This window comes from Callospermophilus lateralis, chromosome 3 (assembly GCF_048772815.1).
Source record: "Callospermophilus lateralis isolate mCalLat2 chromosome 3, mCalLat2.hap1, whole genome shotgun sequence".
Classification (NCBI taxonomy): Eukaryota; Metazoa; Chordata; class Mammalia; order Rodentia; family Sciuridae; genus Callospermophilus; species Callospermophilus lateralis.
The window spans coordinates 176,693,316-176,815,047 of record NC_135307.1 but is presented as its reverse complement, the minus strand read 5'-3'; the positions used below and the strand labels follow the sequence as shown (position 1 = coordinate 176,815,047).

Here is a 121,732-nt window from a genome sequence, read left to right as displayed (position 1 = left end):
CCCGCCCCCCCCCCAGCCCCCTGCACTCAGCTTGATATTTTCTTCCTGCTTCTGATCCTGCCTTAGTGGGCAAGTCTCAATCCCAGGCCCTTCTCACTGATCAAGTAAGGCTCTAAGTTACTAGCTCACCCAAGCTTGACACTTCTTTAAGGAGATGACCTATTTTTGTCACTGTTCAGGACTTGGCCATAAAAGAATGGTCAGTCACAGTTCTCATGGGACCAGGTCATTTCTTTCCTCAAAAATGTGCCCTTAATAATATTTAAACCTGAGAATTTATCTGCTGCCTTGTGTGACACAGCTAAGCTTTAAGATTCTGGATTGGAGTCAGGCAGAGGAATATAGTGGAAAGAACACTGAACTTGGGTTAGACACACTCACCTGGGATTGAACCCTTGCCTCTGCCTTGTGTCCTTCAGCAACTAACTTCCCCTCTCTGAGCCTCAAATTCTTAGCTGCCAAGTGGGGATTATAATACAGATCTGCTAGAATTCTTATATGCAAAATGGAAGATGGAATTAGATAGAGAGAAGGTGGAATTAAAGGAATCTCTAGCAAGGATCTGGAGTGTCTGACCTCAAGAAGAACAATAAGGTTTCCAGGTCCCAGGGTAACCATGGTTACCATCAGGGAAAAAAAAAAGATTGGGGTGGGCAGGACAAGCAAGATTTTCTCTTTTAATTCTAAATTTTTATATTATTTCAATTTTTTACAGTGAATATGACTTAATTTTGTAATTAAACATACAGTATGGATATACATCAATAAAAGTTTTTTTATATCTTTTATTTAGAGACAGAGCCTTATGAGTTGCTTAGGTCCTTGCTAAGTTGATGAGGCTGGCTTTGAACTTGCCATTCTCTTGCTTCAGCCTCCTGAGCCAAAAGTTTTTTTGTTGTTGTTGTTGTTGTTATTTGTTTGTTGTTGTACTAGGAATTGAACCCAGGGATGCTTTACAGCTGAGCTACATCTGTAGTTCTTTTTATTTCTGTTTAGAGACAGGGTCTTATTAGAGCTGGGAATGTGGCTCAGTGGTAGAGCATTTGCCTAGCAAGCATAAGGCACTAGGTTCAACCCCTAGTACTGGAGAGCTGGGGTTGGGGGAGAAAGAGGGAGAGAGTCTGACCAAGTTGCTGAGGATCTTACTAAGGTGCTGAGGCTGGCTTTGAACTTGTGATCCTCCTGTTTCAACTTCCCGAGTTGCTAGGATTACAGGCGTGTGCTACTGCATCCAACCAAAACCAAAACCAAAAGACTTAAAAATTGTTTTTACTATATTGCATGGAAAGTCATCTAGGAGACTGATATGATGGTTGTTTCTGGACTGGAAGACCTGGGGTCTGGGTGGGTGGGAGACTTTCACTTGTGCATTCTTATTTTGTTGTTATTCTGGAAATTGAGCCCAGGGCATGTTAGGAGGTTCAGCTGAACAGAGGCAGCTCTACTCTTGCATGGCAAGCATGCATGCTACCACTGAGCTACATCCCAGTCCTCCTTGTGCTGTCTTTTGTAGTTTGAATTTATTTTTATCATGAATTCATATTACTCTTCTTTGTAATGTGTCTTACTATTTGAAAAGAACTTTTAAATTAAAAATATATTTATTCTAAAGAAAAAAGTGAAGATACACACACACACATACACGCACACGTATGTGTGTGTGTGTTTAATTTCCCACTCTCCACAACAAACAGAAACACACACACACTCATGCAGAAGTTCCAGTTTGTAGTACTCTAACTTGTGACAGGAGGCCCTTTCTGACACGGTGCAGCTCTGAAATATACCAGGAGGGGGAGTCATTGAGCTCTTGCTCTGAGCAGTGGCTGATCTTGAAGAGCTTAAAACACAAATCAGAAAGGTGGTTGGGGTGCTGGGTGAACAGAGGCAGCTCTACTCTTGCTAGGGCTATCCGACTTCCACTGGGTGGGAGCAAATCAGACCTCACAGATTAGAAGGAACATAGACGAAAGGTTAGGAACTTGGGGGCTCTCTCCCTGGACAGCCTCTACTCTGTCCTGTGGGAAGAACATTGGTCAGTCAGGTGCCTGGGTTGAGTCACCTTCATTTCCAGCTATGTAATCTCATGCCCCTCACTTAATTTCTCTGAGACTCGATTTTCTTATTTGTGAAACAGGGACAATATTAACAGACGAAAAATGTTTTTTAAAAACTATAATTTACAGAGCATCCCTAACATACTAGTCACAAAAAGAAAGGTATTTTACATAAGTAAATATATTTACTTTGACTGATTCTGTAAAACTGGTATTTTTATCCTAATTTAATGGGCAAAGAAGCAAGTTCAGAGAGGTCATTTTCTAATTTGTAAGTGATAGCAAATATTTACATAATATTTACTATGCATGAGACTTTTCTAAGAACTTTACTCACAACTACCCTATGAGACAGGTATTCTGAAAGGGATATTATTATTGAACTGAGGCATAGAGAGATTAAACAATTTATGTGAGAGTATACTGTAGGTGAATTGGGGAGCCAGGATTTGAAGACAAGTAGCTGAGTTTTTTTTTTCCACCTGTTGATGAACAGCATGCCCTTATTTTATTTGTTTATTTTTATGTGGTGCTAAGGATTGAACCCAGTGCTTCTCATGTGCTAGTCAAGTGCTCTGCCACTGAGCTACAGTCCTAGACCCAAGTGTGCTGAGTTCTTAGCCATTATGTTATCTCTTTCTTGCTTAACATCTTCCACTGGATTTCCCATTGCATTAAAAATAAAATCTAGGGCTGGGGCTGGAGCTCAGTGGTAGAGTGCTTGCCTAGCATGTGTGAGTCACTGGGTTCAATCCTCAGCACCACATAAAAATAAATAAAATAAAGGTATTGTATCCATCTACAACTAAAAATATTTTTAAAAAATAAAATAAAATAAAATCCCTTTCCATGGTTTTCAAGGCTACACATGATGTGGTTTCAGCCCAATTTGACCTCATCACATACTGCTCACCCCATGGCTCTCTTTGCTTCGGTCACACCAACTTCTCTTAGTTCCTCAGATATGCCCAGAACATTCCTATCTCAAGACCTTTGTATCTGCTGTTCCCTCTGCCTGAAATGACCATTCCCCAGAATTTATTATGTCTTATTCCCTTACTAAATCCAGGTTTCTGTTCAAATGCTACCACCCTGCCCCCACTAGTGAGGCATTGCTATCTGAAATAGACACCTCTTTGACCTTGCTTAATTTTTCTACACAGCCCTTAGAATTCTCTAAAATAATGCATAGACTCATTCACTGTCATGAGAGCACAGACTTTGATGTGTTGTCCACTGCTATATAGCTAGTGCTGAGATCTGGGGCCTACCATATAGTAGGCACTAATAAATGTTTGCTGAATAACTAAGCAAATAAATGAATGAATACCCAAGATCACCTAATTGGTAAGTGGCAGAGCTGGGACATGAACTGTGTTGTCTGATCCTGGAGCCCTGTGCTCTCATCCTCTGTGCTGTGCTTCACTGACTCATGGAGAGATGTTAGGAGGTTCAGCTGGCACAATGAATGTGAAACCTCTTTGAAAATTGCCAAGTGCTTGAAAAAAGCAAAGGATTCACTATTTGCTCATCCACTAATACTCTGGCTTAGTGACTTTATAAGGATGTTTTGTGGGGTGCCAGTGAGATAATGGATGGGGAAACATTTATAAGAGTTAAAGGCTCCGCATGGTGGAAGGGACTGTAAAGATTATTTCCATGCCAGTGGCTTCCCAAGATTCCCATCCTCTACCTCAAGTTTGACATTAATATTGCTGACAGGAGAGGGGGAGGGAGTGGGACCCAGGGGACCCGGGACTCTATGTCCCAGTAATTAAACATGTCGGGACTGAAGTACTGCCAATGGCAGCATCTGGTTGCAATTACCAGAGGGGACCAAAGTGATTAGTCACCTTTATAGTGAATGCCAGGCAGGAACCCTGGGCTTCTCAGAGAGGGCCTTCCATGCAAGCTCAGAGTTGCTTTGCTACTCCTACCCCATTCCTGGGAGTTCCCACTCCTCAGACGTTAGCCACTGGCCTGAGACTCCTCCGTGTTCCCAAAGTCCCAGCCCATTGGGTGAAACTTTGGCTGAAAGTCAAGAACACCCTAAGATTCCCTACCATCCTATCACATCTTATATTCCTAGAAACCCGAGTAGGATTCTTAGCATAAAATGTGTTGAAGCAGAAATTAGCCTTCAGAAAGTAATTTAACTTTTCTGAATTTCATATTATTTTTCTGTAAAACATGGGTACTAAGAGCACCTTCATCATAGGGTTGTTGTGAAGATAAGGTAATAAATGAGATGGGATCAGGTGTGATGGTACATGCCTATAATCCCAGAGGCTTGGGAGGTTGAGACAGGAGGATCACAGGTTCAAGGCCAGCCCCAGCAACTTAGCAAGGACCTTGAAACCTTGTCTCAAAATAAAAAATAAAAAGGGGTCTGGGTTGTGGCTTAGTGGTAGAGTGCTTTGCCTAGCATGTGTGAGGCATTGGGTTCGATTCTCAGCACCACATACAAATAAATAAATAAAATAAAGGTCTATCAACAACTAAAAATTTAAAAAAAATAGAATAAAAATAAATAAAATTTAAAAGAATGGAGATATGACCCAGTGTTAAAAACACCACTGGGTTAAATCCTCAGTACTGCTTCTCCCCCCAAATGTGATGGAAAACAAACCCCATGCCTAGTTGACTAGAAAAAGTGCTCACAAAATAGTAGCTTTTACTAATATTTGCCATGTTCTAGGCTAATCACACTTTGTGATTAATTTCATTGATTCCCCACAAAAACCCTATGTGAGATAAGTACTATTATTATCTTTGTCCAGAGTTTCAGAGAGATTGGGAGGATTCCCAAAATCTCACAACATGTAAATAGCGGAACCAGGTTTCAAAACCAGGTCTGTCTCCAGAACTTCTGCTTCTGCCCTCTGCCCCAGTACTGGGGATGGAACCTAGGTTACTTTATCACTGAGCTACATCCCCAGCTGTATTTAGTTTTTATTTGGGAATAGGGTCTTGATAAATTTCCCTGGATGGCCTTGAACTCACAATCCTTCTGCTTCAGTCTCCCACATCACTGGAATTATAGGCATGTGCCACCATGCTGGGCCAGAGCCCTTACTCTTTAACAAACCATGTATAGGGATGTCTGGGTTATTTGACTGATTCTTCCCTTCATCTGTGCACTCAATGGAGCTTACAGAATGCCCAAGTGGCAAGGCAAAAATCCCTCCCTTTAAGGAACTCAAAGTTCTGCAGGGAAGACATGATATATTGAAAATGATAGCTTTTGGCTGGGCACGCCTGTAATCCTAGTGACTCAGAAAGCCGAGGCAGAAGGATTGAAAGTTCCAGGCAGGTCTCAACAACTTAGCGAGACCCTATCTCAAAAGATAAAAATAAAAAAGACTAGGGTGTTGCTCAGTGGTAAAGCATCCCTGGGTTCAATTTGCAATACTGAAAACAAAATCTATGTGCTGGGCCCTACGCCAAGCACTGTGAATAACTAAAAGACAAATATGGTACAGTCTAGTTATAATGTAATGGGGGAAGACAGATATGTACGTAGACAATTTACAATAGGTATAAATAATTAAGTGGTAATAAAAATATGAAAAAAAAAGTATGCAGAGTAGAAAAAATGAATTGCTTTGGAGATGGGACAGAGGCAGAGACTGGATAAACTTTGAGCTACCAGAGTGGGTGGTAGCACAGGAAATGCGTGAGGGCAGTTCAGGAGGAGTGTGTGTTTTGGGGGATGAGGGAAGGCTTTGTGGAGCAGATGGCACATGAGTTGGCATTTGTTTAATGGGTGGGTTTTAGGTAGAGGGAGGGTTGGAACAGAGAGATCCTGGAGGCCTAGAAGCCAGTTATAAGGGAATTATAGCAGGTCAAGAGGTAAGGAGAACAGCATTGGAGACAGTAAGATGGAATGAAGGGAGGAATGTCCTAGAAGACTGGTTAAGGGGGACAAGTCAAAAGGAAAGCCAAGGGTGACGCACCTGGACAACTGAGGGGATAAAAAAGAATTCAGCCCTTCCTTAAAGCCCCCCAAAGAGAATCTGGTGCTGCATTGGTCTTTTGAGATTGGGAGTTGGAGCTATACTTCCATTTCTGACCTAGGAGTACCAGGTGAAGCTTAAGTAACAAAGCCATACAGCTGGACTGGAGGATCAGTGACCTTGGGAGCAGCACCATGAAAGGACTCGTGGTCACTTGGTCACCCAGCCACGGGGGTTGTTTTATTTTGTTATTTGTTTGCAGATAATGGAACCCAGGGCTTCACACATACTAAGCATGCACTCCACCACGGAGCTCCAGCCCCTAGAGTGAGTTTCATGTTGTTTCATTCATCAGACACTCACTGACTTTCTACTGTGTCAGGCCATGTCAAGTAAGAACCTGTGAGGTTGTGGTTGTGGCTCAGTGGTAGGGCACTTGCCTAGCATGCTTGCTTGAAGCCCTGGGTTCAATCCTCAGCACTGCAAGGAAAATAAACAAAAAAAAATCCAAGAAGGAAGCCTATCTGACTGCTGATTTTCCCGCTGCCAGTCATCTTTGTCACAGTGTGACAATTATTGTGTTAGAGGGAGTCATTGGTACTGACTGGGAATCCAGGAAGGCTTCTAGGAGGAGATGAGTGTCCCTTAACTTCTCAGGATAAGGAGGACTTCCTTCAGTTGTGGAAGTGATAAAACATTACTTCAGGTGAAAGAAGCAGCTTCCCCAGGTGACCCTGTGGTAAGTTGTCCAAGGGCTCTATAGGACATCCCAAGAAAGGGGGCTCAGTACTTCACTGAGGCACTTTGAGAAACCCTTGAGTTTAACTGGAATTCAGACTTCCCCAACTTTTACCAGTTTCCTGTGGGAAATCGTTTTTTCCAGCCTCCTGCAGGGGCCGCTGCTGCCCCAGGCTGGGGCCACTGCCTCCTAACTCAGCCAATCTGTTCTAAGAAAACTCCGAGGACGTCTTTGCTGGGGTAGTGGCAGGGTACACCCAGTACCTGCCTCTAGACAAGCAGGGGCTTCAGGGTGGCAGTGTCCCCCAAGCCTGAAGAAATCATCTGAGTTCAGCCAATGGCATTTGTGGGGAAGGAGGGGTGTAGTGGGCACTGATATTTTTTTCTGCCTCTGGGTCACCACAAGTTTACTAAAATAAAAGAAACTGTGGGTAAATGCTGCCATCTGTTCTGCAACACACACACACACACACACACACACATGCACGAACGCATGCACACACACACTCACACACACACACACACACACACATACATATGTGCCCCCCTCCCCCAAAATTGGATCCCAGGCTAGATGCAGGGGTCGAAATTGCTTTTAAAATACTCCAAGGACTTCACTGAAAACCCACACTCCCCATGCTTCTGGGGCTTTGGATCTCAGGGCTCACTCTTCAGCATCTCTCCTTGGGTCGGTGGGGTGGGCTTCTCCAGGAGGTGGAGGTGAAGACCCCTGAGTCTGCTCTGGGGACTGAGAGGCCCCCTAAGCCCTGAGTCCCGCTACGGGGCTCTGTGCCAAGAGCCCCCATGAGCCACGGCCTCAAAAGGGCAGCGGAGATTTTTTTCACATAAATATATCGCACTTAAATGAATTTAGACAGCATGACATCAGAGAGTAATTAAATTGGTTTGGGTTGGAATTCCGTTTCCAATTCCTGAGTTCAGGTTTGTAAAAGATTTTTCTGAGCACCTGCAGGCCCGTGTGTGTGTGTGTGTGTGTGTGTGTGTGTGTGTGTAAGTATTTTCACTGGAAAGGATTCAAAACTAGGAGGAAAAAAAACTGGAGCACACAGGCAGCATTACGCCATTCTTCCTTCTTGGAAAAATCCCTCAGCCTTATACAAGCCTCCTTCAAGCCCTCAGTCAGTTGTGCAGGAGAAAGGGGGCGGTCGGCTTTCTCCTTTCAAGAACGAGTTATTTTCAGCTGCTGACTGGAGACGGTGCACGTCTGGATACGGGAGCATTTCCACTATGGGACTGGATACAGACACACGCCCGGCGGACTTCAAGAGTCTCAGACTGAAGAGAAAGCCCTTCCTGCTGCTGCTACTGCTGCCGCCGCTGCTCCTGAAGATCCACTCCTTTCATGGTTTTTCTTGCCAAGCCAGAGGCACCTTCGCTGCTGCCGCTGTTCTCTTTGGTGTCATCCAGCGGCTGGCCAGAGGATGAGACTCCCCAAACTCCTCACTTTCTTGCTTTGGCACCTGGCTTGGCTGGACCTGGAATTCATCTGCACTGTGTTGGGTGCCCCTGACTTGGGCCAGAGACCCACGGGGGCCAGGCCAGGATTGGCCAGAGCAGAGGCCAAGGAGAGGCCCCCCCTGGCCCGGAACATCTTTAGGCCAGGGGGTCACAGCTATGGTGGGGGGGCCACCAACACCAGGGCAAAGGCAGACCCCGGGCAGACACAGGCCAAGAAGGATGAACCCAAAAAGCTGCCCCCCAGATCTGGTGGCTCTGAACCCAAGCCAGGACCCCCTCCCCAGACAAGGCAGCCTGCAGCCCGGACTGTAACCCCTAAAGGACAGCTTCCTGGGGGCAAGGCACCCCCAAAAGCAGGATCTCTCCCCAGCTCCTTTCTGCTGAAGAAGGCCAGGGAGTCTGGGCCCCCTCGAGAGCCCAAGGAACCGTTTCGTCCGCCCCCCATCACACCCCATGAGTACATGCTCTCGCTGTACAGGACGCTGTCCGATGCTGACAGAAAGGGAGGCAACAGCAGCGTGAAGTTGGAGGCTGGCCTGGCCAACACCATCACCAGCTTTATTGACAAAGGGCAAGGTGAGGGGGCGGGGTGGCGGGAGGAGCATCTGCATGCACAGAGGGACTCCCTGAGCCCTGATGCTTAACAGGTGGGGGAATGTGTGTGCATCTGGTCCTGCATGGGTGGGTGTCAGGGAATTACCTAAATATACCAGATCCAGGCTGCTGGCATGTCAGCAGTATAGGGTACCCAGGGATCACCAAGTCAAGTTCCTGCAAGGTACAGAGGGGCGGGGACACTAAATCCTGGAGAGGAGACAAGACCTGCCATTTGGTGGCAGAGTTGGAGACTTGATTATCCAAGACTTGATTATCAAGCCACGCTCTGTAACTTTATGGGTTGTCCAAACTTCCAAGCTCTGGGGTTTTCTCAGCAGACAGAAGGATGAAACTTTAGAAAGGTCCCCATAGTTCTGCAACTTTGTCATCAGGACAGGGGGCAGGGGAGGCAGACAGGTGAAGAAAGGAAAGGGGGCATCTTGGAGTCATGGAAGGAGGCATCAGACCTAGGGTTTAACTCATAATGTGACCCTGGGACAGCCTCTTCGCCCCTTGGGGCCTCAGTTTCCCCATCTGTCCATCTAGATGGGAGTCTGACTGGGTGATTTATGAAAGTCCTTCAAATGTGAAAATTTTGTGTCCTGTAAACATATTTTTATTATTAACGCAGGAGAATATCTGCTCTCCTGTGTTTCCCTCTGCCAATATTACCATCTCAGCTTTTTCTCTCAACTTGCTGTGTGAACTCAACAAGACTCTTCCCCTTTCAGGGCCTCAGTTTCTCCATAGTGTGAAGAGGGAGGTGGACTGCCGGTTGCTAAGGTTGCTTACAGTTCCTATGCTCTGGTTCTTAATCTTAGGACTTTGGCTGGCAAGGTGGGGGAGGGGTCAGAGAGTAGGAGAGACTCCTCATTAGAGCTGGCCTGTAGAGGAATGACAGGGGGCAGGAGGGGGGAGGCACACAGGCAGCAGGTCTGGCCGAGGTGGGGGAGGTGGGCTGGCTGTCTGCCCAGCCAGGGAAAGCTGTGACCCCTTGGGGGCTCATAAAATAAGTCCTTATGGCCCCCCCAGCACTAAGGGAGCTTGGGGAGGGGGAGATGGGGAGTTTAAAGGCCTAATTAGTTACCTTCTAGAGCAATATATGAATGTTCCCCAATGGCAAACTGGTATTTAGGAAGGAGGCCATGCTGATACAGAGACACTGCTGAGCTTCTCACACACACAGCTTTATATTTTATACACGTTGAATCACACATGTGCACATGTATACACACTTTATGTATATATGTGGAATCATACACTTACATTCACATACAAGCCCTTCAAATATTCATGAGGCCAAGTGGGCATGGTGGCACATGCCTGTAATTCCAGCAGGCCCCAAGGCAGGAGGATTGCAAGTTCAAGGACAGCCTGGGCAACTTATCAATACCCTGCCTCAAAATAAAAAGTAAAAAGGGCTGAGATGTAGCCCTGTGGTAGAGGGTTCTGGATTCAATGCCCAATCCCCCCCCACACACACACACATAAATTCATGCAAAATATTCATACATATCTTTGTAACTCACATATATATTACCTTGCATACTTACAAATGAACCCCATCTCTCTCTCTCTCTCTCTCTCTCTCTCTCTCTCACACACACACACACACACACACACACACACACTGTTACACCCTCATCCACCCAGCAGGGGAAGACAAATACACAATAAAATCATTAGACTGGGGAGCCAGGAATTTGGGTTGTAGATCAGCTTTTTCATTAACTTGCTGTGACCTACGTCAAGTCACTCCTCATCTCTGTGCCTCATCTGTAAAAATGAGAACACTAAGATCTTTAAGGTATAGTGGGAGCATCTCAGTATGAGATATAAAAATCCTAGAGTTCTAATTCTGTTTTTTTCCTAGCAAGGGAACTTGAGCAAGCCACATAACTTCCCTGAACTTCAGGTTTTTCAAAAAATGGGTAATTTTAATGTATACCCCACTATCTCAGACACAGGATATCATGTTAGATCACGAGGCAGGAGAGATAAGTAGAAGGAAGTTGTAAGGCTTATGGCTATTACACATAAATCATTGACACAAACAGTTACCCAAATCATCCATTTCCACATTCACAGATAAACACCCTGATTTGGTCCACTGTGCAGGAAGCTCCCTCATTTTAAAAAGGCTCTCAGTGGTTTGATGTTGGCCTCTGACACAGTGGGGAAGAGGTTAAAGAAAATTCTCCTGAGGGGGAAGAGCTTGGCCCTCCCTCGGGGCCTAGAGGTGACTGGCTCCCTTAGTGAGGTTGCAGGACTTGACTTCTGGCTATTCTCTCTAGATGACCGAGGTCCTGTGGTGAGGAAGCAGAGGTACATGTTCGACATTAGTGCCCTGGAGAAGGATGGGCTGCTGGGGGCCGAGCTGCGGATCTTGCGGAAGAAGCCCTCAGACACAGCCAAGCCAGTGGCCCCTGGTGCCGGGCGGGCTGCCCAGCTGAAGCTGTCCAGCTGCCCCAGCGGCCGGCAGCCGGCAGCCTTGCTGGATGTGCGCTCGGTGCCAGGCCTGGATGGATCTGGCTGGGAGGTGTTCGACATCTGGAAGCTCTTCCGAAACTTTAAGAACTCGGCCCAGCTGTGCCTGGAGCTGGAGGCCTGGGAACGGGGCCGGGCTGTGGACCTCCGCGGTCTGGGCTTTGACCGGGCTGCCCGGCAGGTCCATGAGAAGGCTCTGTTCCTGGTGTTTGGCCGAACCAAGAAACGGGACCTATTCTTTAATGAGATTAAGGCCCGCTCGGGCCAGGATGATAAGACTGTGTATGAGTACCTGTTCAGCCAGCGGCGGAAACGGCGGGCTCCGCTGGCCACTCGCCAGGGCAAGCGACCCAGCAAGAACCTCAAGGCCCGCTGCAGTCGGAAGGCCCTGCATGTCAACTTCAAGGACATGGGCTGGGATGACTGGATCATTGCGCCTCTTGAGTACGAGGCCTTCCACTGCGAGGGGCTATGCGAATTCCCCCTGCGCTCCCACCTGGAGCCCACGAACCACGCAGTCATCCAGACCCTGATGAACTCCATGGACCCTGAGTCCACACCACCCACCTGCTGTGTGCCCACGCGGCTGAGTCCCATTAGCATCCTCTTCATTGACTCTGCCAACAACGTGGTATATAAGCAGTATGAGGACATGGTTGTGGAGTCTTGTGGCTGCAGGTAGCAGCACTGGCCCTCTGTCTTCCAGGTTGGCATATCCTGAGAGCCCCTCCCCTCACTCCTGGAATCACAGAGGGGTCAGGAAGCTGCAGTCAGAGCATCTACACAACCGCACCAAAGGGCATTCCAGCAGCCTTGTTCACTCTGAGTGTGACTTGGGCTCAAGGTCCCCTTCTATTCACAAGTCCCCCATCTGAGGATTTTTGCTCTTCTGTTACTCTGACTGACAAGGACAGTCCAAGGGGACAGACTCTGCATGGGACTGAGACCCAGGAGACAGTGTTTTCCAATGAGACTCAACCTGTAATCTCTCCTAATTTAGGCCTCCTTGGCCTCTGAACTCTCCAAGGGGGTCTGGTGCTATCCTGAGCATCTGGTGGGAGAGACACAGGTGTCACCTCCTCTTTGAATCACCTTTGTGCCTGTTGACTTTCAATCTTTAGGGCAGATGAGATGCTGATTGGGCTGGTGTGGGAGAGCGGGGAGAGGACTTGGGCAAGGGTAAGGAGTATGAGGCTGTTAGACTGTTAGATTAAAATGTACATTGATGAGAAAAAAGCCAAACTGTGCCTAAAACTGTAGCAAATTTCTTGTTTACTCCAGGGGACCCATAACCCCTCAAGGAATTCCTGACTCAGAGAAGGAGGGTGGGTTGCTTCATGCATGAACTCTGTTTCCCAGGCCCCTCCCCCAACCCTTGGAAACTGAAGCAGAATGGGGCAGAGAGTAAGAACTGGGCAGGACCAGTGTTCACCTCTAACCTCATTCCTGTTCTTTCCAAAGGCCCATTGGCCCCCCGGGTCCATCTGCTCCATTGGGGCCTGGCAACAAAGTTAGATTTTTACATTCTTAGTCAAGTTTTTTTGTGTGTGTGTTAAAAGGGATCCCTAAATGAGAAAGATACTGGGGATTTCATTTCCTTTAAATGAAATGGAGACCAGGAGCAGTCTAAGTCTCTGGTTCTCATCCAGGAGGCCTTAAAATCATCTCTGATCATTCACCAGCATCTGCCCTGCCCCCATTTTCTCCCATCCTCACAGAATTAAATGAGCAACATTTAAAGGGCCCTCTACTTCTGCATTGGGGAGTCTGGACTGCCAGGAGTCTCCCCTTCCCAATGGGAGCCTCTTATTTTGCCAGGACCATTGTTCTTCATATGACCTTGTCTGTGACCCTGCTGCCCTCCAGCTTAGCACCCTCAGTATTCCTTATTGCTTACCCATCACCTACCACAGCTCCAGAGTCAGAATTAGAGCCCCTCACTTTACATTATACATTATATAAATACATAATTATACATTAGGTAAATCATCTTCCCACTGATCTCAGACAGACAAATGCCAGGCTATGTTTCTACTTAGGGCTTAGTCTATAGTAAATACTCACTTTCCCTTTTCAGTTAGAATCTTCAGGGAGGAGAGAGCACTATATAGCACACACTTGTAATCCCAGTGTCTCAAGAGGATGAGGCAAAAGGATTATAAGTTCAAGGCCAGCCTCAGCAACTTGATGAGGCTCTAATTGATGAGAACTTGTCTCAGAATAAAAAACTTAAAAAGGGGCTGGGAATGTGGCTCAGTGGTTAAGCACTGAATTCAATCCTGGTGCAAAAGAAAAAAGAGAGAGAGAGAGAGAGAGAGAGAGAGAAAGAAAGAAAGAATCTTTGGGGTGTATGAGACCTGAGCTTTTGGAAGAGGAACACAAACTCCTGGTGAGGAAATTTAGGCACCTGGATCCTCCAACTGAGGGTTCAGAGCCAGGTTTTACCAGGCTGATGAGAGACTCAAAAAGGAGCAGAAATCCAAGCCTCTGGTTCCCACCCAGGAGGCCTCAAAATTTTCCCCATCTCTCTCTAGCTAGGTCTTTAATTCTGGGAGCCCTTAGCCAAAGCTGTCTCAACAGTAAGGATTCCTGCCCAACTATGGGCAGAACTTGTATCTTTTCCCTCTAGGCCTGAAACTTGGGTTGTCAGACTCTGAAGCAAGAACCCAGCACAGGGAGCAACCTACCTTTGAGCTGCCTTCTTGGTTTGGAGGCCATTACCTGTCCCAGAGGGGCCAGATTGATCCTAGAGCCAAGATCTCCCTGGCCAGGCCTCGTTGTGTTTGGCTAGTGGTGAGCCTGTGAGCTCTGGAAGTAAACAAAGGAGCTGCCATGGCAGACAGTCCTGGTGTGTGAGAGGAGAATGAGCCTGGAAGGGAGGTGCTGGGGATGACAAGCAGACAGCTGTGGATATAAGGAGAACAGTGCAGAAGCTGGGTGGCTGGAAACCCAAGGGCAGAGATACAGGGAATTAAGGGGTCACAGGTGCCATTGGAGGCCATAAGTACTTATTTCCTGGGCTGTGCGTCCCTGGTTTCTTGGAAAGCTCTGAGAAAACTGGAGCTTCTTCCTGCCTTAACCCCAGCAGAACATCATGAGTTACAGTACTCTTCTTGCAGAAGGCCTTGGCTTTGAATGGGCTATAGTGGCTCTGGCTGGACAACCTAGGATCTTCCTCTCCCACCACAATCTGCTCTGGAACTGTCTCTTACAAAGGAGCTAGTCACACTGTGTACCCTCCCTCCTCTCATCTAGACCTAGGGATTCAATCTGATCATGTGGGTGAGAAGAGCCTTTCCCACCTTTGGATTTGCACAACTGCCTCATTAGAAATGCTCTCCGTAGGTTCCCACTTTCAGTCCCAATCATAAGACTGTGCAATATATTTTTGCCCAGAGAATACAGGATTTCTATCATACTCTCCTGTCCTCCATTTCTCAGTTCTGAAGGGCTGAAAAGGCTACACAGTTTCAAACCTCAGTTCTAACACTTAGGGTTAGAGATCTTGGGCAAGTAACAATTCTATGAACTTTGGCTTCCACATTTATTAAAAAGGAGCCTGGCGCTGTGGCCCATGCCTGTAATCCCAGCTGCTTGGGAGGCTGAGGCAGGAATATAGAGAGTTCAAAGCCAGCCTCAGCAAAAGTGAGGTGCTAAGCAGCTCAGTGAGACCCTGTCTCTAAAATCAAAATAGGGCTGATGATGTGGCTCAGTGGTTGAGTGTCCCTGAGTTCAAAAAAAAAAAAAAAGGACAAAAATGAAAGGAAGGAAGAATGAAAAATTAAAATGGGAGTAAATAATATACCTATTTCATAGTGCTAAGACTATGAAAGGTACTCAGCATGGTAACTGGCAGAGATGGTACTCAGTAAACCCTAGCTGTTGTCATCATTATACCACAAACCATTATAAGGTAAAATGAGGACTATTACATCCCACCATTCTTACAAAGAGGAAGCTGATACCCAGATGGGGGTGGCAGAGAGGCAACCACAGATTTCCCACGGGTCTTCTAATTCTTTGTACCTACTCTTCTGGGCCCCTGACTCCGCTGACCCTGGTTCTGGCAAGCAATTGAATCATTTCCCTGGGTCTTGGTTCCCTGGCCTTAAAAGTGTCTCCTCGGGGACACACAATGCTGTTAGTTGCTTAGGAGAAATAGCAGAGCAGAGTTTAGGCAGGGAATACGAGAGGCCCAGAGGGGAGGGAGGAGGAAGGCTTCCAGTGCTCTGTTCCCCATCTCTTGGGCCCTTCCACATCCCTGGGTCCCAGGGTTACAAGAGAATCATCTTCTCTAGGGCTTGGGACACACAATCTTGGGAAGTCTCTCGGACTTCATTCTGGCTTCCTAGCATGTTCTTTCAGTTTGAATATAGATGTGAGGACGCATCATAGGGAAGGGTCTGCCGTACATGCTTGGGAATCAAGCAGATTAGTTCTAGTTCTGGTTCCACTTTCCAGTTGAGTGATCATGGGCAAGTTATTTAACATCTATGAGCCTCAGTTTCCCTATTTGGAAAAGAAAGATAATATCAAATTTACTTGGCCTGAGAGTCAAGACAGGGAATATTTATTAGTTCCATCAATCTTTGAGCCAATCATTTATTCATTAATCAATGAATATTATTAGGATTCTACTGTGAGCCAGACACTGTGTTGAGTATTGGGATAACAACCACCACCACAATTGTTTGTGTTTATCAAGGGCTTGCTGTATGCCAAGTATTTGTGCTTAGCACCTTACAGGAATTTTCTTACTTTGCAATGATCTTGTCCTCAGAGTCCAAACATAAATGGAAAGGAAAATATAAATCCCAAAGGATGTTAGAACAGAATAGGCTGAATCCTATGAAATGAAATAAAACAGGAAAAATGTCAAATTATCCATCTTAATTCATGAACCTAACTGCACAAACACAGGATGTGAAAAAAATGTGCTTTTACAACTTCAGATGGCAAAGAAATGGTGTTATACGTAGTTGTGAACTCAGTGGAGTTAACTAAATAAAATATGGCTGCCTAAATGCCACAGATGTGAGTTTCAGAACTGGGAGTGCAGCTTAGCTGTAGTATGCTTGCCTGGCATGCATGAAGCCCTGAGTTTGATTCCCAGCACTACACAAAGAGAACAATGATAATAATAAAAAGACATGTAGAGTACAAACCCAATGTAACTGTTCATTGATTTTCTGACTTCTTCACCTAAGCCTTAGCAGAAGGGAGAGAGGATATGATAGCAAGAGGTCTAGAAATAATATCTGATATTATCTATGAGATATTATTTCTTTAGCTGCAGAAACCATAGATAGAGATATAGGGATGGAGGAGGAGGAGGAGGAGGAGGCAGCGGCAGAGGAGGAAAGGGAAGGTAGCAGCAGCTTAGAGGAAACATAATCACAACCTTCAGAAATTGAAGGACCACTGTAGATAATAGACATGATCAGTTTTTGGGCATCCAGAGAACAAATCTGTGCACAAGAAGGCTTAGAGCCAATTATTGTCATGTGTTGTGCAGTTCCTGGCACCAGGCACTGTGTTACATGCTTTTAATCATTAATTCCTGCAATCACCCCATGAGATAGCTGCTATACTCTCCATTTTACACACGAGTTACTAACTATACTGCTCCCTGAACAGATTTCAGATGAATTTAAAGGAGAGATTTTTAAGTCTAAAGATGAAATAGGCAAAATACCAAGTCTTCTATGGTCAAAATGAGCTTGGAATAATTACTTAGGAAACTGGAGAAGGGATTAGGATCATAGTTTAGGGGAAGAGAAAGTGGCAGTAAAGGAGAGGAAGTTGACTAGACAAACACTAAGGGTTCTCTCAATCCAGCACATTGAACATAAGTCAGAACTCTGGGGTCATACTGTATGAATTAAAATTCCAGCCTTGCTCCTTACTAACTGCATGACCTTGGGCAAGGTCACACATTTCTTTCCTCAAATATAAAATGTGGACAAAAATACTCTCAATGTTGTAAATATATATCTAACATATGTATACAATCCTTTTTAATGATGTCTGGCCTATAGGAAGCATGAATAAACCTTATCACAATTATTATGATTAATCATTATTTTTCAGTGATGCTGGGGATTTTAAAATGGGCCTCAAAACATCCTAGGCAAGCACTGTACCATGGAACTATGCTTCCACCTGATCTACAATTGTTGATAATGGGAGAATCAAGATTTTCAAACTTGAAATGTTAAATAATAAAATAGTAAAGAACAATGAAAAAATATATATGATAATTTAACTCAGGTAAATAAGAGAGGGTCCTGAAGATTTAATAAAATTTGGAATTTGGATAGGGGTTGAAGGAAAACATTTGCAGCATACAGACTATGTGAGCAAATGAATAACAGTGAGTCTCCAAAGTGGGGCAGGCATATCCTCCCTAAAATCACACCATGTTGGTGAGTGATTCCACTGACTCTGAGGGATGGACTCAGCAAGGGATTTCCAAGTCCCCCAGGTATGAGCACTTGAGGCTGTCCACTTGACTTCTGAGAGGTTCTCACTTGGGAGAACAGAGAAAACGAAGTAGCCAGGGCCTCAAAGATCAATCACACCACTAGAGAGATGGTGAGGAAGGAGAATAGTAAAAATTGGTACCAAGACTTCAGGATACACAGAATAAATTTTGGACACTCAGATTATGTTCATATGGGAAAAATGATTGTTGAAAAATCTTTAAACATCGTATTCTCTCTTAGCAAGCTTAACATGGCCATTTTCCCCCCTCCAGTATCAAAACGGTATTTTTGATTGAGGTCCATACAAGTAGTTGGCTTGCATGTAAGGGCCATGTTGCAAGGAAAACATTTGTTTTTAAACAACAGAATCATAGTCAGCTTTGGAGATGTGAAAGAGGAAGGAATAAAGACCAGCTGTAGGAATAGTAGATTCACGCTCCCATTTCAAAAACACGTAATAAAATTTACCATCTTAATAATTTGTAAGTGTACAGTCAGTACTGTTAACTATATTCATGTTTGTTGTGCAATAGATTTCTAAAGTTTTTTCATCTTGTAAAACTGAATAATAACTCCCCACTTCTCTCACCTCCTAGTCCCTGGCAACTACTATTCTATTTTACATATAAGTGAATCATAAGGTATTTCTTTTTTTTAAAAATGTTTCCCCTAAGAAATAAAGTAAGTAAAATGGGTATTAATATGACTTTATTGTTTTTGTAGACTGAATAAAAACAGTCTTCAAAAGAAACCTGCAGTCTAGTTGTACAAATGGACATGCAAATAAATAATTTCCATTTAAAGTGCCAGAAGCTGGGCACAGTGGCATAACCTGAAACTATAGCCACGAGGCCAAGGGGGAGGATCACTTGAGTCCAAGAGTTTGAGGCCAGCCGCCAGCCTGGGAAACACTGTGAGACCTCATCTCAAAAAAAAAAGTGCAATGAGGAGGTTGTAGGGGTAGCTCAATGGTATATGCACAAGACCTTGAGTTCACTTCCAAGAACAGCAAAAAAAAAAAAAAAAAAAAAAACCACCACCACCAACAATAACAAAAACCCACCACTCCTACAAATATATATACACATGTATGAAAATGTTAAGGCTGGGACTGGGGCTCACCAGTAGGGCACTTGCCTGGCATGTGTAAGGCACTGGGTTTGATTCTCAGCACCGCATATAAACAAACAAACAAAATAAACAAATAAAAGATCTATCAACAACTAAAAATATATTTTAAAAAAGGAAAATTAAAAAAAAATATTTAGAAGGGCTGGGGTTGTGGCTCAGCGGTAGAGCACTTGCCTTCCTGAGTTCAATCCTCAGCACCACATAAAAATAAATAAGTAAAATAAAGGTATTGTGTCCAACTACAACCAAAAAATAAATATTTAAAAAAATATATCTAGAAGAAAATTTTGACTTTAGAGAGGGTAGAAAGAGCTGGGATTCAAAGTGGTGGGTAAAAAGTACTTTAGCCTTGGGCTGGAGATAGGGCTCAGTTTTGTAGCATTTGCTTAGCATGTGCAAGGCCCTGGGTTTGACCCTCAGCAACACACACTCACACACACACAGAGACACATACAAATACTTTAGTTTTATCTGCAATATAAAGCTAGTCTTTGGAAAAAAGAATGTAATCATACAACAACTATTAATTTCAAATTAATAGATTAAAATTTAAAAAGTGAATAGTGGTTGAATTTTACTAGGGCTTCAATTTTTCTTTTTCTTCTTTTTTTTTTTAATTTTTTAGTTGTTGATGGACCTTTTTTTCTTTATTTATATGCGATGCTTAGAATCGAACCCACACACACTGCTAGGCAAGTGCTCTGCCACTGAGCCACAACCAACCCCAGCCCAGCACCTCCATTTTTTCCCTGACTCTTTTACTTTTTTTTTTTTTTTTTTAGGCAGGGAGCCAATCTAGGCATAGATTAATGTGGTGCTGAGGATCAAACCCAATGCCTCACGTGTGCTAGGCAAGAGCTTTACCACTGAGCCACAACTCCAGCCTCTGACCCCTTTATTTTTATTCTCTGTTGAACTTTAAACTTTCACTACTCTTCTAAATTACAGTTCCATACCATCTGCATTCTTTTGAATAGGAAAACTCTCTCCCCTATCCCAGTTCACAGAGAAAATCAAAGCCATCAGAAAGGAAATTACATATCAACCTTTTTTCTAGTCTCCAACATTTAGTCCATCATCTCTTGTGCATATTACTGAAATAGGTTTATTTGTATATGCTGTGGTTTGGATATGTCTCTCAAAGATTCATGTATTGGAAGCTTGGTCCCGAGGGTGGCAGTATTGGGAGATGATTTGGAACTTTTGAAATGTGAGGCCTACTGGGAGGTCCTTAGGTCAGTTGGGAATTCTGCCACTGGGAAGTGATAAAAGTTGTTCTCAAAACAGTGCTGTTATATAGTCTGAATCTGTTCCCTCCTGGCTTTCTCTGTCTTCCCTTTGGCAATGTGATTGCTTGTATCCACACTTGATCCTGCATGTGTTCCTGTCTTTGCCATCACTTTGGTGTGACACAGCCAAGAGGGCCCTCATTAGAAATGAGTCAATGCCTGTTAGCACCATGTCCTTGAGCTTCCAAAATCAGGAGCTAAATATACCTATTTTCTTTACAAAGTTAGTTTGCTTCAGGTATTTCACTATAGCAATGAAAAAAAACTGATAAAATACAGCAGTTTTTGTGTAACTTTGCTTCTTTAATTTGATTAACTAGAATGCTTCTTTTATTCCTCTTTTAATATGCAGTGAAAGTTGTCCTAATTTATGTATAGAAGCACTACATCGTTGGTTTCTAATATTGCACATGCAAGTTACCCAATTGTGTATAGAAAGTATTTTCATTTAGGCTTATAAAATACTTCAAATGGAAGATTAACAGGCAACATCTTTATATTTTGTATAAACCAAAAACAATTTTATGCACTAAAAATAAAAAAAACCCATTTCTCACCTCAGGATTCTTATCTTAGAATCTTCCTTCCCTCTCTAACCTCCCAATATTTGCATGTGTTTAGACACTTAGACCAATAGAGAGAATGGAATAGAGACCCTGGAAATAAATCCATATATTTATAGTCAACTGAGATGGGATCTTGCCATGCTGCCCAGGATGGTCTTAAACTTGTGGGCTTAAATCATCCTCCTGCTTCAGCCTCCTGAGTAGCTGGGACTATGGCATATACCACCATGGATGGCTTCATTTTTTTTTTTTTTTTTTTGAGGTGCTGGGCATTGAAACTAAGGCTTACACATGCTAGGTAAAGGTGCTACCATTGAACTACATGCCCCACTCCCTGTCAAGTGATCTTTGATAGGGATGCCAAGAACACAAAATGGGGAAAGAACAGTTTCTTCAATAAATGGTGTTGGGACAATGGATATCCACATGCAGAAGAATGAAATTAGACCCTTATCTCACACCACATACAAAAATCAACTCACAATGATACAGTGCTTATCTAACATGAACTGTACTATGTTAGACAAGACATAAATATCCAAGCCGAAACTTTAGAAGGGGAAAGCTCCATGACATTTGTTTGGGAAATATATTTATTTATTTATTTATTTTTGTACTGGGGATTGAATCCAGGGAAGATTTACCATTGAGCTATATCACCAGCCTCTTTTATTTTTGATTTTGAGACAGGGTCTTATTAAGTTGCTTAGGGTCTCGCTAAGTTGCTGACGCTGTCTTTGAAGTAGTGATCCTCTTGCCTCAGCCTCCTGAGTCACTGGGATTACAGGCAAGCAACACTGCACCTGGCTTATCTAAAACACTTTTTCACAGCAAAGGAAAAAAAATCAAAATAAAGAAACTACCTATGGAATGTAAGTAAATATTGTCAAACTATACATCTGATGAGGGATTAATATCCAAAATATATAAGGAACTTAAATAATTCAATAGGGGTGGCTGATAAGGATTAAAAGGGAGGTCAAAAGTCCCCAAATTTAGTATAATAGAGCAAATGAACAGGGATTCAGCCAGCAGAAACAAGGATGCCCTGGAGCTGGAGAGCTTGATGAGGACCTGACATCCCATCATTTGTCATCCTTCCTGATCCGCTGCATGATCCTCACCACTCTCAAACTCTAAGGCCTCTTCTGGACCCTGGTGAGAGCCACAACTTCTCCCTATGACCCTCTCCTCAACTGGTCATCCACTCCATGCCAGGAAAAGCCTGCCTTGGTTCTGGACCTGATCACTTCAGTCTAAGTGAGTGTGCATCTGCCAGACATAAAGTCTAAGGCTTGAGACTTTTGAATTTAGCAAACAGAGGGAATGTCTGTCATTAGCCTGTCATGATTAAGTGTGTTTTGCAATGCCTAGAATTAATCTAGAATTGTTTGCTGTGAATTGATTATGTCGATTGCAGTGCCTAGCATTAAGAATTGTCATTTCCTTGATTAAGAATCTAAAGAGTGAAACTGTAAATTGAGTAATTTGAGTGAATAAAGCATTGCAAGGGGCAGAAGCGTGTGGACATTCTTTATTTCTCCCCTTGACTGCATACATCACAATTTTGCCACCTCGCTACAACCAGGAAGATATCTTATTAAGAGAAGTAAGCCAGGCACAGAAAGGCAAATACAAAATGATCTCACTTATATGTGAAATCTAAAATAGTTGACTCATAGAAGTGGAGAGTAGAATGGTGGTTACCAAAGATTTTTGAAAATAGACAGCTCATAGAGAAGAATACAAATGACCAGCAGGCATATAAAAGTGTTTATGTTGGGGAGATAGATGCTGGTCAAAGGCTTCAAAATTTTAGTTAGATAGAAGGAAAGTTCAAGACAGGTAAGTAGGGCATAGAGGCTGAGGCAGGAAGATTGCAAGTTCAAGGCCAGCCTTAGTAACTCAGCAGGACCTTATTAAAAAAAAAAAAAAAAAAAAGAGGACTGGGAGTGTAGTTCAGTGGTAGATCACTCCTGGATTCAATTCCCAATACCACACACACACTCACACACACAAGTTCAAGAGATCTACTGCACAACATGGTGATTATAGAGAATAACAGTATATCATATTCTTGAAAATCACTTAGAAAGTAGATTTTAAGTGTTTTCACCACAAAAAATAAGTTAGGTAATACATAAGTTAATAGCCATTCCACATTGTATGCATATTTCAAAACATCAATAAATTTATTCTGTGCCTCATTTTGACCTGTCCTCAAATTCCTTCTTTGCGACGACATCAAGGACTCTCCAGGTCTCAGTTGAGGTCCACCTCCTTCTGGGCGACCTCCTCAGGACCCTTGTCAGTTCCCTTGACCAGCTTCTTCTTGTCCTTTAGATATTATCTTATATGTCACTTCCTCAGTTTATTTTTTCCTCCATAGCACTTACCCACAGTTTCTATTTTTGACAAGACTTTCCTAAACCTCCCTTATCATTTAGGAAGTCCATGAAGCCAGTGCCCAGTGCCTCACACGTGCTAGCCAAGCGCTCTACCACCGAGCTACAACCCCAGCCCCAATCAATGTCCTGTTCTGTCCCGTCCCCATGGAAAGGGAGGGCTCCTGCTGGTGATTCAGTCTGGAGGGGAATGGCTCTGGCCCGGGGAGCTGGTGGAGGAGAGGACTGCGAAAGGCCGGGGTCCACGAGGCGGCGTGGGGGAGGGCTTGAGCCACTGTGACGTGGAACCGAGAAAGGAGAGACCCGGGGCGGCGGCGCGCGCTGGGCCCGACAGCCAAGCGCACAGCTACAGGGTAGAAGCAAGTGCGAGCGCCGCCCCTGTGCGCCTGCGCCGCAGCTGCCTGTCTCCCTCCCGCAAAAAAAAACCCCTGAACACAGTGAAGGGGTGGTGGCAGCGGGGATTCCGGAAGGCCACCCTTCACCCGGAAATGGTTGTTGAGGAACATGGCGTTGCTGGTGCGAGTCCTTGTGAGTGCAGGAGCAGTTTTCTATGGGGGCCTGCCGGGTCTCCGGCTTGGAATCGGGGAGGGCGGGGCGGGAGGAGGTGGAAGGACGTGCACGAGGGGAACCTGTGCTGTAGCGTGGCTGCGTGGCCGCCTTTCCACGGGGAAACTGAGGCAGCTCTCCACTTCTCCTTACCCCTGGTTTGGGCTGCGCTTTCCCTCTTTCAAGGAGGAAGAGAGTGACGGTGGACCTTTATTTGAGGAGGTTTGCTTTTCCTCGGGCACCACTTCCACTCAGGGAGAGGAGCGCCCTGGGGCACTGACTAGAGTTGCGGAAGACCTGAGTTCTAGTCCCTGTCACTGATGTTCAAGTGTGACCTTGGCAAAACACTTTCGGGCTTAAAAGTCCCCACGTGAAAAATGGACACTTGTCTCTTTACAGTCCTTTTGGATTCCGAGGTTCTCTGAGTTTTGTTTTGTTTTGTTTTTTTTTTTAAGAGACCCTAATCAATTCTTAAGTATAAAGTTGACTGACTGAAGATTTTGAGGTTGAAAGCTGCACGAAAACCCGGGCCATATCTGTCGTTTTCACTTTGCATAGCATAGTGTCTGGCACATGCAATAGAGACTTATTTGCATGAATGAATGAAGTAAAGACTACTAAACTCTCTCTCTCTTTTTTTTTTAAGGGGGGGGGAGAGAGAGAGAGAGAGAGAGAGAAAGAGAGAAAGAGAAAGAGAGAGAATTTTTAATATTTATTTTTCAGTTCCCGGCGGACACAACATCTTTGTTTGTATGTGGTGCTGAGGATCGAACCCCGGGCCGCACGCATGCCAGGCGAGCGCGCTACCGCTTGAGCCACATCCCCAGCCCCTAAACTCTTTTTTTTTAAAAAATATTTTTATTAGTTGTTGATGGATCTTTATTTTATTTATTTATTTACATGAGGTGTTGAGAATCGAATCCAGTGCCTCACACATGCTAGACAAGAGCTTTGTCAGTGAGCCACAACCCCAGCGCAAGACTGCTAAGCTCTTTAGTACTTATATGGGAAGCTACTGCACCTTTTGAGACTTATTTCCAATCCTCTTGAGATTCACTCTTTCTAGCATACTTCGACATTTAGAAATTAAGGGTGGAAGAAAGTGGCAGCAGAAAAAAAAAAAAAAAAACGTTTCCAGGATACAGAGTTTAATTCCTAATTGTAGAGGAATGGGACAGTTAATTTTAGAAAGTCTTTAAAAAACTGGGTCAAGCACACTGTCTTTCATAACAGACATCGCCTATTCCTGTCTCTGGCTATCTTTTGAATTGTTATTTTACACTTGTAGTTTTAATATTTTAATATATGGCTTACAATATATGACTGCAATTTTGCATCTAAAATTTCTTGCCAGCCTAGCAAAGTGCTATACCCTTATACAGCAGCAGCTCAGTGAATATCTGAGGATTAGTTCCTGTAACTTACAGGAAGATTTATTTGGTGAATTAATTGTTGATGCCAAAATAGGAATTGATTCAGATCTAAGGACATCTGGGGAAATGGCAACTAGTATGTTCTAAATTATTTATTTACTTTTGGTAGTCCTGTGAATTGACTCCAATGTTTAGCACATGCTGGGCAAGTGCTCTACCCCTGAGCTACACCCCCAGCTCTAAATTATTTGTTTTTGCACTGGGGATTGAACTCAGGAGCAGTTGACCACCCAGCGACATCCCCAGTCCTATTTTGTATTTTACTTAGAGACAGGGTCTCATCGAGTTGCTTAGTGCCTTGCCAATGCTGAGGCTGACTTTGAACTGGCGATTCTCCTGTCTCAGCCTACCAAGCCACTAGGATTACAGGCATGCATCGCTGCACCTGACTGATTATTTGGTTTTTAAGATGGATATTTGGGGGAAAAAGATGAAAAGTTTATTGGTCAATCAAGATGAGTTGAACACCTTGATATGTCTTGGAAGTTAGTGGCTGCCCCAGCTATCCTATATATTCTTTTAAAAAGTCTTTTTATTTTTCTTGTAGCTGTAGATAGATAGAATGCCTTTATTTTATTTGTTTATTTTTTTGTGGTGCTGAGGATTGAATTCAGTGCCTTATGCATGCTAGGCAAGTCTCGCTGCTGAGCTACTGCCCCAGCCTCTTATATAGTCTTGTCCCTGAGCATACTACTTTTTAGATGGTAGCATCCATAGAAACCACCTCTTCACCTCCGCTCGATTAGACTCATCTTTTCCTCCCCCTCCCCCGTTTCTTCTCTAATTATTATTATTATTATTATTTTTGGTACTGGGGATTGAACCCAGGGGTGCTCTACCACTGAACTACATCTCCAGCCTTCCTTTTTAAAAATTTTGAGACAAGGTCTTGCTGAATTGCTGAGTCTGGTCTTGAACTTGTGATCCTCCTGCCTCAGCCTCCTGAATTGCTGGAATTGCAGGTGTGTGTACCACCATGCCCAGGTTAATTATCTTTTTGATATAGTGAGTGTAAGTTTAGAAAAGGAAAACCGGGCTGGGATTGTGGCTCAGTGGTAGAGCGCTCGCTCGCCTAGCATTGCCGGGACCCGGGTGTGATCCTCAGCACCATATAAAAATAAAGGTGTTGTGTTGTGTCCATCTACACCTAAAAAAATAAATATTAAAATAAAAAAAGAAAAGGAAAATCCCTTTCACTTTATCGTCTGATTCCCTGAGATGATCTCCTTCTCCCTGCTGCCTTCTTCTTGGTACTGGGGATTGAACCCTGTGTGGTACTATTGTTGAGCTACATCCCCAGCAACCCCCGCCCCCCAATTTTTTTTTTTTTAATAATAGACTTTTCTTTTTAATCAATAAATTTATTTATTTATTTATTTTTGTGGTGCTGGGGATTGAACCCAGGGCCTTGTGTTGCAAGGAAAGCACTCTACCAAATGAACTATATCCCCAGCTGCATCTTAAATTTTATTTTTGTTAATTTTTTTGGTGTTGGGGATTTAATCCAGGGGTACTTGATCACTCAGTCATAATCCCTAGTTCTTTATATTATGAGAAAGGGTCTCACTGAGTTGCTTAGGCTGTCCTTGAACTTGCCATTCTCCTTCCTCAACACCCTCCCAGCCACCTAGTTGCTGGGATCAAAGGCACGTGCCACCATGCCCCCCCACCCCCCATTTAAATTTTATTTTGAGACAGGGTCTCACTAAGTTTTCCAAGCTGACCTTGAATTTTCAGTCCTCTTGCCTCAGCCTTCTTAGTGGCTGGAATAATATGCATCATGGGTGTGCACCATTGAACCTGTTTCTCTAAGGTCTTTTGTTTTTCCTGGTACCAGGGATTGAATCCAGGGGTTCTTAACCACTGAGCCACATCCCAGCTCTTTTTTTATATTTTATTTAGAGACAGGGTCTCACTGAGTTGCTAAATACCTTGCTAATCTGCTGAGACTGACTTTGAATTTGTGATCCTCCTGCTTCAGCCTCCCAGTGCCTAGCTATAAGATCTTCTTTTTTTTTTTTTTTAATATTTACTTTTTAGTTATAGGTGGACACAATATCTTTATTTTATTTTTATGTGGTGCTGAGGATCTAAACCAGTGCCTCACACATGCTAGGCAAGCATTCTACCTCTGAGCCACAACCCAAGCCCTCAAGGTCTTCTTGTAACTCGATATGTGATAAGGCAATGAAAACTCCCTGAGGATTAGTTGAAAGTGACAATTTATGGTGGATGTGACCTTGAGCAAGTTCTCTAATCCTCAGATTTTCTTAATCAGTAAGGTTGCTAGGGTTGATTAGACAATCTATTGCTATGTTTAAATGATTCCTTCCTTTTTAATTCAGCAACTGTTTTGGGTGTTCACTACATTTTAGGAACTACACAAAGAAAAATCCAAACCTTAATTCAAGTTTATAATCCAATACGAGAGAGAAAAAGCTACTAATAGAATACTTGGAAAGTGATATTAGAAGTTTATACCAGATACAGATAGATGGGATCAGAACAGAAGGGCACTTGAAGACAGGAAGGAGATGCTTGAAGTAAGTGAGATATGGGAAAAAGCCATAGAGAAAAAGAATTAGTTTGTTTTAATGTTAGTCAATCAAGGAGCTATAACTAAATCTGTTTGACTGGACTTAGGAGCACTCAGAGAAATGGAAGAGACCTTGAGTGTCATGCTTTAGGGTATCATGAATTTTATTCTGAAGGCAGAGGGTAGCCTTTGAAGTATTTTAAGCAAGTTTTAACCTTTTTTTTTAAAGGTTTTTTTATTCACTTATTTTTCCCCCTAATTTTTCTAAATTGAGGAATAAACAACACAATAAATTACACTATTTAATGGTACAATTTGATAAGTTTTGACACAGTTTTGATACTGAAAAGCTGACACTACAATAAAAGTAATGAACATATCCATCACTCCCAAGTTTCTCTGTTGCTCTTTCTAGTAAGTTTCTCCTGTTTGTTGTTCCTTTTCCTCCACAACCATAAGTGATCAGGGAAAGACTTGTGTTTATTTTTTCTTCCCCGCAGCACTGAGGATTGAACCCCCAGGACACTATACCATAGAGCTACATTCCCAGCCTTTTTTTTTTTTTTTTTTTCAGTTTTTATTTTGAGTCAACATTTCACTAAGTTGCTCAGGTTGGTCTTGAACTTGTGATCTTGCTGGCTCAGCCTCTGGAGTCACTGGGATTATAGGCTGTGTACATAATAAATACTCATTCCTACTACTAGATTTTTGTTTTAATAGATTCCTGCAGCAGTTGTAGATGGGTCAATCAGAGGGGGCTGATATTAGAGTCCTCAAGTTGGTCTGAATCCATTTAAGTAATCCTAGAATGATGAAGATCTGTACTAAGAGAAGGCTGAGTAAAGGGGAAGGGATGGTCAAGCTGATCAAATAATATGCGTTCTTTGAGAACAAGGCTTTGAGGAGCATCAGCCCCATTCTGGAGTTGACTTTCCCCAGAGTAGCCTAGATCCTTCTAGTAGATATTGCTATTTAGAAAGCAAATCTGAATGTGTGTGTTCATTGCTATTGGGGTGTCATTACTTCTAGGCCCTATCAGGACATAGGTAGGAAATAATATACATGAACATGTATGCATTTCTTTATTATATGTCCATATATTAAACGCACCAATTACTTTATATCCAATTCAATCTACCATCACAGGGGTTATTATACCCTTCTTCTTTGCCATATTTATTAACTCCTTTCTCTCATAGAAACCTGACCCTCCCCCTTAATGTATTTACTGTTTTGATCATCCTTCCTGTATGTAGTCAATCTTCTGAAAACTCATATTGGACAAACTCAACAAAGTGGGAGAAGGCTGTGTGTTCAGTAATAATTCTTTTTTTTTTTTTTTTTTTAATGGTGCTGGGGATGGAACCCGGGGCCTTTGGATAGTAGGCACCTATACCACTGAACTGTATCCCCAGCTCAATAGTTTTTCAGAGTGGATTAGAGATTCTCTGCTGCTTTAGAATGAAAGTACATTGTAACCAGTAGGAGTTTGTTTATAGTAGTTTCTGTGTTTGGACTATGGAATTGATATAGTAACCATGGCATTCAGAATATAGGTATCACAGGGGGATTATTGAGTAAATATGGTCATTATAATCAATCTTTATTCATGTATTCTGTATTTGTTAATTATTACCTGGTTGCTAAATTTTATTTGTAATTACAAAATCAATAATTCAAGTACTTTTAGTCATTTGCAGATATGTACAGTGTGAGAAATTTGAGCCACTAGTGTACACTGTTCTCAGCTGAAGTCGAACAAGGCAACACTCTGCCCTCTTATTTCAACTTTGAAACTGTAAAAAGTATCCTTTTAGTGGTCTGTGTAGTACCAGGTTTTTCACATTTTGTGCTTTGTTGGTGATATATTTGTTTAAACTGCCCCCAAATATAATGCTGGAATGTTGTCTAGCATGGCCAAGTGTTAGAAGGCTGTGGTGTCCTTTACAAGTGTCAGATATATAAGTTTTGTTCAGGGGTGAGTTGTAGTGCCATTGGCTGTGAGATTAGTGCTGATGACTGTTAAGCTGGGCACACATAAAACAAAATTATCTATTTATTAGTTGATAAAAATTTTGTAGCCAGAGACTTATAGAGATCTAATACTGTCTTTCCCCCAGGAACAGGGATTCAGTATGCTAGGTTAAAAATAATATTTTAAGAAAATGGTTCTTGCTGCTATGATAGTTTGTGGGGTAAAGGGAAGCCTATATAATTCAGTAAAAATTATTCATAATGATAATAATGCCTGGGTGTGTATTGTTTGATTATCATAGTGCTTTTACAAATGTTCTTTTAGAAAGGAACAGTTAATTATGATTTTAGAACTGTGAGACACTTTAGATAGCATCTGAATGTTTAAAATTCTAATGCCTTTCTCCATCCCACCCCTACCCCAGGAAAGTGGAGATCAGATTTAGCTTAATACTTAATATTGAACATACTGCATGCTACATTTGTTAGTTTTTTTTTTTTAATCATGAGAAGTAGGGATTTAATCTTCATTTTACAGAAAAGATAACCAAGCCCCACATAGGCTGTTAACTAATATGTAGCTTGTGAACAGAGGAACCAAGAAGCATCCCATTGCTTTCTGATTCCAAGTGCTTGGCTTTTTCCACAGTTCGCTATTTTAATCAGTTCTCTACCTAGCTAGGCATGGTGGTGCATGCCTATGATCCCAGTGGCTTGGGAGGCTGAGGCAGGAGCATTTTAATTTCAAGGACAGCCTTAGTAATTTAGCGAGGCCCTGTCTTAAAGTATAAGAAGAGCCGGGGATGTGGCTCAATAGTTAATCGCCCCTGGGTTCAATCTTTGGTACCATAAAACATAGCAAAACAAACAAAACAACTACAAAACTTACCTATGGCTAGTGTTAAAGCTAGAAGGGACCTTGGAGATAATCCCTTTACCTTTTCATGTGTTCATGGATTCTGGAGTTGGGCTACCTGGGTTCTAATCCTAAACCTGCTGTTTATTAACCATGTGACATTGGGAAGTTGCTTATTCTATACATATCTTCTTCCTTTTCTGGGTATGTAGTATACAGTATGGAGTAAAAACAATATACCTAGGTAACTGGGTGGTTATTGGAAGGTTTAAATGTTTGAGTGGAAAGTTCTAGCCCTCTACTTATGCGGTTCATTCTTTTGGCAACCAGCCTCTCATCTTCTAAGGGTCATCTCATTAATGTAAACTCAGGTAAAGTCGAAAGGGGCTTATTATAAACACAAAACTTCCTTCTATGACTCAGAAATTTTAAGGGTTTTAGGAACTCTATGCCAGGAATTAGAGATGAAGACCAAATACAAATTTCTTATTAGATCACAATATCTCAGGTACACTGTGCCTTCTACATATGGAGTCTGATATAGGTTCCTGACAGACCATGTTTTTTTTTTTTTTCCTAGAGGAACCAGACTGGCATCTCCCAGTGGATTCCAGTATGCAGCCGATTGCTACCAGTGTCTCCTACCCAAGGACAGTGGAGCCGGGCTCTGTCTGGCACTTCTCAGGTAAGGTTTGTTGTTTTTTTGGTGGATATGAAAACCTAGTGTTTATGTGCAAATGTCATGTACTTATAGATTAGCTAACCAAATTGTGTGATGGAAAAACCTCATGAGACCGCTCTGGGTCTCTCTGTGCTAGCTCAGGACTGATTCCTGCAGTATGGTGTCTTGGGCGTTGCTTCTAAATATCCCAGCAATGGAACTTAGCCTAGGATACCACGTTACAATCCGATGATTTTTACTGTTGGGGAGCTTTTCCAGATATTCATCATAGAGTTAACTTTTTTCAGTTTCTTTTCGAAGCTACTTTGTGCTGCTTTTATTTGGGGTATGAAGTGTTCTTCTTTTTCCTTTTTATGAATGTAAAATCCAAAATACAATTTTTCGAGGCCTTAGTTTACTATTGACTACGTGATTCATTATAATATAGTTCATATTGGAAATATTATGAACGGCTTTATTTCTCCTTATTTTTGTTATTCATACAAATACTTTAGTAATAAAGTGAATAAAAGTCACCTATGACTTCATGTCTGAAAACATTGGTATTTTGATCTCCAGTGGTTTTTTCCTGCCTTTGTTTGTGTGTATATACTAATTTTTTTCCCTTAAGTTCCTTAACAAATATCCACAAAGTTTTATATTCTAGCTTTTCACATATTAGACCAGATTTTATGCATGTTATTTAGATAGCCTTTATTTGATATTAAAATTATTCTCCTTTGCCCTCATAAGCTTAAACACACACATTTTTTAATTTTAATTTTAATTTATTTTTTGGTGCTGGGGATCTAACCCAAGCCTCATGATACTGGGCAAGTACTCTACCACTGAGCCATATCCCTAGCCCCTATTTTTTCTTATTTTTAATAGGGTGTTCCATTACTCTAGGTACCTCATAAGTGGAATTGTAAGTGACTTTTTGAGACTGGCTTACCTCACATAGTATAATGTCTTTATGGTTCATCAATGTTGTAGCATGTGACAGGATTTACTTTTTGCTTTTAAAGGCTGCATAATATTCCATTGCATATATATCAAATTTTTTAATCCATTTGGGTCAGTGAGCATTTGGGTTTCTTCCATCTCATAGTAGTGCTATAGTGAGCTGGGCATGATGGTGCATACCTGTAATTCTAGCTATTCTGCAGGTTGAGGCAGGAGGAGTGAAAGTTCAAGGCCAGACTGGGCAATTTAGTGTGAGACCTATCTCAAGAAAAAAAAATGAAAAAAAAGCTGGGGATGCAGCTCAGTGGAGGAGCACCCTGGGTTCAATATCCAGTACCTCAAACAAAACCCGCTATAGTGAATTATAATATAATATAGTGAGATCTTTTGAATTCTTTTGGATGTATGCCCAGATTGGATTGCTGGGTTAGCTGGATTATATGATAATATGATAATTTTTTATTTGTTTGTTTGTTTGCTATTGGGGATTAAACCCAGAGGCACTCTACCACTGAGCTAGGTTCCCAGCTATTATTTTGAGACAGCATTTTGCTGAGCTGCCCAGACTGGCCTCTAATTTGTTAAGGAACTTTTGTTATTTTGTTATGTGCCACTATGCCTAGCTATATATGATCACTCTATTGATGGTTTTTGATTACAACAGTTATTACTGTGGTGTTTGCCTAGTATTTTCTATTTGCATCATTCTTAACATTTATTAACTATAGGTCTTTTGTAAGGAAGATCTGTCAGTTCTTCCCTACTTATTTACTTACTCAATTATTTATGTAAGTATGAACTCATGAATGTTTATTTTCTTCCATGATTTATAATCCATTTTCTAATTAGTTGTTTTATTGATCCATTTGTCACAATATTGGCTAATGAGAACACCTTCAATTTTCTTTCCCCATGCCCTCATCATTTTTGAATGCTCCCTTATTTCCTTGTATCACAAGATGTTTTAGGTTATATTTTCCTTGTTCTAACTCTAGATTCAATCATTTCTTCAAGGAACCTTGGTTGCTTTTAATGGAGAATGGTATTTCTAAATTTTATTCTCCAATAAAATTATCTGGTTGTTAAATGTGCCTGAACCTGTGTTGTTGAACTGTACTCAGGTTTTTTAAGGTAGTTTATTAGAAGGGACAGAACATAGCAATCCTTAATGAACTGTATTTAGTGTCCTAATTTTTAAAATGGTTAAGAAATAGTATTAGCTGAACAAAGTTGTTATGAAATAAGTAAGACATAAAGGTTCTGGGCACACAGGAGAGCTTCAGTAGATTATTGCTCTGCATGTTCATGTTACTTGTGTGAGTTTTCTCTTTAGGTATGAAACGAACCTTAATTTTTTTTTTTTTTTGTCCTAAAACTACCTTTACCAAGTTGTAACCTCTCCCTTGGTTTTAGTTTCCTCATCTGTGAAGTGAAAAAAGGTTAGACTAGAAGATCACTGAGATTTCTTCCAGCTCAAGTGTTATTCTAAGTTACTCTTTAATTCTTCTGTTGCCTTTTCTCCAAGCTAAACAGACTCAATTCATTTTAACCTTCCACTAGGACCTTTTATTCATCCCTTTGATCATTCCTGTGGTTCTTTTTTGGACCTTCTCCAGGTTATCCCTCTCTTTGAAAAAAAAAAAAAAAATAGAAGAAAAATCCACCTAGTTTTTATTGAATACTGACTACATGCCCAGAATAGTGTTGAGCTTTTGGGACAGAAAATAAAAGAGGTGTAAGATGGCCTGTGCCCTGGTGGATCTTATAGTTTTGCTAAACTATAAGACACACACACCTCTATGGCATTTAAGAATTGCTTCAGTCTGTTTTTCTTTCTCTGTCTCTCATCAAAGAAGTCTCTTAATTTTCAGAACTCTTTTTTTTTTTTTTTAATTATGTTTTTTGTTGTATATAGACACAACGTCTTTATTTTTCTGTGGTGCTGAGGATTGAACACAGTGCCTCATACATGCTAGGCAAGCGCTTTACCACTGAGCTATAATTCCAGCTCCAAGAACTCTTTTGAAAGCAAAAATAAGGGTGAAATTTTAGCTGGGTGTGGTGGCCCACATCTGTAATTCCAGCGACTCAGGAGGCTAAAGCTGGAGGATCAGAAGTTTGAGGCCAGCCTCAGCAAGGCTCTAAGCAACTTAGAAGACCCTGTCTCAAAAAATAAAAGGGCAGGGGATGTAGCTCAGTGGTAAAGTGCCTCATGTTCAATTTCCAGTACTAAAGCAGTTAAAAACAGATGAGATCTTTCGTTCCTTTTAACCAGGGGCCAACTGCAAAAGAGTTTATCACTGTAGATGTCTAGAACAGGCCTTTACTTTTGTTATGTGATGTAGTTTGCACACCCCTTTTATGTTGTTTCATTTGTTTTTAAAAGACGGACAGAAGTGGAACTTCAGTCTAAATCTCTGACTCTGTATTCTCTTTCCACTGCACCAGGCTTCCTCATTTTTTCTTCTTTATCTTGTCCTCTTCTAGGATGACTCCAGGTTATTCTTTTTCATTTCCAAATTTATATTGTTCACACTGCTTATTTCACATCTTTTTAAGCATTTTTTTAACATTTTATTGAGATATAAGTGATAGAAAATGGCACAAGTCATATGTGTATAGCTTAGTGAATTATTACAAAGTAAACGTACCCAGCATCTACATGGAGGAAGAACATTACCTGGACTACAGACGCCTCCATCCCTTTCTAGTCACTGCCTCCACCAGGGTTAACTAGTCTTCATTTTGAATACTGTAGATTAGTTTGCCTTTGTTTACATACATATAGTATGTAGTTTGTTTGTCTGCTGTCACTCAGACTTGTTCTAGAAATTCATCCATGTTGTTTTTTTGTAGTTATAGTTTATTAATTCTCATTGTATAGTATTTTATTATATGAATATGCCACAGTTTATTTATTTCATTGATGAATAATTGGGTTGCTTCAATTTGGGGGCTTTTATGAATAATGTTGCTATAATCATTCTTGTTCACATGTTTTAGTGAACATATGTATACATTTCTGTTTGGTAATGAAAGAGAATTGCTGAGTCTTAGAGGTTGTATATACATTCAGTTTAAGTAGATACTGCCAAGTATTTTTCCAAAGTGACTTAACATTTTACACTCCCACCAGCAGTGTCTGAGAGTTCTAGTTGCTCTACGTTCTTGCTAACACTTGGGTTATCTTTGTTTGTTTGTTTTGTGATGAGTGACAATTTAAAATGTGATATTTGGTAAACTTTTTCCCTCTTCTTCACAAGATTATGAGTCCTTTGAGAATGAGGATTCTGTCTGTATCCAGAATCCTGCATAAGGACTGGCATATCCTGGGCATTTAATAGAGGTTGGGAGAATGAAGCATATATTATTTGATGAATGTGTAGATAAGATCAGGAAGGAAATAATCAGAAGTAAAAAAGTGTACAGGTGTAAGATTCATTCACTCAACATATTCGAGGGTTTCCCTTGTGTAATGCACTGTATTGATTCTAGTGATACCTCGTTCTTACCCTGATGTTTATTTTTTGGTAGTGGTGATTGAGAGTAAACAAATACATGAATAAATATGTAATTATACATTATAGTGAGACCATCAAGGAAATGAACAGACTGATACTATGACAGAGAATAACAGGTTGAAAGGAACCTGTTTTTAGATAAGGTGTTCAGAGAAAGCCTCTTTGAAAAAAGTGACATTTCAGTATTTCATGTTATCTGTTGTCTTTTAAAAAGTTATTTATTGATGTCCTTTCAATTAAAACAAAAAATTGAGGTCTTAAATGGTCAAATGAATCTTTTTGAGAGAGCAAAGGCAAGAGTGGGTAGTACAAAAAAGTATGTGTGTTTATAGATAAGAATAGGTGTGGGACAGTTAGATGTTGTCCTTGGTACTAAGTACCTAGATACTTCAGTAGTTCAGGATAATGTGAAATGTTTTTACTTATTAATAAAGGAGGTACAAAAGTACAGTAGGAGATGGTGCAGCCAGAGAAGAAATTCATTGATGATTATTAGAGCTGTGGGCCAGAGAAAGATTATACAACCTAATAGAAAGAGAAATTAGTCTGAAGCACAACTTATTGAAACTGTTCTTGGTTGTGTTCTTTGAACTGGTGTAAATGCTTTGCATTCTAGATGGACTGTTGTGTTCTAGATGGACTATTACAATGATGTGTGTGATGTCATGGGAGGTGTTCTGTTTAGTCCCTGTTTTATAAAGCCTGCTTGATACTCAGGAATTAAATAAAGCACAAGTGTCCCTGGGACTTACCAGAAGGATTCTGACTAATCTTTTAATATCCTTGTTTGGAAAGAAATGTGAATAGTAATGTTCCACAATTAGAAATTCTATTTTCCTTCATTAAGATTAAAGAGGAAAATCATTTTCATTCCTTGTGTCCCATCTCTTCTTGGAATAAACCAGAGTTGAGGGATTAACTCTCTTCCTGCTCCCTCCCCACCCTTTTTTATTGTAAAGGTAATAAAACTTACTGAGGGTTTGGAAACTAGATTCCTAAACTTAGTCACGGTTCTTTTTTCTCCCACCAGTACTGGGGAATGAACCCACAGCTCCATGCATACTAGGCAAGCACTCTACCACCGAGGCACATCCTAGCTATTACCCATAATTCTAATGTAACAAAATGACCCTTTTTCTGTATGTTGCTTCCTAGATTTACCCATATACATTTATGGTTTTGCCTGTAATTTTATCCATATTATTAGCATTTTTGTGTTAAAAATAATAATTTCTAATGTAACCATGACTTTGGGTGCTAGAATGGGACAGGGTACATTTTAAGAAATGTACTACTTTGATGTGACATGTTGTTAGTGGGGGAAGTTGTGCGTTATGGGGAAGAGGGCATGTGGGAACTCTGTGCTTGGATTTTGCTATGAACCTAAAAACTGCTTTAAAAAGCCTGTTAAAAATAGCAGTGGTTACCTGATTATCCATTGAGTGCCTTAGTTTAATTAACTCTCCTCATTGGACTTTCCCTTCAGTTTTCACTCTTGTAAGTAATGCTACAATGAAGATCTCTTGCATGTAGTTTTTCTCTTTTATGTTTCCAAAACTGTGTATTGTTCTTAATAAAAACAGCAATCTAGTAGAGTTGTGGTGAAGATTAAAGAAGGATAGAAGGATTTTTATATGGCAGTTAGCATAGTACATGGCACATATAATTATAAATAGTAGCTATTTATTAATTACCAAATTGTTTTCAAATGCAGTGTGAACATAAAAGGAAACCAATTATGGTCTGAACAATGATGTTGATGATGATGTTGGTGATGATGCAAATTTCTGTTTATTGAATATCTATTTTGTGAGAGACACTTTATATAATTGTCCCCTTTAATCCTCACTGCAATAAATGAGGTTCAGTAAGTTACCCATAGCCACTGAGCTTGTAGGTGACTGAAACAGGTTTTAAATTTAAACTTAATGTCTTTGGGGTTTTTACCTCTGTGTACTGCACAGCTTCTGATATTTAGATACTAAATCTGAGTCAACTTTAGGAAACAGAATTATAATAAGTATCTATAATTAGTATTATATGTGTAGTATAATTAGTATATATATAATCTATAATCTATAATTCTGTTTCCTAAAGTTAACTCAGATTTAATTCCATGTTTCCAGGGCTGAATCCTTTTATTTCTTCAAGTATTTATTAGGTATCTATTGAGCACCTACCATGTATGAGACGCCATTTCAGGGGCTGATCTTGGGTCCTCTTGGTGATCACATCACCAGGAACTATGTTAAACAGGGTTGGATAGCACCTGTAGTCCTATTTCAAAGCAGTTTTCTCAGATTAACTCTCTAAGTACATGTTCATTGTTGCTTATGTTTGTTTTTTTATATCCCAGTTGCCCCAGATGAGCCAATCCCGAACCTGTGGTAGGTCAGAACAGATTCCTGGAACAGATGTGCAGCAAAGTAGGAATTATCACAGCACAAATAAGGTGAGAATTATTAATGTTTTCTTTGTTTATGTAGTGCTTTCAGACAAATGTTCTTTTTTTATTATTTATTTTTTAGTTGTAGTTGGACACAATATCTTTATTTTATTTTTATGTGGTGCTGAGGATCGAACCTAGGGCCTCACATGTGCTAGGTGAGCACTTTGCCGCTGAGCCACAACCCCAGCCCCCAGATGTTCTTTTATATGTTTGTGTGGTGCTGGGAATTGAACCAAGGGGTACTCTACACTGAGCTACACCCTCAGCCCTTTTTATTTATTTATTTATTTTTATTTTTTTGTACTGGGGACTGAACCTAGGGACATTTAACACTGAGTCACATCCTCAGTCCCTTTTTTGAGATGGTCTTTCTAAGTTGCTGAAACTAGCTTTGAACTTGTGATCCTTCTGCCTCAGCCTCCCAAGTTGCTGCGATTATAGGCATGTGCCACCACACCTGGTCTTTTTTTTTAATATTTATTTTTTAGTTGTAGGTGGACACAATACCTTTTTTATTTTGAAATAAGGTCTCACTAAATTGCTGAGGCTGTCCTTGACTTGCAATCCTCCTGCCTCAGCCATCTGAATTTCTGGGATTTAGAAGCATGCACCATCATACCTGACCAGATGTTCTTTTTTAAATATTTTTTTAGTTGTAGATAAACATACAGCATGTTTATTTTTATATGGAGCTGAGGATTGAACCCAGTGCCTTACACATGTGAGGCGGGCACTTTACCACTGAGCTACAACCCCAGCCTCCAGATGTTCTTATTTTGATCTCAATAATATCTTTCCTTCTGTGTGGCAAGGAATTTAAGCAAATATAGAAGTGAGGCTTGGGGAGTTGAAATGATTTGCTCAATGTTACAAAGGATGGTAACAGACAAACTGAATTATTTGAACCTCAGCCTTCTAAAATTAGTCCTGTGTTTCTTCACTGTACTATCTTGTCTGGGAAGCATTTTAGAGGAGAAGATTCTTCATGGATTTTGGACAAATTATTTAACTTTTAGAGTTTTTTTTTTTTTTTTTTTAAATTGGTTTAGATAGCCTGCTTTTCTTTGGAGAGCTTAGTATTAGAACAGGTTTTCCTTGGAGTTTATTTTCAAATTGCAATATTTATGTTTTCTATATTTATTGTACTGTATGGTTTGGGCATTAGATGTCCTCCAGAAGCTTATGTTTGAGACATACAAGAACATTCAGAGGTAGAATGATTGGGTAATGAGAGCCTTAACCCAATTAGTGAATTTATATCCCCTGATGGAATTAACTGAGTGGTAACTGAAGGCAGGTAGGTGAGGCTGAAGGTGGGGGGACATACCTTGGAGTATATATTTTGTATCTGGAGAGTAGAGTCTCTCTCTGTCTCCTTGCTGATCATCATGTGAGCCACTCCTCTTTGCCACACCTTTCTGCCATGATGTTCAGTTTTATCTCCATTCCTGAGGAATAGAGCCAATTATTTGTGGACAGAGACCTCTGAAACCATGAGCCCCCAAATAAACTTTCCTCCTAAAATTATTCTTGTCAGGTCTTTTAGTCACAGTTGCAACAAATTAACTAAAACGTACTAAGAATATAAGGCTGGGTGCAGTGGCACATGCCTATAATCCCAGTGGCTCAAGAAGCTGAGGCAGGAGTAAAAGCAAGGCACTAAACCACTCTAAATAAAATACAAAAAATAGGGCTGGGGATGTGGCTCTGTGGTCTAGTGACCCCGAGTTCAATATCCGGTACCAAAAAAAAAAAAAAGTTGAAAAACATTGTATTCAGGGTTTACTTTGATTGACTGTGGTTTTGGATGATTTGCCTGTTTTCAAATAGTATTTTTCTCACTTTTCCTTTTACACACCAATAATATTTCTCTTCACAGAATTTTTCTTTAGGAGATGGGGATCAAGATTCCTATTAAGGAGTAGAAATATAGCTCCATGGTAGAATGCGTGCCTAGTATGTGCCAAGTTCCCAAAAAACCCTAAACAAACAATACCAACAACAACCAAAAAATTTCATTTTGAAAGTACTCTTTTTTGATATAGTTTTTATTCTAAAGATCCTAAATTTATCGTTTCCTAGACATGGGCTCATAAGCCCATGGTCAGTGAAGTGGATATCACTTGCTTTGTAATTTGGAAGACATGTATTAGATAACATTTCAGCTGGGGCTGGGCATGTGGCTCAAGCGGTAGCACGTTCACCTGGCATGTGTGTGACCCGGGTTCGATCCTCAGCACCACAAACAAAAACAAAGATGTTGTGTCTGCCGAAAACTAAAAAATAAATATTAAAAAATTATCTCTCTCTCTCTCAAAAAAAACCAAAAAACAAAAAAACATTTCAGCTGTATTTGTACTGTTCTGATGTCTAATGAAATGAAAAATAAAAATTGTAGGAAACCGAGACTGAGGCAGGGGGATCTTGAGTTCAAAGCCAGCCTCAGCCGTAGTGAGGCACTAAGCAACTCAGTGAGACCCTATCTCTAAATAAAATACAAAATAGGGCTGGGGATGTGGCTTAGTGGTTGAGAGCCCCTGAATTTAATCCCTAGTACCCACCCCCAAACCCCACACACAAAAAAATTGAAGGTAAGGCAGGCTCAGTAGCACACACCTGTAATCTTGGTGACTCAGGAGGGAGGCTGAGGCAGGAGGATTGCAAGTTCTAGGCAACTTAGTGAGACCCTCAGTAACTTAGCAAGACTCTGTCTCAAAACAGAAAATAAAAAAGGGCTAGAGATATAGCTTAGTGTGGTAAGAGTGCCTGTGGGTTCAGTCTTCAGTACAAAAAGAAAAAAAAAATTGTAGGGAATAAAATGTCTAAGCAATTTTTTTTTTACAACTTATTTTGGTTTCTTTCTCTTTGGCTATTTGACTAAGTAGCTTTCTGCTACCAAGGATTCCCTACAGCCTGTTGAAGAGAAGGTTGGTGCTTTCACGAAGATAATAGAAGCCATGGGATTCACAGGACCATTGAAATACAGTAAATGGGTAAAGTCTTCTAAATTCTTCTCATTTTTTTATTTTGGGTTTTGTTCTTTCTCTTTCCCATAGAAGATTTTTTAAAAGCTTGTTTGCTCTCATGAAATTCATATGTTGTTTTGATAATTTCCTAGAAATGCACTCCCCACCTCAAGCCTCCACTTCTTGATCAGTGAGACTGAAATGTAGCATGTGGGACTGAAATACTCCTTTTTTAGTTGTAAGCTGCCTTGGAAGCAGCTTACAGTAGCAGGCACCCAGTAAGATTGCACCTTTCAGTGGTATGCCATGTAGAAGAGTGCAGAGGGTCAGACGGGCGGCATTCTTAAGGAAGCATAAGTCTCCAATGAATTCATTTTTTTAAAAAATTATTTTATTTTCTAATTTGTTCTAATTAGTTATATATGACAGTGGAATGCATTTTGACACATTATACACAAGTGGAATACAACTTCTCATTACTCTGGCTGTACATGATATAGAGTCATACCCGTAGTGTAGGATGAATCCATTTTCATTAAGTGATTTTTTTCCCTAGGTCATTATAGTGACATTCTTTAAAATTTTAGAAAAAGCATCTTTTTTATTAAAATTGACTCCATGACTTTGTTATAATTGACTTCTTGTCAATACTTGACCTAGCACCTTCTTTCTTGTACAGTAGTTGCTGTAAATGAATGAGTGTTCTCTCTGTATCAGGTGTATACTGGTTCTTATTTATACCTTTAATCAATTTAGTAATAGAACATTAGTGATTCTGTTCTTCTCATACCACTTATTTCCTATGACTATTCTATCACTGTGGCAAAGTGTCTCTTAATGCCTTTCAAGGTTGCTAGAATATTTGATAAGTCTAATCATTGTCAGTTGTAAGTCAGAGCATACCAACACAAAGTGGTAGGAAAGACATTTCTAGAAAAAGTCATAACTTTGCTCAAAATAAGTAATGACATTTATACTGTTTTAACAAGTTGGATTCAAATTAGAATTTCAGTTTTAATATGGACTCTACTCTTTGTTTCTTCTTACTTGCTTTCTCTTCCTAACAGTCATTACTACAGCAGATAGAGGTTTTGCTTTGTATGTGAATTCTGAAAAGTCAGCAGTGATTGCACAAGAATTTGTTTATTTTTTATTAGGGGATTTTTGAAATGTATAGAGAGGGCACAAATGCTAAGGAGTAATGATATTCTTGAGACCCTGAGGTTATGAGGTACTTTCCAAATCATCAAGGAAATATTAAGTTTATTAAAGTTATATATATATGTGTGTGTGTGTGTATATATATGTATGTATGTATTTTTCATCTTAATTCTTTGACGGTTGATAAATTATTGACTTATTTAGTAATGTATTAACCAGAATCTTTTTCCCTATTTTTTAAAAAAGGTAGTGATTTAGATTTTAAAACTTGAAATATGTTTTGTTTGAAAATTAGAAGAGGGAAATGAAAGCAGAAAAAAGAAAGAAAAGAAAAATTTACTGTTTTATTCATTTCTTGGTTATTGGGTTCCACTTGGTTACTACCATATGCTTTGTCTAGTCTGGTTTTTTTTTTTTTTTTTTTTTTTTTATGATTCCAGAGGGAAAATTGGCTACCATTTGGAGGATTACTAAATCATCAAGAACATTCCTTCACTCTTGTAGCTTAGGTTAGCCTCTGATTTTTTTTGGTCCCCTTTGTGACCTCAACTAAATTCCTAATATTTGCATTAAAAAATATCTTTGTGATGTGGCATTGTCTACTTTCTATAATCTTTGTTTTTAAAACTTATGACAGCAAAATACCAAAGTCTACCATTCTACTATGGTTGTGTTGGGAAAATCTAGATATAACTCCTCCACTTCCCCTTTATTTCCAAGAATTGAACCAAGAGGCTCTTTACTGCTGAGCTATATCCCTGACCTCACCCTTTTTTTAAAAAGATATTTTTTAGTTGTCAGTGGACCTTTATTTTATTTATTTATATGCGGTGCTGAGAATCGAACTCAGTGCCTCACACATAGGCAAATGCTCTATCACTGAGCCACCACCCTAGCCCCCCAACTCTTTTTACTTTTTATTTATAGATAGGGTCTTGCTAAGTTGCTCAGAGGAGCCTTTAATTTTTTTTTTTTTTTTGGCGGGGCGGGGGTACTGGGGATTCAACTCGGGCACTCAACCACCCAGCCACATCCCCAGCCCAGCCCTAATTTGTATTTTATTTAGAGACAAGGTCTCACTGAGTTGCTTAGTGCCTTGCTTTTGCTGAGGCTGGCTTTGAATTTGTGATCCTCCTGCCTCAGCCTCCTGAGATTAAAGGTGTGTGTGCTACCGTGCCTGGCACAGCCTTGAACTTTTTTTTTTTTTTTTTTTAAAGAGAGAGAGAGAAATTTCAGTATTTATTTTTCAGTTTTTGGTGGACACAACATCTTTGTTTGTATGTAGTGCTGAGGATTGAACCCGGGCCGCACGCATGCCAGGTGAGCGCGCTACCGCTTGAGCCACATCCCCAGCCCCAACCTTGAACTTTTGATGCTTCTATATCAGCCTCCAAGTTGCTGGGATTACTGGTGTGTACCACCATCCAGCCTCCATTTTGAAAAACTAAAGAGCCCTTTCAATAATGTTAACTCAGAAATCTATGGCTAGACACTGTATTTGATTGCATCAGATTGTATTTGATCTGCAAAATTTACAGAATTCTTTATGTATTTCATTAGGAAGTAAAATGCTGGCTTATCTATCCATGTCAGCAGTATCAAATGTCTTTATACTTTTCTTTAATGTTTTCATGTATAGTTCCCATTTTTTTTAGAGTCATAATTAGGATTTTTTAAAACTTTTTAAAATTTTTTTTAGTTGTAGATGGACAATACAGTATCTTTACTTATTTTTATGTAGTGCTGAGGATTGAACCCAGTACGTCACACATGTGAGGCAAGTGCTCTACCACTGAGCTACAGCCCCAGCCCATAATTAGGATTTTAAATGTAGCTTTTCCTTATTTCTTGTAGTGTCCTGAAATAACCACTCTTTTATATTATATTTGTATAGCAATATCATATAAGAAAGGACAGCACATGCCATGATTCAAGCACATGCCATGGAATGGATAGGTTTTGTATTAGCATTGAGCCAAAAATTTATTTTTGTTCTGAAGGACATGAGAAACTGGAATATATTCAGAGTTGGACAGTGAGTCTTGTGAAAGTTTAGAAACTGTTGAATAAAGAATGGTTGAAGGAAACAGGGATGCTTATCTGAGTTACTCCAATGGCCAGAAAAATGTCTAATGAATATTATATGAAGCAGATTTAAGTTCAGTACAATGAAAATCTAAGAACTGTTCTTCAGTAGGATAGGTAGCCTTGCAAAAAGTCATTGATCTTATTTGAACAGGGGCCCATTCATGAATCAAGAATGCTGAAGAAGGAATTCCAGTACAGAATAGAATGCATAGAATTCTATCAGTTTCTGGGAGATCATCCTAAAGCTGTCCTAGATACTTCTGTTTCGGTCAAGTAGCCTGACGAAGCCTTCCAAAGTTAGAATGAAATAAACATGAAATCATCCAAGGACCAGAACAGCTTGTATTGACTTGGTGGAAATTTGGTCCATTTACCTCTTTAACTTATATTAATGCATAATTCTTGGATAACTTCTTTCCATTTATTATGTCCAGTCCCTGTGTGATAATCTTCAGGGACTTGCTTTAGAGATTTGTCCAGGAAAATGGCTCACCCAAGTATAAAGGCTTGGCTTTGCTGCAGGAGAAGTGAAGAACTGTAAAATGCTCTTGATTTCTACAGTTTGAGCACTGTATAAATACCCAAGCCAATCTGGTGAACTCTTCATTATTATTATTATTTTTTAATTGGTTGGTCAAAACATTACAAAGCTCTTTTTTTTTTTTTTTTTTTAAATTTGAACAGCAATTCTATTCTTTTTTTTTTTTATTGGTTGTTCAAAACATTACAAAGCTCTTGACATATCATATTTCATACATTAGATTCAAGTGGGTTATGAACTCCCATTTTTACCCCAAATACAGATTGCAGAATCACATCGGTTACACATCCACAATTTTACATAATGCCCTATTAGTAACTGTTGTATGAACTCTTCATTATTTGTAATGAGTGCTTTTTCATGAACATATTATGGGGGAAAGCTTCCTTCTCAAGGAGAGACGTGGTCCTTGGAGGCAAGTCTGCTTTTCCTAGGGCAGGGTGATTAATTGTGAACCTAACAGACTTTATATAGAGGAAGCTAAAGGAAACTGCAGGATTAAAAAAAAAAAAAGAGAGAAAGAAATAAACAATTAGGGATTTTAGTTAAAATTATAAACTGATCTAGAGTTGGACAAGGCCATAAGTTTCTAAAAGGCACAGATTTTTGTCTGTTTTGTTTTCCTCTCTATTCAGCTCCTAGAACATTGTCAAATGAGGTGGAAAACTAAGGGATTTCCAGAATTCCTATCTCAAGGTTAGGAATAGACCTGAGAAGGCCATAATAGTAGTATAATGATAGCATAATTTAGAGGATTGTACAGATCAGTGCTTCCCAAAATGTATTCTGTGGTTAAGTACTTAAAATAACTGCAGATGTTAACAAAGTTAAACAGGTTTTCTTTTCTTATTTTTGTATTTTGATATGGGTGAATTACATCGATTGATTTGCCAGTGTTGAATCAACTTTGCATTTATGGATAAATCCCACTTGATCATGATATATTGTCCTTTTTATATATTTTATTAAGGAATTTTGCAACTATGTTTATGAAGATTATAATTCTAAAGTTTACCTTTCTTTCTTTCTTTATTTTTTCTATTTTTTTTAAGAGAGAGAGGGAAGAGAGAGGGAGAGAGAGGGAATTTTTTCAATACTTATTTTTTTAGTTTTTGGCGGACACAACATCTTTGTTTGTATATGGTGCTGAGGATCGAACCCGGGCCACATGCATGCCAGGCGAGTGCGCTACTGCTTGAGCCACATCCCCAGCCCCTAGCTTTCTTTCTTTTTTTTGGTACCAGGGATTGAACTCAGGGGTACTCAACCACTAAGCCACATCCCCAGCCCTATTTTATATTTTATTTAGAAACAGGGTCTCATTGAGTTGTTTAGCTCCTTGCCAGGGCTAAGGCTGGCTTTGAACTCGCAATCCTCCTGTCTCAGCCTCTCAAGCTGCTGGGATTATAGCATCACGCCCAGCAGTTTAGCTTTCTTCTAATGACTGATTTTGATATCAGGATAATGGTTTTATAAATGAGTTGTGACATGTTCTTTTCCTCTACTTTACCAGAAGTGTAGCTTTGGTATTGTTTCCTTCTTTATTTCTTTTTCTTTTCTTTCTTTCTTTCCTTTTTTTTTTTTGTAATACTGGGGATCCCATCCAGGGGTGCTCTACTGCTGAATTATGTCCCCCAGCCCTTTTTATTTTTTTGTTTTGAGACTGGGTTTCACTAAGTTGCCTAGGCTGGCTTTGAACTTGCAATCTTCCTGCCTCAGCCTCCTAGTCCTCCTGCCTTAGCCTTGGAGTTGCTGGGATTAGAGGAGTGTGTGGCTGTACCCAACATTTAAAGAAATGACACGAGCCAGGTGTGATGATACATGCCTATAATCTCAGGGACCAGGAAGGCTGAGACAGGAAGATCTCAGGCTTTTTTGTCTCAAAACAAAAAGTAAAAGGGATTGAGGGATGTAGCTCAGTGGTTGAGGTCCCCCAAGTTAATTCCCAGTAGCACAAAATAAAAATAAATATTGGGTGTAATTCTCTAAGATGCCATCTGGACCTGCAGTTTTCTTTATGGGAAAGTTTTTAACCACAAATCAAATTTCTTTGAGAGATAACAGGACTATACCTGTTATTTATTTATCCTTGTGAGTTTTGCTAGATTGTAGCTTTCAAAAATCTGCCCATTTCATCTAAGTAATCACATTCATTGCCCATGGTTGTTCATAATATTCTCTCATTATCCTATTAATGCCTTTAAGATATGTAGTTATGTCCCCTCTCTGATTCTTGATATTGGCACTTTAAATCCTCTGTTTTATTTCTTTGATAAATCTGGCTAATTTTATTTATTTATTTTCAAATTTTTCCAATTTGATTTTATTTTTTCCATATTTTTATTGATGCATTATAGTTGTACATAATTATTATACATAATGGTGAGATTTATTGTTACATATTTGTACATGTAACAATATAATTTGGTTACTGTGATTCTCCAGTATTTTATTTTCTTCCTCCCCTCTGGCTAATTTTACTTATATTTTTAAAGAACCAAATTTAGGTTCTTTGATTTTCTATATTATTTTTCATTGGTTTCTATTTTTTAGGCTATCATTATTTCTACTTGCTTTTCAGTTTAATTTGCTCTTCTTTTTTAGAGTTTTACCATGAATTTTATTTAGAGGTAGACTTCTAAACTGCTGATTTACTCCCCAGACTATATATCTGATTTTCATCTGTTTATGTGTTCTGGTTTTTTTCCATATAAGCTTTATATAAAAGGCTTTGAAAATGTGATAGACCTCAAATTAACAAATCTTCATTACAATCAGAAACATAATCCTGACTTAATTTATTATAGGCATTTCTGCTCATCAGAGACACTGTTTTGGTTTTGGGTTTTTTTTTTTTTTGTGACTCTAGAATGTATAGAAAAATATGAACATTGTATAGCATTGGGTATAGTTTATCTTTGGTGATTTGAAGTTTTATTAACAGTTCCAGTGAATTGGACATTGCTTGTCTTCAATTGCTATGCCATTCTTAGTCTGTGCATGTTTTTGTTTGCATATTTGAGTTTTAACTTTTTCTTTTTTAAAAATTATTTTATTTTATTTTTACTAAATTATTTATTTATATATGACGGCAGAATGCAATTCATTTCATATTACACATAGAGCACAATTTTTCAAGTCACTGGTTGTACACAAAAATATGGAACGCTTCACAGATTTGTGTGTCATTCTTGCGCAGGGGCAATGCTAATCTTTTCTTTATCATTCCAATTTTAGTATATGTGCTGCTGAAGAGAACACTTCCCTGTCTTTTTTTTTTTTAATATTTATTTTTTAGTTGTACACAATACCTTTATTTTGTTTTTATTTCTATGTGGCGCTGAGGATCGAACCCAGGGCCTCGCACTTACTAGTCAAGCGCTCTACAGCTGAGCCACAACCCCAGTCCCTAACCTGTCTTTTTAAGAAAGAAAAATAAAACTTCTACAAGTGGTTTCCTTGATGTGCTAATTTAAGTTAGTTGTATCCTTAATGGAAAAAAAAATTTTGAGGGGGGGAGGGGTTTCTGGGGATTGAATCCAAGAGCACTTTCCCACTGAGTCATGTCCTCAGCTCCCCACTTTTTTTTTTTTGAGACAGGGTCTCATTGAGTTGCTGAGGCTAGCTTTGAACTTTCAATCCTCCCACCTCAGCCTCCCAAATCATTGGGATTACAGGTGTGTGATACCTTGCCCCCTTAATGTTTTAAAAATCCTTGAAAATATGTTTCTGTAGCACTGAGTTGGTCTTCAGACTTTTAACAATTCAGTTTAGCTCTTCCCCTCCCCTCCCCAGTACTGGGGATTGAACCCAGGGCTTGTGCTTGCCTTGTGCTTGCCTCTACCATTGCAGTATATCCCCACACCTTCCTAATTTCATTTTGAGACAAGGTATCACTAAATTGCTTAGGCTGGTCTCAAACTAATGATCTTTCTGCCCAGCCTCCTGAGTAGCAGGGATTCCAGGTGTACAGTGTCACATCAGGCACAATTCAAAGGAATTTACTTTTGACTTTTAGATTTGTCTTTATTAAGGCATAAATTACATACAGTAAAATATACAAATCTTAAGTATATAGGTTAGCAAATAAGTTAGAATTGCCATTTATATCAAGATCCTAAGCTGGGCAGGGTGGCATACACCTGTAATCCCAGTGACTTGGGAGGTTGAAGGCAGGAGGATTGCAAGTTTGAGGCCAGCCTCAACAGTTTAGCAAGGCCCCAAGCAACTTGGTAAGATCCTGTCTAAAAATAAAAAGGGATAGAGATGTGATATGGCTCAATGGTACAGTATCCCTGGCACCAAAAACAAACAAACAAATAAATAAATAAATAAAATCCTGAGAAAATTCTTATTACTTTGGGAAATAGAAAAAGGTTGAGTGTTCTACTGTATTTTATATTCATTAGAAACTTTTGTTTATATATACAGTATTGTTAATCTACAAACTATTAAAACTAAAGACAATATGGAAAAGATCCCCCCCCCAAAAAAAAAAGATTTATAGACTGATTAGTTAGTAATGTTTTTGAGGAAAAGGTGAAAGGTTTTTATTTGATTTTGGTAAAAATAATAGGTAATTTTATTTATTTATTTTTATGTGGTGCTGAGGATCGAATCCAGTGCCTTACCAGTACTAGGCAAGTTCTTTACCACTGAGCTACAACCCCAACCCTAAGTAATTTTTTAATATAAAGGATTTCAGAGTATAAAGAGTTGTTGTGGATAATGTTGAACATCGGGTTAGAAGTTCACATGTGGTGAAAAATTAAAAGGAGTGATTTCATTTAAGTATTGAGAGAAATTTTTGACATTTTCATTGTATAACATTGTATAAAGTCTGTGGCTAGAAAATGGCTAGAAAAAAATGTCAGCTGGGTGGGGAGTTGTGGTGCACACCCTGTAATCTCCAATCTCTGCACAGCTAGGGATTATAGGGATCCTTTCCCTCAGGCAGGAGGATGGCAAATTTAAAGTCAGTCTGCATGCATCTTGGCCAGGGGTTAAGCCAATTAGCAAAATCCTGTCTCAAAAAAAAAAAAAAAAAAAAAAAAGGAAGGGGGAGTGGGAGCCTAGGGATGTGTGGCTCAGTGGTTAAGTGTTCCTGGGTTCAATCCCCAGTACCAACCCCCCGCCCCCCCCAAAAAACTGTATTAGATTAAATTGCCTAGAGATAGGTTTTAGACCCTTCTAGTTGAAGAAATGTATGATTTTATGACCCATTTCTTATGATACTGGAATATCCTCTTGGTCCTGTGTTGAGTTTTTTTTTCTCTTTGTCTAGAAAATTAAGATTGCAGCCCTGCGCATGTATACTAGCTGTGTGGAGAAAACTGACTTCGAGGAATTCTTTCTAAGTAAGTTACCATTTAATAATTCTGGACAGGAAAGTGAATCTATTTTTCATTTTTATGGATGCATTTTAATAGGATAGACATTTAAAAAATCATTTGTGAAACAATTTTTCTTGCACAAAGTATATAATACAAGCTGTTTTTCTCTTGGTAGAATAAAAAACAACAGATTAATAGAAATAAATCATTTTTTTTTAACAAATTTGGAAAACCCCTACAAATTTGTCTAGTACTTTGACTTTATCATCCTCCTGTACATGTGTCTTTTTTAAGTCAGAGAACTTGTAGTGACCATACCTGTTTTACATTGAGGATGTTTTAATTAGCATTTAAAAAAGTTTGGGGTGGGTAGTTGTGTGTGAACAGCATGTCTTTATTTTTTATTTTTATTTTTATTTTTTTTTTGAATTTTTAATATTTATTTTTTAGTTATCGGCGGACACAACATCTTTGTTTGTATGTGGTGCTGAGGATCGAACCCAGGCCGCACGCATGCCAGGCGAGCGCGCTACCGCTTGAGCCACATCCCCAGCCCCCTTTATTTTATTTATTTATATTTATGCAGTGCTAAAGATCGAACCCAGTGCCTCACATGTGCTCAGAGTGCAAGCACTCTGCCACTGAGCTACAGCCCCAGCCCTTAGTTAGCATTTTGACATGGACTTTTTGCCAGTCATTCTTCCTTTGTTTCTAGTTTTTAATTGTTTTAGTCAATTCTGGAGTAAGCCTCAAGATTTTTCTTCTGTTAAAGGACTATTGGTTTAAAAGGCTCATATAATTTTATTGTTTATAGCTGATTGATAAATTGCTTTCCAAAAGGGTTTTACTAGCTTAGACCTCCCCTGGCAGTTGATTTTATCAATACAATATTAATTTTGATGCTATAAACTGTTGTAGCTATTAACAAAGTTAATTAAAATGAGTACTTATGAAATTACTGGAAGAATTGAAACCATTTCCAGTTCCACAGATTTTAGAAGGAAGAGCATGCTATAGTATAGCCATTTCCTCAAAAGAGCAAACACCTAGAAGGTTTATGAATCTGATATTGTTTTCTGACCACACATTTATAATGTGTTGCAGTAATGTTCATTATTGTATAATGTTAGCAATAATGAAGAAAGATAGATGCAGTCTTGATTATTTAATAACTATTCTGTTTAAAAAAAGTTTTTTTTGTAGTCATAGATGGACAGCATGCCTTTATTTTATTTGTTTCATTTTTATGTGGTGCTAAGGATTGAACCCATTGCCTTACATGTGCTAGGCAAGTGCTCTGCCACTGAGCTACAGTCTCAGCCCCAATAACTATTCTGTTTTTAAAAATCAAACACAAGTTGTTTTATTTTACTGTTTCAGCAGACTGACATTAGAGACTTGAAGTACCATATTCAGTTGTAATCCCAATTAATTGTCCATTTTCCATTTCTTACATTCTTCGTCAAAAGCTGTAACAATTTCTCATTGTAGGATGAATTAGTCCAAAAGGAGGAAATATACTTTCCTACAAATGAATAAACTATTATTATTAAAAGCTATTTTTTTCCTTAAGTGGTTTCTTGAATTCATATACTTAAATATTTCCCATCATATATACATACATATTTTTTTCTTTTTCTTTTATTTGTGGTGCTGGGTATTGAACCCAGTTCCTTGTGCATACTGAGCTACATCTCCAGTCTTTCTTTTCTTTTTGGGTTCTGGGGATTGAATTCAGAGGCACTCGACCACCTAGCCACATCCCCAGCCCTGTTTTGTATTTTATTTAGAAACATGGTCTCACTGAATTGCTTAGTGCCTCGCTTTCACTGAGGCTGGCTTTGAACTTGCCATTCTCCTGCCTCAGTCTCTCAAGCCACCAGGATCATAGGCTTGTGCCACTGCACTTGGCCCCAGTCCTTTTTTAAAAAAAATTTTTAATTGTAGATGGACACAATACCTTTATTTTTTAAAATTTATTTTTATGTGGTGCTGAGGATCCAACCCAGTGCCTCATATGTGCTAGGCAAGTGCTGTACCACTGAGCTACAACCCCAGCCCGACAGTTCTTTTTTTTTTAAATTTTATTTTCAGACAAGATTTTGCTGAGTTGCCCACGCTGGTCTCAAACCTATTATCCCTGCTTCAGTTTCCTGAGTAGTTGAGATTTCAGGTGTGTGCCACCATAATATCTGGCTGCTCTTTTGAATAAAAATTTCATCCTCAGATATCTATTATTATTTTATTCAACAAATAACTTAAATTTAGTATACTTAATTTAAAAGAATGTTTACTAGCTATTTTAATAAGCTCTTCATTATTGAAGGTTCTTTAGCTAATTAATTAGTATTATAGTGTCGAATAATAAGATTATTATTACATATCTAAGTTAATATGTCAAGGTTCAATTCATAGCCTGTTGTAAACTACAAACTTAAGAAAAGTTTATTTTTGTTTTGTTTTCAGAAACAGTTGAGAGCCAGGCCTTGTACCTGTGTTGTCTTTCTTAAAATCTAGAGATTTTCCCACTGTAACATTGCCTGTGAATGAATATAACTGCAAGTTAGGAATTGTGATCTATATTAATAGTTTTACTATTATGTTGATACTAGGGATTGAACCCAGATGCTTTACCTCTGAACCACATCCCTAGCCCTTTTTGTTTTTTGAGATAAGGTCTTGCCAAATAGCTTAGGAACTCACTAAATTGCTGAGGCTGGCCTTGAATTTGTGATCGTCCTGCCTTAGCCTCCCAAGGCACTGAGATTTAGACATGTGCCACTGCACCCAGCATACTTGATTATATTTCAATGAGAGCCATATCTGTGAGATGTGTGTTAGTGTTGTATAAACTGTTTCTATATGTTATGGTGTATATATCTCAGCGGCTTTGTCTTAGCTTTGTCATTCAATATAATTGTCATTCAATATAGTTGTCTTAGCTTTGTCATTCAATATAGTTGTCAGTAAATATTTCAGTGACACCCCTCTAGGGTCTAAGATTTTATAAGACTTAGAAAATTGCCTTTAAAGACCAATAGTAGTTCATTTGTAGTATGCTCATCTTTATCATTCATGGGTAGGTTAAGTTTTAAAATCAAACCAAAGTGGTTTCAAGTATGGCTAGTGAATAAAAAGGGAGCAAATTTGGAAAGTACCATCTGGAGGCAAAAGATTAAAAAAAAAAAATCTTTAAAATAATGAGAATTTCTTGTCGCTTGGATTCTATAGAGTAGGCCAGGCAAGTTTAGAATCAGAAAAGGAAACACACACACACACACACACACACACACACACACACGCAAACACATATCCTGTCACACCTTTACATTGGCCATTGTTCACTCTGATGTTTGATTTTGTAGGGCTTACCTTTTAGAGTCCTGAGACTTGAGAGCCTCAGGCAACTGGCCAGCATTATCCTTCCTCAGCAAAAGTGAAGCTAGAGCCCTTTCTTGAGGATTATATGTGAGTGAGTTGTTTACTCACAATATGTTATGCCTGTCAAACTCCTGGACAGTCTCTCACAAAAGAGTTATAGACTCTCTGTCATTTCACAGCCTTGGTATTCATAGGTTTAAATCTAGAGAGTTAGATATTGGGGATTCTGAGTGATAAGATACCTTAGTAGCTACTGTTGTTTCTTTTCTTTTGTTCTTTTTTAAGTCTAATTGAATTTAATTGTTGAAAATAAATAGATTTTCTTCTCTGATTACAAAATTATTGTCAGAAGCTTATAAAAATGGATGTTTAGAGAATTCATAAATATTGGAAAGCAGCACATTTTTTAAAAAAATATTTTTTAGTGGTAGTTGGACACAATACCTTTATTTTATTTATTTTTATGTGGTGCCTGTGTGAGGCCAGCGCTGTACTGCTGAGTCACAACCCCAGCCTCTCTCTATGCAGCACATTTTTTTTTTAAAGAGAGAGTGAGAGAGGAGAGAGAGAGAGAGAGAGAGAGAGAATTTTTTTTTTTTTTAATATTTATTTTTTAGTTATCGGCGGACACAACATCTTTGTTTGTACGTGGTGCTGAGAATCGAACCTGGGCCACACGCATGCCAGGCGAGCTCGCTACCACTTGAGCCACATCCCCAGCCCTATGCAGCACATTTTTTATAACAAGTGTTAAAATGAAAAAAATTTTTTTCAGCTACTGTTGTTTCTAATATGAGCAACTGCTTTTGTTTCTAAGATTTTTGAATAATGCCCCTTGCCCATCATAAGTGAGCAGCATGCCTACAATACATGGCAGTTTTCTGACTGGTGTTAGGAGATCAGTTCTACTAAGAGCAGTTTGGCCAGGCGACGTGGTGCACGCTTGTAATCCTAGTGGCTTAGGAGGCTAAGGCAGGAGGATCTTAAGTTCAAAGCCAGCCTCAGCAAAAAGTGAGGCACTGGGCAATTCAGTGAGATCCTGTCTCTTAAAAAAACAAAAAATAAAAAATAAGGCTGGGGAAATGGCTCAGTGGTTGAGTGCCCCTAAGTTCAATCCCCCATACAAAAAAAAAAAAGAAAAAAATACCACTAGAGTAGAGGTGGCCAATCAGTAAAACTTACTTAATCCTACACCATTGCCTGCAGAGTTTTTATCATTAGTCCTTAAGAAGCTGATTACCTTGGAGAGGAGAAGCCTTAATTAATAAGTTCTTAGTTCAAAACTCAGTCAAGGTTCACCCCTGTCATTTTTTTGATGCAATCTTAACTATTAGTAAGGATTTTCAAAGATAATTTAAACCCTAATATTTAAATAATTCATTGTAAAACAATAACAAGTATTTTTTGAGTGCCTATTAAATACAAACCATTTCATTAAACATTTTATAGGCCTTAGCTAATTGAATCCTCACAAAGACTGTTTAAGGCAGGTTATCTTATTCTCCCCATTTATACAGAGAAGACAGCTGAGGCACTGAGAGGCTAAGTAACTTAACCCAGAGTCATGTAGCAAGTAAGGGAAAGAGTCAAGGTTTTGAACCATACAGTCTGACTCTGTGTGTGTGTGTGTGTGTGTGTGTGTGTGTATAATTTATTTATTTTTGTACTGGGGATTGAACTCAGGGGCACTTGACCACTGAGCCACATCCCCAGCCGTATTTTGTATTTTATTTAGAGACAGGGTCTCACTGAGTTGTTTAGCGCTTTGCCATTGCTGAGGCTGGCCTTGAACTTGTGATCCTCCTGCCTCAGTCTCCCAAGCTGCTGGGATTAAAAGTACCCAGCCTGACCCCATATTAAAATGTGTTAATACTGCTTTCCTTCAATAGTAATGGATTATTTAAATTTATTTTAACTTGGTGTAAAGAAAGGAAGTACCTAGTCTCAGAAAATAATGCTCCATATATGCGCTGGAGGAATGTGATCATTGCAAAGGCTTTTGCAGGTTTTAATTTTGAAGTATATAAGGACTTTTGGTCGGTCGAGCTAAAGAATCTGCTGTAGTTTTGTGTTGCTCACAGTCAGCCTTCAATGGTGTTATTTTTTAGGGCTTTTCTCTGTGGGTTTCTGTTTCAACACCAGTGGGTACAAGGACTCAATCATGTACCAGCTCTCTTCTCATCCTCAGCCCTGAGCTGACCCCAAGAAGGGGAAATTGTGACCCAGGTCCAGCTGCTGGCCTGTCTGTCTGTCTGTGCTTTCCAGTCTAAGTGCTGATTCCCTCTCTGAGAAAATTGGAAAGGCTCCTGGAGGCTGCTGAGAAGCTTTGATGTAGAGTTAGCAGTTGAACAGATTGTCCTTTAGAAGCAGCCAAATTTCATTTTCCAGATTGAAAGACAGACTTCCAAGAAAACTTTTCTTTTTAATGTTTTGTTCTAGCATCCAAGAAAAGACCCAACTTCAGATCCAGGCTTGTGAGTTTCTCAGGGCTATTCTGGTTCTAGGTGGAGGGCTGTTGGCCCACTCTCAGATGGCGTGTGTCTTAATAGCTGAGCCTGGCCAGGCCAGCCTTCACCTCCCTCCTGCTGGGCTCAGAGAGGAAGTCCACTTGACAGCTGCAGGGCACCTCCCAGTAGGCTCTCCAGAGTATTTTGGTGTCACTTTGTGACAGACCTGGATTCAAACCCCAGCCCTGTCACTAGCATCTTAATATTGTGGCTGCCCGCAAGTCACTTAGCCTTTCTGAGTCTCTTTCCTCACCTCTAAAGAGAGGATTACAATGCTTCCCTCCAGGGTTAAAGTGAGGATTAAGTGTGATAATATATTAAGATGACTAGTAGTAGACCTGTCATGTAGCATGAGCCCTGTTGGATGTTGGTTTCCCTTCTTAGGCAGTTAGAGTAGCAATTAAAAACACAGTATTTGGGCCAGGCATTGTGGTGCATGCTTGTAATCCCAGTGACTCAGGAGGCAGAGGCAGGTGGGTTACCAATTTGAGGTCAGCCTGGGCAATTTAGTGAGACCCTGTCTCAAAATAAAAAATAAAAAGGGTTGGGGATATAGTTCCATGGTAGAGCTCTTGGATTCAATTTCCTGTACCACACACATACCCTCCCCACCAAAAAGAGCATAGTATTTGGAATCAAGCAGATGTGAATTTGATGCCAGGTATCTTATTTCATGGCTATATGACTTTGAGCAATTATCTTAATCTCTCTAAGTTTTCTCACCTGTCAAATGAGGATAATATCAATTCTTACCTAATAGGGTGGTTGGGAGGATTGATTGAGTTAATACATGTAAAGCACATAATGTCTGGCACATAGTAAACCCGCAATGAATTTCTGCTCCTTATTAGTATTGGTGGTGTTAGTGTACCTCAAAGGATCATGCCTATGTTTTTATCTCCAAGTGATCCCTATTCATTATCATTTAGTAATTGTATACCTCATCAATTGCTGAAAGAGAATATGACTTCTTTCTTGAGTCATTGCTCCAAAGGACACTTCTGCCAGAAGTGTCCACATTTCTCAGATTCTCTTGCTTCTTCTTCCTTTTGCTCCAACTTTTCTCCTTGTCATGTAATAAGGAGGGCACATTCAGTGGGAGATCCCTTTTCCAGCCAGAAACATTTTAGAGATCTGAGAATTGAGAGGCTTGGATGTTTGATCACAGATCTGATTTGTGGGATCTGAAACCAAGAAGAAGTCCTGCCCAGTTTTGTCATTCCTGGGGGTGATGAAAGCCTTTGATTAGGTAAAATCTGCTTTCTTGTTCAGCTACAACTCTCAAGAATCCCACTTTTTTTTCCTGGTTATTTGGGTAAATCGTTAAGTATAACCATGACCACACCACTGGGTCACCTTAAAGAAGATAGGAAAAGGAGACCAGAAAGGCTTAAATTTCTCAGTAGGGCTACAGTGAAAAAAAGATGATATTTGAATAGAGTAGGGGAGGTGGTCTTCGCTTAGATTTTTAGAATTCAAGCCCATGGGGCTGGGGATATGGCTCAAGCGGTAGCGCGCTCCCCTGGCATGGGTGCGGCCCGGGTTTGATCCTCAGCACCACATACAAACAAAGATGTTGTGTCCGCCGAAAACTAAAATGTAAATAAAATATTAAAAAAAAAAAAAAAGATTACAGATCAGGGCTGAGAATATAGCTTAGTCAGTAGAGTGCTTGTTTAAAAAAAAAAAAAAAAGAATTCAAGCCCAGGAAGGGAAAATACTATAGAATCATGTGGAAGTTGGAGAGTATCCTAGGGACTACTCTAGGCCACCTTGTGCAAAATGAGAAAACTGAGACTGAGAGGGAGGATGTGATTTGCCCAAGGCCACATAGCAAAGGCTGAAACTAGAAAGCTGGACTACTGTATGCAGTACTCTTTCAGCCCATGGTCTTGCCTTATGTTTCGACCGCTCTTCTCTGCAGTAGCATAATCTGAGAGTACTACACTGCCAAATATTTTCATTGAACAAACCCTTACCAGTATTTAAATATAATTAAAAATATTTATTTTATTTATTTTTAATTGTAGGTGAACACAATATCTTTACTTCATTTTTATGTGGTGCTGAGGATCGAACCCAGGACCTCACGTGTGCTAGGCAAGCACTCTACCACTGAGCCACAACCCCAGCCCAATAAATTTAATTAATATGCTTCACCTAAATTCTCACATTTATGCTTTATTATTATTTTCTAGGATGCCAGATGCCTGATACTTTCAATTCATGGTTTCTTATAACCCTACTTCATGTTTGGTAAGTGAGCAATTTAAATGAAGTAACCATTTTTTTTTTTTTTTAAACACTGTTGACTTGTAAGGTATGGCCTTCTGAGTGCCTGATTATGTGAAATGGCAGTTGTTCAGACATGAAAAATTGTTCCTTTCATTTTAATAACTGGTGTCTTGAAGCACATTTTTATTAAAGGTCAAAGCATAGGCCCAGAAAGAAACTAATATTTGTAGGATTTTTTTTTGAAAGAACACCTAACCCAGTGAACAATGCTATCAGTATCTCTAAGGGACTCTATGAGCTTGGATGGAAAGTTCTCTCCCTTGGCTGTTTTAGGAAAAGTTCACATTTACGTAAAAGTGGTTTGAATTGTGAGAAACCGTGGTCATTTTCACTGCTGGTCATCAGAAACCCTATAACAAATTATAGCACTGACATTTACGCCTGTACCTCCAAAATGTGCATACAGGTTAGATTCATGCCAGGTTTGTTGCGTGTAAAAATATTTGACACCTTAAACAGTATATTTTTTCTTCAGGTATGAAATAAGTAGCCAAAGAAAATCAATTTTTCATCTACTGTTACACAGTATTAAAGGTCAGAGGGATATAGGAGTCGTTGAAGTGGGGGCTGGGGAATGTATTTTCAAACTGCCAGATCTTGGGGAAGTACATTCTGGAGAACCACGTTTACTACTTTGACCATAGTATCTGAGGAACGTGGGCAATGGCTGCCCTGTCAAAAGGACCCTTGTTTGAAATTGCCTTCAGCTGAGCCTTGCATCACATTGCTGACTACTATATAAAGACTTTTTGGTTTTGATCACTTCTGAAATGTTTCATTTAAACTCACACCATCACTGAGTTTGGCTAAGGTGCCTAGGTTGGCATTTTATTTTGTGTTATTTTTTCTTGAGTTGTTAGTTTATTGAATGCACTATGTCCTGAGCACTTTGCTTGGATTCTCAAGAATCTCACAGTGTAATAGGGGAGACTAAAACATGTAAAATGATCTGTTATAATTTGAAATGGCTAAGTTCTGTAATAAATGTGAATAAGTAGTGATGTTGGGATCACAGAGAAAGCTGCAATATCAAATCCCTTCCTAGCTTTACCTGTTATTCTTTGAAATATGCTATGGCTTTTAGGTGGCTGAGAAGGCACACCGTCTTCCTCTGCTCTTTACAGTGAAGGTTAGGGAGAGGGTGTGGAAGGGAAGCTGGATATAGTGAGAGGAAAACTACTTTTTCAAGAGCTGAGGACTGCAGAGGTGGTACTGTAGAATTACTCACTGGAAAGGTGGGAGGGTTGAGAGAAGGCTAAACTGTTCCCAGAGGAGCTCAAAGATAATATTCAGACCCTGTATAAAAGACTCTTTATTGCTCATATAGCTAGGGGTATCAAAGTTGGTAGAGGGAGTGGATGGCAAAATAAAATATATAATCCCTATGACCACATCCCAAGGTCAATACCTGACTAACAGCAGCTGGGAGAACCTTGAAACTACTTGTAGTTCTTTAAAGTTTCCAAACTATGCTTACTGAGCCTTCATTACTGAGGCTGGTTAAATTTCATAGAGGAGTGGGTGTACCACCACCAGTTAAGCAGGGGAGAGAGGCTTTCCGCTTCAGATCTACACTTGCTCTCGCTTTCACCCTCTCCCTTGCCTTTAGTTCTGATTATCTGCAGGTGTTGGTGGAATGAATCGGTAGATTAGGACCTAGTATGTGTTCAAGACCATGGGGTGTTGGAAAGGCTTTAACAGTCTGTGTTCAAGAAACTTTAGTTCAGTGGGAAGCAGACAAAGTATGGGATCAAACTGGATGATACACAGTCCATACTGGATGATAATAGAGTGCTGTGTCCAGGGCACAAGCAGGTGCTGTGGTACACAAATCCAGATTTGGAGGCAGCAAGTCAGAGGGGCATTGGATAAAGGGTAGCTCAGTAGCAGAGGTAATATTTGAGATATGCCACAAAGTGGGAGTAGAATTTCTGTCAGAGCAAGGGAGGGCATGTTAGGTTAGAGATTATCAGGAGCAAAAGCCAGAACACATACAAGAATATGAAATGTTTGAGGGCAGCCAGTTTGGGGAGGAATGTAGTGGAAAGGTCACCATAAAAGTCATCAAATGCTACCAATTGTGCTGTGAGCCTCCAAGAAGAATTGGAGAACTCTCTAAGAGATACAGGAGTGATGGATCTATCTCAAATCTATAGAGAAGTTGTTCTTTGAGCTCTGTCCTCTTTGCTTGAGGCTCCAGGAGTGTAAGCAAGGAATAGCCAATTTCCAAATTTTAGGGCTCAGTAGACTTGCTAGAGGTATGGGGATTGAAATACCCCTTGGAGGTAGGGCTGTGAAGGAGAGGTGGGGAAGCTTTGAAAACAGTCATAAAAATAGAAAGACTTCCCTAGCCCTCTCAAACAAGACCAAAACCAAACTCCTAAAAGATAAAAATATCCTGGTAGCAGACTTTCCAGAGTGCTTGTTTGTGTTCCCAAGGGTGATGGTTCCCTGTAGACTCCTAGACTAGGGATAGAATTTCTCACATCCTGTTAGGTCTCTGGAAGAAGAGTAGATGGTTTTTCTGTGAATTGGGATTTAGGACTGGGACCTTTCCAGTTCCTAGAAGGCCGTTATCAGTTGTGTATTCATGTGAGCTTGCCATAGTGACTATGTGTCCATTGTCTTTGCTGAACAAGATTAGAATTGACTGTGGCTGCTGAAGAACTGCTAGGCTGCTGAGTTATCCAGCATCCCTATGAGGACCTGATAAAAGCACCCCTCCTCCTCTTTTCCTTATCATGGGCCAGTGGCATTATGAATCCATTCAGGTGTCCATACCAAAAACCTGCAATTCTTGACTTTTCCTTCCCACCCCTTTACCTGTCACCTAATTCAAACTTTTTTTGACCCTGAGCCGTAGTTACATGCATTTTACTTTGTGACCCACAGTGCATACAGGTTTCTTAGAGTAAAATTTTATAAAACTTACCTTTACAGTGTTGGGTAATCTCTGATATTTTATTTGGCTTCTGGCTTCCCTCTTCCCATTCCATGGTCTTCTCATTCCAACTTGGATCCCCCTCCTCTCTCAAGTTTTTTAGCATGGCATTTCTGTCCCAGCAGATGTGCTGCCTCTACTACTCTCAGTTGGTGCCATTCTGCAAGTTTCTTCTCTGTGAAAGGCCCTTCTTTCTTCCCTCCACTTGACAAACTCCAGTTTTTCCTTTAATATCCAGTTAAGGTGTTATCTTTCCTTTGAAGCTTTCCCTTCCCTCTGAAGTTAGTTCCTCTTCTTGTTCCCTTTGTACATTTTTTTCCATTTTAAAAAATTAAATTTGTTTTAAATGATATGTTAAAACATAAAAGTTGTACATACACATTAATGTTCTACTTTGATACCTACATGTATGCATGATTTTGATATGCTACATGTATATGTTGTATAATGTTTAAATCAGGTTAAGCATATCTCTCAAACATTTATCCATTTATCATTTCTTTATGGTGAAAACTTTTAAAAATCCGTTCTTTTAACTTGTGTGTTGCGGGGATCAAACTCAGGGCCTCATGCTCTCTAGGCAAGCATTGTACCACTAAGCTACATCACCATCCCTCTTCTAGTTTTTAAAAATCTATAGATTATTACTATTTGCCGCAGTCCAGCTGCAGCAAAATAACTGGGGGGTGACGAACAACTTGTGTAGATTGATATAGCAGGAGTGGAAGCGGTTTATTGTAGGACAGGAGCGGTATTTATACATTCCTCACAGCTTATCTAATTAACATAAACTAGATACAGCAGTCAACCAATAAGGAATCTCTACACTTAATGGCTCGCTGGCGTTACTTTACAAACCACTCCCTCTGGCATTTTGCCAGGCGCCATCCAGACTTGTTTACAGACTCTAACAACTATTATCTCTAGTCATCCTACTGTGTAATAGCACAACAGAACTTGTTCCTTTCTAACTGTATCTTAGTACCCATTTCCCTAACCTAATTTAATTGGGGTGTATATTTGGGAGAACTTCACTGCAAAGGTGACATTTACACTGACACTTAAAGGATGAGTAGAAGTAAATGAAAGAGTGAATGAGAAAGCACTCCAGGTGGAGGGATCTACTGGTTTTCAAACTTCTTACTAGCAGAGTTCTTTTTAAAAATGAAATCTTATGCTCAATCATAGTTATATAAATAGATAAAAGGATTGCTACTTGGGTTGAAGGAGGTGGACTTCATATCTGTACAACATGCTTACTATAAAAGATCCTTAAGTACCTCCATGGAAACTCAGATGGTACTTTAAAAACCACAGACCCAGGGGCTGGGGATATGATACTTTAAAAACTACAGATCTAGGGGCTGGGGATATTGCTCAGTTGGTAGAGTGCTTGCCTTGTATGCACTAGGCCCTGGGTTTGATCCCCAGCAGCACAAAATCAAACAAACCAAAAAACCCCACAGATCTAGTTCAATTTCCTCATTTACAAATGAGAAGACAGTTTTGGAAATTGTGGATTTCTCACAGTCCATTTAATCAGAGTGGAATATCTAAGACAAATCCAAAGTTAACTATGTGAATTGCTCCTTCTGCAATGCTTTGATTCCTGCTTCAGTGTCCTCTCTTGGTGGCCAAGCGACTGGGGGTCTCTTACTCTGAATGTGAACAGAATAGTAGGCATTTATTGATCCCAAGCTGTATGGCAGGCACTGTACTTCTGTATCTTGGTAAATCCTGAAAATGATATGGGGATCCTATAGTACAGATCACATGGGAGCACAGGGAAATGCCTGAACTGGTTGAGAACTTTTGCATTGGCCTTCTGGGGGCTAGAACCACAGGATATGAGCTTGAGGAGTTATTAGGATGGGAATAATTCATTGTAAACTACTTTTTAAGAAGTTTCTGTAGAAAAAGATCCATATCATGCACTGGATTTTCCAACTCAGCATTGGGCAGAAAGCCTTCCCCAAATGGGCCCTCACCATTGGGGTGGCCTTCATCTGAAAGGAGACCTCCCCATTTGGAAAAGAAGGGTCCACTCTCACTCTCACCTTTGGCTCCAGTGGGAGGAGGAAGAGGCTCAAAGGGCCCGGAGAATCCTCTGGACCATCCGACTAGCAGTGAAAGAAGAGAATCCAGCTGTGATAGGTTCACTGATCTTCAGAGAGCACCTTCTGGCACTGGGCCCCTGTCGCCTTCATGGGAACAGGCCTGCAAGATGATGATCCCTCCGCCAGGCCAACCACATCTTCCTCTACAAAGGCAAGGTGGATGTTATTCAAATTGTGGTAGATCATCGGGACCAGCAGAACTCAGAAGTTCTAATATGCCTCCTTTGGATAAAGGGGATGGGCCTATGTCTTCACAAAGGCAATCCAGTAGAGAGGAGACCATAGTCCATCTCTGGGACTCTGATGTGCCTGAGTCACCTCTCCCTGCTGAAAACCAAGCAACTGGCTCTGGCTCTGTTTTTGCACCTTTCCCTCCAGTCAGAGGTGCCTTGTTTCCAGTAGACCCAAGGAGTCAGTTCATGACAAGAGGACCTTTTTTTCCTCCACCTCCTCCAGGAAACAGGTATGGAGCACCTGGAGATTATTTTCCACCAGGCCCACCACCCCCTCCATTTCCAATGCGAAATGTCTATGTAGTGAGGTGTTTTCCTCAGGACCTTCCCCCAAGAGCTGGATTTGCTCCACCCACCCCTGCATTCTGAAAGTAGAAGTAAGTTCCCTGCAGGGTTCCTTCCACCTGCAAATGAGCCTACTATTCAACATCCAGAACCACAACAAGAAACCTGATGTTTTTGTTCTCTCTTCAAAAGGAATTTGACTTATCTCTCATTTTTAGTTTTTAAGTAACTGCTTTTACTTAAGTAAGTGACTATACTTTTGCTCCAATTGAAGCTAAATGGAACTCTAATTCTTACGATAGTGTTTTGTAAATAAAGATGGTTTAGGTATGAAAAAAAAGAAGTTTCAAGTAACAAAGTAAGATGAGAAGATGATCACTAGAGGGATGGTAGGAAAGCATTTTGTTGCTTTTTATTTTAAGATGGGGAAACACCAGAATATTTTATAAGCTAAAGTGAAGAAGCCTCTGGGAAAGAAGAGAAGGAAGTAAATTGTGGGGGTGGGAAGGGTTGGAAAGCAGATGAGTGCCAGACTCAGTCCAACTAGAGAACTGCCCAGGCAGATGCTGGCAGCTTTTGCAGGGGGCTCTTTAAAACCACCAAGGTAGTTTTGATGTAGTTGTAGGGCATTTAGGCTCCTGCCAGATTCCAGCAATCCAGACCTGCCATATATGGTGTTCCCTGGCCATGTACGCATCCTCTTTCTCCCTCCCTCAGCCACAGTTGCTCTGTTCAGATACCCACACTGTAGCTTCCCCCTTCTGCCCCAAATCAAAGGCCTATACAGCAGCACTATATCAGCTTTGTATAATGTAAGTGCATTGGTTCCTGCTACCCAGGAGCTTGTTCTTCATGGTGGATCCAACAGGCAGGCCACAGGTGTAGTTCTTAGAGGTGGCTCATTGTTGGGTGAGATGGCTCCAGAATGTGCCTCCCCCACACTTATCTGTTTGCTTACAGACTGTCTATTGCCCCATGCTCCCCCCACAGAATGGTTAGACTTTGTGGAGAGGGAGTTTAGGAAACCAGATGGAGATAGCCATGTACATAGCCCTGGGAAAGAGTCAGTGTGCCAACTCACAAATAAATGAACCATTCATTAGCACACTGCTAGGGCTTGAGTGTGGCCATGTAGGCTCTGCTTTCTTGGCCTTGGCTGGTGACAGAGTAAGGGAAACAAGCTTTGTGAAAAAGTCCCTTTTGGGATTCCTTCATAGCAGCCAGTGTGACAAACCTGCCCAAGCGCCCACTGATCTTCATTGAATTCAAAATTAAAATCCCCTTGGAGCAGGTCATAAACTACCATGTGGGCAAAGCAAGGCCAAAACACAACTGGCATTGTCAGAGCGCCCAAACAGAGCAAGTGAGACAGGATGCTCAGAGCTGCCAATACGTGGCAGGAGGTCAGCATCAAGAATAACAGAAATTCTTCCCTTGCAGTCTGAGGCCAAGGGAAGGAAGTTGTGGCTAGGAAATACTCCCATTCCTTTTAACTCTGCAGACAGTATTGTTGTTTTACCAGTTGTCTTATTTAGTGGGAAGAGACTCCTGGTGTTGTACTGTCACCGAATGGAGGAAACAGTATTGGAGACATTGTGGCTTGTGGGGGTGGAAGGAAGCTGAGGCTTCATTGTAGCTCTTCCTTTCTCCTTTGTGGGACCTTAAGTTACTTAAGCTCCTCAGTTTTCTTTTCTGTGAAATGGGAACAGTTATAATGGTTTAATGATTATGTAGATTGAGAGACAATGAATATAAATACACCAAATCATATATTAGAGGACTTATTAAGTGATAGTGCTCATTATTATTATGTCACAAGGCAAAGTCAATATCTTTAGCCTTTTATTATTTGAGATTCCTAGTCAAAGAGTTTTTCTTCCTTTGTCTCCTGTCTCTCTGCTTTGCCTTTTGGAGAGATTAGGGAACCATCAAATTGAAGGCTTGAACACTCCTCTTTTTTTTTCTTTACTTTGCTAGCTGCGTTGTTTGCCTTCCTTATATGTAAAAGAGATCAGTATTATTTATGAGCCACTGGGATCACTGAGAGACAGGATAGAACTGTGAAGCTTAAAACTTCAATAATAAATTGTAGGTTTTAGAACATCAAACTTGGGAGAAGCAATTGGAATTGTTCCTAAACAGAGAATAACTTACTCACAGATTAAGTCTATATTCAGAATAGATGCTTAGTAAATACTTGTTAATGAATGATTAAATTAATTACTTAATATTATGATCTTATTGTTAATCTCTTTTTAATGTTTATTTTGCATTCTTTTTTTTTTCCTGCTGAGAATTGAACCTAGGATCTTTCACGTGCTCCACTATGCCCAATTCTATTTTGCTTCTTAAGGGCAATTTTTATGTTTTAGCATGGAAGACTCCCCTCCAAAAGAGTCCTGAAATTATGAAGTTGACTCAGTGGCAAAATATGATTTGACTTGTCAACCTTTAACACACATTTATTATGAGAAATGCATTCACTATATGAAATGAAGTAGAGCTGTTCTATTCTTTTGTTTAAACCTATATTCTTGGCCTGGAATCCCAATGACTCAGAAGGCAGGAGGACTGCAAGTTCAAGACTAGCCTGGGCACTTTAGTGAGATTCTGTCTCAAAATAAAAAAATAGAAAGGACTGGGAATATAGCTAGCTCAGTGACATGTGAACCCCTTGGTTTAATCTTTGGTAACACATACATACACACATTAAAAAAAAAACAAACAAAAAACCTGGTATTCTCAATTGTTGGCTAGCTTACTAATGACTTAAAATGTTGTTTTTGTATGGTCAGATGTGGCAAGTGTTGGCTTTATTTTGCAGTGAGATCTAGAATCCTAAAGTCTTTGTTTGGGTTAATCATTCTGAATTTGTTTTATCATTTTTCCTTTCACCTTCCAACATGCCTTAATATTCCCTGGATGGTTCAGGCTATCCTAATAACTTTTTTGGGGGGGGCAGTAATGGGCTGGACCCAGGGCCTCATGCATGCTAGGCAAGTGCTCTACTCTTATACTCAGCCAAGCCTCATTCTCTCTCTCTCTCTCATCTTATTTTTACTTTTTGCCATATGGGTATTGAACTCAGGGGCACTCTACTGCTGAGCTCCAGCTCCAGTCCTGGTAACTCTAAACTGTATTTTGCCATACAGTTGTTTTTGAGTTGCAGTGGGTAGATTTACCCTGTTCTATTGCTGTGCCATTTTTTGTGTATGTGTGTGTATTTCAAATAAATTTTTAATTTCCCCCTTTCCTGTTAGACAACCAACAGTTACTTTTTGTTTTGTTTTGAGACAAGGTCTCATATGTTGCCCAGGCTGATCTTGAACTCCTAAGCTCCAGTGATCCTCCTACTGCACCCTCTTGAATAGTTGGGACTTCAGGTATGCACCCTCATGCCTGGCTATATTTTGTCGTTATAGACATGCTTGCCTAAAGTTAGCTAGTCTTTTCTCTTCCGATATGCTATTTCTAATGTGATGTTTGTTTTGAAACTTAAATTACTGCCCTTGTGAGGATTAAGTAAAAAAATACAGTAAAAGGGTTCTGGTGAATTTGTTCTAGTTGTTCAAGAAGGCAAACACAATATGACTGTGGGATCATATTGTGTAGGTTCAGACCTCAGCTTTGACGTATGAATGGGCTACTAGGACTTGGTTTTCTCAGCTGTGAAATGGAGACTGTAGGAAATAGTAACCTCATAGAATTATAAAGATTAAATGAAACATGTCCAAAGCCCTTAGTCTAGTATCTGGCACATAGTTGCCTTTGTTGTTAATTATAGCTCTTGTTCATTTTTACTATTTAAGTTTTTTTTCTTTAGTCATTTTTAGAATAGGAAAATTTGCAGATGAACTGAATTTAGCCTAGATCAGATGTTACCTTAACAATTGTTGTAAATTAGTAAAAATCTATTATCTCTGGTGTTCATAAAAGACTCCGTTAGGACAACTGTGGTATCTGTGGATGAAACAGAGTTGTAATTGAGCTCTATTCACTTCCATCTTATATGATAATATATAAGGTATTTCTCAATGTAAAAATAATGTGTGTAGAATGTTGCCATTGTGAAAAAAGGGAAAGAAAAGAAGCTTCCCATTTATGTAAAAGGATGAATAGGTATTCATCCAGGAGGGATTCCTAAGAAACTAGTTACTATGATTGGCTAGGGGAGGAAAGTAGCAAGGAGACTTTGTTTTTATTACCTTGTACACGTATTACCTGTTCACAACAGTTGTTAACAGAGAAAGGAGTAGACTGTGATAAACTTCAAGGTCAAGTAGTCTAGGAATTGGCCTTCAGCCTCTTGTCTGGACTTCCCAGGAGGCTGGCTGTCCAGCTGTGGGCCCAACCTTCAGCTCTGCTTTTCCCTTGAACGGGATAAACACAAATGTTCTTCACAATAGGACTATTTTTCTGTCCTTCATTACGTAAAGAATGTGATTCACAAACTTAGGGCAAAAATTAATTGAGCTTTTAGATAACTGAATAGTGCTGGTGATTGAACAGCCCTGAGGATTGGATCTTATTTTCCTAGAATTCATGGGAATCATTAGCACACTAGCTGTTGTTAGAAGAAATGATTCCTAATTTTTTTCTTTTCTTTTTTTTTTTTTTAGTTATAGATGGTCACATTACCTTTATTTTATTTATTTATTTTTATGTAGTGCTGAGGATTGAACCCAGTGCCTCATGTGTTCTAGGCATATAAGTACTCTACCACTGAGCTACAACCCTATCCCCTTCCTGGTTTGGTTTAAAACTTAAGCTGAAATTTTGCTCTAGAGCTTTATATTTGAAAGTGTTTTGTATCAATCAAATATCCATCAAACTAATTTGCTACATTGTTTTAGTAGTAATTCACATTTTCCCTCCTTGCATTTACAGGCAATTCATATTTTCTTAACTGTTAGATGTAGGTTATAACAAACTTTGCTGATTAAGTATCTCTCAAAAGGCAGTGCTGTCTTCAGTGAGTGTTTTTGGAACAACAGCTCTGATTACCATTGTTCTTTTAAAGCAAATATTCACCAAAGTTGTAATTTTTTAGCCCTGGTGACAATATTTAATTGCAGGGCTGAGGCTGGGAAGAAAGGGTTAACTTTTCATTTGCTCTCATCTGTTTTGAATGCCAAAATCTTACTACATTTCTTCTTCCAGTGGCTCACCTTGGTCTCCTTAGTCTTAGACTTTTTCTTATTAGGACATTTCAAACCCTTCATGACTTTTCTAGATCCATTTTCCTGTTTCCTATAACCTGCCCTCCCACACATGTAGGTATTCATTTTTCCCTTACCATGTGCTGACCTCTTCCATATCCCTGCCTTTGCTTTTAATATTCTATTTGTTGGAAAGCCAGTGTTGGGGATTAAACCCAAGGTCTTGCAAATGCTCTATCTCTGAGCTACATCCCCAGTCCTAGAAAGTTCCTACCCCCCCACCCCCCACTCCCCACCCCGCCACCCTTTTTTTTTTTTTTTTGTCTCTGCTTATCCAACTTCAGCTACTCTTCTAAGCCCCAGGTACAATGTCTCCTTTTCCATAAGCTTTCTCTGATCCCAGTCAAAAATAATCCTCTTAAACTCCATTGCACTTTCTCCTGGGATACTTATCATATTGTCTTTTAGGGCTGTTTGCATGTGGCACCTCCCCAAGGAGACAAACTGCTCCTTGAAAGCTGGGTTCTAGCTTTACCCATCACTGAAATACCCACACCAGTCATATACCTCCACACAGTAGGAGCTCAGTTATGTTCATTGGATGAATTGTCAGTCACCTTCTTGAGAATGTCTTTATTTTGTATTATCTTTTCAATCATTTGAGCAACTGTTATCTATAAGAGCTATGAATGAGCTGTGCTGTGAAACCCAAAACACTTCACCCCATGTTGATATAGTTAGAAAGTTTATGGTCTGAGAAAAATCCATGCCTTTTAAACCTCAGAGGGCAGGTGTATTAACAAACTACAGAATTTTCAAATAAATGAAGAATTCCATTACCTCATTATTGGTGTTGATGAATTGGCCTCTGACGACACTTAAGCATCAAAACACACAGTGTCTTTTCAGGTGAGAGACTGACATGAGTGATTTGATTAACTTTTAGAAAAGTCTTGTGAGAAAGGACTGTTGAACTTTCCCCAGTTGGTTTCTGTATCATATAAAGTAGGCCAGTCTTTTTCCATAACTTGTTTCATTATTGTCTCTAAGTGTTATTTCTTAGGCACTAATTGGGTTCACATTTAGAGGTTACAAATAAAGAATCGTAACATTGAATCACATTAGAGATCAGGTAGTCAGCCTTCTGTGTGAGCTGTGTTCCCAAACAAACATTTATTCAGTAATGGGCAAGTACTCTACTTTTTGAGATCAGTCCTCCTTTCTATTATTCAAGGCGGAGGCGGCAGCGTCATTGTTGTCTCCTCCTCCTCCTCCTCCTCCCCCTCCCCCTCCTCCCCCTCCCCAGCAGCACTTAATCACTGACCCACATCCTCAGCCCTTTTTGTTTTTTATTTTGAGACAGAGTCTCCCTAAGTTACTGAGGCTGCCCTTGAACTTGCAGTCTTCCTGTCTGACCCTCCCAAGTCGCTGAGATTACAGGCATGAGCCTCCATGCCCAACTGTCATTCAGATCTTGTTGTTCACTATTGAGTAAATCTTTCTCCCTCTATGGCCCACCCCTTGGTTTTAATTCACACTCTTGGATAAACAGTCTAGTCATTTATCTGTTATGTTTAAGGCCCCTCTCCTATTTTTCTCCAAGTTAGATGCCTTCTTATCTTTCATCTCTTCTACTTTTCTCTTTAAATTTTATTTTATTTTTAATTGACACATAATTATACATATTTGAGGGGTATAATGTGATTTTTTTTTTTTTTTTTTTGGAATCAGGGATTGAACTCAGGGTTACTCAACCACTGAGCTACATCCCCAGCCCTATTTTGTATTTTATTCCGAGACAGGGTCTCACTGGTTGCTTAGTGCCTCGCCTTTGCTGAGGTTGGCTTGAATTCGTGATTCTCCTGTCTCAGCTTCCTGAGCCACTGGGATTACAGGTGTGTGCCACTGCACCCAGCTATAATGTAATTTTTTTTTTTTTTTTTTTGGTGCTAGGGATTGAACCCAGGGCCTTGTGCATGTGAGGCAAGCACTCCACCAATTGAGCTATAGCCCCAGCTCTAATGTGAAATTTGATATATGTTACATTATATAGTAATCAAGTCAGAGTAATTAGCATATCCATCACCTCATATATATACTATTTCTTCAGGGTGAGAACATTCAAAATCTCTCTTCTAGCTGTTTGGAATTGTTACAGTTAAAGCTTTGTCCCGGGGTTTCATAAACTGACTTCCAGACCACTCACATATAATCGAATCAAGCCTTTATTGAAGCACATTAGTGGCGGCTGACCAGAACATAAAGCTGTTCCCCTGATCAGCCCCGAACAGTTGCAAGGGTGCTCCTTATAAGACTGAAAACCTCAAAAGGAATGTTCGGGGGTCTAGCCAATGCAAGCAAGCAGGTTACAGAAGCGGGAGAGTGCAGTCAAGTGGCGGGAAGCCTAACCAATCACAGTTAGCCCAGTCAACCCAGTTACAGAAACAGAGTCTTGTTATCCTAGTTACAGAAACAATGCCCCATTAGGTAGTTCCGTGTTCTTAAAGGTTTCTATAGCAATAGGAAAAGAACATCACCCCAGTCATGACCCTTCTACTTGGCATGGTCGTTCTACAGGATGAAGTCATAAAACAAAATGGAGTCACATTTGCTTCTACTATCATAGAATATGTAATATATTATTGTTAACTGTGGTCACCCTATTGTGCAGTGGAACACCAGAACTTATTCTTCCAACTAACTGTATCCTTTTGTCTCTTAAAATATAATGTTCAAAACTGTAGTCAGTAGATTCTGCTATTCCAAATAGATCTTGATCTGTGCTGAGTAGAACCGAAGTCTCACTTTGCGTGTTGAGGATATAGTTCCACGGCTATATCTAAAATCACTTTAATGGGAGGCAATATCATCATTTTGTTGACTTTACCTGTAAGATGTTTTCACATGTAGGTAGTTGTGTCTCATCTATCCTTGTACCCCTGCATTTGTTCTTCAGCCATTGACACAGCCTGTTTGAAATATTTTTAGCTCATGGTTGGGTCATCTAGCATATTGTTTTTCTGTCTAGCTTCTTGTCATTTGGCAGTTTGATAAGTATGTTTTCTTTCTCCATCTTAGTCATGAAAAGAGATGTTTAGGCAGGCCAGGCTGGAATTGTTTTGTTGTACCACGCTGTTGCTAGTAGATTTTAATGGGCAGGATTAATTATATTAGGAGAGAGAATTGTCAGTTTAGACTGATCATTCCATAATTTCAGCAGGAATTGTCTTTTAGGTGACTGGTCTGTTGTAGCTACTTAACAATTAATGACGGACAGTAGAAATCAGTATGGTTATAAAATTAGGAACCAATTTGAGAGGTTGGTGATCTTGCTTATATTCTTATATATAATTAAATATAATATTTATTAGTTAATAAAATATAGCTTTTATCTTCATATATGAGGTTATAAGCAGAGAACCTTCTGGCTATGTGGCATAGGGAAAGGGCCCTAAACTTGGCCTTATTATGTTTATTCATTTAGTTATTCAGTACATATCTATTGAATGTCTTCTACATGGAGATACAATGTTGAAAAAAACCAAAACTTGATCTTTGCTTTCAGTGGAATTTATATCAAGTGGGTGAAACAATTTAATACTTTAAAAAAAGTAATTATAATACTTTCTATGATCTGTGTTCTAGACAAGTGTTATCGAACAGAAATACAATGCAAGCTATACCTGTAATTTAAAATTTTGTAGTAGCTAAGTTTTTTTTTTTTTCTTATTCCAAGGATTGAACCCAAGGGTGCTTAACCACTGAACCACATCTCCAGCCCTTTTTAAATATTTTATTAGAAACAGGGTATCATTGAGTTATGTAAGACTTTGCTAAGTTGCTAAGGCTGAGTTTGAACTTGGGATCCTTGGGGTCCTCCTGACTCAGCCTCCTAAGTGGCTGAGAGTTTTAAAAGCCAAAAGGAACAAATGAAATTAATAATATATTTTATATTTAAAATTAGTTATATATATTTAAATATATTAGTTAAATATATTTAACTCATCTGAAATATTATTTCAACATGAAATCAATTTTAAAAATTGGATATTTTCTATTCTCTTTCTTGGACTAAATCTTTGAAGTCTTTGGATTTATTCACATTTAAAGTGCTCAATAGCCACAGATTTCTAGTGGCTACTATAGGGACAGTGTTGTTCTTACTCAGTAAATAGATGACTTTGTGATGTCAGGAAAATTACTTTTATTCTTTAGGATTTCTGTTTCCATCAGTAAAATGAAGGGTTCAAATTTGCTTATCTTCTCACAACTAAATGTGGTCTCTTCCACGTATGAGGGAGCCTTCTGAGGTGCTCTGAATAACCCATGTCCATCTGGGTGATGCTTTCATGGATAATATTGTGTAAAAATTCATCAAACTGTACAGTTAAGGTTAATACAGTTTATAAAGTCTGCATTGTATGTGAATAAACATTTTTTAAAAAGGTCACTTCCAGTTTTTTTGATTCGATGCCCTTTGCTAAAAATCACTCTGATGTAAATGTAAGGTGTGAACAATGCCTAACAGCCTCTCTGTCTTCTTCCCACTAGGATGTGTCTAGTCCGAATGAAGCAGGAAGGCCGGAGTGGGAAATATATGTGTCGTATCATAGTTCATTTTATGTGGGAAGATGTTGAGCAGCGTGGCAGAGTCATGGGGGTAAGTGCTGGATGTCAGATCTGGATCTGGACAACTCTGGTGAGGGATTGCCTGACTGGAGTGTGGGGTTTTATCTGTTTTAGAGTGGCCTTGCTTTGGATTTCTGTGAAATGCTGCCTTATGTCTAGAGGCATTTCAGCTGGTGTTACTTTTCTACCTCTATTGAGACTGACACACTATAGATACATTATGTGTTTATACATGTTATTGTGGTTTATCAGTGTGAGGACATCCTGGGTATGGAGAAGAGGTTACACGTCCCAAATCATGGTGATAGAAGGGATGGAATGGGTAAAGAAGGGAATCAAATACTAATCCAGTTTAAGGACACTTTGCTTTTGATACTAATGTAATATGTGAACCAGTTCTGATATAAAAATCATGTTATAAATATTTCAGTTCTTGCACTATTCTCAGGAGCTGAAAAAGCAAGCTCCTCGATCACTAGCAACATAAAAAACTTCAGCAGAATATCCACTGAAAACATACATCAGTACATTTAATAATTAGCCTTAGAAAGGAGAGTATATGATATATATGTCACCAGGAGTATGATGACAGTAGAAGAATGAAACCAAAACATTGGGATACTATTCATTATATAAACAGTAATTTTGTCTATTTTTGTCTCCATACTTGATCATAGCCAAAAGACTGAGAAGCAATTATGTTTTATCTCTAGACCTTTAATTTTTAGTAGTTCCTTGTTATTTCCTAATTTGTTATCTTCCAGCTTGGGAGAACCATCTGACTGGGTCACAAAATGGCTTAATTTATTAGAAAAGTCACATATGCTCATAGAATAAAAACAAGCAGTAGAAAGTGCTTAATGTAAAAAACAAGTGTATTTTTCTTATTTCAATTCCCCATAAGTAACCACAGGTCAGAATTGATGTATATTTTTCTAGTATTTTCTATACAAATACAAATATATAAATGTATATTCTTTTAACATGACACAGGTGGGCTTATACTATGTACTCTATTCTGAGTCTTGGCTTTTTTCACTAATATGTATTAAAAATGTTTTTACTTACACTTGTTTTTTAAATTCAAAATGTGTTAACTAAGGCTAAAATTTCTTTAATCATCAATCTCAATCCTGGCCATTTATCTCTTTCCAAGAAATAACCACCATTTCCATTTTGGTGTGTATCTTTTTTTTTTTTTTTAATTTAAAAAAAAATGTTTTTTAGTTATAGGTGAACACAATATCTTTATTTTTATGTGGTGCTGAGGATCCAACCCAGTGCCTCACGCATATGCTAGGCAAGCGCTGTACCTCTGATCCACAACCCCAGCCCTGGCGTGTATCTTTTAAAACTCTTTCCTATGCTATCTATAGAAAATATGTAGTGTGTTTTCTTTATGTACTTATATGCAACTTTCTTTCCATGCTTCATGTTTTACTTTTATTTATTGTGACTATCTTCACACATTCTTATGCTATTGTCTGTTGGCATTTGTGTTTATTCTGTGTGTAAAATTGTAGTCTTTGAGACTACATCATGGAGGGGATGGTTGCCTCTTAGGAACCTGGGTTGAGGGATTTTTCAGATTCTTATATGTCTTTGAAGGAGCTGCATCTATAGGAAGCTTGGCAAACATGGGTTTGCTTAAGTATTTTCATTGACATTTACATGGCATTCCTTCATCATCATCATCATCATTATCATCATTTTTGAAATCAGTATTGAACTTTCTTTGTAATTGTCTCTAGTTCCATTTTCATTTTTCTCACTGTTGAGCTTGTCAGCTCTCTTGGCTGTTGAGTGAAATCAGCAACCTTTAAGCTATTCATGCAGCTGACTGTTCCACATGCCCTCAAGTTCTCAGTATGCAGTTCTGTGGCAACACACAGCATCCCATTTAATGATGACCAGTGATACCCTCTGGTCAGCCAAAGCCTTGGCTCACTGCCAGCCACTTGGTCACGCAGTAGCTCTTCTATTAGTGAACTTGTTTTTCTTATCACTGTTGACTAAACTCTGCTGGAAGTTGGGCCACTGGAGCCATGTGGGTCACAGCTGTCCCATCCTGAATAGCTTAGTAAGCCATAAATTGCTGACTCCTGGACCACAGGAATATTTTCATTGTCCCCCACTTCCATGAATTTCCTTTCACATCTCTATCATAATATTCAACATTTCGAGCCCTCCTGTGTTATTTTTGTGTAATCTCCCTTCTATTTAACTGTAGGCTTTATAAAAGCAGGAAGCTGTCTTGTTCAGTTTTTTGCTTACATAATAAACATTGATTGAATATTTGTCAGAATGAGTCAGTAAATTGAACTTCTGCCTCTGGAATTCTGGTTTTTGTTTTTGTTTTTTTGGTTTAGGGATTGAACTCAGGGGCACTTGACCACTGAGCCACATCCCCAGCCCTACTTTGTATTTTATTTAGAGACAGGGTCTCACTGAGTTGCTTAACCCCTCACTTTTGCTGAGGCTGGCTTTAAACTCGTGATTCTCCTGCCTCAGCCTCCCGAGCCGCTGGGAGCCGCTGGGATTACAGGTGTGCACCACTGTGCCCAGCTTGGAATTCTGTTTCAAAGTCACCTTATTTATCAGATAAATCATGCCTGATTTACTAGTCTCTGGTCCATTTGTACATCAGTGCAGTCCTACAGGAATTAGTGTGCCCCTATTTTATCCAGCCTTTTTTTTTTCCCCCTATTTGCTGCCCTGAAAGGAAGTGTTTTAGATCAGTGTTCCTCAGACTTTAATGTGTCTATCTATAGTTTACCTGAGGATCTTATTAAAATTAAGATACATATTCTGATTCAGTAGGTTTGGGGATGGGGTCAGAGAAGTGATTTTTTTTTTTTTTTGTACTGGGAATTGAACCCAGGGGCACTCAACCACTGATCTGTACACCCTATCCTTTTAAAAAATTTTGAGGCAGGAGTTTGCTACATCACTGAATCCTCCTGCCTTAGCCTCCAGAGTTGCTGGGATTATAGGCATGTACCACCATGCTAAGAATCTACATTTCTAAAAAGCTTCCAGGTCATGCTAATGTTGCTAATGATGCAGGATAGGGGAGGAGGTAGCCACACTTTGAATAGCAAGGTAGTAGGTGATTCCTATAGTACAGGTTCTTAAACTGCCTTCATGAAGAGAAATGCCCAAGCTCTGATTTAATTATAAAGACTATAAGTAAAAGACAATGATTTAAGAATAATAGAGATTTGGAAGAGTTGAGGAATTACTCTTATTGCTTTTCTATTATAATTGACTTGATCCCGCCCTTTCCAACCTCATGGTATAAAGAGACCCCTTTGTATAGCAAGACATTAGTACATTAACCATGTCTGAGTTGTGTATGTGTAGAGGGAATCTCAGGCTTCTGTGAGCATACAACTGGAAGAAATGGGACATGTGGCTGGAGAAAAGTAGTAGGTAACATGGAGCCAGTCTGGCCTGGTACTCACCCAGACTGGTAAGTCTTTCCTCTTTGTATCTTCTGTGCCTCATTTCTTCATTAAAAAAAAGCACCAGGTGGTGATGGGTCTGACTACATGATTTCCAAGTTTCTTTTCAGCTTTGAAAACCTATGATTTGTAGGTGGTAATTTGCAAATCTATCTGTGTTATTTGGCATCTCAGTTATACCTCTGTAAGAAAACTCAGATAACAAGTAAAATTTATAAAACAGATCAATATAGTGGTGATTTTTCTCATGTGAAAGAATTCTTAGAGGCCATTACTTTGAGTGGGTTGGTGTGGGTAAGATCAAGAACCATGAAAGCCAATGGCAAACTAATGAATCAGAAATTTGAATCAACAACTCCTTTGGAATTAGAATTCCAATCAAGAACTCCTTTGACATTAGAGCTCTCATTTCATATAGGTGGGAGAACTGTCATTTTACCAAAGTTTTCTTTTTACCAGCTTTTTAGGAGCCCAACGATTGCAAAAATGGGGCAGACTCATATATCATCAGTGAAGCTGGTATAAAAAGCAAGTGTTAAATTTGAGGTTTCAAAAATCACATCAATAATTTAGAGTGTTCTGACTTTAAAAAAAATATTATTTGGGATTTAAACATATAAATTAGCTGTGGAAATAAAGTTCATTATATCACCTCATCTGGTCTTGTTTTATTTCATTAACTGGTTCTTAAAAACCTTTGTGAGCTGAGTTGCAGCTGAAGAGGTTGGAGACCATTTTTCCTTGGGCCCTTGCCGCACTCCTGAGTGTTGGTAAGAGTAAGAACTAAGACTTGACACAGCTGTAAAAACAGACAGCGCCTTTGGCCTCAGCACTTTCTCCTAGTGCAGGCAGATTTTAGATGTAAATTTCACTCTCTGCTTCTCTCTACTAATGAAGTAAGTTTCTTTTGCTGGGTTTGCAGCCAGGTGTGTCCAGTCTTGTGGCTAACCGGGGCGCTTTACTTAATTTTTCCATTTGTGACATTTCAACCAAACTTAAAAAACAAACATAAAAATTAGCTCAAGGCAGTGGCTCAAAGTGTTAATGGTAACCTTAGGCTGACTAAATGACTTCCTCTCAGTTCTGCTCTGCCAGACATCTCCACCTTGTGGCTTACAATGAACAGGTTTAAGCTTTCCAAGCCAGGGAGGCAGAGGTGGGAAGGGGTGGGAGTAAGCTGTACTTCAGAAATTACAGTTCATCCTATCTGGACCTTGGCATGCCAGTTGCCTCAGCAAGACTTCAGATGATTTCTTGATAGTAGTATGACAGAATAAGAATAAGCCTACTTCTTTCATCACCTGGTCTCCTGCTCTCACCATAGCAGAGCTGCTTGATGGAATGGTGCAGAGGGAAAGGTGGTAAAGCTGTGGGCTAAACTGGACTCCTTTGTTAACTTCTGCCTCAGAACCAGTGTTTCACATTGCAAGGTTCTCAGTGATCACACTCCAGACCATCTCTCCAAACTCATTTCCCCTAGTTCTTGAACCTTAAATATGTGAAACTTTCTAGCACATGTGCCTGGCACTTAGCACTCAGTGACCATCACATTCCATCCTTGCTTTCATATACTCTTCCCTCTGGCCAGGCCGAATGTCTTGCCGTTCTTGTTTTGCATCTTTCTTCATTTGGTGCATACACCTAGACTGCCCTAACGCTCCAGCCCCAATGCCTTCACCAAACTGGAAACCAGTCCCAGTTTTCCTTAGCTGCAAATACGTAATAATTTTCATGTACCTTTCCTCAGGCACTTATTCTATTTTGTATCATGATCACTCATGTATGTTGACAGACTTCCAGGTAAATTCCTGGGGACAGGATCATATGTCCCTCTTTGTATTCTCCAAAGTACCTATAATTGCCTCTTGTCTGGGCTGAATGGGTACCCAGTAAATATCTAAAGAATGAAAGAAAACAGCTTTGGAAGCCCAGAATAAGTATTGAAAAAAATGGTTCAGGGAAATATCCTTTTTATTCTGAAGATATTTGTTTGCCGTGTTAGTCTTAAAAATTGGAAGAAAAAGAAATGGGAAAACATTTCCCTTACCGGCAATTTTGCTGTCCCCCCACCCCATGCTTTCCCATTTTCTGATGGAATTATTTCATTCTAAGGAAAAAAAAAAAAGAAAAAGAAAGTTTAGCTAGGCATAGTGGAGCATGCCTGAAACCTTAGTTACTCTGTAGGCAGAGACAAGACAATTGCAAATTTGAGGCCAGCCTGGGCAAATAAAAAGGATCAAAATAAAAAGGATCCCAGCAGCTCAGGAGGCTAAGGCAGGAAGATTGCATGTTCAAAGCCAACCTCAGCAACTTAGTGAGGCTCTAAGCAACTCAGTGAGACCCTGTCTCTAAAAAAAATATTAAAAATGGCTGGGGATGTGGTCAATGATTAAATGCCCCTGGGTTTAACCTCCTGTACCAAATAAAGAAATTAATTAATTAACTAATTAAAAGGATTGGGGATATAGCTCAATGGTAGAATGCCCTGGGTTCAGTCTCAAATACTGAGAAAAAGTTTATAAATATATGTATTTCTTTTTCTTTTCTTTTTCTTTTTCTTTTTTTTTTTTTTAAAGAGAGGGGAGAGAGAGAGAGAGAGAGAGAGAGAGAATTTTTTAAAATATTTATTTATTTTTTTTAGTTTTTGGCGGACACAACATCTTTCTTTGTATTCAGTGTTGAGGATCGAACCCGGGCCGCATGCATGCCAGGTGAGCGCGCTACCGCTTGAGCCACATCCCCAAACCTATAGCATGTATTTCTAAACTAGGAGGCTTTTAAATCTTAACAAAGGCTTTAGTTTTTGTGAAAATTTCCTTCAAAGTCTCCAAAACTCCCTCCCATTTCCTCCCCCATAAAATTCTTTGAGCAGTATTGTGCGCGTGTGCGCACACACACACACGCACACACACACACAGATCGTCAACAAAACTTTTACCATGAAGTACAAATTTTGCTATCTCTAGGTCCGAATTGAAACTCATTGTCAAAGATATTTTTGCTGTGCTGGGGATTGAACCAGAGCCTTGCTCACTCTAGGCAAAAAGATATTTGTTTTAAAGACAAGGACTGTGATAAAGGTGTAGTTTTTAGGTCCATATGTATGAACTGTGTCAGTGTAAAGAAAGAACAATCCTTTGGGCTCAAGGCCATGAAAATAAGAATGTGTTTGTTCTCAGATATCAATAGTTCTTTTGAAAGTTTTAAATGGCCTGAATGGTTGGAGTGGATACTCAGGAGAGAGAAAGCTAAATTTTTAGAAGGCAGAGTAATTCCATTTGGGAATTGGCTCATGAATTTAAGCTGAGTCCAACTGAAGATGTACCTCTAGTGGATGCATTCCTTTCTCTACACAAGTTTCCTATCCCCAGGCCTTAAGACGTGACAAGAGAGCATGGAGTAGATATTTAAGCAGTTTCCTGACTGACCAGGAGCCTGGGTGCATGCAGCTGGGTTGCTAGTCTGATGGCTCAATCGCCTGTCCTTGTGAGTGGCTTGCTGGACTCCTTCCTTTAGGGACGTGACCCTGAAAGAGAAGTGATAAGCTCTTGTATATTTGAAATCAACCAAAGCATGAAACTCCCCATGCTCTTGATTATGTATCTCATGGCCCGTTTTTACCTTCAGTTGTAGTGAGTTCCTGAAGTCGACTTTGTCTTTTTATGTCTACAGAACCTGAAATGGAACTTTGCACATTCTAGGTGTTTAGTAGATGTTTCTTAACTGAATGAATAAATTAATGAATTTAATTCTCTTTTGGTGTCTTCATTTTGTCTCAGAGAATTTTTCAGTCCCCTAGCTGCCTTGGGGCACTCACACTTTCCATAATGCCCCACCTTAAAAACTCCTCTTGCTGAGTGTTCCCAGTTCAGCTCATTCTTTCAGAACAAGTTACATCTTCTTCCCTTCCTGTTCCTTTTGCCTTCCTTCTCTGTGGGTGTCTAGATTTGTGTTGACATTTTTAGTTTCATGACCATAAGATAACTTAGAGCTGAATGCATGGGAATGGGGCCCACAGCCTAAACCATTTTCCATTTTACCTTTCAGGGGTCACTAATGTATCTCTCAAATTTCACTCAAGAGGCAGGGGACAAATAGCTCCATAAAACTGTTCTTTTTGTCTCACTTCTGATGTCACTGGCAATCCAGTCCCCAAGCTGTAATGCTTAAAACTATTCTCAACTCCTGCCTCATCCTCTGCATCCACTTGGCCTTGCAGTTCTCTGTTAAAAATATCTCCAGATTTTTTCCTCTCCTCTGTTCCATTGCTATACTTTAATCATCTCTCCTTTATTGTAAGTAGCTTCTAAATGAATTTCTGGTCATTCCTCACTCTAGGGAACCCTCCCACCATATAACTGACAGATTTCCTAAATCTCGTCCAATCATGCCCTTCTCATTTTGGAAACATCCGAGGACTCTCATTACATATTAGGACAAAATTTAAACTTCTTGGCAATGTATATAGAATGTATATAGAATCCTTTGTAGATATATGAGAATGTGCTGTAGGGGTAGAATATTTTAATATCTGCAAGTTATCTTCAAGTGGTTTAACAAAACAAAATGGGTGAATGGACATACAGAGATGAAGCAGCTGTCACAATATATTAATGATCATGAATCTAAAGATTAAACATGTTTTTGTTATATTGCTCTTATATCTTTTTTAAAAATTAGAGTAAAAAGAAGTAGTCACGCTCTGATTCCAGTCCACCTTTCTAGTCTAATTTCTAACAAACTGTTACCATCCCACCCCGAGAGAAAAATATTTGCATGTATGCACACACAAAAACATTGCACTAATTTTAGAATTTTATTGATGCGTGGTGTGCCATATTGATTTGTACTTCTAGGCTTTTTTTTTTTTTTTTTTAAAGAGAGAGTGAGAGAGAGAGAGAGAATTTTAATATTTACTTTTTAGTTATCGGCAGACACAACATCTTTGCTTTGTACGTGGTGCTGAGGATCGAACCCGGGCCGCACGCATGCCAGGCGAGCGCGCTACCACTTGAGCTACATCCCCAGCCCTGTACTTCTAGGCTTTTGTTTATGCTGTTCCCTCTGTCTAAAGTGATCTTATCCCATCTCCTCTGCTCATGGTGCTGTTGGACACAGCTAGATAGTGTCTCCTCCAAGACACTTCCCATCACTTGCCAATAATGATAGTATATTTGCCACTCTTCCCTCTGTATTGCTACAACACTCTGTACAGACTTCTGAGATAACAATGTACTGTGGTGCTCTGTAATTACTGGTTTATGTAGGTCACTTGCATTGGATAGGATAAGGATCCTGGGTAAAGATTAAGTTTTAACTTCTGTTTTATGCAGCATGAGTAATATAATTACTACTTAGTTACTACTTAGTTACATAGGTACTTGGCTTCTGCTCTTAGCTTTCAGCTAGCACTATCTCCCTAATACTGACTTAATGAACCATCTTTTCTGATCACGCCTGCATTCAATGTCTATGACCCTCCTTTTCCCCACAAAAAATATGGAGGGGCTGGAGTTGTAGCTCAGTAGTAGAGCACTTTCCTAGCATGCATGAAGCACTGGGTTTGATTCTTAGCACCACATATAAATAAATAACAATAAAGGCCCATTGACAACTAAAATATATATATATATATGTATATATATGTATATATATATATATATTTTTTTAAGTGGATTTTTCTCTTCTTGCTCTGACTTATGGGTTCTTGGCTCTTTAGTTACATTTCTAATCTACTTTATAGGGTAAAAGAACCTTAGAATGTTACACTGCAAGCCTCAGAGAGTCTCTAATTCAGTGATTCTCAAGAGGTGAAAAGATTGCACAGGTGTATACATTTTGAAAAGAAGATGTTTGATACATATCTCTAATTAGGAATCATAGATCTGGGTCTACTCCTGTTTCTTTGTTGAGGATATAGAGGCCCAGAGAAGTTCATTGGTTTGCCCTGGGTCCTACAGTTAGAAAACAGCAGAATGAGGACCACAGCTGGGACATGCCAGTTTCTAGTTCTCCATGATACCATCCCCCAAATGCAGCTTTCTCTCATTCCTTATTACCAAAGACTTCCAGAGACTAAAAGACAGCTCTTGAATCTGGAGACATTCCATTTCTTAGGTTCCATCCCAAACCTGAGGTCTCTCTCTCTCTCTCTCTCTTTTTTTTAAGACTCTCGAATCCAATATGGCAAAGGTTTCCTACTCAACAGGACTAATAGAGATTAAGGGGAGAAAAAGACAAGAATGCTGACAATGTTCTGAATTTGTTTTCTTTTCCAGCATAGAGTCTGATGAATGTCTCCACATCATATGAATTTGCCTTAGTTGATTTTACAGTTATTTTTCAGAGACTCCTTGGTTGTGTTTTTTTAAGAGTAGGGGAATACTAAGACTGAATACCGGGAGTGGAGGGGTTGGGCCAGGAGACGAACAAAGACGGTATTATACTGTGCACTGCAAAAGCTTATAAATGAATTCAGGAGACACCTAGATGTGTTTCTAGAGGAGGGAATGGGGGTGGGGTATGGTGGAAAGGCAGAAAGGTGGGATTAAGATAAATTAAAATGGGGCCAGTTTGTTGGATAAGGGGGCAGCCTCTTCCTGTTCCCACTATTGCTTCAGATTTCTCATTTTTCGTGGTTCAGAAGTTAAAACTTAATCTTTACCAGGTACCTCATGATCCCCCTCCCAGCCCTCCCTCTCTTACTTAGCAAAAGAAATTAATTTTAAGGCTATTCCAGCATGGCATAGCAGTGTTTATTACTTAAGTGCTATATCTGTTGCATGTTCCTGAGGAATCTTAGACTTAAAATTGGAAAGGAACCTTGAAATGATCTGATTTGGAGATTCTCAAATTGTGGTCCTCAATATCAGCAGCCTCAATATCACTTGGGAATTTGTTAAGAATGCAAATTCTGGGATTGCATGCTGGACTGCTGAATCAGAAACTTTGCAGATAGGATCCAGTAATTTTTTTTTTTTAAACAAATCTTCCAGTTTGAGAATCACTGCTCATCATCTGACCCTATATTTTTGTTGTTGTTTTCCCCTGTGGTACTGGGGATTGAAACCAGGGGTGCTCCACCACTCACCTATATCCTCAGTCCTTTTCATTTTTTATTTTTGAAACAAGGTCCCACTGAGTTGTTGAGGCTGATCTCAAATTTGTGATCCTCTTACTTCAGCCTTTCAAATTGCTGGTACTTCAGGCAAGCATGCGCCTTGATGCCTGGCTGATTGTATCCTTTAACAGATGGTGAAGCTGGGAGAGACCAGTATAAATTAGAAACTGACAGAAGAGAACTCTGGTCTTCTGGGCCAGCTGTTACAGGAGGAGCAGGGTATGAGCATGCAGTAATGCCACGTGAAAATTGGGAATGTCAACTTAATGCAGAATAGAGTTCTCTGATAGTAAGAGCTAACATTTACTGAGTGGTTTCTCTTTGCCACACACTTTATAAGCACCATTTAACATTTACCACATCTTATAACATTCATACCTGCAAGATAGATAGCATTTGAGATAGATAGTACTTCTATCCTCATTTGATAGGTGATGAAGTTAAGGCTCAGAGAGATTAGTATATTTGTTTCCTTTAGCACCTGTAACAGATTACCACAAACATGGCTTAAAACAGAAAAAGATATATTCTCCTATAGTGCTGGAGGCAAAGATCAATACACTGGACTGCAGTCAAATCATGGCAGGGTTGTGCTTCTTCTGGGGGCTCTAGGGGAAAATCTGTTTTTGCCCCTTCCAGCTTAGTGACTGCTGACGTTCCTTGACTTGTGGCTATATCGCTGTAATCTCTGCCTCCATATTTTTCTGTCTGGGTCAAATCTCCCTCTGCCTCTTTCTTGTAAGAATATATATGATTGCAATATAGGGCTCACCAAGATAATTCAGGCTAGTCTTCATATCGGTAGTCAAGTGTTCTTTCAGTCTCCCTCTAACTTCCATAATACATGTCACATAGCGCTGAACCTGTTGATCCTTAAGTCTGTCCTAGATCTTCCAGTTTGAGTGTTAGTTCCTAGAGGACAGAGATTCCATTTTTCCAATTTAAAAAATTAAGAGACTGTTGTGGTGCATGCCTATAATCCCAGCAACTCGGGAGGATGAGGCAGGAGGATTGCAAGTTCAAGGGCAGCCTGAGCAATTTAGCAAGTCTCTCAGCAACAAATGAGACCCTGTCTCAAAAAAAATAATAAAAAGGGCTGAGGATATGGCTCAGTGATAAAGCTTCTCTGGGTTCAACCTCTAGTACCAAAGTAAAATAAAGTAAAAAATTAAGATATAGTTCACTATAGCATAATATTTGCCAGGTACAGTGAATGCACACTTGTAATCTCAGTGACTTGGAAGGCTGAGGCTAGAGGCTCATAAATTTAAGGCCATCTTGGGCAACTTATCAAGACCCTGTCTCAAAAAGTTAAAAAGGGCTGCTGATGTAGCTCAGTGGTAGAATGCCCTGTGTTCAATCCCCAGTACCTGCCCCCAAACAAAACAAAACAAAACCACACACCATACTATTCACCATTTTAGTAAATTCACAGTGTTACACTGCCCTCACCACTATCTAATTCCAGAGCTTTTTTTTTTTTTTTCCCTTTGTGGTATTAGGGATGAACTCAGGGACTCTTCCATGCAAGCAAGCACTCTACCCCTAAGCTACTCCCCCAGCCCATTCCAGAACATTTTTATCACCTCAGAAACAAACCCTGAATACATTAACGTCATTGCTCATCCCCCCCTCCCCAGCCCCTGGAAACCAGGATCTTACTTTGCCTCTCTATGAATTTACCTATTCTGGACATTTTATATAAATGGAATGATATAATAAGCAGCCTTTTAGTTTTGGCTCTGTTTAGTTAACATACTGTTTTCAAGGTTCATCCCTATTATAGCATATTTCAGTATTTCATTCCTTTTTATGGATAGTCTATTGTCTGGATGTATCACATTTTATTAAGTATTGGACACTGGAGTTTTTTCTACTTTTTAGCTTTATGAATAATGCTATTATGAACATTGACATACGGTTTTCATCTGAACATATGTGTTCAGGTCTCTTGGGGATTGCTGGGTCCTATGGTGACTATATGTTAGCTTTTTTGAGGAACTCAGATATTGTATCTTTTATCAAGTGATTTGGATTCCTAGGATGATATCCAAAGTTCATTTGCTTATAATGAAGTAACAGTTTCACAATATATAGTTGTAATCCCATTTCTTATTCTGCCAGCAAATAAACATTTACACCCACCATTTCAGACTGTAATAAGAAAGGACAGTGTGGTATAATGGAAGGAATTCTGGCCAGCCTGGCTACTCTATGGGTGAGCTTGAATAAGTCAGATCCCCTCATCTCTCTGGGGAGGTGAGTTAGATGATTTCTACATTCTCTTCCAGACTTAACATTTTGTAACTCTGTGAAAGTCTGAAAAGCTAGCCTTGTGTTAAATCCCAGAGCTTGTGTTCTGTTTTTTTAGCAGTTCATCATTCTCTGGCTGATTTCTGTTCCCAGACACAAACAAGGTTTTATCCATCTAACCGTTCATTTTATTGTGGACCTGCTAACTTCCAGGTACTATGCTAAGCACTAGAGATACAAGGATGGCTGAGATATTATCCCTGACTCCCAGGTCAAGTAGGAGAAGACAAATGTATGAACAGATAATTATGATATTAAGGAATTATAATGTTTTAAAATTTGCTAAGAATGCCCAGAGGAGAATAGCTCAGGATAGGTGACATTTAGGTTGGATATTTCTGGTAAAGTGGGTGTTTGCTAGACTAGAAGAGCTTTCCAGATAGGACCAGTGTGGATAAAGCCACAGAGTGGTATGAGAGGGCAGAGAACTTTTGGATTCATTTAGTGACTTTTTCCCTTTTCCTGCAATGGTGAAAGCAAATTTTCTTTAAAGTACTGGCCTAATATGGATCTTCTTCCATGTTGTTTTGTTTTGTTTTAAGGCACTTCAAGCCTTTAGCTCAATTTCTGAGTACAGAGGTTCATTGAATGGTTGAGGAACCTTGGTTAAGATTTGGGTTTCTTTGTAGCACAAGCTCACTTTGGGTTCCTGCAGATGCCCTCTTATCCCTCTAAGGGTTTCAGTTATATAAAAATATTAGCAATGTAGAATTCTACAATATGATTGGCACAGCCCAAACTAAATTTCTAAATTTGACTAGAAATATATGGAAGGCTTTGTGTTTCAACCACCCCTTCCCAGCCCCCTAGCCTTCATGAGGGGTCATTGTACAGCTCTTTCCATGGTCACTGTTCTCTTCCCTTTTACTGGAGGGCAAAACTAGGGCAGAGAAATAATTTTTATTCACTTCTGAAAGGTTACAGTAATAAAGAAACTCTTGTTAACATCAGAGAACATTGCAGCCAAGAGTTTTCACAGTCTGGCATTGTTTATTTTACATGTAATTTGGAACCTTCTGCACTCTTAAAATATTGGCACAAAAATGTTTTAACTCTTGCAGTACTTTACTGTAGGCAGCAGAATTGTGGTGTCAGAGGGGCAGCAGGACTCTTGAGAGCCATTTTCCCTGTTTCTTTGGGAGAAATGGTAGAAGTGTGTGTGTGTGTGTGTGTGTGTGTGTGTGTGTATGCATGAATACACATTCACTCTCAGGTATGTGTGCCTCTCTGCATTGAACATTAAGAACTTTATCTTCCGGATGTGGTGGCACATGCTTGCAATCCCAGCTGCTCAGGAGGCTGAGATAGGAGGATCACAAGTTCAAAGTCAGCCTCCACAACTTAGTGAGGCCTGAAGCAACTTAGTGAGATCCTGTCCCAAAATAAAATATAATAAGAGCCTCTAGGTTCAATTCCCAGTTCCAAAAAAAAAAAAAAAAAACATTATCTGTCCTGATGAATTTACATGCTTTTCTTCATTAAACTATAAGAATGGTGTAATAGTCCTGCTTTCCTTTTTGCCATGATGGTCAGAAAGTACAGAACTCCCTTATTTAGATATTTTGATAGAATTATTCATTATCTTCTTTCTTGCACATGCACATTTTATTAATTAATTAAAACTCTTTAATTTGACTTTTATTTTGGTTGAGATGCATTCTTTGTATGAGCCATACTCTGTGTCAGGTATTTTGCAGACATCATCTTATTTAGTCCTTACAGGTTATCTTGAGATATAGTTGAGTGTGTCCCAAGTTTACAGATTAGGAGAGGCAACTGGCAGAGAAGTTAAAGCCCTTGCCTGTGGCCACTATAGGAAGTCACAAAGCCAGATCTGAATGGTTTTAAGACCTATGCCCTTCTGGCCATCAGATACACTTTTTAAAAAAAAAAAAAATTTTTTTTTAGTTGTCAGTGGACCTTTATTTTTATTTATATGTGGTGCTGAGAATCAAACCCAGTGCCTCACACATGCTGGACAAGCACTCTACCACTGAGATACAACCCCAGCCCACTTGAATACACTTTTTGTTTAAGTCAATTTAAACCTTTTTTTAAAAAAAGAATCTTTTCTCATAATACCGTTATTTTATTTAATTATTTTTATGTGGTGCTGAGGATTGAACCCAGTGCCTCACATGTGCTAGGCAAGCACTCTACCACTGAGATACAGCTCTGCCCCCCTCCCTTTTTAAGTAGGGAGCATTTAAGGAATAATGAATGAGCAAATAATGAAGTAGCCTATCCATTGATAGGAGTGAGTCACTTATGTTAAATGAGATAATTAGTAGCTTGCTCCATCAAAGGGTTTTTGTTGTTGTTTTCTTAGGTTGAAATTAAGATTTAGAAACAATTACCAAAGGATGCCATGAGTTAAAAGCTAGAATAGAAATTCAGCTTCCCTAGTTCCAGGTTCAACTTTGCTTCCAGAGTTTGGAGGACCTTCTCCTTCCCCCATCTGTCTGAAATTCTGTGGGCTTAAAATAGAACTGTTTATTAACCTGGCCCTTGCTGAGACCAGGCATTCCCCAGGGCTGGCCATGTTCTCTGTAACCTGTCTGGCCCGGGGACTATAGCCTGTTACCTCTTAGACTCTCCTTCTTCTAAGTCTGGAACTTTCTCCCTTGGCCTCCACAATGGAATTATGGCAAAATAAGCAGAGAAATACCACCATCAGGTGAGGTCTGCAGAACTGTCACCAAGGTGTGCCCTTCTTCAGGGATCTCTAGCAGAGGGCTCCTTCTCCTGTAGGAGTTGTCTCTGAGCAAAGGATACTGGCCACCATGCCTGTTCCTGTAGGCTGTAGATCTTCTGTTAAAGTCAGTCAGAGGATCCCGAACCTTTGGGTTCTGTTCTGTTTTCATTCCCCATCAAAGGAACAAAGAGGGCTCAGGACTTTTCTGCTCTTTGCCCTTTTAGAAAGCACACCTGCTATTTGCTTCTTGACCTTCAGAAACTGTCTGTATTGAAGAATCCAGATTAGTAATGCATATGCAATTCTGTACCAGGGAAACGGGCCAAAATCTAGTGAAGACCCTTGTGTGTTTCTGCTGTTTACCTCTCAGGTAAGGAAATGCTGTCCAGAAGCCAGCTTCCAGTTTCCCAAGCAGTCACCTCCCATCATATGGACTTCGCAGCCAGAGAGACCTGGGTTCTTATCCTACCTCTGCCACAACATGGCCTTGAGACCCTGGGCAAATCTCTTCACCTCTCTTCACCTCTCCTTATCTCTATGACTTAGCATAGTGCCTAGCATATATTAGGCACTGATAAATAAGTCCCAAAGCACTGTATATAGACCTTTCCAAAAGCACCTTGCGTACACATTAAAGGTGTATTATAGTCTTCCCTTGTGCCCCATTGAACTCTGGATTTCTGGAGGATGGAGACCATGTCTTCTTTGTATCTCCTGATCACCCTGGCTGGGTCTTCTGGTCAGCCTAGCTGCACTCAGTTGATGTTGGCCTGATCCATTAGAATGACTTGGGCAGAGCAGGGTGGATGTGAATGTTTTAGTTTCTCCATCTGTATGTAAGGAAATAGTAACTCCTTATTTTGGAGCCTTTGAGGACACTTTAAAATGCTACGTGTGAAGTGTTTGGAGCCCTTCGAAAGGAGGGTACTGGGGAAATTAATGGTGTTTTTGCTGTTCTTGGGAAAGCCCTTTGTGGTTCCCAGTGAATAAATTATTTGGAGTGAGTTTTCTAACACCTCCTACTCTGCCCTGTTCACTGTGGCTTTTTTTTTTTTTTTTTTTAATAACTGTCTACTGTAATGCTTCTTTGCTTATGACTTATAAAGATATATATTTTTGGTGTTGGACTTTTGACCCTTTTCTGCTCCCAGGAGAGACATTTCTATCAGAATAATAAAAGGTGTAAACTGTGTATTGCTCTTTTTTTTAGGCTGTGGGCAGTTTAGCTGCTGGGGTTAAGAATCAGCAGACTTGTGGTTTGTATGTGGCTATTAGGGGGAGAAAAAGATGATTCCCACTGAGTCCTCAGTGGCCTTCTAAGCGTCCCCCACTCCACTCCTCCTCAACCCTGCTCCATGTCCTTTTGCTAAGATTTTTTTGATTTTAAATGCACCCTGTTGTCTTTAGTACTTTGAATACAGATATTTATGGCGATTTCCTTTCTCTTTCAAAGACAGAAGGTGTTTATGTCTATTATGCTTTAGGTCCCAAAGTGACCTGCCAAAGAAGAGCCTCCTTCTTTGAAGGGTTCATCTAGCTCCTTTCTCATCCGTCAGGCGTGGTGATGCAGAGCAGTGGTGTGCGTGGGGACCTGCTTCCCTTATAGTCCCTGATACCCTACACCATCATAAAAGGCTCACTGTTAACCTTCTCTGTGCATTTTTTGCCTGGGGATACAGAGGGGACCAAAATATGATCTTATTCTCCAGAATTTTATAGTAAAGCCTCCAGTAAGTATCCCTTGTTCTGTTCCTGAGTGGTGTGTACTACCTCATGTCAGGGCTTGCTGCCTTTTAGCAGCAGTGGGCTCCCAATCTGTCCCCACATTTCTATACCCTTCATAGCACTGGGCAGTGCTCATCTTAGGGACCTCAATGGCATAGGGCAATAACACTAAATTACCACCTATCTTTCTACGTATTTTATTGATTTATTTTACTTCTTGTGTGCCCTCCTCCCCTTTCTAGAACTATCTCTTTACTGTTATAGCCTCAACTCCTAGAACAGTGCTCAATCCAGGAACAGCATGGAATATACATTTAATGAAGGCATTATGGAATATTTCTTTTAGGTTCAGTAGCAACATTAATTTGTATGGCTCTTTTAAGGATTGTTTTATTTATTCATTTATTTATTCAAGGAACATTTTTGTCCCACACCATTTAGTGCTAATCCCTAAATACTATTGGTTTCATATACCAGAGAGATTTTACAGGACTTGCAATCTAGTTTATGCCAAGAAGAGAAATGTGTGGCATCTTTCCTAGGTTCAGATCCAACCTAAATAAATTAACAGGTAAGATATGAGTTCAACTGCTGTTTTGATTTGCTTTTGCTGCAGGCTTCCTAGATAAGCTATCCCACAGCAGGGCCGAATGTGATGGGAGGAGAGGGCAGAAGAGTAGGCAAGATCCCCAGGTGCTGAGGAGAGGACGGAGACTTCCAACTCCACCTCCAAGTGGAGGAGTGGGTTGGCTTCATTACTTCCTTTCTAAGGCAGTGTCACAGTGTGATTGAGTGTTCATGCACAAAAGCCAGACTGGGATTTGGATCCCATGCCAGCCCTGTGTCCTTAGACAAGGTACCTAATTTCTGTGCCTCAGTTTCCTCTCCATAAAATAGGGCTGTCTACCCACTTCAGCATTGTGAGGGTTAAAGGAGTTTCTACACATGAGGCTCTTTCAGCACTGCCTGAAAGTTAGGTAGATACTTAGTACTGTTATTCATTTTATTAATGTTAAGCATTTTTCCTCACATGTTATTATAAAAAGAAAAAGGAAAGGCAATTTTGCATAGTTTTGATGGGAAAAACTGAAGCTCAGAGTGATTTTTCTTCTAGAATCACAAGGTGGGGGAACTGCTCCTGGGCCTGAACTTAGATTCTAGCCCATTTTTTAGACCCAAGTTGGGACTTGAATACAGACCACTAAAGAGAGCTCTCTAATAGCCACCACATTTTAGCTGATTTTTTCTCTTTCCCTTGGATAAAATACCCTTTAAGCAGAATTTTACTGGGGGAAAAAAAAAAAGCCCAAAAATAAATAAATAAATAAAGAGAGAATTACTCTTAGGCATGGGGATAAGGCCAAGCATTAGTTTTATTTTATGGATATCTGAACCTCACTCCTTGCCTCACTGTGGGGTTCCTCTCCACTCAGGTAGGAATGATCCTATCACTTCTGCCAGGATCCAGTTCATTCATTCCTAGGATACTTCTACAGAACTCTTCAACTGAATGGCAAGTCTATTTGAGCCTTAAAAGAATATTGCCCCTGCATTCAGGAGGCTGAAGCAGGAGAATCACTTGAACCCAGGAGTTCAGGACAGTCTTGAAGAAACCTGAAACCCTGTCTCAGACAAACAGAGTTGGACTAGGTATCAGAATACCTTGTTTCTGTGGACATATTGAAACCATTTATTATCTGAGTGATCTCTGGACAAGTCACTGGCCTCTCTACAGCTTGGAGCCACCTTCTGCTCAGATTACAATGGGGCAGTCTTTTGAAAATTGTACTCCTCTGAATGGTAGGCAGTAAGGATACAGCAATGAAGATAACCATCCTGTGGTAAACAATGGAAATGTCTGCTTTACTATTTCTTTGGGCTGTATACTTTGGTCTGCCTACTGTGCCTCAGTGGGGTCATCAGTTAACTTGTGTGATTTGTTTCATTAGGGTGACTGCCACTCTTCTATTTCCCACTGCTGGAAAAGGAGAAGGCAGGGCTGTGGAATGAAGAGGCTAGGAACCTCTATGTGGTAAGGGGTTAGATTTTGTATCTATTTTAGGATTGATGAGTAGAAAAGGATGTTGGAGCCAATGATCTCATTGTTACCTTTAAGTCCTCTATGTTGTTTAGGTCCTCAGCATCCATGACAAGTGATATAACCTTGGCTCATTAGGAAAGAACTCATTCACTTATTGATTATTTTCCTCTGTTGGCTCATATGTCTATGCATTTGAGATGGCCAGGAGTGATGGGGAACAAGCATCCTGTAGTTTTCCACTGTACCCAGTCTGCCTACATTTAATAGAAAAATCATTAAAACAGCAAAGTTGTGCCTGCAGCTTTTCTGCACTTGTAAATGCAATCACAAGGCCCAGGGTGCAATTAGGAGCCTACTAATGTCTCTGGAAACTTGAGTTTGTCTACATCTTCTCAGTGCCAGTGATCAGACCTCATGGCTTCAGGTAGAATGCAGAGAACCCAGAGAAATGACATCTCCTGACATGTAGTGAATAAATTATTGGAAAGGAAGCTCAGGCTCCTAGACCCTGGTGTGCTGTACCCTTGCTCCCCCAGAGACGCCTGCCGAGCTCAAGCTAAATATACATCTTGCTCATATTACATCTTGTCCAAGTAAAATTTTCCATTACCACCACATAGAAGACATTAGGGGCACAGTGATTGCTAAAACTCTGTAAGACTGGTTGTCTACACTAAGTGCTGCCAGGGTCAGAAAGTCATCAGTATACAATTGCATATAATTGTTTCGTTCTTTCTTCAACTTATGTTTCTTTTTCTCTTTTCACTTTCTTCAGTGAGTTCTGATCATGTGCAAGTCACCAGCGTCACCTTTCTTTCTCTTCCTCCATTTGATAACCCAACCCTGTTGATCCTGCTCTAGACATTTCTCTTGAATGTACTCCTCCTTCTTTACTCCCATTGCTGCTTACATTGACTGTTCCTTACTGATTGTCACCTAGATTATTGCACAGCCTCCCTGGGGTTCCTGCCTCTATCCTTCCTCCAGCACTGGGGTCCATAGGATTACTTTTCAAAGGTAAATCTGCCTATGAGCATTTTTATGCTTAGAGCCCTTCCTGTCTTTCCTTCATGTGGCATTTAGGGGCACTTAGAGATAACACAGTCTGCCTCTTGGGCTCTGCCTTCTACTTTGTCCACCATGAGCTCTTAGCTAAGAATTTTTCTCTGAAAATGTCATACCATTCCTTTCTCTGTGGCTCTTTATACCACTCTTTCTGAACATACCTGTTCTCCCTCTAATACACAGTATAAGGCATGCTACCTCTTCTCTGAAGCCTTTCAGTTTTCACACCATTGCCTTTTTTTACATGGTGTACTAGGTATGACTTCTACCTGAGATCAGGAACTCTTTGAGGACAAGTATTTTATTCATCATTTTACCTCCAGTAATACTGCAATGCCTAGAATACGGCAAGCACTCAATACATGCTTATTAAATATGCAAGAAATGTAGAATCTGTACTCAGACAACTGGTAGTCTAGTGAGATAAAGAAATTAGTTCTGGTACTACTATGAAGAATTGGTAAATATTGAAAGAGAGGCTCTGATATACACAGAGTTAAGTCTTGGATTGAAATACCTGTTTGAGAAGAATCATTTGTAGTAATTTTCTTTTATTATGGTAAAATATACATTACAGTATCTATCATTTTCACTATTTATAAATGTACAATTTAATGGCATTAAGTACATTCACACTGCTGTAGAACCATTATCACTATCTTTATCTAAAACCTTTCATCATCCCCAACAAAAACTCTACCCATTAAATAATGACTCCCCATTCTCCCTGTCCTCAGCTCCAGGTACTCTGTTTTCTTTCTGTCTCTATGAATTTGCCTAACTTAAATATCTCATATAAGTAGAATCACACACTATTTGTCCTTCTATGTTTGACTTATTTCACTAAGTATAAGTTTTCAAAGTCCATCCATGATATATCAAAGTTTTTATTGGCTGGGTAATATTCCATCATAGGATTATACCACATTTTGTTGATCTATTCATCTGTCAATGGATACTCGGGTTGTTTCCACTTTTTGGCTGTTATGAATAATGCTGCTGTGAACATTGGTGCCCAAGTATCTATTCCAGAGCCTGCTTGTATTCCTTTTGGATGTATGTTTAAGAGCAGTGGGGCTTGGGTTGTGGCTAGTCAGGCAAGCGCTGTACTACTGAGCCACAACTCCAACACCACTTCTCTACTCTTAAACATACATCCAAAAAGAATACAAGCAGGCTCTGGAATAGATACTTGGGCACCAGTGTTCACAGCAGCATTATTGGGTTTGATCCTAAGCATCACATAAAAATAAATTGATAAAATAAAGGTATTGTGTCCAAGTAGTATTGCTGGGTCATAGAGTACATCTGTGTTTCACCTTTTGAGAAACTGCCAAACTGTTTTCTAAAATGGCTGCACCATTTTATATTCCCTCCAGCAACAAATGAGGGTTCCAACTTTTCTGTATCTATGCCAGCACTTATTTTCCTTTTTTAATTTTTAAATTATAGCCATCCTTGTTGTGTGAATGGAATTGTCTTTTGCTTACATTTCAGGTAATTGTCTTACTTGGTTCTACCCTCATTATTGGCATTAGTAATCACTAACAAGTTAAATTGTTTTCACTTTCCAAATCTTATATTTCACAATAGAAAACCAAACCCTAATTGAAAATTTCATGCACTATTACTTGTTAGCAGACCATTAGCCCTTTCTGAAACTTGAATAGAAAGACACTCCTTAGAAAGCTTCCTGTTATTCTTCCTCAGCATTTGTTATAGAGCAGACTGGGATGAAAGGTCAATTGTTTGATGTTTAACTGGTTTACTTTTGAGAGTTAGTTGACTGTCATCTGGTTAGAGTGAGCCTGACAGTTGTGAAGTTTCTGCTCCGTTCAGCTGGAAGCTTTCCTCTTCTGTATGAGTGAGTGAGCATGTTGATATCAAGTCTAGGACTCTAGCAGGTGATAGTAATGTAACTAGAGGTGACTTTGAAACATATTTCAGTGGAAGAGATTGATTTGAAAAGGGTGTGAGGTTTCAAAGGCCAAGTGAAGACAGACACATGATGGAAACTGGGCCTCTTGAGCCAGAGTAGTGTTGTGTTTGAAAACTAGGGAAGCAGCACAGCACGTACCCTGACTTACTCAGCCACTTTTGAAATTCTTATACTCGGGGAGCTTTCTTGAAGACTGAAAGTGCATGGATTTTCACTACCAGAAGTGATTACTGCAAAAACATTGACTTGTTCTATTGGTGTGTGCTGAGCAACATGCTATCTCAGCCCTCAAGAAGCTCATAGTCTAATTTGGTGGAAGGTGGGGAGTTGTCAAGCTTCTAAACAGATTGTTAAAGTAGCACAGTGATTGTTCCTGTCTGCCAACCAAATACCTTATTTTTCAGGATGTTATCAGGCTCTGGAGATTTTGAATGCATAAATCCCAAGCAACAAAACTGGAATTTTGGGACTGGGGTTGAGGCTCAAGTGGTAGAGCACTCGCTTAGCACCTGTGAGGCACTGGGTTCGATCCTCAGCACCACATAAAAATAAAATAAAGCTATTGTATCCACCTAAACAACTAAAAAATGAAAATTTAAAAAAAAATACTGGAATTTTCAAGATAAGCAAATAAGAAGGGACTTCTTTTTTATAGAAAGCATGTCATAGCAAGCTTCCTTATACATTAAAAATTTGAAATGATGTTTTAAAATTGGATTTTAAAAAGGATCATGCAGGCTGGGATTGTAGCTCAGTGGTAGAGCACTTGCCTAGCACATGTGAGACACTGGAATCAATTCTTAGTGCCACATAAAAATAAATAAATAAAAGAAAGGTATCATGTCCATCTACAACACACAAACAAATAAATAAAAGGATCATGCCTCGTCTTGTTTAAATTGGCCTTTCAGCACAACTGGAATATGTTTTACTTGGGTTTTCACATCATTTTCTAAAAAGGGAAGAAGAAATCAAAGTTATTCATCTGTCATATTTTGTTATATTTAATTTTCTTTCTTCTTGGTATTGTCATTTTACTCTATAACTGCCTAGTATGTGAACTTGTGCACTCGTGTGCACATATGCACACATACATGCAGAATTGTTTGTATTTTTGGATCACTGCTAAAAGACCCTCAGTAAATCTTTTAGTCCTAATGTAACTAAGTGAGTTACGTACATACTTTTGTATATGTTCTTTCTGTGTGCCCTTCTCTTTCGTCTATCTATTCTCACCCCACTTATATGTATCTCACATAATATTTCACAGGGGGCTAATTTCTTTTTTTTTTAATTTTTAAAATTTTTTTAGTCGTAGTTGGACACAATACCTTTATTTTATTTATTTATTTTTATGTGGCGCTGAGGATTAAACTCAGTGCCTCACATGTGCTAGGCAAGCGCTCTACCATTGAGCCACAACCTCAGCCCCCACAGTGGGCTAATTTCTAACATTAAATTTAAATAGGCCAGCTGATATTCATATTACCACTTGACCATAGCATGTGATGTTTCTGCAAAGTATTAATGATATAGCATTGGTGGGTATCTACTAAAAAGATGATGAAAACGCAACCTGCAATCTTATATTGCATTGTTGCCTTATGATGACTTTGATATATTCCTATTCTTCAGCGCTGGTCACCCTTTGTCATTCATTCACTCTAACAAATTCTTTTTTTTTTTTTAATATTTATTTTTTTGAGTTTTCAGCAGACACAACATCCTTGTTTGTGGTGCTGAGGATCGAACCCTGGCTGCACGCATGCCAGGCGAGTGAGCTACCGCTTGAGCCACATCCCCAGCCCTCTAACAAATTCTTGTTCTGCTACTATTAGCACCTTTGCCTCAAGTCAGTAATCTTATAGCTTATTCTTGCCTGTATCACTTCTTGTGTTTTCTATACCCATCTTCTTTGATTCCCCCTCCCTTCACCATAATTGCACCTTTTTTCCTTCTCCCCAGTTTTCCCAGGGGCGGTGCTTGGTGTTATACTAGGGGTGTCTGATGATACCGTCTATAGCTACCACTGGAATTGGGAATCTCTGAGTTGTGTTTACCCAAGACCATTTTGACATTTTTTGTTTTGCCTCTACAATTAAGCTGATGTGTGGGGCACATGAAGGGTAGCCACATTATTTATAGTAACATGGATTATTAATGGAATTGTACTGCTCTGTCTTCTAACCTTTATTCGACTAGTTCCTAACTGAGTAGCATTAACTTTCCCAGACATCAGCTTCCTCTTTTCTTTTTTTTTTAATTTTTATTTTTTTTTAGTTGTAGATGATACAATACATTTATTTTATTTATTTATGTTTATGTGGTGCTGAGGATTGAACCCAGAGCCTCACCTGTGCTAAACAAGCACTCTACCACTGAGCTACAACCTCAGCTCCTCAGCTTCCTCTTTTCTAAAGTGGAGATAATAGCAGTGCCTGTGCCATAGAGTCATTGGGAAGGATTAAGCTAATATGCATAAAGCTCTAAGCACAGCTCTTGGCACTTGGTAACAGTGAATTATGGGACCTGCTTCAGGATTCTATAATTTTTGTGGCACCTGTGGATTGGGGAGGGGAGAGGCTTTGTAGAGAATGTAATTTGGGAGCTAGGTCTTAGAAGGCAAGAAGGTATTAGCTTTCCTTCCATTAGTAGATAAAGAAGAGAAAGATTCTTGGCAGCAATGTGGCTAAAACTTCAGAGACCATGACATAGCTGTGGAAATTGCAGAGTCAACTCTTAGATGAAAGTGGGGAGGCAAGAGGAGGTGAGGCAGAAAAGATACCAAGGACCAATCTCAAAGAACCTTCTAGAGCTTATGTAGAACTTCGAACTGGATCTCCTTTCAGTCCCTCTATTCACATAGTCTGGTTCCTCTGTTAAGCAGTTACATGAATGTCTTTAAGAGCTGCAACAGTGAAAAGGGGGAAAGGGGCAGTGAACTGGCCTCAAATGAACTGGCATCTCTTTAAAGTTAATATTCCTCCTTGAGAATACTACATTAATTGAACATGTGCCTTGCAAGATTCCTTATTGCTGTGTTCCCTGTTGGTTGTCATTCATTAATCTGCTGATTAGTAGCCCTGAACTCTTGTATTCCCCCCACTTTTTTTTTTTTTTTTTTTTTTTTGCATTCCCTTTTTAATATACTACGTTGTTCCCTTGGGACATAAACTCCAGGACCCGTCCCTGGCCTGCTTATGTTTGTTTTCTTTGCCCCTTGTGCCTGCCTCTGCTATAACATTTGTAGTATGTGTTAAGTAATCCTTAAGGTAACATTTTTATTATGTCATAAAAAGTGCATGGCAAATATATTATAACTCACGGACTTTGTTTAAAAATGAACGGATAATTTATTGAGTGTGTTACATGAGCCTTGCTCCCCTCCCCATTTCAGCAGAGACCTGCTGCTCATTTAGCTTAGCCTCCTATTGAGTGCTCCCACCCTGTGACATGCTGGGAAAGCAGAGCCATGGTTGGCTAGAAATGACATCATAGTTTATGTACTCAATAAAAATTTAATTAAGTCATTACAGGAATTGCAGTCATCATTTAACCCTCTGATTTCTTCTGTTTAGTTTATTATTAAACATTCAGTAATACCAGGCACCGAATCCTGATGGCTTATAAAATATCTGCATGAATTTTAATAGCTTAAATAAATGGGAAAATATGAGTAACTGATATAAAAGGAACCTTTCCCATGTGGTAGTGCAGTATGTATGGGTTTTTATAAAAAGCAAATCATTATGGAAAGGATAAAAGTTTAATAAGCAAGCAGCCCAACATTATCCGGGAGGAGTTTCTCTTCTGCTGGGGGCATCTCTACAGACTCTGTGCTCTATACAGAATAATCTGGCAATAAGTAGAAAGAGAACCTGCATACCAGCAAACAAGAGCGTAAGTAGGGAATAAAATTCAGTAGGGTTCACCAGAGGGAATATCCAGTTCCTCTTCACTGTTAGGCTGGCAAGAAAGGCCCAGTGAGGTGAGTTCAGTAGTTCAGGAAGCTGCTGTCACTTTCCCTCACCTGTTGCCTATAGATCACGTTTCTGCACTGATTGAGCTTCCACTGTCTTCCAGGAAGAGTCCTTTTCATGATCTAATCCAGCCTGGTGATGAGATCTGAAAACCATCCCTGTCTGTGGCAACTTGCCATCTCTCAACTGGAGGTGACGGGGAGAGGCAGCTTATAGGTCATTGGACTTAGAATAGAGGACCAGGAGGTAGAGGAACCTTGCTAATAAAGAGCTCCACTCCTGCAGTTTGTTTTTTCTGGGCAACAGACAGCCAGGATGCAGGTGCATCCCAAGAGGAGAACGTGTTTTTGTTCATACTTGGGCCTTGCAGGGAAGCAAGAACTAAGGTTTTCAGATTAATATGTTGGTGATCTCTGAAAATACTCTGCAAAGGGTGAAGTAGGAAAAGTACTGGCCCAGAAATTAGATTCTAATCCTGGTTCTGGCACTAACTTGATGTGTGACCTTGGATGAGTGTCTGTCCCCTTTTGGGCCATCTCCTCAGGGGTATTGAGGTAGGTGATCTCTGAGGGTTCTTCTAGCTCCAGAGCTTAATGGTGTGATTCAACATGTACACTGGTTCAGCAGAGCAGATTCGTGAATGTTTTCCTCTGAGAGGTCCTCCTGCTTTATGGTGTTTGACACCCCTGATGTCTTTTTGTGGCTCAGGTGCTTCTTGCACAGTTAAGAAAACAACTGGCCTGGGAGTAGAAACATGGAAGTTGTTTAGTAGCAAAACGCCAAACAGAACAAAGCAATGGTGTCATTGAACCAAACATGCTCTGAGTGGTACCCTTGTAAAGATTCTGTTAACAGCATATCTGTATGTGCCCCGCCCCTGCCTCTGGCTATGGACCACCTGTTGGGGTGCTGAGATTAATCAGTCACAATGTCTGTGACCCTTGTAGCTTCTAGTTTGGTGAGAGAGGCAAGTGCATAAGCAACTCTAAACCATGTTGTGTACCCAGGGGGAAAAGTGTACACAGTGCTCTGAGAACACACAGGATGGATGGCTGATGCCACCCTGGTTGAAGATGGTGGGAAAGGTTGTGGTTTGCACTCCCCTCTGCCACCAATCACACATTTTCCAGCCTTGAGCCTCACATTTCTCTTCTTGTTTTTGAAAATTATCCATGACTATAAAGTATTGGAACTGGTTTTAGTTTTACATAAACAAACCAGAAGTTATTACTCATAATTCCTTGCCCTGTGTAGTTTACGAAGGCTTTCAGCATATGTTGTTAAATTAATGAATGAATATACACTAACTCATTTGCTCTTGAAAATAACCCTTGTGTGCAGGGCATTTAAAAGACAAGAAAATGGACTTAGAGAGGTTATTTTACTTGCTGAAGATCATATCTGATGTACATAGCAGAACTATGACTTGGACTCAGGATTTCTGATTCCAAATCCAAATCCTTTTGCCTTTCCTGCTCTTCTTCAGACAATAGTTATGAACCACAGGATAAAATCACTCTCAGTCTTTTGATTTGTGATCCTAAGTAAAATTTTCTTCTTGGAGGCAGGCATCTGTGGAATGGAAGGCAGTATGGACTTTGTATTCAGACTGACCTGAATGCCAATCCCAGTTTTATCGCTGATTGCTGTGTGACTTAGGGCAAGTCACTTCACCTCCGTGAGTGCCTCAAGCAGTCACATGTAGGTGATTGTAACACACATCTATCTGCCTCTGTGAACTTCTAGTGGGGATTAGAAGAGATGATGTTAATAAAGCACCTGGCCCATAGCAGGTACTCAGTAAATGGAGATTATGGTGGATGAGGTCATGGAGAGGGTTGTTATTCTCCTATAAGTTCCAAATAATGTTTGGTGGTTTCTAAAACCAGTTAAGTTAAATAGCGAGTCCTTACTCTGTGTTACATACTACAAGAGCTTTCTGCTGGGATTCCAGAGAAGACCAAAACTTGGACCTTGCCCTGAAGTGTATTACTTACTGCCTGAAGGTCAAAACATCCGGTGAACTCCAGGCTCTGAAGGTGCCCTTGACTATTCCCTAATTCTCTGAGGGTCTCTACAATCCCAAGAATTGCCTTTCTAAAACAGTCTCTCAGCATTAGTCTTACTGCTTCCAAGTTGCCCATCTCATTCTTTGCTCCTCTCCACATCCTCAGAGACCCTCGGTGCTCCTCACCATCTCACAGTCATGCCTTTCTCCCTCCTCTTCCCACCTCTGACAGCTTCCCTTTTTTTGTCTTTCATTATGACAAACTCTTCTGAGCAGCCCTTGAGACATTTCTTTCCATTCCCCTTCCTCGACACTCCCAGGTGTTCTTTTTCCTGCTGCTCACCTCTGCACACTTTGTTCTCCCTGTCTTTTTTTTTTTTTCTTTTGTGTTCTCCCTGTCTTGAATGGCCCCTCTCCTCTGCCTCCTGTCATGCCTGTCAGACCTTGTCCCAGGTCCACTTAAGTGTTACTTCCTGGAGCACTCATCCCAAACAAGAAGTCATTGCTCTGAAATTCATTTCTCTCTTAGCACATTTTGAGTAAGGTTTGAGACAACAGGTTGCAGTGTTGTTGTTGTTTTATATGCTCTTTTTCCATAGTAGACTATGTTCATCCAATTAAGACACCATTTTTTATATATCATGTTCATATTATCTAACACAAAACCAGATGTGTAGTTTGGTCAGTTCTTCAAACTGATTGCTTTGTGTAGTTTGACATAAAACCTAAAAAAAGTTGGCGAATTGAGGAGAATTCTGATAGACAAAGGTATTGGGACTGGACTGGCAATTAGACTTGTTAAGATTTCTTTCTCTTTGTTCTACTAACAGTCTGTGACAGCAAAGAGCCTACAGTCATACTTTTTGGCTTTTTTCCTTTCTTTCATCTATTTTGTTTTTGCCCTTTGTTTTTGTAGGTTAATTCCTATGTCCTGAAGAAGAACATGATCCTCATGACAAATAATTTCTATGCAGCAATCTTGGGATATGATGAGGTAAGATCACATGCCAGGTCTTGGGCAGAACAGTGGCCTTCCCTAACAAAGGCTTTTGATCTGAAGGAAGCTTCAGGACCATCTTTACTGCCTGTCGTTATGGCTTAGTATCTATTTCTTCATCTCATTGACTGGTTTACCAGTGCTTGGAAAAGTCAGCACTAAATAATGTGGTCACATCTTAAAGTAGTCAGTGCTTGAGTGCCTGCTGGGTATTGGATAGATAGACACTGGCAAGTCAGACACTGTCTCAGCCCCATTTGCTCCCAGAGAGAGGGACATTCACATGTAGATAGCATGATAGCCAGGCAAACTACGAACTTTTTTTTTCTTTAATTATAAAAGTAGTACATATTCATTTAAAAAGTTTGTGAAATTCTACATAAGTGGTTGAAATATAAATAGAAGGCCCCATTTTCTCTTTTGCCCTTTTCTCTGCCCCAGAGGAAAACTAATATTATTAATAGCCTTTTGGATATCCTTCTAGATATTATCTGTGCATAAATAAGCATATTTTTTCTCCTTTATGCAAATGGAGAGTTACACTCTATACACTATTCTTCAGCTTACTTTTTTTTTTACTGAACCATGTATCTTGGGAATCCTTCCATATCAGAACATTTAACTCTATCTCATCTTTTTTTACTATAAAATATACATAATATAAAATTTTCCATTTTAACAATTTTAAATGTTCAGAATAGTGGCTGTAAGTATATTTGTCTTGTTGTGCTCTGAACACTGATTCCTCTATACCCTCTTTCCTCCATCCCTTGGCAACAGTTTTACTTTTTGTCTCTATGAATTGGAGCTCTCTAGGATCCTCATGTAAATGGAATTTCACTGTATTTGTCCTTTTGTGCCTGACTTGTTTCATTTAGCATAATGTCTTCAAGGTTCATCCATGTTGTAGTGTCTAGCTCATTCCCATCATCCACCCCCACAGAAAAGTTAAAAGACAGAGAATGAGCACCTGTATACATACCACCAGGATTCGCCAGACCTTTTTTTGGTGGGGAGGGGGAATAAACTCAGTGTCTTTGTACTCAGTGTACTCATTACCTCCAGATTTAATGCAAGCATCACCCCCCCTAGGAAGTGATCCCTGACCTTCACCAGGCTTAGCTCATTCAGCCCTCCCTGGACTCTCACAGCTCTTACTATATTAGCATTAACTGTCACCCTGGCTGGGTGTAGATTTTCTTCTGGGAGGTAGCAGTGCCTACTGTGTATATTTCTGTTGCCAGAGTAGTGCTTGGCATTGCAGTAGGTGAGCAGTAAAGAGGGGAGGAAATGAACATGAGGCACTAGAGTTCAGGCTGCATGAAGTGTTATCAGAAAGACAGTAATGAAAGCCAGAAGATAAACTTGTCCCCAAATTAAGTTGAATGACTTGCTTTAGATCATTAAAATTTAAATTGGGGTCTCCAGATTCCCAGTCTACTAGCTATCCTCAGTTATAAGAGAGCAATTTAGACTACATATCATACACATCTCTAGTTTAATATGAGTTTTGATATGAGAATTGCTTATCTGTGTATATTAGTTGCTTTTTTTTTTTTTTGGCTACATCCTCACTCTTTTTATTTTTTTGTTTTGAGACAGGGTCTTGCTTAGTTGCTGGGGCAGGGCCTGAACTTCTTGCTATCCTCCTTCTTTAGACTCCTGAGTTTCTGAGGTACAAGTGTGTGTCACTGCACCTGGTACATACCTGGTTGCTAAATTAGATGCATTCTGATGTCAGAATTCTCTCTCTCTCTCTCTCTCTCCATATATATATTAGTTCATTCATCAGCATTAATAAAAAAATGCACTGAATAGTATCTGTTCCAGTTCATTCTGGTAGGGCCATTTTACCTGAACACACCAGAACCAGATCACAAGTTACCTGGGGTGCTTTTTTTTTTTTTTTTTTTTTTTTTTGGTGCACTGCTGGGGATTGAACCCAGTGTACTCTACCCCAGGTCTCACAAAGTTGTTGAGGCTTTGCTAAGTTGCTGAGGCTAGCCTGGAATTTTTGGTCCTTCTGCCTCATCCTCCTGAGCTAGAATTATAGGCATGGGTCACTGAGCCCAGTCCTTTAAAAAAAAAAAAAAGTATATATATATATATATATATATATATATATATATATATATATATATATATATACACACACACACACACACACACACACACACACATACATATTATGTGTAATATATGTTACATGTATATTATGTATGTGTGTATGTATACACACATACACACACACACACACACACACACATAATTTTATTTTGAGACAGGTCTCACTAAGTTGTTCAAGTTGACCTTAAATTTGTGATCCAGCCTTCCAAGTCACTGGGATTATAACTGTAGGCCACCATGCCATCCTCTCCTTTTTAAATTTAATTTTCTTTTGAGACAGCATTTGAAGCCAGCCAAGTTGCTCAGGCTGACCTCAAACTTTCATCCTCCTGCCTCAGCCTCCTGAGTGGCTGAAATGACAGGTGTGTGCCACCACATCCAGCCCTGTGTGTATATTTAATGCACTAATGTTCTCTCTTGCTTACAGTGTCCTGCAGCTGTCTACATTTTCCCCATTCTTTAAAGCTCATGTCTCCACAACTTTCCCTGACCTTTCTAGATCTCTGGTGCTTTGACTCCACATTTCAACATTCCTGTCCATTTAGCATGTGTTTATTGGGTGTCTACCATGCACTGGGAATATATTGGTGAATCAAGTAAACATGGTCTCTTTCCTACAAAAATTACGTTATTACTGAGAGACAAGCAGACAGTAAACAAGCAGCAAGTAAACAAGTAAATAAATGTCTAATTACAAATAGAATGCAGTGATAGAGAATAACAGGGGAATGAGGAGTCATCAGAGATCTAAGGCTGAAGAATAAGGAGGTCCTGTGCAGCCCATAGGTTGGGGTCTACCATTCAGCTTAGCATTTGTTCACTCTTTCCAATTTTGTTCTGTGCAGCTGTTTGATGTGCACTAGCTTTGTCCCTCCCCTCCCACTAAGATTGCAGGCTCCCTGAGAGCTGAGCCCAGGTTACTTTGACTCTGTTCTTAGTATCATGCTAAGTGCACAATAGTGTTAAATCAGTCTCATCCAAGTGAAACTCTGCCACTCTAAACCCATCACCATAACCATATCCACTAGTGCCAGGACAGCCCCTTGACTTCCTCTCAGTTTCTTTCCACCAGGGTATCTTAATTTCCTGAAGGGATGCTCTCTTTGTACTGTGAGGGAAAGAAGTCATGAGGAAAATTGTGCAACCAAATGCTTAGCTCCTAAGCACCCCTTTTCCTTTTCTGCTTCCTTTGTTTGAAATTTACACTCCCAGACCAGTCTCCCATTTGTTTTTACTGAGTTACTAGCAGTTGGGTGGGTGACCAACTATTTTCTGATCACTTGCACTGTATGCCAGGTACTACATCATGCCTAGAGTGAGGCAGCAGCATCCCCTGACCTCAGCAGTGCTAGCTGGATCTACTTCCATCACCAATTAGCTAACTAACCCTTGAGCCTCAGTACTTATCTTTCACATGGGGGTAATAGTATCTGTGCTACATGCCATATGTACTCATTAAGAGCCGTCTGCATGAAGGAACCCTGAAGATCTGAAAGAGTCAGGTTGTTGGCACTGTTATCAAGTCCTGAGTCTTCTTCAGATTGCTCAGAAATTCCTGCTTATGGATTTTCCCTGCCCCAGCCTTCTTGCATACCAATTGAGGCTGCCTGTTTGTAGCAGGCCATGGCTGCCAGGATCTTCCTGTCCTGGGCTCTGCAAATTGTTCAAGTCCCTGTGATACCCACTCCCATTCTCAGTTTTTCACATATTACGCATGTGGTTCTCTGCCAGCAACACTCTAGCCTGTGCCCAGGGCACTCTAGACAAAGGCAGGGTGTTGTGTTAGCAAATAGCTTGGAGAATGGTGATGTGCCTGAGCTTGTCCTGGGTCCCTATTGCCATCTGCCAGAAGAAGCGTGTTTTCCTGACTCAGCCCTGTTGCCAGGACAATCTTCAGCTATGGGACTGTGAGGTATCTGGAGCAGGTGGAATACTTTTCCACCAAATTGTCACCTTTCCACACTGAACATGGCCCTTCCTGGCAGCAGGCCTGGAACCAGACCTCAAATACCACAGTGCCCAAGAGACCAGACCATCAAATAAAATGGAACAAGTGCTCCTGGGTCTTTGCAATGTTTAGCACTTACAGAGCCTTTCACAGGTATTGTCTTTTAATGTCATCTATGAGACGAGAATTATTCTTGTTTAATTCATGAGAAACTGAGGCTCAGGGAGGGGATTATTCTTTTTTAACTCATGAGAACTGAGGCCTGGGAAGGGTTAATGACTTTTCAGAGGCCACACAGCCATCAAGTAACAGAGCTAGGGGTGGAATTGTGGCTCAGTGATAGAGCACTTACCTCGAAATGTGTGAGGCATTGGGTTCAATTCTCAGCACCACATATAAATAAATGAATAAAATAAAAGGCCCATCAACAACAACAAAAAAAAAAATTACAGAGCTAGCTTTATTTTTTTCTTTTCTTGAGAAAGGGGTCTTGCTATGTTGTCCAGACTGGCCTCAAACTTCTGAGCTTAAGTGATCCTCCCTCCTCAGCCTCCTGAGTGCTGGGATTACAGGTGTGTGACTCTGCACCCAGCTTCAGAGCTACATTTGAACTCCGGCAGTCTGGCTTCAGATCCTGCTGTTTCTTGACTGTATCCACAGCTGCCAGCTACAGCATGCTTCTAAGTGCTTGTATTCAACATATTATACTTTAAAAATGCCTTTACATTATCTTATTTTTATTTAAAAACTTTTTTTGTTACGAGGGATTGAACCCAGAGATAGGTGTTCTATCACTGAGCTACATCCTCAGTCCTTTTTTTTTTTTTTTTTTGAGATGGAGTCTCACTAGATTGCTGAGGCTAGCCTGGAACTTGAGCTCCTTCTGCCTTAGCCTCTCATGTTGTTGGGATTACAGGTGAGCACCACCATGCCTGGCACATTATCTTATTTTTTATAATTCAAAGATGCTGTAAGTAGAGCAAGTATTTTCATCTCTTTAATAGCTGAGAAGTTTGAGGCTCAGGTTTAACCATCACCATTGAGCTTGGCATGGCAGAACTAGTTCTTGATCCAGCCTTCCAACTCCAAGTCAGCACTTCAGTTCCACACACTATTTTGGCACTCAGACAAAGCAATTTCCCAGGGCCTTTCCCTCAGTCACCTCCATCCCTCTCTTCCTGAGAGATCTAAGCTAGAAAATGGCTCTAGTTAGCCTCTGTGATATTTGGGCTTCCCAGCAGAATTCTCTGTGCCAGGAGAGGCAGTATCAGGCATATACAGATTCAGGCTCTGCACATTGCCCTTGGTGGCCCTCTGTGGCCCATGGCAATCCTGCTGAACATCCTGTTCCTCTACTTAGGGAGAGGCTGGGCCAGTCAAGGGCAACCCAGAGGTGAGTGACAGTGAAGGCAAGGTTCCTGGCTCCCTTTCTAAAGAACCAGCTGCCTCATAGATGGGTGCCCTTGGACCAAGCAAGAAGGTGTAGTCCACACCCACTTTCATTCCTGGGAAAACACTCAAAACACTGTCAGCCATGCTGTGAGCAGCAGCACAGGCACTGCTGCTACCATTTCTCTTCTTGGCCTCTCAGTCATTGGCTGGGCCAGGCATGGTGAGGTGTTGTGCTGGGAGGGTCAATCAAATGTGAGTCCCAGCTCTGCATCACCTCAGTCAGTGACTTGTACCCTCTGGGCCCCAGGTTTTTCCTCTGTGTAAATTGAAGAAGTTGGACTGAGTGCTCTTGTAAGACCCTTTCCACCTCTGTGGTGCAGCTGCCTCATTTCCCCCTCACTGTCTCTGTGAGGTCCTTCTGAACCAGTTCTTTGTTTGCTCTTGTGTTCACAATATCCCCAGTTTTTGTATCATGGCCCTGCAGTACTCTCTGGAAGACTAGTTGTTATACTCTGTGTTCCAGGGGATCCTTTCAGATGATCATGGGTTGGCTGCTGCCCTCTGGAGAACCTTCTTCAACCAGAAATGTGAAGACCCCAGACAGCTTGAATTGCTGGTGGAATATGTGAGGAAACAGGTGGGTGCCCTTTACCCCCCAGCAGAATCTTTTGAAAAGTGGGTCATCTTGAGGTTATGGGTGCTAGACTTTTAGGGAAACATGGGAGACTGAGTTGCCAGAGACCTGACTGCAGGAATTCTGACTTGATCATATAAGCAGCAGGCACCGATTAAGAGCTAGCATCCTCTGTGTGTCTAGCTGTGAACTAGGTCAAGGACCCAGGGAATATAATACAGAAGGAAGGACACTGAGTAACTTCCTGCTTTCAGAAAATTGTAGTTGTTATCCATTCTGTATACATTGCATTACCTACTATGTGCCAGATACTGTACTAAATGCTGGGCTCACGGAGTCCTGAAAGATACATACAGGCATGGGGCATATTGGCCCACCTATGTAGCCCCCTTCTATATCCACTTAGAGTCCAGGATGCATTTCCTATTCCTGACTTGCAGGACCAGGTTCTAAGCAGTATTCCACAGATACACCCCTAGAATCTTCCCACTGGCTGCTGTTCATTGTCTAGCAGGGTCTCCCCACTTCAAGTCCTCACCTCTCTAGCTCCTCAGGGCTCCCTGACACCAGAGCTTCTAGGAGAAGCTCCACTGCAAGGACTGCATTACTACACAGCTTTCTCAACCCCGTGGAGAATTAACTCCTTGATCTCCCTGTCCCCAGATTCTATAAAGATGAGAAACTCAAACTTTCTAGATGAGTAGGCCGAGTGAAAGCAGAACATGGAGGCTTTTCCAGGGTCTCCCAGTGAGTCAGCTTACACAGTTGGCCTCAGACCCCAAGCTGGGTGATTCATGTCATCACTAAAGGCCTCAGCTGCTGCAGACAGCTCATCAGCTTGGCTGCCCATGAGTCACACCTCTGCTTCATGGACCTGGCCCTGGAGCTGAAGGGGCCTCACCCAGTTGTTCTCTGGTTCACCTGTATCCACGGCCTTCAAACCTCCAACAGCCGGGAAAAGGAAGGGCTATTGGCTCTTTTGCAGTCATAGCCAATAGGACTACCTAGTTGATTGCTGGAAAGGTGACATATTGAGGCTCTTCAGACTCAGAGGGTAGAGAACCCAGAAGCCAGAACTTCTGTTTGACTATTCAAATCTGTCAGAGCCAGGGAGAAGGCACTGGGGCCAGAGTGCTCCACCCACGGAGAATTCTGAGACTCTCACTGTTGACTGGACTCGCCCTCAGACAGGAGTAGCAATTGGCAAAGCAAATGCAGTTTTCTGAGAGACCCACCCAACTTTTCCATCTGCCATGGTGGGCATATGCCAGAGGCCACACACAACAAAGGCACAGCTGGGACCTCTCCAGAGACCCCAAAGAAGGGGTTGATACAACCAATATCCCTATATAGAAGTTCTTATATAGCCCCAGTGAGAGTCAGGAAAACAGTGATGGGGGCCCTTAGGAAAGTAGGGAACTTTGATGGGGACCCAGTTCTGTCAGCAAGCCTTTGAACACTTGCCATGCCAGGCCCTATTGCTGGGAGAGCAGATTAACTAGGCCTAGTCCTGCGTTTGAGGAGCCAGTCAGGCACATGGCTAGTCCTGGAGTAAGTCAGTCTGCCCTGTGATCCAGGTAGACAGAGTGTTGGGGAAGGACCAAGAGAGAGGTGTGTTCTGTCCAGGTGGATCCGGAAAATCAGGAAGCTGAACCTTGAGCAGACTTCAGTCCTATTCCTGGTGCTGCTTGGTAACCAGTGTGGGTCATGTGGAGGTTTACAACTCAGGAGATAGGCAGTGGTAGCTTAGGGGCAGAAATGTAGTCGCTAGAAAGAGGAGTGGACTTTAGGAAAGATGGCAGTTCAGTTGAACTTCTTGCCCTGGAAAAGACATAAGGCATGTGAAATTCTAGACCTGAAGTATATCAAGAGGCTAGGGTTGAGTTCAAGGTTCAGCAGTTTGAAGATGGGTCAATAAGAGTGATAAGTTCTTGGAAGAGGGATATAATCCTAGGCTTAAGATGAAGCTTTCCCCCAAGGAAGCCACATCTGTCTAGATACAGTGGTGCTTCCTGCTGTGATTCAGTTCTCACAGGAGATGTTGCTGTCCACTTGTAAGCGTTTCCCATCTGCAGCCCTCCTTACTAGCAGGCAGCCAGGGACTCCTCCAGAGATGCTTTCACCTCCTCATTAGCCCATCTGTCTCTTGCACAACTGCCTCACCCTTTCCCCTGAAGCTCCTTCTGTTTGCCTGCATCATAGGTGTTCCTTCTCCACATGGAGGGTTGTGCACCTGGAGTCCTTGGGCAGGTCTAAAAGCATTCAGGGGATTGCCCAGGGCAGTGGCAACTGGAGCTCACCCTCCGAGTGCCAAATGGGCTGGAGGTTAGTAAGAAGTTAGTTAGAAGAAAGTCCAGAGTGGACATGATCACTTTCTCCAAATGTCAGAACATCTGTCATTTGTGGGGAGCAGAAGGATAGGCATTTGGTTCCCACCCCGCCTTCCCCCGTTTTAGCAGGAACACTTGAGGATCAGTGGTGAAAGCTATAGGAGAGCAGCAGGGGCATTTCTGGGATGATGACCATCCTAACAGCAGAACTGTGAGGCTCTGTCAGACTTCCCCACCCACCCTAGATGGGGCACTCTGGAAGACAAAAGGCATGTGTATTAGCAAAAAAGAGAAAAAAGAAAAAGTTTGGGTGATCAGCTCTGTGCAGATAACTTTATCTTTCCCCGTGTCCAAGAAGGTTCACATTCTGTCCCCCCACAAACAAGGGAACATAGATCTCCGAGAAGGGAAGGAGTAAAATTGGGATTCTTTTATCCCAGCAGTGTTGGATGGGGTGACTTCTGTAAGTTGCAGACTGACTTTCTGGCCTGCAAAAACTTTGTAGGGAGAGTGCAGCAGGGGGAGAAATGTCACTGGGGTGTGTAAGTTCAGAGGTGTGATGGGGAATTCCCTAAAATCTTTCCAGGGAGCTTCTTCCCCCAGACTTGTTTCTCCAGATCTCCTTAAAGTAATAATCTGGGAAATCAGAGTCACCTGGCCTGAAAGTTGGATGGTCAGAAGCCCCAGACTCCCTCCCCTTCCTCTTCTTGAGGAAGCTGGTTCATTATGCCACCTTTTGTGTGTCCAGCTCCTTTCCTTGTCCTCTGATCCCTGCTCTTCCTGCTGCAGATGCAGTACCTGGACTCCATGAACGGTGAGGATCTGCTTCTGACAGGGGAGGTGAACTGGCGCCCTCTGGTGGAGAAGAATCCACAGAGCATCCTGAAGCCCCAGGCTCCCACTTATAATGATGAGGGTCTTTGAGAGGCTGGTCCCTCCAGACATGTGGCCAGCTGGCTTTGAGGAACCTCAGCAAGAGAAGTGCCTGTTTGGCCCAGGATCCTGCAGAAAGTGGCCTGAACTGACCTTTGAACAGCAGCTGTCAAATACCTGGCCCCATTTATGTTGTTTCCTCTTAGTGTGCCCTGGAGTCTGATCTGCTTGGGGGTAATAGTACAGGGAAAACTCCTAGCTCTTCTGACACATCCTCAAGAGGATCCCCAAGAAAGAGCACCCTGAAGCACATATTCCCCAAGTCCTTCCAGCACCACTTGTGACTGACAGCTCTTCCTTGAGGCTTACCAAGGGCTGGGGTAGGTTAGAAAGGAGATACCTCTATCAAGGGCTTGCTGTAGCCTAGGAGCAGTTTGCAATGCTGCCGGGTCAAGACGGGTAGCCATACTCTGTCCCCCAGCTTTGAGACATAGGGTTGAGTTGGCCATTAAAAGAAACAGAGACTTATCTCTGCCATGGCTTTTATTTATTCCAGGGTCTTTTAGGAACTTCTATGAGGTGATGGATGCCATAGGCTAAGGAGCACTTCCCAACTCAGTTAAAGACAGAGAGAGAGGGGAGAGGTCAGATAGTCTCTGCTGCTGCCGATGCCTCTGGTTCTCAGAGATGTGTCACTCTGGCCAACACACAGTCTGCCAGGCCATCCTCTGGTAGCCAGGAGAGGTCTAATGGCCAAGGGGGCTTGTGGCATCTTAAGTCATTTAAAGAGACCTCAAGAACAAAGGTCCCTTTGTTAACCCCCATTGAACGGAGTGAAAAATATGCTGTCTTTCCTCTCTGGGCCTCCCCTTATATGAGATATGGGGGCAAAAAGAACATTCTTCCTGGCCTCATTGTACCTTCCCTCGACCCAGTCCCATGCCCAGCTCTGTATCCCTTTTCCAACCCTGGAAAATGTGCTGCAGAGCCACCTTGTCTGAGCACTGGAGTACCAGTTCCCCTCATCCCTTGGAGTGTGGATCATTTCTTGGGGGATTTTCTTAAATTGAAGAAAGGGGGCGGGGAACCATCTTGCCCCTCCTTCCCCCATCAAAAGTCCTTCACTGAACTTGCTATAAAATGAGTCATATAAAGAAACTCTATACGGGTGAGGTATATCCCACTTCTGTGAAAACATTACAAATCAAACCGCCTTCTCTTGGTTTATTTAAGATGCTTTTGTTGCAAGCGGAGCTCCAGAGTGAAGCCTCCTCTGTGTGTGTGAGATAATAACACCTTGTAACTCATTACAGCTGGGCACTATTTACATAAACCAGAGCTGAGCCAGGCAGGAATTTGCTGATTAATTTATTTTTAATGGAGTGAAGTATACCATGCACCAAAATAAACTTTACTGTGTGTACCTAACTGCTCCTGGAATGGATGGAAAAATTAATGGAACAGATTTTGGCTCCCAGCTCTGCACATTAATTCATATATAAAAGTTATTTGAGCATTAACCCATTTGCTGCCCAGAAGCTCCCTAGCCACAGATCCCAGCTCACATCAGTTTAGCTACTGGGCTTCCTTTAGAATTCCAGCACCTCAGCTTGGGAAGGAACTTTAAAGGTCACTTGGGTCAGCCCTGGTCCAGAACTTGATTGCCCTTCATAACATCCTGGTTGGCCTACGTTCATGCAAGTTCTAGCTGAATCCCTCCAGCAGCAAATAGATGGTCCTTGCTTGCAGAGCTGTATCCACAGGATTCAGTAATCATCAGACACAGCAACTCGTGACATTTCAAGCCATGTTTGAAAGAGCCAGATTGGATCTGTCATGTCTCTGATGTCCCGATGCCAGCCTGTCTCCCCTTCAAGATAAAAAGCTAAGTGACTTGGAGGCTTCAGGCTCTTCTTTGATCCCTTTCCATTCCAGCCTGTCTTTGTAGATCTCTAACCCATTTCTTCCCTGAGCAAATGGAACCACTTGGGGTTACCAGAAGGGACCACATCGTGTGTTTTCTCCACCAGAACTCATCTCTTTCACTGCTGACTAAAGAAATCCTCGAATGTCACCTCTCCTGTTTCCCTTAGGCCTGGGCACACTGTCCACAGGACTCTTTACAGTGTCCTCTGCTCACTTAGCACCTCCCTTGCCACATGAGGTGATTTTTTTCCCCATACAGCTGCCTCGCACATAGCCCTGTGAGGAGCTTCCATGTAGAGTGGATGCTGTGTTGGTGTGGATCACCCAGTGCTCAGCAGAGTATCAAGTATACACGGTATCTGTGTATACTTCGATAAATGAGAAAATGAATGAACAACTAAAATCATCAGTCATTATCAGTATAAGCCCAATTTTAATAAATTCGTTTCTAGACCATTCTCAGTCTGACCTACAGTTCAGCTTATTTGAACAGTAATAGTAAAATATTAAGCACCTCCTTTTGCTTTAGCATAGGAACCAAAACTAAAAGCTCCAGCTAAATGTTTTTCTAATGTAAACTGTTATTTTACAAAACAAGAGAAGGATATGATCTCTTGCCTCCAGAGAGATTGCTTTTTAGGAATGATTTTGTCATTTGTGTTCCATACTTCTCGGGGAGGGGGAATCACAGCAAATTTAAGAGACATGTTTATAATAAAACTAAGGCTATATTAAAGCAAAGTTTGAAAGATAACATGCACATATTATTGCAAGGGAAGAGAGGGGAAAAAAATAGAAATCCTAGGCTGCTAATCGTCAACTTTCCTGACTTCTTTATAATAAAATATTTTAAATGCATTGTTTCACCTAGTCCTGTAAAATAGTTGCTCTCCTCATCATTTTTCTTATCCCTTTTCCACAACTGAGGAGACTAAAGTTCAGAGAGGTCTAGAGAGTTATCCAAGAGTGCTTCAGCCTACATCATGTGACCCCAGCACTCCTGCTCCTTCTCCAGACCACACTGCCTCCCTCAGGTCAGTGAGGAGATCTGCACCTGTCCTTCTGGCAGCCCAGTATGGAAAAGGGAAAGCCTTAAGGTTCCCATTGTCACATAAAAGAAAGTCTGTCTGCTAATTCATCAAAAAAATACAAACATTTTCCTTACTCTTTGGAGAAAAGTGTTTTATAAACATTTGCAAATAAGAAACAATAATGTGAACACTGCCTCCAAAGTTTCAGTTTTGCCTAAATTTTTTTTTTTTTTTTAATTGCTGAAGCTGGCTTTGAGCTGGTGACCCTAGTGCCCCAGCCTCCTTTGTTACAGCAAGCTTATATTAAAACCCAGGCTAGGGCTGGGGATGTGGCTCAAGCAGTAGCGCGCTCACCTGGCATGCGTGCGGCCCGGGTTCTATCCTCAGCACCACATACAAACAAAGATGTTGTGTCCACTGAAAACTAAAAAATAAATATTAAAATTAAAAAAAAAAAAACAGGCTACATTTCAGCTGCTATTTTTATAAATTGTTTTTAGTTGTTAATGGACCTTTATTTTATTCATTTATTTATATGTGGTGCTGAGAATTGAACCCAGTGCCTCACACATGTGAGGGAAATGCTCTACCCCTGAGCCACAAGCCCAGCCCTCTGCTATTTTAAAAATTTCTGCTCTAAGACACAGCTTGGTATTTTCACTTATTATCTCATTTAGTCCTCATTGACAGTCCTATGGGGGTAAGTGTGAAGTTCATGTAACACCTGAGAGAAACAGATATGATGGAAGGTCCTGCATGCTGTGCACACTTGTGTGCTCTGACCACCCAAGTTCTCTGCTTTTACTTCTGGAAGGGAATTCTAGATGGAGGATGGGGCAGTTGTGCTGTAGCTAAGAAGTTTAGAAATAAATAAATAAATAATGAAAGCATTATTCCAGCTACATGGGCTGGTGTGTGCACATAGACAGCTAACTGGGAAAATCACAAGAAGGATAGAAATAAGGAAAGCTTTGAAGACAGGATAGGATTTAGGGAGGTGGAAAGAAAAACAGGAAGTGTAGAACTGCCCAGATGAAGGCAGGAAACAGGAAGCTCTTCAGACCCAAGTGGACCAGTGGAGTTGGCTGCTAAAGGAAGGAAAGGTTGCACAGTTCAGGGGGCCAGGAGTGGGCTTGGCCAGATACCATGCTATCTGACAGGCTGCAGGGAGGTGCATTTGCCCTAAGGGTTGAGGCTTATCAGAACCAAGATACACAGTGGTGTGCAGGATAAATTGGCCCAGCCAGGAAGGGAGTCTAGTAGAGGTTCTAGGGGGTGGGAGTAGAAATTCAAAGAAAAGTTAAAATTCCAGAGACATCTCAGAGAAAAAACTCACCTAACTGCTCAAAATGCCTAAAGAAGGGGAGCAGCCACAGAACTCCCCTGGGGCCAAGGGTGGTGCCATCTGGTGAAAGACAGGCTGAAAAAGAATTGTATTTACATTGTGTTTTTCCAAATGGTGATTACAACATCCTATAGGCTGGGCTGGGCAGGGACTGCTGCCCCATCATGTGGTAGTGAAACAGGTTCACTCTTACCGGTATGAGGCAACCCCATAGCACGAACACTCACATGTCTCTTCAGTCCTACCCCATTGCTTTTGGTGCACACTGGAGTATCTGCATGGGGAACCAAGCTGGTGGGAGGTGGACTTCAGGCAGTAGAGGTGCCCCCGGGAAAGGCAAGGAGTATAGAAAGGACACAGGAAATCATGAACCTGCATGAATTCCCAGAGGTGAGGGTAACCCAGAGACTAGGACAGGGAGGCAGAATCCCTCACAGGAGGTGGTAGGAGGTTCGAGGGTCACTTCCAGAAGGACTCAGTTGGACCTGCTGCAGAGTAGGGGCCAGGGAATGAGCTGGAGAGCTCAAGGGTTTCTGACTATTCAGAAACATAATTGTAAAGAGAATAGATGAGTGGTGAAGACAGCAGAGTATGGCAGCAACTGTTGGTATTTTGGGATGTGCTAGCTGAGAAGAAACAGAAAAACCAGGCAGGTTTTAGGAGAGAGGTGAAAACTCAAGGGAGATGTGTGAAGGAGGTGGGGGATTCCAATTAAATGTAGAGCACCTGCCAGGTGCAGTGGCCCATGCCCAGTAGCTCAAAGGCTTGGGACAGGAGAGTCATCAGTTCAGAACCAGCCTCAGCAAAAGCAAGGCACTAAGCAACTCAGTGAGACCCGGTTTCTAAATAAAATACAAAAAAGGGTCTGGGGATGTGGCTCAGGGGTGTAGTGCCCTTGAGTTCAATCCCCAGTACCCCCTCCCCACACACAAAAATAAAAAGTAAAAAGGGCTGGGGATGTGGCTCAGTTGTTAAGCCATCCCTGGGTTCAATTCCCGGTAACCTCCCCTCCCACGCCCTGACACACACACACAAAGTTAAGCACTTAGGGGAATAGGAAACTCCCATGAATGTCAGAGATACTTATTGCTATCAAAATCTAATGAAAATGGAGGTCTGGCTTGAGAACCCAGTCGGTGTTGGAAGAAGGGAATCTTTTCCTGAGGCCAGATATTGGAAGAACACATACAGGGAGGGAGACTAGGGATTCCTGAGGTGAGGCACAGAAGGAGAGGACAGCTCATGCCAACTGGTCTTGATGCCCAAGAAATCTAGAATTTATCAATCACTGGACTAATAATGTGTGAAGGAAGGAAGCTGGCTTGTTTGTGGGCAGGGAACAGGAACTTTGGCTTGGTCCTGCCCACTTCCAGCCTTCTCCCCGCTGTATCCATCATGTGTTGCTCACCCTATCCACCAGGTGTCCCTCTTCCCACTCACCCCTACCCCTGGTGCTAACCACCCATCAAAGGCTTTCTGTGCTAGCAGGGGACAAGTTCAGAATGGATGGGGAAATAAGACATGAGCCAGATGGACATCATTCTAAGACAGATGCCTTAGAATCACAGCCTCTGGAATAGGAGTCCCCTATGTTTCTCCTGTGGTAAAAAAGCAATAAAACTTCTTTTTCCTTTTCCTCAAAACTGTGTTCTCATTATTGGATTGACAATGGGGACAAAGACCAAGTTTTCCATAACAAATTGGTGATTCAAATGGGACTTGAGAACAGCCCTCACTCCAGCTTTCTGGGGCAAGCCTGGTACTCCAAGCAACGCCACTTCTATGCCGAGGATGCAAGGTGGCTGGCAAAGTTGTTGAGAGCTAACTGCTGGAAAGTTAGGAGTTGAGTGAGTTTGCCTTGGGTTGAACCAGAAAAGCTATTCCTATAAGTAAAGAGGGACAAGGGATGTCCCAGCAGCTGCCAAAGCTCCTCTTGCTTCAAGGAACTCTTGCCTTCTCTCCTGGAATGGTATGGGTTGCTACATCTTGGTCCACTTCAAGAAAAAGGAAACTGCTGGGGTTGTGGCTCACAAATGGTAGAGCACTTACCTAGCATGGGGAGGCACTGGGTTCGATTCTCAGCCCTGCATAGAAATAAATGAATAAAATAAAGATCCAGCAACATGTAAAAAAAAAAAAAAAGAAAAGAAAGAAAAAGGAAACTGAATACAGTAAAGTCACTACTTCTTTGGCCATCTGCATGATCCTTTCCCTAGGTATGCATTGTCCAGTCACCTGCTAACTGCCACCATGGACCTCTGCACCATTCTGATGCGGAATACCCCCATGCCTCACCTAATAAAGAACAAGGGCTTTCGGTCACTTTCCCCAACTTGCCCTCTTTCTATAGGAAGCAGTTTAGAGATGCCATAGCCCATCTTTCCATAGAAATGGAATGTAGAAATTAACAGTGGGGAAAGATAACAGTGGTCCACTTTATGCTTTGAATATAGCCCTTGCTGCTCTGTTACTGCAACTTATTTTTAAAACAGACATGTTCTTTCTCTTCCTCTCCCTCCTCTTCCCTAACTTTCCTCATCCTTGGTTTTGGGGAAAACAGGATTGCCTCTCTTCCCCATCCTAGGCAGAGTTATCTGTCCTTGAGCACACACCAACCACAGGAACAAAGTAATCCAGACTTGGGGATGGCACCAGATGATCTAAGAAATGACTATCTTCCAAATTAACAAGTCAATAACAACTCCTGACAGAGAACATGAGGAATGTAGCCTTTAATCATCTCTTTAAAAAAAACGCTGTTCATGGATGAGATGGCACACACCTGTAACCCCAGCAACTAAGGAGGCGGAGGCAGGAGGATTGCAAGTTCAAAGCCAGCCTAGGCAACTTAGAGAGGCTCTAAGCAACTTAGTTAGATCCTGTCTCAAAATTAAAAAAAAAAAAAAAAAAAAAAAGAATTAAGGATGCTCAGTGGTTAGGCACTCTGGGTTCAATCCCCAGTACCAAAAACAAACCAAAAAAATCCATGTTCCCCCCTAATGGGGAGACTCCTCTAGGACAGGAGTCCCCTTGTTTCTCCTTTGCTAGCAAAGCAATACAATTTCTTTTTCCTTTTTCTAAAAAAAAAAAAAAAAGTTTTTATCAGTATTACTGATACAGTTGATTGGAGAACATAACTTTCACTTACTAGCCAAACGAAATTGCTAACATACTCCCACAACTAGGCATCCTGTCCACCCATGAAAGGGCAGACCTGTCCCTTGTAGGGGCAGGATCTCCTCTATAGGTTTACCCAGAAGTTGGATGGAGAATGAGATACCTTGAACTACAGCAGAACTAACCAGAGGCAGAGAAAGAAAAAGGAGAATCAAGAAAGACCTGAGTCTGGCTCCTTCCCTAAGCCACCAATCAGACAAGTCATTCCTCTTCCTTTGGGAAGGAAGGAGCAAGTAAGGATGCAGAAGAGGAAGTGGTACTTCCTCTTCCAGAAAGTGGAGTGGGAATTCCTCCTCTTATGGAAACACTAGTGGCACAAGTCTCCCACAAGTGGCTGCCCAAATGTTTGGCATTCCAGAGGGGGTGTGAATGCCAGACATGTGCATGTGTGTGCAGAGGGAGAGAAGACCTTGCCACCTTGCCTCCTGTGAGATGGGTGAAATGAGAGATGGGATCCCAGAGGCAGTAGTGGGAGTGACCAGCTACACTGTACTGGCACAGTCCAGTGGTGACCTTCAGGGCTAGCCTGTGGAAGACCAGGGACTATCCAGGAAGAGATCCTTGGGTTCTTCTGGTCACTGCTTCATCTGCATTCAGGCCTCCATTGAGTCCCTTCCCTTTCACAGCCTGAAAAGCTCTAGAATTCAGCATGCACTGAGCTATTGCAACTACTTTTGTTGGAGCTTGGTGCAGATCAGCACTTCTATCTCAGAACAATCTGGTGAAGGAGGTGCTGTTGATCCCATTTTATAGATTAAGCCCCTGTGACTTAGAAGTTCATCTCTCCCATTAAGCAACACAGCCACTGCTCCAAGCACAGGCTCTGACTCTTTCCAGTGACACAACCACAGCCCCTAGGTAGGCTCAGTCCTACATCCCAGCCCTTGGGGTAACAAGATGAGATAACTCAGAATAGATGCTTTCCTGAAGACCTATGGCACTCAGTGAATAGTGAATCACCCATCCAGGTTGTATCTGGTAGGCTGGTAATTTGGGCCACTGTCCCCCTCAGGGTCATTTCCTAAGTTATCCTTAAATACTACTCTGGACTCTACCCAACCTCTGTGCCATCATCTTTAGCAAGCTCTTGGGACTCTTCAGAGTGACTCCAGTGGCTGTCCTCAAAGCACTTTTCCATGTGCCTCAGCCTCCACCTTCCTTCCAGGGGCAACCTGGCTCTCTTCCCCCAGCCTGGAAGGAACTCCCTGCTTACCATTGTAAGCTGTTGAAACCTTCTGTCTCCGACTCCTAACCATCTGTTGCTTCGTCTCTCTAACTTTTAGGTAGCTTTTCCTTGTTTAAAGCCATCTGGGCACTCTGTGCCTCACCATATCTCTCTCCCTTGACCCAGAGGTGCCACAATGCAGGCTTGTGGCAATGCTGGCATTAGAGCAACACTGGAGAGCTGTAGCCAGACTCTGCTCCCACCACCCCACATGACAGTCACCTACCCAGGTGCCACTCAGCTTAGAAGAGACAAGGTTAAAAGGCCCCCAGGAATGCCTAGCAATGCCAGGCAGGCTCCCAACACACCTCCTGGACAGGAAAATAGTTTTGTTCCTTTTAATAACAGTCATTAAGGGAACTGTCCCCCACACGCTGCAGCCAGGGGCTGGGCTTGGGTCTGTCTGTATGCCTCCTAGCACCCTAAAGCCCAGCTCCACAGCTGAGATACACTTGTTTATTTCCCATCACCCTTTATCTACACAGCCCGCAGGGAGGGGTAGCTGATCCTGCAGCCCTGGGGGACTGGATTTGAGGTAGATGCTGTTATTACCAGGAAGATGGCAGGGATTCCTGGGACCCTCTTCCCTCAACTCAGTCTTCCCACCCC

General features: G+C 40.7%; 2 protein-coding genes and 1 non-coding gene across 4 annotated transcripts; 2 read left to right on the top strand and 1 right to left on the bottom strand.

Annotated features, from left to right (window-relative positions):
- The first annotated feature begins 7,916 nt into the window (after window positions 1-7,916).
- On the top strand, window positions 7,917-12,537 carry Gdf5 (growth differentiation factor 5). The gene is made up of 2 exons (XM_076851745.1): window positions 7,917-8,806; window positions 11,122-12,537. Exons 1-2 carry the CDS (start codon window positions 8,194-8,196, stop codon window positions 11,994-11,996), a joined length of 1,488 nt encoding a protein of 495 aa, XP_076707860.1. The 5' UTR covers window positions 7,917-8,193; the 3' UTR covers window positions 11,997-12,537.
- An 11,079-nt stretch (window positions 12,538-23,616) lies between these two features.
- Uqcc1 (ubiquinol-cytochrome c reductase complex assembly factor 1) lies at window positions 23,617-113,847 on the top strand. Of its 2 annotated transcripts, none has more exons than XM_076851743.1 (10): window positions 23,617-23,718; window positions 31,116-31,220; window positions 38,040-38,135; window positions 41,018-41,125; window positions 50,173-50,245; window positions 58,308-58,365; window positions 73,691-73,799; window positions 103,035-103,112; window positions 109,106-109,219; window positions 112,336-113,847. In XM_076851743.1, exons 1-10 carry the CDS (start codon window positions 23,695-23,697, stop codon window positions 112,468-112,470), a joined length of 900 nt encoding a protein of 299 aa, XP_076707858.1. In that variant the 5' UTR covers window positions 23,617-23,694; the 3' UTR covers window positions 112,471-113,847. The 2 variants fall into 2 exon arrangements, with proteins under 2 accessions (XP_076707858.1, XP_076707859.1); XM_076851744.1 differs by having other exon boundaries at window positions 23,664-23,762.
- LOC143395973 (U6 spliceosomal RNA) lies at window positions 48,043-48,149 on the bottom strand. Its single transcript, XR_013090878.1, has one exon. It is a non-coding gene; the product is annotated as a U6 spliceosomal RNA (small nuclear RNA).
- Window positions 113,848-121,732: the final 7,885 nt, after the last annotated feature.

Coding starts and splice junctions, on each gene's coding strand:
- Gdf5 (XM_076851745.1), top strand. CDS start 8,194: ATGAGACTCCCCAAACTCCTCACTTTCTTGCTTTGGCACCTGGCTTGG. Junction 8,807..11,121: donor CTTTATTGACAAAGGGCAAG/GTGAGGGGGCGG, acceptor TATTCTCTCTAG/ATGACCGAGGTCCTGTGGTG.
- Uqcc1 (XM_076851744.1), top strand. CDS start 23,679: ATGGTTGTTGAGGAACATGGCGTTGCTGGTGCGAGTCCTTGTGAGTGC. Junction 58,366..73,690: donor ATAACCCTACTTCATGTTTG/GTAAGTGAGCAA, acceptor TCTTCCCACTAG/GATGTGTCTAGTCCGAATGA. Junction 73,800..103,034: donor AGCGTGGCAGAGTCATGGGG/GTAAGTGCTGGA, acceptor TTGTTTTTGTAG/GTTAATTCCTATGTCCTGAA.